This window comes from Spermophilus citellus (assembly GCF_964194105.1).
Source record: "Spermophilus citellus genome assembly, chromosome: 2".
In the NCBI taxonomy this organism is placed as follows: Eukaryota; Metazoa; Chordata; class Mammalia; order Rodentia; family Sciuridae; genus Spermophilus; species Spermophilus citellus.
In genome coordinates, this window is record NC_138183.1 from 1,232,345 (window position 1) to 1,370,458 (window position 138,114).

The 138,114-nt window shown below is 59.8% G+C and overlaps 2 protein-coding genes and 2 long non-coding RNA genes across 13 annotated transcripts; 3 read left to right on the plus strand and 1 right to left on the minus strand.

Annotated features, from left to right (window-relative positions):
• Positions 1–2,961: 2,961 nt before the first annotated feature.
• On the plus strand, positions 2,962–51,963 carry LOC308632627. Of its 2 annotated transcripts, none has more exons than XR_014018617.1 (4): positions 2,962–3,074; positions 41,614–43,115; positions 43,910–45,119; positions 45,466–51,963. It is a non-coding gene; the product is annotated as an uncharacterized lncRNA (long non-coding RNA). The 2 variants fall into 2 exon arrangements; XR_014018618.1 differs by having other exon boundaries at positions 47,970–51,963.
• Positions 51,964–52,940: 977 nt separating this feature from the next.
• Positions 52,941–62,866, plus strand: AGPAT2 (1-acylglycerol-3-phosphate O-acyltransferase 2). Its single transcript, XM_081279628.1, has 6 exons — positions 52,941–53,307; positions 59,167–59,300; positions 59,859–60,034; positions 60,203–60,298; positions 61,368–61,440; positions 62,124–62,866. The coding sequence occupies exons 1-6, from the start codon at positions 53,126–53,128 to the stop codon at positions 62,297–62,299; spliced, it is 837 nt and encodes a 278-aa protein (XP_081135754.1). The 5' UTR covers positions 52,941–53,125; the 3' UTR covers positions 62,300–62,866.
• A 422-nt stretch (positions 62,867–63,288) lies between these two features.
• On the minus strand, positions 63,289–75,407 carry EGFL7 (EGF like domain multiple 7). Of its 9 annotated transcripts, none has more exons than XM_081279620.1 (10): positions 75,054–75,406; positions 70,509–70,598; positions 66,991–67,112; positions 66,703–66,819; positions 65,538–65,752; positions 65,342–65,437; positions 65,106–65,270; positions 64,501–64,565; positions 63,774–63,936; positions 63,289–63,661 (listed from the first exon to the last, which is right to left on the minus strand). In XM_081279620.1, exons 3-10 carry the CDS (start codon positions 67,068–67,070, stop codon positions 63,639–63,641), a joined length of 924 nt encoding a protein of 307 aa, XP_081135746.1. In that variant the 5' UTR covers positions 67,071–67,112; positions 70,509–70,598; positions 75,054–75,406; the 3' UTR covers positions 63,289–63,638. The 9 variants fall into 9 exon arrangements, with proteins under 9 accessions (XP_081135746.1, XP_081135750.1, XP_081135745.1 ...); XM_081279624.1 differs by lacking the exon at positions 75,054–75,406 and adding an exon at positions 72,125–72,315 and having other exon boundaries at positions 65,342–65,454; positions 65,596–65,752; XM_081279619.1 differs by lacking the exon at positions 75,054–75,406 and adding an exon at positions 72,125–72,315.
• An 8,251-nt stretch (positions 75,408–83,658) lies between these two features.
• Positions 83,659–88,067, plus strand: LOC308632501. Its single transcript, XR_014018543.1, has 2 exons — positions 83,659–84,259; positions 87,415–88,067. It is a non-coding gene; the product is annotated as an uncharacterized lncRNA (long non-coding RNA).
• The last annotated feature ends 50,047 nt before the right edge of the window (positions 88,068–138,114 follow it).

The window sequence follows — 138,114 nt, forward strand, 5'->3', positions numbered from 1 at the left end:
TGAAAAGTGGCACCTAAATGACTGCAATGTTAGCAGCTACATAGTCTTTCTTTAGGTCTACAGGACCCAGAACATCTGGTGACATTCAGATAACATCAGAATGTGAACACCCTCCATATTCTCTACTCCTGTGCACCAGTTAACACAAAGTATGTGAATTACTGTGAGGCTTAACTTGCAGAAAAGTAATGTTTCTCTAAAGAATTGTAGGAACTAGGGCTGGGGCTGTAGTTCAGTGGCAGAGGGCTTGTCTAGCACATGTGAGGCACTGGGTTTGATCCTTAGCACTGCATAAAAAAATAAAAGGCATGCTGTTCATCTACAACTACAAAAATATTTTAAAAAATAATTATAGGAAATAGCCAGGTGCTGTGGCCACACCTGTAATCCAAGCTGCAGGAGCCTGAGGCAGGAGGATTGCAAGTTTGAGGCCAGTCTGGGCAATTTAGCAAAGACCATATTTCAAAATAAAAAACAATATAGCTCAGTAGAACACTCCTGTGTTCAATCCCCAGAACCACAAGAAAAAAATTACAAAACCTAGCCCCAGGAGGTCAAGATCAGTTGCTATGTTACAACCAGGAAAAGACAGAGAAAAACCCTAAGGAGCACGTGGTCCTCTTACCCTTACGCCGCACCTCCTTTCCCTCTCTATGGAAGCCCTTTCTCAGTCCTGAGTTCCCTGGGATGGCCTTTTTTGGGGAGGGGCTAGCCCCCCCATTTTTCAGGGCTTGGCCCTTGAATGACCTCATTTCCTTCTTATCAGCTCAGGTGGAGCAGATGGACTTGGTTCTGGCGGGCAGAGAGTCCTCAGAGCGTGGGGCAGGGGCATTTGATGCCAGCTGTCTGCTGTGGGTGAGGCCTGGCTGGCCGTGGGCTGAGGGGTCGGCGGGTCTCCCCACTTCCCCTTGTGGCCGGTGTTGGGGAGGCACTCTGAGCCCCTGGAAATGCCTATAGCTGCCGCCGCCTTTTCGACTCATTGATTGATGAGTCCCACTTGCAATAATTGATTACAGGGAAAGCCATCAAATGCAGATCAGAACAGCCTTTTCTTTTTTTCCCATTGGGGTAAAATAAATATAACATAAAATTTCTGTTTTAGCTCTTCCCAGGTCCACTGTTCAGTGGTGTTGGCCAGCACCTCTGTCCACCCACAGGATTCTCTTCTTTCCTCATAAGCACATTTCCAGCCCCTGCCCAGCTCCCTGCATCCACCACTCCACCTCTGTGAGTCTGGATTTGGTGACCCTGGGGACCTCATGGATGTGGGATCCCACAGCACTGTCCCCTTCACCTTTGCTTCTTCGAGCACAGTGTCCTCAGGGTCATCCAGGTAGCAGAAGGTATCAGAATGTCCTGGGGTTTTTTGCAGTGCTGGGGTTGAATCCAGGGCCTCACATGTTAGGCAAGTGCTGTGCTACTGGCTGCATCCTCAGCCCTTTTTATTCAATTTTATTTTGAGACAGGGTCTCGCTACGTTGCTCAGACAGGAATTGAACTTGCCGTCCTCCTACCTCAGCCTCCCCAGTGGCTGCAGTCCTGCAGCAGCTCGACTAACTAAAATTTTATTTATTTATTTATTTTGTAGCACTGGGGATTGAACCCAGTGGGGCTTATCACTGAGTCACATCCCCATCCCTATTTATTTATTTATTTATTTTTTAAATTGCTTTTATTTTTTAAATACACGACAGCAGAATGCATCACAATTCTTATTACACATATAGAACACAATTTTTCATAGCTCTGTTTGTATATAAAATATGCTCACACCAATTCATGACTTCATACATGTAAAGCTGCTTTTTCCTTTTTTTTTGATAGAATGCTAGAATTCAATCTATATTAAGAAAAATCTGGATTACAGAGGTAACTTTCATCCTCTTAAATCAATAATTTATCATTTTTTTTGTTGGTCGTTCAAAACAGTACATAGTTCTTGATATATCATATTTCACAGTTTGATTCAAGTGGGTTATGAACTCCCATTTTTACCCCATATACAGATTGCTGAATCACATCATTTACACTTCCATTGATCTACACATTGCCATTCTAGTGTCTGTTGTATTCTGCTGCCTTTCCTATCCTCTACTATCCCCCCTCCCCTCCCCTCCCCTCCCCTCCCCTCCCCTCTTCTCTCTCTACCCCCTCTACTGTAAATTATTTCTTCCACTTGTATTATTCTTCCCTTACCCCTCACTTCCTCTTGTATGTAATTTGTATAACCCTGAGGATCACCTTCCATTTCATTTATTTATTTTTAATATTTGTGTTTTACTTGTAGATGGATGCAGCATCCTTATTTATTTATTTTTATGTGTTGCTGAGGATTTAACCCAGGACCTCACACATACAAGGTAAATGCTCTACCACTGAATGCCAGCCCCAGCCCCCCTTTTTATTTTTAACACTGAGACAGAGACTCACTAAGTTACCTAGGGCCTCACTCAATTTCTGAGACTGGCTTCAAACTTGTAATCCTTCTGCCTCGGCCTCCCGAGTTACTGGGATAGCGGTGTGCTCCACACACCTTGCCACCAGAATTCCCTTGCTTTTTAAGGCTGAATATCACTCCACTGTGTTTAAGCCATGTTGCCTCTCCACCCTCCATCCATGACACTTGGGATGCTTCCACCTTCCAGCTGCTGTAAGCCTGGATGAATGTGTATCTGTCTGGGAATTCAGCTCTTTTTATTTTATACTCCAAATTGGAATAGCTAAATTCTAAAGTAATTCTTTATTTGTTTATCTAGGTGATTGAACTTGGGGGTACTTTACTACTGAGCTGCAGCCCCGCCCGCTTTTTACTTTTTGACCTTGAGACGGAGTTGCCCAGCCTGGCCTGGGATTTGCCATCCTCTCTCCACTGGGTGTGTTAATCAGCTTTTTGTCACTGTGACCAAAATGCCTGACAAGAACAACTTGGAGGAAGAAAAGCATATTTGGGGTTTATGATTTCAGGATTCAGGCCTCGGTTGGCTGACTCCATAGCTGTGGGCCTGAGGTGAGGCCAAGCATCATGGCAGAAGGGCCCCGGGGAGGGCAGCTCAGGACGCCAGTGATCACAGAGGGTAGAAGGGAGAGAGGGAGGGAAAGGGAGGGAGGGGAGAGGGAGGGAGGGAGAGGGAGAGGGAGGGAGGAAGGGAGAGGGAGGGAGGGAGGAAGGAGGGAGAGGGAGAGGGAGGGAGGAGAGGGAGGGAGGAGGGAGAGGGAGGGAGGGAGGGAGAGGGAGAGAGGTGGGGAGAGGGAGGGAGGGAGAGAGGAAGGGAGGGAGAGGGAGAGAGAGGGAGGAAGGAGGGAGGGAGGAAGGAGGGAGGGAGGGAGGGAGAGAGGGAGAGGGAGGGAGAGGGAGAGGGAGGGAGGGAGAGGGAGAGAGGGAGGGAGGAGAGAGGGAGGGAGGAAGGAGGGAGAGGGAGGGAGGAGAGAGGGAAAGGGAGGGAGAGGGAGAAAGAGAGGGAGGAGAGGGAGGAGGGAGGGAGAGGAAGACAGGGAGGGAGGGAGACAGGGAGGGAAGGAGGGAAGAGAGGAAGGGAGGGAGGGAGAGATAGAGGAAGAGAGAAAAAGGGATGGAGGGAGAGGAGGAGGGAAACAGAGAGGACAAGATATAATTGCCAAGGACATGCTCCAGTGACCCACCTTTTCCACCCATGCCCCACCAACCTGCAGTCACTTCTCAGTGAGTCCATTCAAAGTATAATCCATCAACGGATGGATCTGCTGAGGAGGTCACCATTCTGTTTGCTCTAAGCCCAACCTCTGACCCTAACTACTCTGTAGACCATGCTTCCAACATCGGAGCTTCCCAGGGAACTTTCCAGATCCAACCTATAATGCTGGGATTTGGCATGCATCTGACCTCTGAGGAGCTCCCACCCGCCTTCACACAAAGGGTTCAGTCTTCTCCCCGAAGGTTACTAGGCCAGGGCTCAGTCCTATCCCCTGGGCTCCCAGGTCTTCACACACAGGGCTCAGTACTCTGCCCCAGGATCCCAGAGGTCTTCACACCAGGGCTCAGTCCTCTCCCCTGGGCTCCCAGGTCTTCACACCAAGGCTCAGTCCTCTCCCCCAGGCTCCCAGAGGTCTTCACACCAGGGCTCAGTCCTATCGCCTCGGCTCCCAGAGGTCTTCACACACAGGGCTCAGTCCTCTCCCCTGGGCTCCCAGATGTCTTCACACCAGGGCTCAGTCCTATCCCCTGGGATCCCAGAGGTCTTCACACCAGGGCTCAGTACTATCCCCTGGGCTCACAGAGGTCTTCACACCAGGGCTCAGTCCTCTCCCCTGGGCTCCCAGAGGTCTTCACACCAGGGCTCAGTCCTCTCCCCTGGGCTCCCAGAGGTCTTCACACCCAGGGCTCAGTCCTCTCCCCTGGGCTCCCAGGTCTTCACACCCAGGGCTCAGTCCTATCCCCTGGGCTCCCAGAGGTCTTCACACCCAGGGCTCAGTCCTCTCCCCTGGACTCCCAGAGGTCTTCACACACAGGGCTCAGTCCTCTCCCCTGGACTCCCAGAGGTCATCACACACAGGGCTCAGTCCTCTCCCCTGGAATCCCAGAGGTCTCCACACACAGGGCTCAGTCCTCTCCCCTGGGCTCCCAGAGGTCTCCACACACAGGGCTCAGTCCTCTCCCCTGGACTCCCAGAGGTCTTCACACACAGGGCTCAGTCCTCTCCCCTGGACTCCCAGAGGTCATCACACACAGGGCTCAGTCCTCTCCCCTGGGATCCCAGAGGTCTCCACACACAGGGCTCAGTCCTCTCCCCTGGACTCCCAGAGGTCTTCACACACAGGGCTCAGTCCTCTCACCTGGACTCCCAGAGGTCATCACACACAGGGCTCAGTCCTCTCCCCTGGGCTCCCAGAGGTCTCCACACACAGGGCTCAGTCCTCTCCCCTGGACTCCCAGAGGTCTTCACACACAGGGCTCAGTCCTCTCCCCTGGACTCCCAGAGGTCTCCACACACAGGGCTCAGTCCTCTCCCCTGGGCTCCCAGAGGTCTTCACACACAGGGCTCAGTCCTCTCCCCTGGACTCCCAGAGGTCTTCACACCAGGGCTCAGTCCTCTCCCCTGGACTCCCAGACGTCTTCACACACAGGGCTCAGTCCTCTCCCCTGGACTTCCAGAGGTCTTCACACACAGGGCTCAGTCCTCTCCCCTGGACTTCCAGAGGTCTTCACACACAGGGCTCAGTCCTCTCCCCTGGGCTCCCAGACGTCTTCACACACAGGGCTGAGTCCTCTCCCCTGGGGTCCCAGAGGTCTTCACACACAGGGCTCAGTCCTCTCCCCTGGGCTCCCAGGTCTTCACACACAGGGCTCAGTCCTCTCCCCTGGGCTCCCAGAGGTCTTCACACACAGGGCTCAGTCCTCTCCCCTGGACTCCCAGAGGTCTCCACACACAGGGCTCAGTCCTCTCCCCTGGGATCCCAGAGGTCTCCACACACAGGGCTGAGTCCTCTCCCATGGACTTCCAGAGGTCTCCACACACAGGGCTGAGTCCTCTCCCATGGACTTCCAGAGGTCTCCACACACAGGGCTGAGTCCTCTCCCATGGACTTCCAGAGGTCTTCACACACAGGGCTCAGTCCTCTCCCCTGGACTCCCAGAGGTCTTCACACACAGGGCTCAGTCCTCTCCCCTGGGATCCCAGAGGTCTCCACACACAGGGCTGAGTCCTCTCCCATGGACTTCCAGAGGTCTCCACACACAGGGCTGAGTCCTCTCCCATGGACTTCCAGAGGTCTTCACACACAGGGCTCAGTCCTCTCCCCTGGACTCCCAGAGGTCTTCACACACAGGGCTCAGTCCTCTCCCCTGGGATCCCAGAGGTCTCCACACACAGGGCTGAGTCCTCTCCCATGGACTTCCAGAGGTCTGCACACAAAGGGCTCAGTCCTCTCCCCAGGGCTCCCAGAGGTCTTCACACACAGGGCTCAGTCCTCTCCCCTGGGATCCCAGAGGTCTCCACACACAGGGCTGAGTCCTCTCCCATGGACTCCCAGACGTCTTCACACACAGGGCTCAGTCCTCTCCCCTGGGCTCCCAGACGTCTTCACACACAGGGCTCAGTCCTCTCCCCTGGGATCCCAGAGGTCTCCACACAGAGGGCTGAGTCCTCTCCCATGGACTTCCAGAGGTCTTCATACACAGGGCTCAGTCCTCTCCCCTGGGCTCCCAGACGTCTTCACACACAGGGCTCAGTCCTCTCCCCTGGGATCCCAGAGGTCTCCACACACAGGGCTGAGTCCTCTCCCATGGACTTCCAGAGGTCTTCACACACAGGGCTCAGTCCTCTCCCCTGGGCTCCCAGACGTCTTCACACACAGGGCTCAGTCCTCTCCCCTGGGATCCCAGAGGTCTCCACACACAGGGCTCAGTCCTCTCCCATGGACTTCCAGAGGTCTGCACACAAAGGGCTCAGTCCTCTCCCCAGGGCTCCCAGAGGTCTTCACACACAGGGCTCAGTCCTCTCCCCTGGGCTCCCAGAGGTCTCCACACACAGGGCTGAGTCCTCTCCCATGGACTCCCAGACGTCTTCACACACAGGGCTCAGTCCTCTCCCCTGGGCTCCCAGACGTCTTCACACACAGGGCTCAGTCCTCTCCCCTGGGATCCCAGAGGTCTCCACACACAGGGCTGAGTCCTCTCCCATGGACTTCCAGAGGTCTTCACACACAGGGCTCAGTCCTCTCCCCTGGGCTCCCAGAGGTCTTCACACACAGGGCTCAGTCCTCTCCCCTGGACTCCCAGAGGTCTTCACACACAGGGCTCAGTCCTCTCCCCTGGACTCCCAGAGGTCTTCACACACAGGGCTCAGTCCTCTCCTCTGGACTCCCAGGTCTTCACACACAGGGCTCAGTCCTCTCCCCTGGGATCCCAGAGGTCTCCACACACAGGGCTCAGTCCTCTCCCCCGGGCTCCCAGAGGTCTTCACACCAGGGCTCATCCCTCTCCCCCAGGTTCCCAGATGTCTTCACACCAAGGCTCAGTCCTGTCGCCAGGCTCCCAGAGGTCTTCACACCAGGGCTCAGTCATATCCCCTGGGATCCCAGAGGTCCTCACACCAGGGCTCAGTAGTCTCCCCTGGGCTCCCAGAGGTCTTCACACCCAGGGCTCAATCCTCTCCCCTGGGCTCCGAGGTCTGCACACACAGAGCTCAGTCTTCTCCCCCATGCTCCATGAGGTCTTCACCCACAGGGCTCAGTCGTCTCCCCTGGACTCCCAGAGTTCTTCACACACAGGACTCAGTCCTCTCCCCTGGACTCCCAGAGGTCTTCACACACAGGGCTCAGTCCTCTCCCCTGGGCTCCCAGGTCTTCACACACAGGGCTCAGTCCTCTCCCCTGGGCTCCCAGAGGTCTTCACACACAGGGCTCAGTCCTCTCCCCTGGACTCCCAGAGGTCTCCACACACAGGGCTCAGTCCTCTCCCCTGGACTCCCAGAGGTCTCCACACACAGGGCTCAGTCCTCTCCCCTGGGATCCCAGAGGTCTCCACACACAGGGCTGAGTCCTCTCCCATGGACTTCCAGAGGTCTCCACACACAGGGCTGAGTCCTCTCCCATGGACTTCCAGAGGTCTCCACACACAGGGCTGAGTCCTCTCCCATGGACTTCCAGAGGTCTTCACACACAGGGCTCAGTCCTCTCCCCTGGACTCCCAGAGGTCTTCACACACAGGGCTCAGTCCTCTCCCCTGGGATCCCAGAGGTCTCCACACACAGGGCTGAGTCCTCTCCCATGGACTTCCAGAGGTCTCCACACACAGGGCTGAGTCCTCTCCCATGGACTTCCAGAGGTCTTCACACACAGGGCTCAGTCCTCTCCCCTGGACTCCCAGAGGTCTTCACACACAGGGCTCAGTCCTCTCCCCTGGGATCCCAGAGGTCTCCACACACAGGGCTGAGTCCTCTCCCATGGACTTCCAGAGGTCTGCACACAAAGGGCTCAGTCCTCTCCCCAGGGCTCCCAGAGGTCTTCACACACAGGGCTCAGTCCTCTCCCCTGGGATCCCAGAGGTCTCCACACACAGGGCTGAGTCCTCTCCCATGGACTCCCAGACGTCTTCACACACAGGGCTCAGTCCTCTCCCCTGGGCTCCCAGACGTCTTCACACACAGGGCTCAGTCCTCTCCCCTGGGATCCCAGAGGTCTCCACACAGAGGGCTGAGTCCTCTCCCATGGACTTCCAGAGGTCTTCATACACAGGGCTCAGTCCTCTCCCCTGGGCTCCCAGACGTCTTCACACACAGGGCTCAGTCCTCTCCCCTGGGATCCCAGAGGTCTCCACACACAGGGCTGAGTCCTCTCCCATGGACTTCCAGAGGTCTTCACACACAGGGCTCAGTCCTCTCCCCTGGGCTCCCAGACGTCTTCACACACAGGGCTCAGTCCTCTCCCCTGGGATCCCAGAGGTCTCCACACACAGGGCTCAGTCCTCTCCCATGGACTTCCAGAGGTCTGCACACAAAGGGCTCAGTCCTCTCCCCAGGGCTCCCAGAGGTCTTCACACACAGGGCTCAGTCCTCTCCCCTGGGCTCCCAGAGGTCTCCACACACAGGGCTGAGTCCTCTCCCATGGACTCCCAGACGTCTTCACACACAGGGCTCAGTCCTCTCCCCTGGGCTCCCAGACGTCTTCACACACAGGGCTCAGTCCTCTCCCCTGGGATCCCAGAGGTCTCCACACACAGGGCTGAGTCCTCTCCCCTGGACTTCCAGAGGTCTTCACACACAGGGCTCAGTCCTCTCCCCTGGGCTCCCAGAGGTCTTCACACACAGGGCTCAGTCCTCTCCCCTGGACTCCCAGAGGTCTTCACACACAGGGCTCAGTCCTCTCCCCTGGACTCCCAGAGGTCTTCACACACAGGGCTCAGTCCTCTCCTCTGGACTCCCAGGTCTTCACACACAGGGCTCAGTCCTCTCCCCTGGGATCCCAGAGGTCTCCACACACAGGGCTCAGTCCTCTCCCCCGGGCTCCCAGAGGTCTTCACACCAGGGCTCATCCCTCTCCCCCAGGTTCCCAGATGTCTTCACACCAAGGCTCAGTCCTGTCGCCAGGCTCCCAGAGGTCTTCACACCAGGGCTCAGTCATATCCCCTGGGATCCCAGAGGTCCTCACACCAGGGCTCAGTAGTCTCCCCTGGGCTCCCAGAGGTCTTCACACCCAGGGCTCAATCCTCTCCCCTGGGCTCCGAGGTCTGCACACACAGAGCTCAGTCTTCTCCCCCATGCTCCATGAGGTCTTCACCCACAGGGCTCAGTCGTCTCCCCTGGACTCCCAGAGTTCTTCACACACAGGACTCAGTCCTCTCCCCTGGACTCCCAGAGGTCTTCACACACAGGGCTCAGTCCTCTCCCCTGGGCTCCCAGAGGTCTTCACACACAGGGCTCAGTCCTCTCCCCTGGGATCCCAGAGGTCTCCACACACAGGGCTCAGTCCTCTCCCCTGGGCTCCCAGAGGTCTTCACACACAGGGCTCAGTCCTCTCCCCTGGGCTCCCAGAGGTCTTCACACACAGGGCTCAGTCCTCTCCTGGGCTCCCAGAGGTCTTCGCACACAGGCTCAGTCCTCTCCTCTGGACTCCCAGGTCTTCACACACAGGGCTTAGTCCTCTCCCCTGGACTCCCAGAGGTCTTCACACACAGGGCTCAGTCCTCTCCCCTGGGCTCCCAGAGGTCTTCACACACAGGGCTCAGTCCTCTCCCCTGGACTCCCAGGTCTTCACACACAGGGCTCAGTCCTCTCACCTGGACTCCCAGAGGTCTCCACAATCAGAGCTCAGTCCTCTCCCCTGGAGTCAAAGAGGTCTTCACACACAGGGCTCAGTCCTCTCCCCTGGACTCCCAGAAGTCTTCACACACAGGCTCAGTCCTCTCCCCTGGGCTCCCAGAGGACTTCACACACAGGGCTCAGTCCTCTCCCCTGTACTCCCGGAGGTCTTCACACACAGGGCTCAGTCCTCTGCCCTGGACTCCCAGAGGTCTCCACAATCAGGGCTCAGTCCTATCTCCTGGGCTCCCAGAGGTCTTCACACACAGGGCTCAGTCCTCTCCCCTGGACTCCCAGAGGTCTCCACAATCAGGGCTCAGTCCTATCCCCTGGGCTCCCAGAGGTCTTCACACACAGGGCTCAGTCCTCTCCCCTGGGGTACCAGAGGTCTTCACACACAGGGCTCAGCCCTCTACCCTGGGCTCCCAGGTCTTCACACCACGGCTTAGTCCTATCCCCTGGGCTCCCAGAGGTCTTCACACCAGGGCTCAGTCCTCTCCCCTGGGCTCCTAGAGGTCTTCAAACACAGGGCTCAATCCTCTCCCCTGGGCTCCCAGACGTCTTCCCACCAGGGCTCAGTCCGATCCCCTGGGATCCCAGAGGTCTTCACACCAGGGCCCAGTACTATTCCCTGGGCTCCCAGAGGTCTTCATACCAGGGCTCAGTCCTCTCCCCTGCGCTCCCAGAGGTCTTCACACCAGGGCTCAGTCCTCTCACCTGGGCTCCCAGAGGTCTTCAAAACCAGGGCTCAGTCCTCTCCCCTGGGCTCCCAGGTCTTCACACCCAGGGCTCAGTCCTCTTCCTTGGACTCCCAGGTCTTCACACACAGGGCTCAGTTTTCTCCCCTGGGCTCCCAGAGGTCTTCACACACAGGGCTCAGTCCTCTCCCCTAAGCTCCCAGAGATCTTCACACACAGGGCTCAGTCCTCTCCCCTGGACTCCCAGAGAACTTCACACACAGGGCTCAGTCCTCTCCCCTGGACTCCCAGAGGTCTTCACACACAGGGCTCAGTCCTCTCCCCTGGACTCCCAGAGGTCTTCACACCAGGGCTCAGTCCTCTCCCCTGGACTCCCAGACGTCTTCACACCAGGGCTCAGTCCTCTACCCTGGGCTCCCAGGTCTTCACACCAGGGCTCAGTCCTATCCCCTGGGCTCCCAGAGGTTTTCACACCAGGGCTCACTCCTCTCCCCTGGCCTCCTAGAGGTCTTCACGCACAGTGCTCAGTCATCTCCCCCTGGCTCCCAGAGGTCTTCACACAAGGGCTCATTCCTCTCCCCCAGGCTCCCAGATGTCTTCACACCAAGGCTCAGTCCTCTCCCCCAGGCTCCCGGAGGTCTTCATACCAGGGCTCAGTCGTATCCCCTGTGCTCCCAGAGGTCTTCACATCAGTGCTCAGTCCTATCCCCTGGGCTCCCAGAGGTCTTCACACACAGGGCTCAGTCCTCTCCCCTGTGCTCCAGGAGGTCTTCACACCAGGGCTTAGTAGTCTCCCCTGGGCTCCCAGAGGTCTTCACTCCCAGGGCTCAGTCCTCTCCCCTGGGCTCCCAGGTCTTCACACACAGGGCTCAGTCTTCTCCCCCAGGCTCCCAGAGGTCTTCACACTCAGGGCTCAGTCCTCTCCCCTGGACTCCCAGAGGTCTTCACACCGAGGGCTCAGTCCTCTCCCCTGGACTCCCAGAGGTCTTCAAACACAGGGCTCAGTCCTCTCCCCTGGGTTCCCAGAGGTCTTCACACACAGGTCTCAGGCCGCTCCCGTGGACTCCCAGAGGTCTTCACACACAGGGCTCAGTCCTCTACCCTGGGCTCCCAGAGGTCTTCACACACAGGGCTCAGTCCTCTCCCCTGGGATTCCAGAGGTCTCCACACACAGGGCTTAGTCCTCTCCCATGGACTTCCAGAGGTCTGCACACACAGGGCTCAGTCCTCTCCCCTGGGTTCCCAGAGGTCTCCACACACAGGGCTTAGTCCTCTCCCATGGACTTCCAGAGGTCTGCACACACAGGGCTCAGTCCTCTCCCCTGGGTTCCCAGAGGTCTTCACACACAGGTCTCAGGCCGCTCCCGTGGACTCCCAGAGGTCTTCACACACAGGGCTCAGTCCTCTCCTCTGGACTCCCAGAGGTCTTCACACACAGGGCTCAGTCCTCTACCCTGGGCTCCCAGAGGTCTTCACACACAGGGCTCAGTCCTCTCCCCTGGGATTCCAGAGGTCTCCACACACAGGGCTGAGTCCTCTCCCATGGACTTCCAGAGGTCTTCACACACAGGGCTCAGTCCTCTCCCCTGGGATCCCAGAGGTCTTCACACACAGGGCTCATTCCTCTCCCTTGGGCTCCCAGAGGTCTTCACACACAGGGCTCAGTCCTCTCCCCTGGACTCCCAGAGGTATTCACACACAAGGCTCAGTCCTCTCCTGGGCTCCCAGAGGTCTTCGCACACAGGGCTCAGTCCTCTCCCCTGGACTCCCAGGTCTTCCCACACAGGGCTTAGTCCTCTCCCCTGGGCTCCCAGAGGTCTTCACACACAAGGCTCAGTCCTCTCCCCTGGACTCCCAGAGTTCTTCACACAAAGGGCTCAGTCCTCTCCCCTGGACTCCCAGAGGTCTTCACACACAGGGCTCAGTCCTCTCCCCTGGACTCCCAGAGGTCTTCACATACAGGGCTCAGTCCTCTCCCCTGGACTCCCAGAGGTCTTCACACACAGGGCTCAGTCCTCTCCCCTGGGCTCCCAGAGGTCTTAACACACAGGGCTCAGTCCTCTCCCCTGGACTCCCAGAGGTCTTCACACACAGGGCTCAGTCCTCTCCCCTGGGCTCCCAGAGGACTTCACACACAGGGCTCAGTCGTCTCCCCTGGACTCCCAGAGGTCTTCACACACAGGGCTCAGTCCTCTCCCCTGGACTCCCAGAGGTATTCACACACAGGGCTCAGTCCTCTCCCCCAGGCTCCCAGAGGTCTTCACACACAGGGCTCAGTCCTCTCCCGTAGACTCCCAGAGGTCTTCACACACAGGGTTCAGTCCTCTCCCCTGGACTCCCAGAGGTCTTCACACACAGGGCTCAGTCCTCTCCCCTGGGATCAAAGAAGTCTCCACACACAGGGCTAGGTCCTCTCCCCTGGACTCCCAGGTCTTCACACACAGGGCTCAGTCCTCTCCCCTGGGATCCCAGAGGTCTCCACACACAGGACTCAGTCCTCTCCCCGGGGCTCCCAGAGGTCTTCACACACAGGGCTCAGTCCTCTCCCCTGGACTCCCAGGTCTTCACACACAGGGCTCAGTCCTCTCCCCTGGACTCCCAGAGGTCTCCACAATCAGGGCTCAGTCCTCTCCCCTGGAGTCCCAGAGGTCTTCACACACAGGGCTCAGTCCTGTCCCCTGGACTCCCAGAGGTCTTCACACACAGGGCTCAGTCCTCTCCCCTGGGCTCCCAGAGGACTTCACACACAGGGCTCAGTCCTCTCCCCTGGACTCCCGGAGGTCTTCACACACAGGGCTCAGTCCTCTGCCCTGGACTCCCAGAGATCTCCACAATCAGGGCTCAGTCCTATCCCCTGGGCTCCCAGAGGTCTTCACACACAGGGCTCAGTCCTCTTCCCTGGACTCCCGGAGGTCTTCACACACAGGGCTCAGTCCTCTGCCCTGGACTCCCAGAGGTCTCCACAATCAGGGCTCAGTCCTATCCCCTGGGCTCCCAGAGGTCTTCACACACAGGGCTCAGTCCTCTCCCCTGGACTCCCAGAGGTCTTCACACACAGGGCTCAGTCCTCTCCCCTGGACTCCCAGAGGTCTTCACACACAGGGCTCAGTCCTCTCCCCTGAACTCCCAGAGGTCTTCACACACAGGGCTCACTGCTCTCCCTTTGACTCCCAGAGGAATTCACACACAGGGCTCAGTCCTCTCCGCGGGACTCCCAAGTCTTCACACCAAGGCTTAGTCCTCTCTCCAGGCTCCCAGAGGTCTTCACAACAGGGCTCAGTCCTATCCCCTGGGCTCCCAGAGGTCTTCACACCAGGGCTCAGTCCTCTCCCCTGGGCTCCCAGAGGTCTTCACACACAGGGCTCATTCCTCTCCCCTGGGCTCCCAGAGGTCTTCACACACAGGGCTCAGTCCTGTCCCCTGGGCTCCCAAAAGTCTTCACACACAGGGCTGAGTCCTCTCTCATGGACTTCCAGAGGTCTGCACACACAGGGCTCAGTCCTCTCCCCTGGACTCCCAGAGGTCTCCACAATCAGCGCTGAGTCCTCTGCCCTGGAGTCCCAGAGGTCTTCACACACAGGGCTCAGTCCTGTTCCCTGGACTCCCAGAGGTATTCACACACAGGGTTCAGTCCTCTCCCCTGGGCTCCCAGAGGTCTTCACACACAGGGTCACTCCTCTCCCCTGGAGTCCCAGAGGTCTTCACACAGGGCTCAGTCCTCTCCCCTGGACTCCCAGAGGTCTTCACACACAGGGCTCAGTCCTCTCCCCTGGGCTCCCAGAGGACTTCACACACAGGGCTCAGTCCTCTCCCCTGGACTCCCGGAGGTCTTCACACACAGGGCTCAGACCTCTGCCCTGGACTCCCAGAGGTCTTCACACACAGGTCTCAGTCCTCTCCCCTGGACTCCCAGAGGTCTCCACACACAGGGCTCAGTCCTCTGCCCTGGGCTCCCAGAGGTCTTCACATACAGGGCTCAGTCCTCTCCCCTGGACTCCCAGAGGTCTTCACACACAGGGCTCAGTCCTCTCCCCTGGACTCCCAGAGGTCTTCACATACAGGGCTCAGTCCTCTCCCCTGGACTCCCAGAGGTCTTCACACACAGGGCTCAGTCCTCTCCCCTGGACTCCCAGGTCTTCACACACAGGGCTCAGTCCTCTCACCTGGACTCCCAGAGGTCTCCACAATCAGAGCTCAGTCCTCTCCCCTGGAGTCAAAGAGGTCTTCACACACAGGGCTCAGTCCTCTCCCCTGGACTCCCAGAAGTCTTCACACACAGGCTCAGTCCTCTCCCCTGGGCTCCCAGAGGACTTCACACACAGGGCTCAGTCCTCTCCCCTGTACTCCCGGAGGTCTTCACACACAGGGCTCAGTCCTCTGCCCTGGACTCCCAGAGGTCTCCACAATCAGGGCTCAGTCCTATCTCCTGGGCTCCCAGAGGTCTTCACACACAGGGCTCAGTCCTCTCCCCTGGACTCCCAGAGGTCTCCACAATCAGGGCTCAGTCCTATCCCCTGGGCTCCCAGAGGTCTTCACACACAGGGCTCAGTCCTCTCCCCTGGGGTCCCAGAGGTCTTCACACACAGGGCTCAGCCCTCTACCCTGGGCTCCCAGGTCTTCACACCACGGCTTAGTCCTATCCCCTGGGCTCCCAGAGGTCTTCACACCAGGGCTCAGTCCTCTCCCCTGGGCTCCTAGAGGTCTTCAAACACAGGGCTCAATCCTCTCCCCTGGGCTCCCAGACGTCTTCCCACCAGGGCTCAGTATGATCCCCTGGGATCCCAGAGGTCTTCACACCAGGGCCCAGTACTATTCCCTGGGCTCCCAGAGGTCTTCATACCAGGGCTCAGTCCTCTCCCCTGCGCTCCCAGAGGTCTTCACACCAGGGCTCAGTCCTCTCACCTGGGCTCCCAGAGGTCTTCACACCCAGGGCTCAGTCCTCTCCCCTGGGCTCCCAGGTCTTCACACACAGGGCTCAGTTTTCTCCCCTGGGCTCCCAGAGGTCTTCACACACAGGGCTCAGTCCTCTCCCCTAAGCTCCCAGAGATCTTCACACACAGGGCTCAGTCCTCTCCCCTGGACTCCCAGAGATCTTCACACACAGGGCTCAGTCCTCTCCCCTGGACTCCCAGAGGTCTTCACACACAGGGCTCAGTCCTCTCCCCTGGACTCCCAGAGGTCTTCACACCAGGGCTCAGTCCTCTCCCCTGGACTCCCAGACGTCTTCACACCAGGGCTCAGTCCTCTACCCTGGGCTCCCAGGTCTTCACACCAGGGCTCAGTCCTATCCCCTGGGCTCCCAGAGGTTTTCACACCAGGGCTCACTCCTCTCCCCTGGCCTCCTAGAGGTCTTCACGCACAGTGCTCAGTCATCTCCCCCAGGCTCCCAGAGGTCTTCACACAAGGGCTCATTCCTCTCCCCCAGGCTCCCAGATGTCTTCACACCAAGGCTCAGTCCTCTCCCCCAGGCTCCCAGAGGTCTTCATACCAGGGCTCAGTCGTATCCCCTGTGCTCCCAGAGGTCTTCACATCAGTGCTCAGTCCTATCCCCTGGGCTCCCAGAGGTCTTCACACACAGGGCTCAGTCCTCTCCCCTGTGCTCCCAGAGGTCTTCACACCAGGGCTTAGTAGTCTCCCCTGGGCTCCCAGAGGTCTTCACTCCCAGGGCTCAGTCCTCTCCCCTGGGCTCCCAGGTCTTCACACACAGGGCTCAGTCTTCTCCCCCAGGCTCCCAGAGGTCTTCACACTCAGGGCTCAGTCCTCTCCCCTGGACTCCCAGAGGTCTTCACACCGAGGGCTCAGTCCTCTCCCCTGGACTCCCAGAGGTCTTCAAACACAGGGCTCAGTCCTCTCCCCTGGGTTCCCAGAGGTCTTCACACACAGGTCTCAGGCCGCTCCCGTGGACTCCCAGAGGTCTTCACACACAGGGCTCAGTCCTCTACCCTGGGTTCCCAGAGGTCTTCACACACAGGTCTCAGGCCGCTCCCGTGGACTCCCAGAGGTCTTCACACACAGGGCTCAGTCCTCTACCCTGGGCTCCCAGAGGTCTTCACACACAGGGCTCAGTCCTCTCCCCTGGACTCCCGGAGGTCTTCACACACAGGGCTCAGTCCTCTGCCCTGGACTCCCAGAGGTCTCCACAATCAGGGCTCAGTCCTATCCCCTGGGATCCCAGAGGTCTTCACACACAGGGCTCAGTCCTCTCCCTTGGGCTCCCAGAGGTCTTCACACACAGGGCTCAGTCCTCTCCCCTGGACTCCCAGAGGTATTCACACACAAGGCTCAGTCCTCTCCTGGGCTCCCAGAGGTCTTCGCACACAGGGCTCAGTCCTCTCCCCTGGACTCCCAGGTCTTCCCACACAGGGCTTAGTCCTCTCCCCTGGGCTCCCAGAGGTCTTCACACACAAGGCTCAGTCCTCTCCCCTGGACTCCCAGAGTTCTTCACACAAAGGGCTCAGTCCTCTCCCCTGGACTCCCAGAGGTCTTCACACACAGGGCTCAGTCCTCTCCCCTGGACTCCCAGAGGTCTTCACACACAGGGCTCAGTCCTCTCCCCTGGGCTCCCAGAGGTCTTAACACACAGGGCTCAGTCCTCTCCCCTGGACTCCCAGAGGTCTTCACACACAGGGCTCAGTCCTCTCCCCTGGGCTCCCAGAGGACTTCACACACAGGGCTCAGTCGTCTCCCCTGGAATCCCAGAGGTCTTCACACACAGGGCTCAGTCCTCTCCCCTGGACTCCCAGAGGTATTCACACACAGGGCTCAGTCCTCTCCCCCAGGCTCCCAGAGGTCTTCACACACAGGGCTCAGTCCTCTCCCCTAGGCTCCCAGAGGTCTTCACACACAGGGCTCAGTCCTCTCCCGTAGACTCCCAGAGGTCTTCACACACAGGGTTCAGTCCTCTCCCCTGGACTCCCAGAGGTCTTCACACACAGGGCTCAGTCCTCTCCCCTGGGATCAAAGAAGTCTCCACACACAGGGCTAGGTCCTCTCCCCTGGACTCCCAGGTCTTCACACACAGGGCTCAGTCCTCTCCCCTGGGATCCCAGAGGTCTCCACACACAGGACTCAGTCCTCTCCCCGGGGCTCCCAGAGGTCTTCACACACAGGGCTCAGTCCTCTCCCCTGGACTCCCAGGTCTTCACACACAGGGCTCAGTCCTCTCCCCTGGACTCCCAGAGGTCTCCACAATCAGGGCTCAGTCCTCTCCCCTGGAGTCCCAGAGGTCTTCACACACAGGGCTCAGTCCTGTCCCCTGGACTCCCAGAGGTCTTCACACACAGGGCTCAGTCCTCTCCCCTGGGCTCCCAGAGGACTTCACACACAGGGCTCAGTCCTCTCCCCTGGACTCCCGGAGGTCTTCACACACAGGGCTCAGTCCTCTGCCCTGGACTCCCAGAGGTCTCCACAATCAGGGCTCAGTCCTATCCCCTGGGCTCCCAGAGGTCTTCACACACAGGGCTCAGTCCTCTTCCCTGGACTCCCGGAGGTCTTCACACACAGGGCTCAGTCCTCTGCCCTGGACTCCCAGAGGTCTCCACAATCAGGGCTCAGTCCTATCCCCTGGGCTCCCAGAGGTCTTCACACACAGGGCTCAGTCCTCTCCCCTGGACTCCCAGAGGTCTTCACACACAGGGCTCAGTCCTCTCCCCTGGACTCCCAGAGGTCTTCACACACAGGGCTCAGTCCTCTCCCCTGAACTCCCAGAGGTCTTCACACACAGGGCTCACTCCTCTCCCTTTGACTCCCAGAGGAATTCACCCACAGGGCTCAGTCCTCTCCGCGGGACTCCCAAGTCTTCACACCAAGGCTTAGTCCTCTCTCCAGGCTCCCAGAGGTCTTCACAACAGGGCTCAGTCCTATCCCCTGGGCTCCCAGAGGTCTTCACACCAGGGCTCAGTCCTCTCCCCTGGGCTCCCAGAGGTCTTCACACACACGGCTCATTCCTCTCCCCTGGGCTCCCAGAGGTCTTCACGCACAGGGCTCAGTCCTGTCCCCTGGGCTCCCAAAAGTCTTCACACACAGGGCTGAGTCCTCTCTCATGGACTTCCAGAGGTCTGCACACACAGGGCTCAGTCCTCTCCCCTGGACTCCCAGAGGTCTCCACAATCAGCGCTGAGTCCTCTGCCCTGGAGTCCCAGAGGTCTTCACACACAGGGCTCAGTCCTGTTCCCTGGACTCCCAGAGGTATTCACACACAGGGTTCAGTCCTCTCCCCTGGGCTCCCAGAGGTCTTCACACACAGGGTCACTCCTCTCCCCTGGAGTCCCAGAGGTCTTAACACAGGGCTCAGTCCTCTCCCCTGGACTCCCAGAGGTCTTCACACACAGGGCTCAGTCCTCTCCCCTGGGCTCCCAGAGGACTTCACACACAGGGCTCAGTCCTCTCCCCTGGACTCCCGGAGGTCTTCACACACAGGGCTCAGACCTCTGCCCTGGACTCCCAGAGGTCTTCACACACAGGTCTCAGTCCTCTCCCCTGGACTCCCAGAGGTCTCCACACACAGGGCTCAGTCCTCTGCCCTGGGCTCCCAGAGGTCTTCACATACAGGGCTCAGTCCTCTCCCCTGGACTCCCAGAGGTCTTCACACACAGGGCTCAGTCCTCTCCCCTGGACTCCCAGAGGTCTTCACATACACGGCTCAGTCCTCTCCCCTGGACTCCCAGAGGTCTTCACACACAGGGCTCAGTCCTCTCCCCTGGGCTCCCAGAGGTCTTAACACACAGGGCTCAGTCCTCTCCCCTGGACTCCCAGAGGTCTTCACACACAGGGCTCAGTCCTCTCCCCTGGGCTCCCAGAGGTCTTCACACACAGGGCTCAGTCGTCTCCCCTGGACTCCCAGAGGTCTTCACACACAGGGCTCAGTCCTCTCCCCTGGACTCCCAGAGGTATTCACACACAGGGCTCAGTCCTCTCCCCAGGGCTACCAGAGGTCTTCACACACAGGGCTCACTCCTCTCCCCTGGACTCCCAGAGGTCTTCACACACAGGGCTCAGTCCTCTCCCCAGGACTCCCAAGTCTTCACACCAAGGCTCAGTCCTCTCGCCAGGCTCCCAGAGGTCTTCACACCAGGGCTCCGTCCTCTCCCCTGGGCTCCCAGAGGTCTTCACACACAGGGCTCATTCCTATCCCCCGGGCTCCCAGAGGTCTTCACACCAGGGCTCATTCCTCTCCCCCAGGTTCCCAGATGTCTTCACACCAAGGCTCAGTCCTCTCGCCAGGCTCCCAGAGGTCTTCAAACCAGGGCTCAGTCATATCCCCTGGGATCCCAGCGGTTTTCACACGAGGGCCCAGTCCTATCCCCTGGGCTCTCTGAGGACTTCACACCAGGGCTCAGTTCTCTCCCCTGGGGTCCCAGAGGTCTTCACACCAGGGCTCAGTCCTCTCCCCTGGGCTCCCAGAGGTCTTCACACACAGGGCTCAGTCCTCTCCCCTGGACTCCCAGAGGTATTCACACACAGGGCTCAGTCCTCTCCCCTGGGCTACCAGAGTTCTTCACACACAGGGCTCAGTCCTCTCCCCTGGACTCCCAGGTCTTCACACACAGGGCTCAGTCCTCTCCCCTGGGATCTCAGAGGTCTTCACACACAGGGCTCAGTCCTCTCCCCTGGGCTCCCAGAGGTCTTCACACACAGGGCTCAGTCCTCTCCCCTGGGATCTCAGAGGTCTTCACACACAGGGCTCAGTCCTCTCCCCTGGGCTCCCAGAGGTCTTCACACACAGGGCTCAGTCCTCTCCCCTGGACGCCCAGGTCTTCACACACAGGGCTCAGTCCTCTCCCCTGGACTCCCAGAGGTCTCCACAATCAGAGCTCAGTCCTCTCCCCTGGAGTCAAAGAGGTCTTCACACACAGGGCTAAGTCCTATCCCCTGGACTCCCAGAGGTCTTCACACACAGGGCTCAGTCCTCTCCCCTGGGCTCCCAGAGGACTTCACACACAGGGCTCAGTCCTCTAACCTGTACTCCCGGAGGTCTTCACACACAGGGCTCAGTCCTCTGCCCTGGACTCCCAGAGGTCTCCACAATCAGGACTCAGTCCTATCTCCTGGGCTCCCAGAGGTCTTCACACACAGGGCTAAGTCCTCTACCCTGGACTCACAGAGGTCTTCACACAGAGGGCTCAGTCCTCTGCCCTGGACACCCAGAGGTCTCCACAATCAGGGCTCAGTCCTCTCCCCTGGGCTCCCAGAGGTCTTCACACACAGGGCTCAGTCCTCTCCCCTGGGGTCCCAGAGGTCTTCACACACAGGGCTCAGTCCTCTCCCCTGGACTCCTAGAGGTCTTCACACATAGGGCTCAGTCCTCTCCCCCGGGCTCCCAGAGGTCCTCACTCATAGGGCTCAGCTCTCTACCCTGGGCTCCCAGGTCTTCACACCAGGGCTCAGTCCTATTTCCTGGGCTCCCAGAGGTCTTCACACCAGGGCTCAGTCCTCTCCCCTGGGCTCCCAGAGGTCTTCACACACAGGGCTCAGTCCTCTCCCCTGGGCTCCCAGAAGTCTTCCCACCAGGGCTCAGTCCTATCCCCTGGGATCCCAGAGGTTTTCACACCAGGGCCCAGTACTATTCCCTGGGCTCCCAGAGGTCTTCATACCAGGGCTCAGTCCTCTCCCCTGCGCTCCCAGAGGTCTTCACACCAGGGCTCAGTCCTCTCCCCTGGGCTCCCAGAGGTCTTCACACCCAGGGGTCAGTCCTCCCCTGGGCTCCCAGGTCTTCACACCCAGGGCTCAGTCCTCTTCCCTGGGCTCCCAGAGGTCTTCACACACAGGGCTCAGTCCTCTCCCCTGGACTCCCAGAGGTCTTCACACACAGGGCTCAGTCCTCTCCCCTGGGCTCCCAGAGATCTTCACACACAGGTCTCAGTCCTCTCCCCTGGACTCCCAGAGATCTTCACACACAGGGCTCAGTCCTCTCCCCTGGGCTCCCAGAGGTCTCCACACACAGTGCTCAGTCCTCTCCCCTGGACTCCCAGAGGTCTTCACACACAGGGCTCAGTCCTCTCCCCTGGACTCCCAGAGGTCTTCACACACAGGGCTCAGTCCTCTCCCCTGGGCTCCCAGAGGTCTTAACACACAGGGCTCAGTCCTCTCCCCTGGACTCCAAAAGGTCTTCACACACAGGGCTCAGTCCTCTCCCCCAGGCTCCCAGAGGTCTTCACACCAGGGCTCAGTCCTCTACCCTGGGCTCCCAGGTCTTCACACCAGGGCTCAGTCCTATCCCATGGGCTCCCAGAGGTCTTCACACCAGGGCTCAGTCATCTCCCCCAGGCTCCCAGAGGTCTTCACACCAGGGCTCATTCCTCTCTCCCAGGCTCCCAGATGTCTTCACACCAAGGCTCAGTCCTCTCCCCCAGGCTCCCAGAGTTCTTCACACCAGGGCTCAGTCGTATCCCTTGTGCTCCCAGAGGTCTTCACATCAGGCCTCATTCCTATCCTCTGGGCTCCCAGAGGTCTTCACACACAGGGCTCAGTCCTCTCCCCTGTGCTCCAAGAGGTCTTCACACCAGGGCTCAGTCCTCTCCCCTGGGCTCCCAGAGGTCTTCACACTCAGGGCTCAGTCCTCTCCCCTGGACTCCCAGAGGTCTTCATACCGAGGGCTCAGTCCTCTCCCCTGGACAACCAGAGGTCTTCACACACAGGGCTCAGTCCTCTCCCCTGGGTTCCCAGAGGTCTTCACACACAGGCCTCAGGCCGCTCCCGTGGACTCCCAGAGGTCTTCACACACAGGGCTCAGTCCTCTTCCCTGGGCTCCCAGAGGTCTTCACACACAGGGCTCAGTCCTCTCCCCTGGAATTCCAGAGGTCTCCACACACAGGGCTGAGTCCTCTCCCATGGACTTCCAGAGGTCTGCACACACAGGGCTCAGTCCTCTCCCCAGGGCTCCCAGAGGTCTTCACACCAGGGCTCAGTCCTCTCCCCTGGACTCCCAGAGATCTTCACACACAGGGCTCAGTCCTCTCCCCTGGACTCCCAGAGGTCTTCACACACAGGGCTCAGTCCTCTCCCCTGGACTCCCAGAGGTCTTCACACCAGGGCTCAGTCCTCTCCCCTGGACTCCCAGACGTCTTCACACCAGGGCTCAGTCCTCTACCCTGGGCTCCCAGGTCTTCACACCAGGGCTCAGTCCTATCCCCTGGGCTCCCAGAGGTTTTCACACCAGGGCTCACTCCTCTCCCCTGGCCTCCTAGAGGTCTTCACGCACAGTGCTCAGTCATCTCCCCCAGGCTCCCAGAGGTCTTCACACAAGGGCTCATTCCTCTCCCCCAGGCTCCCAGATGTCTTCACACCAAGGCTCAGTCCTCTCCCCCAGGCTCCCAGAGGTCTTCATACCAGGGCTCAGTTGTATCCCCTGTGCTCCCAGAGGTCTTCACATCAGTGCTCAGTCCTATCCCCTGGGCTCCCAGAGGTCTTCACACACAGGGCTCAGTCCTCTCCCCTGGACTCCCAGAGGTATTCACACACAGGGCTCAGTCCTCTCCCCCAGGCTCCCAGAGGTCTTCACACACAGGGCTCAGTCCTCTCCCCTAGGCTCCCAGAGGTCTTCACACACAGGGCTCAGTCCTCTCCCGTAGACTCCCAGAGGTCTTCACACACAGGGTTCAGTCCTCTCCCCTGGACTCCCAGAGGTCTTCACACACAGGGCTCAGTCCTCTCCCCTGGGATCAAAGAAGTCTCCACACACAGGGCTAGGTCCTCTCCCCTGGACTCCCAGGTCTTCACACACAGGGCTCAGTCCTCTCCCCTGGGATCCCAGAGGTCTCCACACACAGGACTCAGTCCTCTCCCCGGGGCTCCCAGAGGTCTTCACACACAGGGCTCAGTCCTCTCCCCTGGACTCCCAGGTCTTCACACACAGGGCTCAGTCCTCTCCCCTGGACTCCCAGAGGTCTCCACAATCAGGGCTCAGTCCTCTCCCCTGGAGTCCCAGAGGTCTTCACACACAGGGCTCAGTCCTGTCCCCTGGACTCTCAGAGGTCTTCACACACAGGGCTCAGTCCTCTCCCCTGGGCTCCCAGAGGACTTCACACACAGGGCTCAGTCCTCTCCCCTGGACTCCCGGAGGTCTTCACACACAGGGCTCAGTCCTCTGCCCTGGACTCCCAGAGGTCTCCACAATCAGGGCTCAGTCCTATCCCCTGGGCTCCCAGAGGTCTTCACACACAGGGCTCAGTCCTCTTCCCTGGACTCCCGGAGGTCTTCACACACAGGGCTCAGTCCTCTGCCCTGGACTCCCAGAGGTCTCCACAATCAGGGCTCAGTCCTATCCCCTGGGCTCCCAGAGGTCTTCACACACAGGGCTCAGTCCTCTCCCCTGGACTCCCAGAGGTCTTCACACACAGGGCTCAGTCCTCTCCCCTGGACTCCCAGAGGTCTTCACACACAGGGCTCAGTCCTCTCCCCTGAACTCCCAGAGGTCTTCACACACAGGGCTCACTCCTCTCCCTTTGACTCCCAGAGGAATTCACCCACAGGGCTCAGTCCTCTCCGCGGGACTCCCAAGTCTTCACACCAAGGCTTAGTCCTCTCTCCAGGCTCCCAGAGGTCTTCACAACAGGGCTCAGTCCTATCCCCTGGGCTCCCAGAGGTCTTCACACCAGGGCTCAGTCCTCTCCCCTGGGCTCCCAGAGGTCTTCACACACACGGCTCATTCCTCTCCCCTGGGCTCCCAGAGGTCTTCACACACAGGGCTCAGTCCTGTCCCCTGGGCTCCCAAAAGTCTTCACACACAGGGCTGAGTCCTCTCTCATGGACTTCCAGAGGTCTGCACACACAGGGCTCAGTCCTCTCCCCTGGACTCCCAGAGGTCTCCACAATCAGCGCTGAGTCCTCTGCCCTGGAGTCCCAGAGGTCTTCACACACAGGGCTCAGTCCTGTTCCCTGGACTCCCAGAGGTATTCACACACAGGGTTCAGTCCTCTCCCCTGGGCTCCCAGAGGTCTTCACACACAGGGTCACTCCTCTCCCCTGGAGTCCCAGAGGTCTTAACACAGGGCTCAGTCCTCTCCCCTGGACTCCCAGAGGTCTTCACACACAGGGCTCAGTCCTCTCCCCTGGGCTCCCAGAGGACTTCACACACAGGGCTCAGTCCTCTCCCCTGGACTCCCGGAGGTCTTCACACACAGGGCTCAGACCTCTGCCCTGGACTCCCAGAGGTCTTCACACACAGGTCTCAGTCCTCTCCCCTGGACTCCCAGAGGTCTCCACACACAGGGCTCAGTCCTCTGCCCTGGGCTCCCAGAGGTCTTCACATACAGGGCTCAGTCCTCTCCCCTGGACTCCCAGAGGTCTTCACACACAGGGCTCAGTCCTCTCCCCTGGACTCCCAGAGGTCTTCACATACAGGGCTCAGTCCTCTCCCCTGGACTCCCAGAGGTCTTCACACACAGGGCTCAGTCCTCTCCCCTGGGCTCCCAGAGGTCTTAACACACAGGGCTCAGTCCTCTCCCCTGGACTCCCAGAGGTCTTCACACACAGGGCTCAGTCCTCTCCCCTGGGCTCCCAGAGGTCTTCACACACAGGGCTCAGTCGTCTCCCCTGGACTCCCAGAGGTCTTCACACACAGGGCTCAGTCCTCTCCCCTGGACTCCCAGAGGTATTCACACACAGGGCTCAGTCCTCTCCCCAGGGCTACCAGAGGTCTTCACACACAGGGCTCACTCCTCTCCCCTGGACTCCCAGAGGTCTTCACACACAGGGCTCAGTCCTCTCCCCAGGACTCCCAAGTCTTCACACCAAGCCTCAGTCCTCTCGCCAGGCTCCCAGAGGTCTTCACACCAGGGCTCCGTCCTCTCCCCTGGGCTCCCAGAGGTCTTCACACACAGGGCTCATTCCTCTCCCCCGGGCTCCCAGAGGTCTTCACACCAGGGCTCATTCCTCTCCCCCAGGTTCCCAGATGTCTTCACACCAAGGCTCAGTCCTCTCGCCAGGCTCCCAGAGGTCTTCAAACCAGGGCTCAGTCATATCCCCTGGGATCCCAGCGGTTTTCACACGAGGGCCCAGTCCTATCCCCTGGGCTCTCTGAGGTCTTCACACCAGGGCTCAGTTCTCTCCCCTGGGGTCCCAGAGGTCTTCACACCAGGGCTCAGTCCTCTCCCCTGGGCTCCCAGAGGTCTTCACACACAGGGCTCAGTCCTCTCCCCTGGACTCCCAGAGGTATTCACACACAGGGCTCAGTCCTCTCCCCTGGGCTACCAGAGGTCTTCACACACAGGGCTCAATCCTCTCCCCTGGACTCCCAGGTCTTCACACACAGGGCTCAGTCCTCTCCCCTGGGATCTCAGAGGTCTTCACACACAGGGCTCAGTCCTCTCCCCTGGGCTCCCAGAGGTCTTCACACACAGGGCTCAGTCCTCTCCCCTGGACGCCCAGGTCTTCACACACAGGGCTCAGTCCTCTCCCCTGGACTCCCAGAGGTCTCCACAATCAGAGCTCAGTCCTCTCCCCTGGAGTCAAAGAGGTCTTCACACACAGGGCTAAGTCCTATCCCCTGGACTCCCAGAGGTCTTCACACACAGGGCTCAGTCCTCTCCCCTGGGCTCCCAGAGGACTTCACACACAGGGCTCAGTCCTCTCCCCTGTACTCCCGGAGGTCTTCACACACAGGGCTCAGTCCTCTGCCCTGGACTCCCAGAGGTCTCCACAATCAGGACTCAGTCCTATCTCCTGGGCTCCCAGAGGTCTTCACACACAGGGCTAAGTCCTCTACCCTGGACTCCCAGAGGTCTTCACACAGAGGGCTCAGTCCTCTGCCCTGGACACCCAGAGGTCTCCACAATCAGGGCTCAGTCCTCTCCCCTGGGCTCCCAGAGGTCTTCACACACAGGGCTCAGTCCTCTCCCCTGGGGTCCCAGAGGTCTTCACACACAGGGCTCAGTCCTCTCCCCTGGACTCCTAGAGGTCTTCACACATAGGGCTCAGTCCTCTCCCCCGGGCTCCCAGAGGTCCTCACTCATAGGGCTCAGCTCTCTACCCTGGGCTCCCAGGTCTTCACACCAGGGCTCAGTCCTATTTCCTGGGCTCCCAGAGGTCTTCACACCAGGGCTCAGTCCTCTCCCCTGGGCTCCCAGAGGTCTTCACACACAGGGCTCAGTCCTCTCCCCTGGGCTCCCAGAAGTCTTCCCACCAGGGCTCAGTCCTATCCCCTGGGATCCCAGAGGTTTTCACACCAGGGCCCAGTACTATTCCCTGGGCTCCCAGAGGTCTTCATACCAGGGCTCAGTCCTCTCCCCTGCGCTCCCAGAGGTCTTCAAACCAGGGCTCAGTCCTCTCCCCTGGGCTCCCAGAGGTCTTCACACCCAGGGGTCAGTCCTCCCCTGGGCTCCCAGGTCTTCACACCCAGGGCTCAGTCCTCTTCCCTGGGCTCCCAGAGGTCTTCACACACAGGGCTCAGTCCTCTCCCCTGGACTCCCAGAGGTCTTCACACACAGGGCTCAGTCCTCTCCCCTGGGCTCCCAGAGATCTTCACACACAGGTCTCAGTCCTCTCCCCTGGACTCCCAGAGATCTTCACACACAGGGCTCAGTCCTCTCCCCTGGGCTCCCAGAGGTCTCCACACACAGTGCTCAGTCCTCTCCCCTGGACTCCCAGAGGTCTTCACACACAGGGCTCAGTCCTCTCCCCTGGACTCCCAGAGGTCTTCACACACAGGGCTCAGTCCTCTCCCCTGGGCTCCCAGAGGTCTTTACACACAGGGCTCAGTCCTCTCCCCTGGACTCCAAAAGGTCTTCACACACAGGGCTCAGTCCTCTCCCCCAGGCTCCCAGAGGTCTTCACACCAGGGCTCAGTCCTCTACCCTGGGCTCCCAGGTCTTCACACCAGGGCTCAGTCCTATCACATGGGCTCCCAGAGGTCTTCACACCAGGGCTCAGTCATCTCCCCCAGGCTCCCAGAGGTCTTCACACCAGGGCTCATTCCTCTCTCCCAGGCTCCCAGATGTCTTCACACCAAGGCTCAGTCCTCTCCCCCAGGCTCCCAGAGTTCTTCACACCAGGGCTCAGTCGTATCCCTTGTGCTCCCAGAGGTCTTCACATCAGGCCTCATTCCTATCCCCTGGGCTCCCAGAGGTCTTCACACACAGGGCTCAGTCCTCTCCCCTGTGCTCCAAGAGGTCTTCACACCAGGGCTCAGTCCTCTCCCCTGGGCTCCCAGAGGTCTTCACACTCAGGGCTCAGTCCTCTCCCCTGGACTCCCAGAGGTCTTCATACCGAGGGCTCAGTCCTCTCCCCTGGACAACCAGAGGTCTTCACACACAGGGCTCAGTCCTCTCCCCTGGGTTCCCAGAGGTCTTCACACACAGGCCTCAGGCCGCTCCCGTGGACTCCCAGAGGTCTTCACACACAGGGCTCAGTCCTCTTCCCTGGGCTCCCAGAGGTCTTCACACACAGGGCTCAGTCCTCTCCCCTGGGATTCCAGAGTTCTCCACACACAGGGCTGAGTCCTCTCCCATGGACTTCCAGAGGTCTGCACACACAGGGCTCAGTCCTCTCCCCAGGGCTCCCAGAGGTCTTCACACACAGGGCTCAGTCCTCTCCCCTGGGCTCCCAGATGTCTTCACACACAGGGCTCAGTCCTCTCCCCTGGACTCCCAGAGGTATTCACACACAGGGCTCAGTCCTCTCCCCTGGGCTCCCAGAGGTCTTCACACACAGGGCTGACTCCTCTCCCCTGGACTCCCAGAGGTCTTCACACACAGGGCTCAGTCCTCTCCCCTGGGCTCCCAGAGGTCTTCACACAGGGCTCATTCCTCTCCCCTGGGCTCCCAGAGGTATTCACACACAGGGCTCAGTCCTCTCCCCTGGGCTCCCAGAGGTCTTCACACAGGGCTTAGTCCTCTCCCCTGGACTCCCAGAGGTCTTCGCACACAGGGCTCAGTCCTCTCCCCTGGATTCCCAGGTCTTCCCACACAGGGCTTAGTCCTCTCCCCTGGACTCCCAGAGGTCTTCACACACAAGGCTCAGTCCTCTCCCCTGGACTCCAAGAGTTCTTAACCAAAAGGGCTCAGTCCTCTCCCCTGGACTCCCAGAGCTCTTCACACCAAGGCTCAGTCCTCTCCCATGGACTCCCAGAGGTCTTCACACACAGGGATCAGTCCTCTGCCCTGGACTACCAGAGGTCATCACACACAGGTCTCAGTCCTCTCCCCTGGACTCCCAGAGGTCTTCACACACAGGTCTCAGTCCTCTACCCCGGACTCCCAGAGGTCTTCTAACACAGGGATCAGTCCTCTCCCCCAGGCTCCCAGAGGTCTTCACACACAGGGCTCAGTCCTCTCCCCTGGGCTCCCAGAGGTCTTCACACACAGGGCTCAGTCCTCTCCCGTAGACTCCCAGAGGTCTTCACACACAGGGTTCAGTCCTCTCCCCTGGACTCCCAGAGGTCTTCACACACAGGGCTCAGTCCTCTCCCCTGGGATCAAAGAAGTCTCCACACACAGGGCTAGGTCCTCTCCCCTGGACTCCCAGGTCTTCACACACAGGGCTCAGTCCTGTCCCCTGGGATCCCAGAGGTCTCCACACACAGGGCTCAGTCCTGTCCCCTGGACTCCCAGAGGTCTTCACACACAGGGCTCAGTCCTCTCCGCGGGACTCCCAAGTCTTCACACCAAGGCTCAGTCCTCTCCCCCAGGCTCCCAGAGTTCTTCACACCAGGGCTCAGTCGTATCCCTTGTGCTCCCAGAGGTATTCACATCAGGCCTCATTCCTATCCCCTGGGCTCCCAGAGGTCTTCACACACAGGGCTCAGTCCTCTCCAATGTGCTCCAAGAGGTCTTCCCACCAGGGCTCAGTCCTCTCCCCTGGTCTCCCAGAGGTCTTCACACCCAGGGCTCAGTCCTCTCCCCTGGGCTCCCATGTCTTCACACACAGGGCTCAGTCTTCTCCGCCAGGCTCCCAGAGGTCTTCACACTCAGGGCTCAGTCCTCTCCCCTGGACTCCCAGAGGTCTTCATACCGAGGGCTCAGTCCTCTCCCCTGGACTCCCAGAGGTCTTCACACACAGGGCTCAGTCCTCTCCCCTGGGTTCCCAGAGGTCTTCACACACAGGCCTCAGGCCGCTCCCGTGGACTCCCAGAGGTCTTCACACACAGCTCTCAGTCCTCTTCCCTGGGCTCCCAGAGGTCTTCACACACAGGGCTCAGTCCTCTCCCCTGGGATTCCAGAGGTCTCCACACACAGGGCTGAGTCCTCTTCCATGGACTTCCAGAGGTCTGCACACACAGGGCTCAGTCCTCTCCCCAGGGCTCCCAGAGGTCTTCACACACAGGGCTCAGTCCTCTCCCCTGGGCTCCCAGAGGTCTTCACACACATGGCTCAGTCCTCTCCCCTGGACTCCCAGATGTATTCACACACAGGGCTCAGTCCTCTCCCCTGGGCTCCCAGAGGTCTTCACACACAGGGCTGACTCCTCTCCCCTGGACTCCCAGAGGTCTTCACACAGGACTCAGTCCTCTCCCCTGGGCTCCCAGAGGTCTTCACACACAGGGCTCATTCCTCTCCCCTGGGCTCCCAGAGGTATTCACACACAGGGCTCAGTCCTCTCCCCTGGGCTCCCAGAGGTCTTCACACAGGGCTTAGTCCTCTCCCCTGGACTCCCAGAGGTCTTCACACACAGGGCTCAGTCCTCTCCTGGGATCCCAGAGGTCTTCGCACACAGGGCTCAGTCCTCTCCCCTGGACTCCCAGGTCTTCCCACACAGGGCTTAGTCCTCTACCCTGGACTCCCAGAGGTCTTCACACACAAGGCTCAGTCCTCTCCCCTGGACTCCCAGAGTTCTTCACCCAAAGGGGTCAGTCCTCTCCCCTGGACTCCCAGAGCTCTTCACACCAAGGCTCAGTCCTCTCCCCTGGACTCCCAGAGGTCTTCACACACAGGGATCAGTCCTCTGCCCTGGACTACCAGATGTCATCACACACAGGTCTCAGTCCTCTCCCCCAGGCTCCCAGAGGTCTTCACACACAAGGCTCAGTCCTCTCCCCTGGGCTCCCAGAGGTCTTCACACACAGGGCTCAGTCCTCTCCCGTAGACTCCCAGAGGTCTTCACACACAGGGTTCAGTCCTCTCCCCTGGACTCCCAGAGGTCTTCACACACAGGGCTCAGTCCTCTCCCCTGGGATCAAAGAAGTCTTCACACACAGGGCTAGGTCCTCTCCCCTGGACTCCCAGGTCTTCACACACAGGGCTCAGTCCTTTCCCCTGGGATCCCAGAGGTCTCCACACACAGGGCTCAGTCCTGTCCCCTGGACTCTCAGAGGTCTTCACACACAGGGCTCAGTCCTCTCCCCTGGGCTCCCAGAGGACTTCACACACAGGGCTCAGTCCTCTCCCCTGGACTCCCGGAGGTCTTCTCACACAGGGCTCAGTCCTCTGCCCTGGACTCCCAGAGGTCTCCACAATCAGGGCTCAGTCCTATCCCCTGGGCTCCCAGAGGTCTTCACACACAGGGCTCAGTCCTCTGCCTTGGACTCCCAGAGGTCTCCACAATCAGGGCTTAGTCCTATCTCCTGGGCTCCCAGAGGTCTTCACACACAGGACTCAGTCCTCTCCCCTGGACTCCCGGAGGTCTTCACACACAGGGCTCAGTCCTCTGCCCTGGACTCCCAGAGGTCTCCAAAATCAGGGCTCAGTCCTATCCCCTGGGCTCCCAGAGGTCTTCACACACATGGCTCAGTCCTCTCCCCTGGGGTCCCAGAGGTCTTCACACACAGGGCTCAGTCCTCTCCCCTGGACACCTAGAGGTCTTCACACATAGGGCTCAGTCCTCTCCCCCGGGCTCCCAGAGGTCCTCACTCACAGGGCTCAGCCCTCTACCCTGGGTTCCCAGGTCTTCACACCAGGGCTCAGTCCTATGCCCTGGGCTCACAGAGGTCTTCACACCAGGGCTCAGTCCTCTCCCCTGGGCTCCCAGCGGTCTTCACACACAGGGGTCAGTCCTCTCCCCTGGGCTCCCAGATGTCTTCCCACCAGGGCGCAGTCCTATTTCCTGGGATCCCAGAGGTCTTCACACCAGGGCTCAGTACTATCCCCTGGGCACCCAGATGTCTTCATACCAGGGCTCAGTCATCTCCCCTGCGCTCCCAGAGGTCTTCACACCAGGGCTCAGTCCTCTTCCCTGGGCTCCCAGAGGTTTTCACACCCAGGGCTCAGTCCTCTTCCCTGGGCTCCCAGGTCTTCACACCCAGGGCTCAGTCCTCTTCCCTGGAATCCCGGAGGTCTTCACACGCAGGGCTCAGTCCTCTGCCCTGGACTCCCAGAGGTCTCCAAAATTAGGGCTCAGTCCTATCCCCTGGGCTCCCAGAGGTCTTCACACACAGGGCTCAGTCCTCTCCTGGGCTCCCAGATGTCATCGCACACAGGGCTCAGTCCTCTCCTCTGGACTCCCAGGTCTTCACACACAGGGCTTAGTCCTCTCCCCTGGACTCCCAGAGGTCTTCACACACAGGGCTCAGTCCTCTCCCCTGGACTCCCAGGTCTTCACACACAGGGCTCAGTCCTCTCCCCTGGGATCCCAGAGGTCTCCACACACAGGGCTCAGTCCTCTCCCCTGGGCTCCCAGAGTTCTTCACACACAGGGCTCAGTCCTCTCCCCTGGACTCCCAGGTCTTCACACACAGGGCTCAGTCCTCTGCCCTGGACTCCCAGAGGTCTCCAAAATCAGGGCTCAGTCCTATCCCCTGGGCTCCCAGAGGTCTTCACACACAGGGCTCAGTCCTCTCCCCTGGGCTCCCAGAAGTCTTCACACACAGGGCTCAGGACTCTCCCCTGGACTCCTAGAGGTCTTCACACATAGGGCTCAGTCCTCTCCCCCGGGCTCCCAGAGGTCCTCACTCACAGGGCTCAGCCCTCTACCCTGGGCTCCCAGGTCTTCACACCAGGGCTCAGTCCTATGCCCTGGGCTCCCAGAGGTCTTCACACCAGGGCTCAGTTTTCTCCCCTGGGCTCCCAGAGGTCTTCACACACAGGGCTCAGTCCTGTCCCCTGGGCTCCCAGACATCTTCCCACCAGGGCTCAGTCCTATCCCCTGGGATCCCAGAGGTCTTCACACCAGGGCTCAGTACTATCCCCTGGGCTCACAGAGGTCTTCATACCAGGGCTCAGTCCTCTCCCCTGTGCTCCCAGAGGTCTTCACACCAGGGCTCAGTCCTCTCTCCTGGGCTCCCAGAGGTGTTCACACCCAGGGCTCAGTCCTCTCCCCTGGGCTCCCAGGTCTTCACACCGAGGGCTCAGTCCTCTTCCCTGGGCTCCCAGAGGTGTTCACACACAGGGTTCAGTCCTCTCCCGTAAACTCCCAGAGGTCTTCACACACAGGGCTCAGTCCTCTCCCCTCGGCTCCCAGAGGTCTTCACACACAGGGCTCAGTCCTCTCCCCCAGGCTTTCAGAGGTCTTCACATACAGGGCTCAGTCCTCTCCCCCAGGTTCCCCGATGTCTTCACACCAAGGCTCAGTCCTCTCGCCAGGCTCTCAGAGGTCTTCACACCAGGGCTCAGTCATATCCCCTGTGCTCCCAGAGGTCTTCACATCAGGGCTCAGTCCTCTCCCCTGGGCTCCCAGAGGTCTTCACACACAGGGCTCAGTCCTCTCCTAGGCTCCCAGAGGTCTTCGCACACAGGGCTCAGTCCTCTCCCCCGGACTCCCAGGTCTTCACACACAGGGCTTAGTCCTCTCCCCTGGACTCCCAGAGGTCTTCACACACAGGGCTCAGTCCTTTCCCCTGGACTCCCTGAGGTCTTCACAAAAAGGGCTCAGTCCTCTCCCCTGGACTCCCAGAGGTCATCACACCAGGGATCAGTCCTCTCCCCTGGACTCCCAGAGGTCTTCACACACAGGGATCAGTCCTCTGCCCTGGACTCCCAGAGGTCTTCACACACAGGTCTCAGTCCTCTACCCCGGACTCCCAGAGGTCTTCACACACAGGGCTCAGTCCTCTCCCCCAGGCTCCCAGAGGTCTTCACACACAGGGCTCAGTCCTCTCCCCTGGGCTCCCAGAGGTCTTCACACACAGGGCTCAGTCCTCTCCCCTAGACTCCCAGAGGTCTTCACACACAGGGTTCAGTCCTCTCCCCTGGACTCCCAGAGGTCTTCACACACAGGGCTCAGTCCTCTCCCCTGGACTCCCAGAGGTCTTCACACCAGGGCTCAGTCCTCTTACCTGAGATCAAAGAAGTCTCCACACACAGGGCTCAGTCCTCTCCCCTGGACTCCCAGATCTTCACACACAGGGCTCAGTCCTCTCCCCTTGGATCCGAGAGGTCTCCACACACAGGGCTCAGTCCTCTCCCCTGGGCTCCCAGAGGTCTTCACACACAGGGCTCAGTCCTCTCCCCTGGACTCCCAGGTCTTCACACACAGGGCTCAGTCCTCTCCCCTGGACTCCCAGAGGTCTCCACAATCAGGGCTCAGTCCTATCCCCTGGACTCCCAGAGGACATCACACACAGGGCTCAGTCCTCTCCCCTGGACTCCCAGAGGTCTTCACACACAGAGCTCAGTCCTCTGCCCTGGACTCCCAGAGGTCTCCACAATCAGGGCTCAGTCCTAGCCCCTGGGCTCCCAGAGGTCTTCACACACAGGGCTCAGTTTTCTCCCCTGGGGTCCCAGAGGTCTTCACACATAGGGCTCAGTCCTTTCCCCTGGACTCCCAGAGGTATTCACACACAGGGCTCAGTCCTCTCCCCTGGTCTCCCAGAGGTCTTCACACACAGGGCTCACTCCTCTCCCTTGGACTCCCAGAGGTCTTCACACACAGGGCTCAGTCCTCTCCCCTGGACTCCCAGAGGTCTTCACACACAGGGCTCAGTCCTCTCCCCCAGGCTCCCAGAGGTCTTCACACACAGGGCTCACTCCTCTCCCTTGGACTCCCAGAGGTCTTCACACCAGGGCTCATTCCTCTCCCCTAGACTCCCAGAGGTCTTCACACACAGGGTTCAGTCCTCTCCCCTGGACTCCCAGAGGTCTTCACACACAGGGCTCAGTCCTCTCCCCTGGACTCCCAGAGGTCTTCACACCAGGGCTCAGTCCTCTCCCCTGGGATCAAAGAAGTGTCCACACACAGGGCTCAGTCCTCTCCCCTGGACTCCCAGGTCTTCACACACAGGGCTCAGTCCTCTCCCCAGGGATCCCAGAGGTCTCCACACACAGGGCTCAGTCCTCTCCCCTGGGCTCCCAGAGGACTTCACACACAGGGCTCATTCCTCTCCCCTGGACTCCCAGAGGTCTCCACAATCAGGGCTCAGTCCTATCCCCTGGGTTCCCAGCGGTCTTCACACACAGGGCTCAGTCCTCTCCCCTGGACTCCCAGAGGTCTCCACAATCAGGGCTCAGTCCTATCCCCTGGGTTCCCAGCGGTCTTCACACACAGGGCTCAGTCCTGTCCCCTGGACTCCCAGAGGTCTTCACACAGAGGGCTCAGTCCTCTCCCCTGGGCTCCCAGAGGACTTCACACACAGGGCTCAGTCCTCTCCCCTGCACTCCCAGAGGTCTTCACACACAGGGCTCAGTCCTCTGCCCTGGACTCCCAGAGGTCTCCACAATCAGGGCTCAGTCCTATCCCCTGGGCTCCCAGAGGTCTTCACACCAGGGCTCAGTCCTCTCCCCTGGACTCCCGGAGGTCTTCACACACAGGGCTCAGTCCTCTGCCCTGGACTCCCAGAAGTCTCCACAATCAGGGCTCAGTCATATCCCCTGGGCCCCCAGAGGTCTTCACACACAGGGCTCAGTTTTCTCCCCTGGGGTCCCAGAGGTCTTCACACACAGGGCTCAGTCCTTTCTTCTGGACTCCCAGAGGTCTTCACACACAGGGCTCAGTCCTCTGCCCTGGGCTCCCAGAGGTCTTCACACACAGGGCTCACTCCTCTCCCTTGGACTCCCAGATGTCTTCACACACAGGGCTCAGTCCTCTCCCCGGGACTCCCAAGTCTTCACATCAAGGCTTTGTCCTCTCGCCAGGCTCCCAGAGGTCTTCACACCAGGGCTCAGTCCTATCCCCTGGGCTCCCAGAGGTCTTCACACCAGGGCTCAGTCCTCTCCCCTGGGCTCCCAGAGGTCTTCACACACAGGGCTCTGTCCTCTCCCCCAGGCTCCCAGAGGTCTTCACACCAGGGCTCATTCCTCTCCCCCAGGTTCCCAGATGTCTTCACACCAAGGCACAGTCCTGTCGCCAGGCTCCCAGAGGTCTTCACACCAGGGCTCACTCATATCCCCTGGGATCCCAGAGGTCTTCACACCAGGGCTCAGTCCTATCCCCTGGGCTCCCTGAGGTCTTCACACCAGTGCTCAGTCCTCTCCCGTGGGGTCCCAGAGGTCTTCACACCAGGGCTCAGTCCTCTCCCGTGGGGTCCCAGAGGACTTCACACCAGGACTCAATCCTCTCCCCTGGGCTCCCAGTTCTTCACACACAGAGCTCAGTCTTCTCCCCCAAGCTCCATGAGGTCTTCACACACAGGGCTCAGTCCTCTCCCCTGGACTCCCAGAGGTCTTCACACACAGGGCTCAGTCCTCTCCCCTGGGCTCCCAGAGGTCTCCACACACAGGGCTCAGTCCTCTCTTCTGGGCTCCCAGAGGTCTTAACACACAGGGCTCAGTCCTCTCCCCTGGACTCCCAGAGGTCTTCACACACAGGGCTCAGTCCTCTCCCCGAGGCTCCCAGAGGTCTTCACACCAGGGCTCCGTCTTCTACCCTGGGCTCCCAGGTATTCACACCAGGGCTCAGTCCTATCCCCTGGACTCCCAGAGGTCTTCACACCAGGGCTCAGTCCTCTCCCCTGGGCTCCTAGAGGTCTTCATGCACAGTGCTCAGTCATCTCCCCCAGGTTCCCAGAGGTATTCACACCAGGGCTCATTCCTCTCCCCCAGGCTCCCAGATGTCTTCACACCAAGGCTTAGTCCTCTCCACCAGGCTTCCAGAGGTCTTCACACCAGGGCTCAGTCCTCTCCCCTGGGCTCCCAGAGGTCTTTACACACAGGGCTCAGTCCTCTCCCCGGGGCTCCCAAGTCTTCACACCAAGGCTCAGTCGTCTTGCCAGGCTCCCAGAGGTCTTCACACACAGGGCTCAGTCCTCTCCCCTGGACTCCCAGAGGTCTTCACACACAGAGCTCAGTCATATCCCCTGTGCTCCCAGAGGTCTTCACATCAGGGCTCAGTCCTATCCCCTGGGCTCCCAGCGGTCTTCACACACAGGGCTCAGTCCTCTCCCCTGAGCTCCCAGAGGTCTTCACACCAGGGCTCAGTCCTCTCCCCTGGGCTCCCAGAGGTCTTCACACCCAGGGCTCAGTCCTCTCCCCTGGGCTCCCAGGTCTTCACATACAGGGCTCAGTCTTCTCTCCCAGGCTCCCAGAGGTCTTCACACACAGGGCTCAGTCCTCTCCCCTGGGATCCCAGAGGTCTTCACACAAAGGGCTCAGTCCTCTCCCCTGGACTCCCAGAGGTCTTCACACACAGGGCTCAGTCCTCTCCCCTGGGCTCCCAGAGGTCTTCACTCACAGGCCTCTGGCCGCTCCCGTGGACTCCCAGAGGTCTTTACACACAGGGTTTAGTCCTCTCCCCTGGACTCCCAGAGGTATTCACACACAGTCCTCAGTCCTCTCCCCTGGGCTCCCAGAGGTCTTCACACACAGGGCTGACTCCTCTCCCCTGGACTCCCAGAGGTCTTCACACACAGGGCTCAGTCCTCTCCCCTGGGCTCCCAGAGGTCTTCACACCCAGGGCTCAGTCCTTTCCCCCAGGCTCCCAGAGGTCTTCACACCAGGGCTCATTCCTCTCCCCCAGGCTCCCAGATGCCTTCACACCAGGGCTCAGTCCTATCCCCTGGACTCCCAGAGGTCTTCACACCAGGGCTCAGTCCTCTCCCCTGGGCTCCTAGAGGTCTTCATGCACAGTGCTCAGTCATCTCCCCCAGGCTCCCAGAGGTATTCACACCAGGGCTCATTCCTCTCCCCCAGGCTCCCAGATGTCTTCACACCAAGGCTTAGTCCTCTCCACCAGGCTTCCAGAGGTCTTCACACCAGGGCTCAGTCCTCTCCCCTGGGCTCCCAGAGGTCTTTACACACAGGGCTCAGTCCTCTCCCCGGGTCTCCCAAGTCTTCACACCAAGGCTCAGTCCTCTTGCCAGGCTCCCAGAGGTCTTCACACACAGGGCTCAGTCCTCTCCCCTGGACTCCCAGAGGTCTTCACACACAGAGCTCAGTCATATCCCCTGTGCTCCCAGAGGTCTTCACATCAGGGCTCAGTCCTATCCCCTGGGCTCCCAGAGGTCTTCACACACAGGGCTCAGTCCTCTCCCCTGAGCTCCCAGAGGTCTTCACACCAGGGCTCAGTCCTCTCCCCTGGGCTCCCAGAGGTCTTCACACCCAGGGCTCAGTCCTCTCCCCTGGGCTCCCAGGTCTTCACATACAGGGCTCAGTCTTCTCCCCCAGGCTCCCAGAGGTCTTCACACACAGGGCTCAATCCTCTCCCCTGGGATCCCAGAGGTCTTCACACAAAGGGCTCAGTCCTCTCCCCTGGACTCCCAGAGGTCTTCACACACAGGGCTCAGTCCTCTCCCCTGGGCTCCCAGAGGTCTTCACACCCAGGGCTCAGTCCTTTCCCCCAGGCTCCCAGAGGTCTTCACACCAGGGCTCATTCCTCTCCCCCAGGCTCCCAGATGTCTTCACACCAGGGCTCAGTCCTATCCCCTGGACTCCCAGAGGTCTTCACACCAGGGCTCAGTCCTCTCCCCTGGGCTCCTAGAGGTCTTCATGCACAGTGCTCAGTCATCTCCCCCAGGCTCCCAGAGGTATTCACACCAGGGCTCATTCCTCTCCCCCAGGCTCCCAGATGTCTTCACACCAAGGCTTAGTCCTCTCCACCAGGCTTCCAGAGGTCTTCACACCAGGGCTCAGTCCTCTCCCCTGGGCTCCCAGAGGTCTTTACACACAGGGCTCAGTCCTCTCCCCGGGGCTCCCAAGTCTTCACACCAAGGCTCAGTCCTCTCGCCAGGCTCCCAGAGGTCTTCACACACAGGGCTCAGTCATATCCCCTGTGCTCCCAGAGGTCTTCACATCAGGGCTCAGTCCTATCCCCTGGGCTCCCAGAGGTCTTCACACACAGGGCTCAGTCCTCTCCCCTGAGTTCCCAGAGGTCTTCACACCAAGGCTCAGTCCTCTCCCCTGGGCTCCCCGAGGTCTTCACACCCAGGGCTCAGTCCTCTCCCCTGAACTCCCAGGTCTTCACACACAGGGCTCAGTCTTCTCCCCCAGGCTCCCAGAGGTCTTCACACACAGGGCTCAGTCCTCTCCCCTGGGATCCCAGAGGTCTTCACACACAGGGCTCAGTCCTCTCCCCTGGACTCCCAGAGGTCTTCACACACAGGGCTCAGTCCTCTGCCCTGGACTCCCAGAGGTCTTCACACCAGGGCTCAGTCCTCTACCCTGGGCTCCCAGGTCTTCACACCAGGGCTCAGTCCTATCCCCTGGGCTCCCAGAGGTCTTCACACCAGGGCTCACTCCTCTCCCTGGCCTCCTAGAGGTCTCCACACACAGGGCTCAGTCCTCTCCCCTGGACTCCCAGAGGTATTCACACACAGGGCTCAGTCCTCTCCCCTGGGCTCCCAGAGGTCTTCACACACAGGGCTGACTCCTCTCCCCTGGACTCCCGGAGGTCTTCACACAGGGCTCAGTCCTCTCCCCTGGGTACCAGAGGTCTTCACTCACAGGCCTCAGGCCGCTCCCGTGGACTCCCAGAGGTCTTTACACACAGGGTTTAGTCCTCTCCCCTGGACTCCCAGAGGTATTCACACACAGTCCTCAGTCCTCTCCCCTGGGCTCCCAGAGGTCTTCACACACAGGGGTGACTCCTCTCCCCTGGACTCCCAGAGGTCTTCACACACAGGGCTCAGTCCTCTCCCCTGGGCTCCCAGAGGTCTTCACACACAGGGCTCAGTCCTCTCCCCCAGGCTCCCAGAGGTCTTCACACACAGGGCTCAGTCCTCTCCCCCAGGCTCCCAGAGGTCTGCACACACAGGGCTCAGTCCTCTCCCCCAGGCTCCCAGAGGTCTTCACACACAGGGCTCAGTCCTCTCCCCCAGGCTCCCAGAGGTCTGCACACACAGGGCTCAGTCCTCTCCTGGGCTCCCAGAGGTCTTCGCACACAGGGCTCAGTCCTCTCCCCTGGACTCCCAGGTCTTCACACACAGGGCTCAGTCCTTTCCCCTGGACTCCCAGAGGTCTTCACACAATGGGTTCAGTCCTCTCCCCTGGACTCCCAGAGGTCTTCACACCAGTGCTCAGTCTTCTCCCCTGGACTCCCAGAGGTCTTCACACACAGGGCTCAGTCCTCTCCTGGGCTCCCAGAGGTCTTCGCACACAGGGCTCAGTCCACTCCCCTGGACTCCCAGGTCTTCACACACAGGGCTCATTCCTCTCACCTGGTATCCCAGAGGTCTCCACACACAGGGCTCAGTCCTCTCCCCTGGGCTCCCAGAGGTCTTCACACACAGGGCTCAGTCCTCTCCCCTGGACTCCCAGGACTTCACACACAGGGCTCAGTCCTGTCCCCTGTACTCCCAGAGGTCTTCACACACAGGGCTCAGTCCTGTCCCCTGGACTCCCAGAGGTCTTCACACACAGGGCTCAGTCCTCTCCCCTAGACTCCCAGAGGTCTCCACACACAGGGCTCAGTCCTCTCCCCTGGACTCCCAGGACTTCACACACAGGGCTCAGTCCTGTCCCCTGTACTCCCAGAGGTCTTCACACACAGGGCTCAGTCCTGTCCCCTGGACTCCCAGAGGTCTTCACACACAGGGCTCAGTCCTCTCCCCTGGGCTCCCAGAGGACTTCACACACAGGGCTCAGTCCTCTGCCCTGGACTCCCAGAGGTCTTCACACACAGGGCTCAGTCCTCTCCCCTGGACTCCCGGAGGTCTTCACCCACAGGGCTCAGTCCTCTGCCCTGGACTCCCAGAGGTCTCCACAATCAGGGCTCAGTCCTCTCCCCTGGAGTCCCAGAGGTCTTCACACACAGGGCTCAGTCCTGTCCCCTGGACTCCCAGGTCTTCACACACAGGGCTCAGTCCTGTCCCCTGGACTCCCAGAGGTCTTCACACACAGGACTCAGTCCTCTCCCCTGGGCTCCCAGAGGACTTCACACACAGGGCTCAGTCCTCTCCCCTGGACTCCCGGAGGTCTTCACACACAGGGCTCAGTCCTATCCCCTGGGCTCCCAGAGGTCTTCACACACAGGGCTCAGTCCTCCCCCCTGGGTTCCCAGAGGTCTTCACACACAGGGCTCAGTCCTCTCCCCTGGACTCCCAGAGGTCTTCACACACAGGGTTCAGTCCTTTTTCCTGGAGTCCCAGACGTCTTTACACACAGGGCTCAGTCCTCTCCCCTGGACTCCCAGAAATCTGCACACACAGGGCTCAGTCCTCTCCCCTGGAATCCCAGAGGTCTCCACACACAGGGCTCAGTCCTCTCCCCTGGACTCCCAGGTCTTCACACACAGGGCTCAGTCCTCTCCCCTGGACTCCCAGAGGTCTTCACACACAGGGCTCATTCCTCTCCCCTCGACTCCCAGAGGTCTTCACACACAGGGCTCAGTCCTCTCCCCTGGACTCCCAGGTCTTCACACACAGGGCTCAGTCCTCTCCCCTGGACTTCCAGGTGTTCACACACAGGGCTCAGTCCTCTCCCCCGGACTCCCAGGTCTTCACATACAGGGCTCAGTCCTCTCCCCTGGACTCCCAGGTGTTCCCACACAGGGCTCAGTCCTCTTTCCCAGGATCCCAGAGGTCTTCACACACAGGGCTCCGTCCTCTCCCCTGGACTTCCAGAGATCTCCACACCAGTGCTCAGTCCTCTCCTCTGGACTCCCTGGTCAGAGCTCAGTCCTCTCCCTGCAGGCTTTCAGAGGTCTTCACACCCAGGGCTCTGTCCTCTCCCCCAGGTTCCCAGAAGACCTAAGCCAATTCCAGAGAAAAAGGTTTGGTTCCCTACCATTTTTCTTGGAGGTTTTCTTTGAGAAATTGTTGAGTTTTCGGGCTGGAGGTGTGACGTGTGCGTAGATATATACCACGTGAGCATATCATGTGTACTATTGTGCTGTTTCCCTCTGAGTTAGGAGAAGTGTGGGAGTGGCCTTGAGTGCTTTTTGAGGGATGAGTCTCAGTCTTCTTCCCTAAGATTGGCCAGCACTTCCTCCCTGAGGGCCACTGGATGAAGGGACGTAGATGTCTGCCTCTTCCAGAGGAAGCCGCCTCAGGCAGCTGCCTGCTTGTTGAAGCCCTGGACTTCAGCTGTGGAGTGACTGGCGGCCGCCATGGCCTCTGGAGGACCCCGGCATGGTGCTGGTTCCTGCAGGTGAGCTTGTCTCCTGGGACTCAGCTGAGTTGACCCACTGCGGAGTTGTAGCGGCTGCGGTGACTGTGTGTCAACTAAGTGTCATGCACATTGATACCAGTTCCACGTGAATGAGAATGGGTTCAATACACTAAAATAATACTGTCCGGGAGCAGCCAATGACCGGGAGAAACAGGGACATCCGGGAAGTCTCACGGCCTCTGCTCTCAGGCGGCAGTGTCCCCGAGTCCCCTTGGGAGGAACTGAGGGTGACACCTGGTGCTCTGGCCTAGTGTGGCAGTCCTGGCAGCACCAGCACTGGGCAGGGCCTTCCCATGGGCCCAGCTGGCATGAGCGGTTATGCCCCGCTAAATGGTCAGATCATTGTCACCAGTGGCTTTTGGTCAGCCAGCCTGACCCCCCCAAATGACACGTCTGTGTCCTCATCCCCAGGAGCTGAGAATGTGGTCTTGTTTGGCAAAAGGGCCTTTGCAAAAGTCCAGAGGCAGAAACCCAGGCGTGGGGAGGGCCGTGCTCCGGGGGCCTTCCTGCTGCCTCAGCGACCCTTGGCTTGGGGCCACGTCTCCCAGCCTCCGCCAGCATCGGCACTGCCCTCTGTCTTCCTCATCCCTCTCAGGACACTGTCATTGGATCTGGAGCCCAGCCCAGTATCCAGGACCATCTCAGCTCCAGGACTTGACCTTTGATCATGTGCATGAAGACCACGTTTCCAAGTCAGGTCCCACTTAGATTCCAGGTGACGCCTCCTTTAGGGGCTCAGCCACCACAGCAGCAGAACCAAGCTGTAACGCAGTGCAGGGTGGGGCCATTTCTGTGAGTTAAGGTGTGTGTGGGTGGACACACATAGGCCTGCCTGCTGGTTACAGGGGCTGGGTGACTCCACTGGCCGGGGCCCTGGGCTGGGAGGGGCTCAGGCTCAGCTTTCCCGATACACGTATGCAACCTGCGGGTTCAAGTGACCAGACACTGGCTTTATTATTGAAAAGGAGGCCTGGGAGGGAAGGAAGCTGCCAGCCCCTCCGGTACCCCCACATGTCCAGGAAGGTTCTGTGGGACCGAGGGTGCAGGTCCTGGGCTGGCGCCCAGCATTGTGCCAGGACAAGGGCTGCTTCTAGCCTCCCAGGCCCTGACCCTGACTGAGACCCAGCCTGACGCTGGGCTGCTGGGAGAAAGGCACAGACGGAGAAGTTGGTCTGAAAAGCTGCATCCTGGTGACTCTGGTGTCTCGTGGGACCCTTGGCACACTCGTGCGTCTTTCCCAGGACGCAGGGTCCACTCACTGTGCTCACTGGGCACGTGCTGACTGTGCTGCTCTTGCTATAAAGGTAAGTCCTTTGCTAGGGACTGAATCTTGTCCCCCAGATTTACATATCGTAGCCCTAACTCCCCACAGGATGGCATCTGGAGGTGACGTTTTAGAGGAGGTCATGAGGAGGGTCCTTCAGGAAGAGCTCAGTGCCCTCATGAGAGACACAGGCCAGGCACCATGGTGTACCCCTATTGTCCCAGCCACTTTGGTGGCTGAGGCAGGAGGTTTGCAAGTTCAAGGCCAGCCTGGGAAACTTGGGGAGACCTTATCTCAAAATAAAAAAGTGGAGCTGGGCACCATGGCTCGCGCCTGTAATCCCAGCAGCTCAGGAGGCTGAGGCAGGGGGATTGGTGACTTCAAAGGCAGCCTCAGCGATGGTGAGGCGCTAAGCAATCCAGTGAGACAGGATCTAAATAAAAATACAAATAGGGCTGGGGATGTGGCTCCGTGATCGAGCGCCCCTGAGTTTAATCCCTGGTACCCCGCCCCAAAAAAGTGGGAAGAAGCTGGGATATAGCTCAGTGGTAAAGCCCCCCCAGGTTCAATCTCCAGTACCTAATAGTAATAGTTGTTGTTCCCCATTAAGTAAAATGTAAGAAGACCATTGTTTTAGACCAGACTCCTGCACGGGGTGGAGAGTGGGGCAACAGACCTGACTAAAGTGACCCAGGCCAAAGCTCCACCACCCAGCGGGAAACTAAGCCATTTATCTGCCCTCCGAGGAAATGGAGATTAGAGACAATACCAACTTTCCCTGGCACGGCACGCTATTTCCACTAATGTATTCTTTTTCTGCTCTGCTTCCTTTAGTCTTTTCCACCTGTACCTCAACCTCTTCCCTCCGCTCACGGAACACTGACTTAGGATCACTAAGACGGCAGGGAAGATCCCCCAGCTCTGCTGGAGCCCTGTCTGTTTTCAGGTGCTGGGGACAGAACCCAGGACCTTGCACATGCTAGGGCAGCGTCTGCCACTGAGCTGCCTCCTCAACCCCGCATCCAGGGAGAAGATGGGTCTCCAGAAGAGGGTCCCAGGAATTCCTGGAGACGGGAAAGTGGACTTAGGACCAGTGGGGTCCTGGGCTTGAGAATTCCAGCTCTGCCACTCAGAGACTGTCAGGCTTTATATAGGCTCTCGGCGGAGAAGGTGGGCTTTGGGGGCTCCCAGCTCCTCTTGTAAAGGAGAGTTGGTGAGGGTGAGCATGGGAAAGTGTGTGGGGTGACGTCAGTCTCGGGAGCCTTGGCTGACCTGGCCTTACTATCTGGTCAATAGAAAACGCTGGGAAGTCCCCTACCTTATAGGTTTCTTAAAATATCACATCGCTCTGCTTAATCTCCTCATTGGGGGGCTAGTGAACAGTACACAGCAACTATTGTTTTTGATTTATTTTTGTAGTTGTAAATGCTCAGAATGCCTCTGTTTCTTTTTATGTGGTGCTGGGGATCAACCCCAGTGCCTCACACGTGCTAGGCAAGTGCTCTGCCGCTGAGCCCCAGCCCCAGCCCCACAGCAACCATCTTCATTGAGCGAACTTACAGGTAACTGAGATTCACAGATAACCCAGAAATTTGGGAGTGACAGCCTAGAAAGGTAGGCGGAACTTCTGGACCAAGGCTGTTTCCTGGGCCTGCCCCTCACCCCCTGTCCACCCTTCCTTCTACTTCTGCCCTCTCTCACTCCTGCAGATCCTGGTGGTGAGGGAAGGGGGGGTGGAGGGGCTGCAGGGAGAGGGGAGGGGCCTCGAGCAGCCCTGCTGTCCTCCCCTCTCTCCAGCAGACACGGGAGGCACATTGTAGAGTCAGCCTGTGTCCATCTGCTGACGAGTGCTGGACAGAGTGCTATGGTCTCTCCATCTAGGCGAATGCTCCTTGGCCCTGGAGAGAAGGGCAGCACCATCATTCTCCATGGAACAAGCCCGTCCCAGACCATGTGCCGGGCCCTTCCGGGCATACGAAGTGTTCAGAAGGGCCGATGCGTGGTTTCCTGGTTCCCCGTGCTGTGGAGGGGACCTTCAGCGGGGGTAGGCTGATATGCCTGGCGGCATGGCACCCTCCCTGGCTTGCAGGCACACCCACTGCCCCCAGTGTCCAGGGTAGTGTCTGAGGGGGGGCCATGGATGTGGCAGCGCCTTGCCCACTGTGGTGAGGAGTCACCTTTATCAAACTCAGTGGCCAGGCATGGGCTCCTGTGAGCCGGGAGGCTTGGCTGGGGTACCTGGGGAAGGTTCATACCGGGTGTAGGGGGCTGCACAACCTGTCAGACCATGTGGGCGGCTGGTCTAGCACTGAACGGGGTGTGGCATCCGGTGGTCACACTGCTGGATAGCTCTAGTCTTCTAGGGTATAAGCGACTGTGTCTTTGTGCAGGGGCGTGTCTCTCCACATCCCCAGGGATCCAGTTACCTCATCTGTCCTTGTAACCCTGCCCACCTTGACCTTCATTGGACAGGATTTCCTAAGAATTTAGATTCCCCTGATAAAAGCTCACTCCAAAGCATGCTTGCTCCCTCTCACCGGCCTCGTGTGTAGTTCCTCGCTCTCCCGTTTGGAGAGCTTGAGGCGGAGGGCAGAGGAGCTGTCCCGGAGCTTGGTTTAAAGGTGAATTGTGTGTCTGCCTTGATAATTTTCCTGAGTGACCTTAAGTTAGCCTTCTGTGCTGGATGCAGACGGCAGAACCACACCTGTGCCTAGCAAGGTTGGAGCTGGCTTGACCCAGGTCCCTTAATGAAGGTTGGCTGTGCCTGGCCCACAGGTCTGCGAGGCCCACCATCTCTGTAGAGGGCTCTCAGAAATGTTTTCATTTCCCCTCTCTGCAGTGCTGGGGATGGAACCCAGGATCTTGTTCATACCTGTCAGGCAAATGCTCTGCCACTGAGCTGTGCCCCCAGCACCACCAAATCTGAAAAGAAGCCTGGCATAGTGGCTCACGCCTGTAATCCCAGAGGCTCAGGAGGCTGAGGCAGGGGGATTGCGAGTTCAAAGCCAGCCTCAGCAAAAAAGTGAGGTGCTAGATAAAGTACAAAATAGGGCTGCAATGGGGCTCCATAGTTGAGTGCCCCTGAGTTCAAACTCTGATACACCCTCCCCCCAGAAAGACGATAGATGATAGATAGTATAAAAAAATCTGAAAAGACACAAACTTAGGGTTGGAAATTGTATTCATCTTTCTGGGTGAGATAGTGAACACCCCAAATCCAAGCTTCAGACAGGAGGGTTGCAAGTTTGAGGCCAGCCTCAGCAATTTAGCGAGGCCCTAAGCAACTTAGCAAGACCCCATCATAAAATGAAAGCTAGAAAGGGCTGGAGAAGTGGCTCAGTGTTAGAGTGCTTGCTAGCCTTCGTGAGCCCTGGGTTCATCCTCAGCACCTCAAGAAATAACGATGTGTGACGTTCAGTATGTTATTATGGCACAAGGAGCCAGTGAAGGCCAAGTGTGGCACTGTACCTCTATGTGGTGCCACAGAGCTGCCCAAAAGCTGGTGTTGGGGTGGGCACTGGGAAAGCTGGATAAAGAAATGCTAATGCAGGCCCAGGGCGGAGGGAGGACGGCTAGGGACTGGGATGGAGGTCCTTCAGAGCAGTCTCTCTGGTGGCTGAGGGCATCCGTGGCTCTGGGCAGCTTCTGGGCTGGTCCTCAGAGGCAGCTTCCTCTGCCCTGCTGAGTGTGGACTCAGGGACCAGCACAGCCAGTGGCCAACCCCTGAGCAGCATGGCAGCTGCAGGGTGGGCACCTGAGCCCGGCTGTCCAGCAGCCTGCGGTGCACCCTGATGGCAGAAGGCAGAGGAGCTGCTCCTGTAGCACTCCCACCCCAACCCAGCACACCCAGACCCTTGGAGGCACCCAGGCAGCTTCCTTCCCTAGGCAGAGCCGCAGAGTGCTGCGGCTTCACCTTAGGCTGGCTTCAGGCTGGCCACCAGGGTGGGCACCAGTGAGAGCCAGGCCCCACCTGAAGTCCTTGGGGGCCACTGAGCTGGGGACAGGCTGCTGCTTGGCATGCCCCAGGTTCCCAGGGCTGGCCAGAGGATCCTGGAGACTGCAGGAAGGCTGACCCTCACTGCGCATGCAGCCCTGGGCCTGCCCACTAGGGGGCAGTGCTGCCCAGCCCTTCCCAGAGGCGGTGGCAGATCCAGGGGAGGGGTCAGGGAAGAGGAGGACAAAACACTGGACACCTGATGAGATTTGAATTTCAAGTAAATAATAACTTAAAATAGGACGATAGGCCCCCAAATTTCCCGGGACATGTTTATCTGAAACTCCGCCCCGAACCCTGCTTTCATCTCTGAAGCCTGGAGGCCCCACCTGGGACCACAGAGGTCACTTGGGGTGGGGGGAGGCTGCTCCCCAGGGACCAGTGGGCTGTAACTACAGTGCTTAGCTCTAGGTGGGTCACCAGGAGGCCACACCTTCCCTACATGTGACTCAGTGACTCTGGCACATATTTGGGTGGGGTGGGGCAGGCAGGGTGATGGCACAGCTCCTGGACCTTGCCTGTCACGCCTCAGCAGAGGTAGCAGGGCTGGGCCCATTGCCCTCAGGACTCCTAGGTGGAGGCCTTGGTGTTATGAGGGGTGTGGTGAGGATCAAAGGCCAGAGAAGTGAGCCTGCTCGCTCCGAAGGAAAGGACGCTACACTCAGAGTTAGTGTTGACTCCTCTGGACTTGTGCAGTGCATGACCTGCACAGCTGACCTGGGTGGTCCTGTTCAGCTTCTCTGCTTCCCTCTTCACCTCCTCTGCCTGCCAGGCTTCCACAGCTGCATGGCTGTGTGCTCCTGCTGGGGACTCCTCGGTTACACTTAAGTCACGAATCCACCTGGAATTTAACTGGGTTTATGATGTGACGTGAGCTGAGTCACTTTTCCACTCTTCCAGGACCTCCATGTAAAACCCACTTTACATTTGTGTGCTGGTGAACACAGTGGGTGGAGCAAGGGCCCAGACAGCCCCGGACCCTGGGACAGGTCTCTGTGGGACAGAAGGGAGACACTGAAACCACGCTTGTCACTGCGCCCTCTTCAGGACCATTGTGTTATTGCACCAGGATTTCCATCAGGCCAAGCCAGCCCTCCACTCTGTCCAGGGGCAGGCTGGCAGCTGTCCACGAAGCCTGTGTCCCTTGGCCACCAGTGTGGGCACCAGGCTCAGTGCAGCAGTCCCATGCTCCCTTCCCCAAGATCCCAGCCACTGCCCCTTCTGGAGCATGCTGCCTGCCTCTGATTCAGGGCCACCACTGGGCCCTACCCCAAGGACACAGCTTGCCCTTGACCCACACAGGCAGCAAAGCCCAGAGCCTAGGCCTGGCTGGCTGGCAGGAGGATGGGGAAGTGAGGGCTACCCAGTCTCTGCTGGACTCCTTGGAAGGCCTGTTGGGGGGGGCCTGGGTTCTCCTGGGACTGAGTGGTCAGGGGCCTGGTGGGTCCGTAGCGACTCTCTGAGGAAGAGACTGAAGCAGCACTGGGCTCCTCTGACCCAGGACATGGCAGCCTCCATTGGGAGACTTGACAGAGGAGGGGACAGTGGCCTGCAGAGCAGAAGAGCCTGCCCAAGGTTGCTGGGCAGCAGTGGCAGGTGGGGCCCAGGCTGCCTGCTGAGAGCCTGTGGCCAGTCCTCTATCTCATCTCGCCATAGTGGCCTTGTGAAGGGGAAACAGCTCCTGAAGATGGGGTGAGCCCCAGGCTGGGCCTGCCAGGCTGTGAGTTCAGGCCAGCACCACCCAAGGCTCTTGCTGGCCACAGTGTGGAGAGGGCCCTGGAGTGCGGACAGTAGCCAATGAAGGACCTGTCAGGTGGTATGGGTGTGCAGAACTGCTGCAGACAGGGGCCCTCCCCCTCCCTGTCACAGCCTGCAGAAGGGACCTTGGGTGGTGGGAACTGAGGCCTCCAGAGCCAGGCAGGGTGGGTGCGGGCCATGGTGCGGGGCTCTCCCGCCAGGCAACAAGAGGCTGGCCCGGGTGAGCACTGAGCTTGGCCCCCCTGAGCCGAAGCAGGCAGTCCCTCCCCTGTGAGGAAGCCAGGGGTGAGGTGGCATGTTCTAAGGCCCCCATCCTCCTGCTCAGTTGGCCCGGAGAGCAGCCAGTGCAGCTGACTGCCCGGGGATGCCAGCTGGGCCAGGGATCAGGTGGCCCAAGGCCTGGAAAGGCTCTGCCCGGGCCTGGAGACTGTCTCCACCACCCAGCTCACACAGTGGGGCCACACAAGCTGCATGCCATGTGATCATCACAGTGCCCCAAGGCCATATCACTGTCCCCCGTGCACAGATGGAGTCAGAGGTCCAGAGGAACCAGCCCGAGGTTCCCTGGGGGCACATGGCAGCTCTGGGATGACCCTGGGCTCTTCACCTCTGCACTGAGCATGAGCAGGTCACACAGGCTGGGAGCCCTGGGGTGTCCCCTCACCCTTCCTGGGGAGGGGGTTGCTGGGTGAACCTCCCTTCAAGGGCAGTAGGTGGCAGGAACACAAAACCGTCTGCTCTGACACTTCTGCCAGCGAGCTCCCCCTTGCTACCCAAGGATGGCATAGGTGGGTGTGGCCAAAGGGATGCTGCTCTTCTGTAGAAAAGACCCTTGTCCTACAGCCCCACCGCCCAGGGCTCTGGCTCTTGGTCTTCTCTGGGTCCTCCCCCTCCTGTCTAATGGGGGCTGTCCACCCCTCCACCGTTCTCGGCCCACCGTGGGCTTGTACGCTGGCAGGCATGGCTGGCCCCTAGCAGCATGGCCTCCAGGCCTCCACGGGAGCTTGCTACTGGCACTGCTGCTGCTGTGGCCCAGGAAACTGGCCTGTGTGCCTCGCCTCATCTATTTTTAAGCACAGGTGCATGAAAGATTCACAGGCTGCTTTATTTACAGGTGGCAGGCAGAGTGTCCGTCCCCTGAGGTTCGTCCACCGAGAGGCCTGAGGGGCGCAGGCCCCAGAGCCCACCTGAGTCTGGGCACTGCCTCCCTCCCTCCCGCTCCAGGCTGGCTTTGCTCTCCTCCACAGGAGCCCGGCCTCCTGGAGCTGCCCACCCTCTGGCCCTGGGAGGGGCTGAGGTGCCCTCCCCTCCCAGGAGTGCATCCCGAGAACACCTCTTGGGCAGGTCTGGAGGAGGGGCAGGGTCACAAGGTCCTGCCTCAGAGAGCCCAGGGCAGCTGCTTCCTCTGAAGCGCATGGGTGAGGCGAGTGTCCCCGTTTCACAGACACGATCAGGCGTCACTCAGGCGTGGGGTAGCCCAGAGCCTAAAGCCAGGTGGACCAGACTTCAAAGCCCACACCCACACCTTTCCCTCCTGGCTATGGCTGCAGCTGGGTCAACAGCCACCTTACCTCTGCTTCTCAGGAGGGGAGAGCTGCACACCCTTCCAGACCCCCGCCCAACTCAGGAGAAGACAGAGGCCCAGCACCACCTGGTCCTGGTGGAGCAGGCCACAGCAGGGCCCAGGGGCAGGGGTGGGTGCCAGCACACCCTATGCCTGGCTTTTCTCCCCTCTTGACCTCCCCTACTGGGTGTGGGTCCTGTGGGCCTCAGGATGTCCCAGCTCAGCCTTGCTGGGTCACCTGTGTCACCTGCTGTCTGGCCAGGTCTCAGCAAGTGCTTAGGAGGGCTCTTGGCTGCCCTTGCACTTGGGAGAGCCACCTGGCACAGGTCCACAGGAGCCCACCCACCTAGCTGGCCCTAGGCAGTGAAGGCTTAGGACACCACAGTCCCAGCCAGCACCAGCACTGTCCTTCCCCACCACACTTGGATGAACAGGGTGGAGACAACAGCCCCCTCTGCAGTTGAAATGCATTAATTTTAGAGAGATTTTCTTTTCTTGGTTTGCACTGGCCCCAGGGCGTCTCTGGGGCTTCACTTCTGCGGTGCAGCACCACTCATTAAATACTGCCTCCTTGGCCAGACCAGCCTTTCCCAGCCCAGGCCCCCTCCTGAGCCCTGTCCGCTTCCAACTTCCACGGGAGGAAAAGTTTTCTTTCAACCTTGCCTAAGGGGAGGAAGGAGCAGGGGAGGAGGTAAAGTTGGTGACAGCCTCTTCAGGAGGTGACAGGCAAAACTCAGAGTTTCTGGGAACCCCACTGGGTGGTCCAGAGCCCTCACCTTCATGCTGCCCCTACCACTTCTGGGAGCAAGAGGGTAGGGTAGCTCCCGAGCAGTGGGAGCCCCTCTGGGATGCAGTGGCAGGGGGTACAGTGACTGACAGCCTCCTCATCACTCCCTGCTGGCAACTCACCTCTGGGAGCCTCAAGTCCGCATCTATAAAATGGAGATGCACTTGGTATTCTGGGGAGCACTTAATTGATCTCCTAGGTTTGGGGCATTGTTGCATGTACCGAGGTGGAGGGAAGGCAAAACAGATGTGCTCCGTTATGGGAAGCGCTGGGAAGAACGAGGGCCACTTTAGAGAGTGGTGGTGACTCAGGAGGCTAAGGAGTCAGACCAGCCTGGGCAGCATAGAAAAGGGTGGCGGCTTGGGAGCTCAGGGGCAAACAGGAAAAAGCCCTGGAGGGTGCTGCCGGGGCTGGGGACTGGGCTGCGCAGTAGAGGTGAAGGGCATTAGGGCCCCCAGCCCTCTGTCCACCACCAACAGCATTCTCTCCTGGGTTCCTGCTGATTTCCCAGGAAGCTGAACCTGCCACAGTTGGTCAGCAGCCATGCTCAGCCCCCAGGCACACAAGCACCTGGGGCTGGGCTCTCAGGCCTGGGGTGGCGGCAGACCCTTTCCAAGACTGGACAGAGAGAAAAGCCAGTTTGCTCAAGCGGACACAAAATGACCACTAAGGGTTCTGCCACAAGAGAGCTAGAGAATGTGCTGGTAGGTGTCTTCATAAAATGCCTACAGGGCTGGGGATGTGGCTCAAGCGGTAGCGGGCTCGCCTGGCATGCGTGCAGCCCGGGTTCGATCCTCAGCACCACATACCAACAAAGATGTTGTGTCCGCCGATAACTAAAATAAATAAGTAAATAAAATGCCTACAGATGTGATACAAAAGGCTAGACGTTCTTCTTTACAGAAAAACAGAAAACAGCGTTGATGGGCAGGGAAGCCCCCCCACTCATGTGAAGGGCACTTGGCTGAGGGCTGAGCACAGTTCTGAGGGGGAGGCTGCAACCCTGAGACCTCCAGCTGGTATGACAGAGGGCAGCAGCTTCGGGAACTGCAGAAAACCCAGGGGTCCTGCCTCTGCCTGTCTAGAAAGTTGCTGTTTTGCTGTCTCCGGCTGCTCCCTGGGCAAGTGACTGCTGGGGTGCTTGGAAGGTGGAACCAGGAATACCTATAGCAGTATCCCTTCCTCCCAGGGTGACAAATGCTCTTGCCCAATTGAGTACCAACTGCATTGCCCAGCAGCCAGGCTGGTCATCTGCTGAGCGGAGCCCACGTGAATGCAATCGCCTGATAGCCACCGCTGGCTCTGCACCAGGAGCAGTGACACACTGGGGCTGGCACCCACTACGGGAACCCCTCCAGCCCCGCCCAGAATCATGCCCCAGTTTGTCACCTCCCCCAAGCCCCAACAAGCAGGGTGGCCTTCCACAGCGCCCGGCTCGGTCTCCCTGCCCAAGGGGACCCAAAAGGGTCAGGCATCCTGCCAGGTGGCCAGCCAGGTGACCATTGGTCACTCAGTAGCAGTTCAAGGGCTCCTTTGTGTAGTGACGGACTGGCACGATGGTCACGTCCTTGGGTCGCCTGTAAGCCCTAGGGGAGCTGTGTTTCTGGGCCCAAGGGCGATCCAGGGGTGGGGCACGCGGGCGGGCAGAGGCAGAGCCCCGGGAGCCGGGTACCCGACTGGGGTCCCAGGTGGGGTGGAGCCTGGCCCGAGCCCTTGTGACCCGAGGCGATTAGGGGTGGGCGCCCCGGGCGGGGCGGCGGGCGGGCCAGTGCCGGGGCGTGGGGCGGGGCAGGCGGCCGCACCTAGCCGGCCGCGCCGCGCGCCTCCCTCCACCGGCCGCCCCGCCCTCCGCCCTCGCAATAAGGGGCGCGGGCGCGGGGAGCGCGGGGAGCGCGGGGAGCGCGGGCGGCCGTCGGGGCTGGGCGCGGGCCGTGTGCGTGGCGGGCCATGGACCTGTGGCCGTGGCTGACGGCGGCGCTGCTGCTGCTGCTGCTGCTCGTGCAGCTGAGCCGCGCGGCCAGGTTCTACGCCAAGATCAGCCTCTACTGCGTGCTCTGCCTGTCCGTCTCCGCCGTGGCCTCGGCCGTCTGCCTGCTGCGCCACGGCGGCCGCACCGTGGAGAACATGAGGCAAGCGCCGGGCGCGGGCGGGTGGGGGAGCCCGCCGCCGCCGCTTCCGCTTCGCTAACTTTCCGCTCCCCTCTTCCTGCCCCGCCCGCCCGGCCGGGAGCGGGGCCCGGGCCGGCGCCCGGGACCCGGGAGCCGGCGTCACAATGTCCCCGCGCCCTTGCGCCGGCATTTCCTCAGCTCTGGCGTCCCTGCGCCCGCCGTAGCGCGCCGGCTGGCGGTGCGGACGCCTTTTTGGGAGGAAGGGGTTGGGCCGCGTGGGGAGAGGCCCCTCCCGCTTCACTGGCGGTGAAACTTTCCCCAGAGCCACTGGACGGGGCGCGCACGCGGCAGAGTGACCCTTGACCTCTCCCTGGGTCCTCTGCTGACGCGCAGGTGATGGACATGTTTCTGCTTCCTCCTCTTGGGCAGGTGGGGAGACCTGAGAGGCGCCACTTCCGTGTGGAGGGAGGGAGGTGTTGGCCCCTGGGGGCCCCCCGCAAGCACTTGCAGGGACGGGAAGGAATGTGGCAGTTGCAGAGAGTTTCCTCTGGACACCCCCCAGAGCAGGGAAGCTTGGCCCTGGGGTTGAGCAAGGGAAGAGAACAGTCTGGTTGACAAGAGCGGTTGGGGGCTGCCTGGGAGGAGCCTCTCCTGCCCCTCCGCCTGTTCCCCATCCCCAGGGACTGTTGCTACATTTCTCTCTGCCCTGTTTGGACTGTCCAGCTGGTGGCTTTTGCCATGGCCTCTTGGCTTTGGCCTAGGATGGGGGACATTGTGGTCCCTGAAGCCCCACCTCCTCCTGTGTTAACAGGCACAGTGGGTGAGAGGGTGTCCTGACTTTCCATCATCTCTGCCCTTTGTGGGTCTTGGCAATGGAGGTGACACTGCTCAGTCTGGTCCATATTTCATGTATCTCAGGCTCTTCTTCAGGGACTTGTGCTTTGCCTGAGAAGCCCAGATACAAAGGGTGATAGAGAGTGCACTTGAGGAGCAGAGCAGGGGTCTGGTGGATGTTTTGTGACGACCCATCTCCCCTCTGACCAGTGTCCAGGGGAGCAGACCCCAGGGGCAGCCCAGGCATTTCCCTTCTAATAGGTAGTTCTTAGGTCCCGTGCCCTCAGGACAGATACCCTAGGCCAGGCACGAATCACTGAAGGCCTGATGTGCAAGGCCCAGCTCCCCTGCAGGCTGGAAACTGCCTGGGGAGAAAAAAGAGGTTCCCTTGGGGGAGCCTCCCTAAGTCCCTGGGCACTTCAGAGCAAAGTGGAGGGTGTGGACTTCAGGAAGGGCCCACTGGGTCTGGAAAGTACCCGGCAGATATGCTCCTTGGGGGGTGATATCCTTCCTAGGCCAGGCCAGCAGAGGGTTCTGAGGCCGCAGGTGTCCTGGGCCCAGGGCTGGGCTCTATGTTTTCAGCAAATATGAAGTGGGAGTCCCTGGGACTTTTGTAGCTCCTTGGTGTCCTCTCCACCAGCATGTCCTAGTCTGGAGAGGCCTGGCGGGCTCTTCCAGGTCTGTTGCTGCCCAGGGGCCAAATCCAGTCACCAGCTACCCTCTTTGAGGGTGGATGAACCCAGCAGGCTGGCCAAACCAGCACTGTCCCACCTTCTACCCTGCCTGCGCAGCCAGGGGCCAGAGAGTCTGGCCAGCTAGAACCCTCAGGTCCCTAGAGGCTCTCCTGGTTGGCACCCAGGTAAAGGGCCCACTGCCTCTGGGACACTGCTGGGTAACACAGGTGTTTGTTTCTGCCCACACATGGGTTCCCTAGGGAAGGGAGGACTGGAGGATGGGGCAGGGCTGGAGGCCCAGGAGCCCACAGCCCTGCCTTCTGCAGCAGACTCCCAGAATCCCTGTGACGACTCCCAGCAGTGAGGAAGAGTGGGTGCTGTGCACGGGAAGGCCTCCAGGGGCAGGCACAGGGCGGGTTGAAAAGCAGGGAATGAGGGGTGCAGTCCCTGGGTGGCTGGTCAGGGAAGGGAGCCAGGAGCATGGGAGGTGGAGACTCAGGGGAAAGGGCCCTCCTGTGTGCTGCATGCCTTGCAGCTTTGAAGTAGGGCCTGTCATGATGAAGAGACTGAGGTTCAGAGGCTTGGCAGTGAGATGGGAGGAGGAAAGGTGAGTGTCCAGGGCCTCAAAGCCAGGGTGAGACATCGCTGGGGCTTGAACCCACAGGCAGTGGCTCCAAAGTGCTCTTGGCTTTCCCTCTGTGTCCACCCCAGCGCTAGGAGCTGGAGGCTGATGCCTGGGGAGTCCTGAACTGGAGAGGGAGAGCAGGGCTGCCCCTCTACTCCCTTTCCACTTCTCCTGGGCAGTGGCCCAAGCATGGGCCCTTCCTCCGGGTTCCAGGCAGGTGCCCACAGAGTCCTTCCCTGTGTGCTCCTAGGGTGCTAGGGCAGGGTGGCTGGGAGATGCCTCAGTTACACCCACACACGCAGGAAGTGAAGCCCAAAGAAGCTCTGTGTTGGCTGAACCTGTCCTCAGGAGGCCCTGAGGATGGGGGACATTGTGGTCCCTGAAGCCCCACCTCAGGAGGCCCTGGGGACAGGTTCAGCCAACAGGGAAGATTACTTTCTTGGCCCCAAATTCCTTTGGGGGCCCCACCCTTGGCCCCACCATCCTTAGGGTCCCAGATGCCACCGTGGTGGTGGGAGAGGAAGGCACCAGCAGAACTTCTTCTTGCACCAAGTGGCCAGGACATGGCTGCACAACAACTTGTCCCCTGCACCTATGCACCTAGGGAGTGGAGAAGGGCGTTGCTGGGCCCTGGGTCCTGGGACAGATGCATGGACAGGACACAGTGTCTCGCTGGGCCCTGGTCCCAAAGGAGGAGGGTTTCAGGGAAGCCTGGCTCCCTGGTCCCACCTCCCCCAGCCCTTTCTCCTCAGGCCCCACTCGCCCCCATTGCTCAGACTGGAAGCCCTTCCCCCTGGTGCTCCCTTTCTAGGACACTGGTTGGAAAGCTCCCTGGTCTGTCGAGGGCCTTGCTCAGGCCTCCTGTACCCTGGCCATTAGTGGTCCTGCCTGCTCTTTGCCAGCAGGGCTGCTCTGAGTGAGCCCTCCCAGGTCCTCTTAGCCTTCTGGCCAGTCTTGCCCAAAGAGTGTGCCTGGGTCTCCAGGGAGCAGTGCAACCCAAGCCCAGCAGCTGAGGGCAAGGGTCAGTTGGTGGCCGTCCACGAGGACAGCCAGGCTGGTGGCCTGGTCTCTGGCCTTGAACTGCCTCCCGCTGCTGGGCAGGTCGTGGCACCCTTTGCTCTGAGTTACTGTGGGTTCTTTCTTGCTGAGTCCTGTCACAGCCGCCATTGGTCCTCAGTCCAGGTCACCAGCCACCCAGCCTCCTGGAGTGGCACTCCTCTGCATCCTTCCCCTTTCCCAGGTGGTAGCAGAAACCCAGGAGGTCAAGGGCATTGCCCCAGGCCCCAAGTCCCATCTGGCAGCTGGAAGCAGTAATTCTGGAGCACTGGGCTGGGCACTGGGCACAACCCTGGGACTTCAGGTGACCCCAGCCCAGGATGGTACAGTTTACCTTCTGTTTTACTGCAGTTAAGAAAGTGGGGGCTGGGGTAGAGCTCAGAAGTAGGGCGGGTGCCTAGCATGCATGAGAGCCTGGGTTCCATCCCCATACTGGAAAGAGAGAGCAAGAGAAAAGAAGAGGGGCATGGAAATCGGGGAATACCCCACTGCCGGAGGACCACAGCCCCTTTCCCGATGTGGCCCGAGACTCCCCCATGCGGCCACAAGTGGAAGTGCCGATATTTGTAGTAAGGTTGAAGATTCTTTACTTGGGACTAGAAGTTTTTCAGGTTTCGGATGGCTTTGAACTTGGGAAAGTTTACACACACATAATGACATATCATGGGTGCCCAAGTCTAGACACAGGTCATTTGTGTTCCGTGGGCATCTTATACACCTGGACGTAATTCTGTGGGTATTGCCAGTGTTGCCAGTGCACCTCTCTTTTGACTGCTGAGATCAGGTGTGGCATTTTGTACTTGTGTGGTCATGTCCAAAATCTTCAGGGGTTTGGAGCATTTGGAATTTAGGGTCAGGAATGCTCAATCCGTGTGAACCCTATGAGTTCTGGGCTGGGATGTGGCTCAGTGCAGAGCCCTTGCCTAGCACCAAGTCCCTGGGTTCCACTCCCAGCGCCAAGAACAAAAGTCATATGAATGCCCTCTGCAGTAAAGGGATCTCAGTGGCCGTTTCCTCTGCTTTGGTAGCTGAGAGATAGGCCTAGAGCCCTTCTGCCTGGCCTTCCAGGTGCCCTGTGGGCATTTTTGTTTACCCAGTTCAGCATTCAGCCCTCTGCTGCCATGGGGAGAACTCCTGGCAGAGCCACTCAGGGCCAAGGAGACCAGGAGCTCAGGGCTTCTGGTGCTGCCCTCCCCACAGATGCTCCGGTCAGCGCCTCTTTCCCCAGCTCTGGCCACACCTCCTGCTTTCAGTTTCAGTCCCGCCCTGGCTGTGACAATGTGAAGAGTGAAGACAGGTGCCTGTTTCAGTTTGAGTTTCTTTGATAACTAGTGAGTGAGCTGCTTTCCATAGGTATTGGACATTGGCCTTTTTAGTTTTCTTGGGAGTGTGTCTTCAATCCTCACTTACTCCCAGGAGCTGTGTTTTACAGGTGGGAAAATGGCATGGACCCCAAAGAGCCAGCCAGTTCTCCCTACCAGGATCCAGGACCAGCCCATACCCCCCATGGCTGGGGATGGCGGGCAGGTCTGTCCTAGAGAGGAGATGGCCCAGCAGATCTGAGGAACAGGCACAGGCTTCTTGGACCTGGGGACAGTGGCTGGCTTAGTTACCCCAATTAAACCCTGAGCCTCTGTGAGTGGCAGCTTCCTCGCCAGGAGAGCTGCTCCTCCCTGGAGTCAGCCTTGTGGCAAGACAGCTGGTCAAGAGCCTGGACTTTGGTCACAGAGTCCACTTCTGCCAGGTCTCAGATTCAGCTGTGGAGACAGGGCAAAGGCAGTTTCCAGGGCTTGGGCCGCGGGGCAGTCTGTGCAGGCAGGTGGGTGTTCTGTGGATGGACATGGCGAGGGCAGCAGAGCAGGGTGAGCCTGCCTGATGTGCAGAGGTGGGCCCTGAGGAGGGTCAGGGCCCTGTATGTGACCGTGTCTTTTGCCATGGTTGGAGTGGGGCCCTGGCCGATGCCTCTGCTCTGCTTGAGCCTGCGCTCGGAGCCTGGAGAGCTACTTCACTGACCTGTGGATGGGGTCCCTCTTCCCCTTGGGACTGGGGGATCACATGACAGGGCTGCACTCATCTGCGTGGACAGCGGAGGGTGGGGGGCCATAGCCCCCAGGTCATTGGGTGGCATATCCCCTGACACCTGCTCTCCACAGGGCTGGGAAGGATCAGGCTCTCTGCTGGGGGCTGTGGGGTGAGCCTGTGCCTTTGGGCTCTGTCTCCTCATGGGCTAACCTCCTGACTGGCAATGTCCTGTCCTGTCCTGTCCCAGATGTGTGCAAAGCCAGGCCAAGGCCACCCAGCACTGTAGACACAGTCTCTGGATGACAGGACTGGATACAGGAGACTTGAGATGTCCCCTGGGAGGCCAGGCCTCTGCAGGATGCTGGGACCCCTCTCGCCCCATCTTGTCCATCATTAGCCTCACCCACTCCTGGGTGGTCCCCACCTGCCTGCCAGGCATGCTCCCTTGGGAGGGCTGAGCAAGCATGGTGCAGGGGAGGCCAGCAGGCCCCGCCAGCCCCAGGATCCAGTGCCTGACTCCTGAACCCTTTGTCTTGCCGTCTGCTGCTGTGGCAGAGGCAGGCTGGGCCCTGGACAGCATCTTCTCCCTACCTGGCCCCCACTCCTTCCCTAGGCCTTAGGCCACGCCCCTGGCCACTGACCTCTGCTCATTGCTGCCTCTGTCCACAGAATCATCAGCTGGTTTGTACGGTCCTTTAAGTATGCCTACGGCCTTCGTTTTGACATCAAGGGCCGGGAGAACCTGGAGGTGGACCGGCCCTGTGTCATCATCTCCAACCACCAGAGCATCCTGGACATGATGGGTAGGCCACCAAAGGCATGCGTGCTCTGCTCCTGGGGGGGGGGTGGGCAGGTGAGTCAGGTGCTGGGCAGACACGGGAAGGGGTCCTGGATGTCCCTCCAGCCACTGGCTTCCCTTAGGCTGGACAGTAAAAGCAACCGGCTGCCTGTGTCTGACACTGGGCACAGGGCTATACCGCAACCCAGGCTGGGAGCTTGTTCGGGTACCTCCCCAAAAGATGGTCAGGCCAAAGACCAGATGGAGTGCCAGGTGGGCAGTGGGGAGCAGGGGGTCACCTCTCTCTTCCCTGGCGAGGGGTCCAATTGGGATGATACTGTCCTGCGTCTGTCTCTCCCCCGTGTCTCTGCCTCTGTCACTCTGTGTCTCTGTCTCTGTGTCTCTGTCTCTCCCCCGTGTCTCTGCCTCTGTCACTCTGTGTCTCTGTCTCTCCCTGTCTCTCCACCTCCTGTCTCTCTGCCTCTGTCTCTCTTCTCCCCGTCTCTTCCGCCTGTCTCTGCCCCTCTCTCTCATGGTTCTGGCCTCCCTCTGCCCCTCCTTGGTTGCTCCCTGCTGCCGGCAGGCCTCATGGAGATCCTCCCCAAGCGCTGTGTGCAGATCGCCAAGCGGGAGCTCCTGTTCCTGGGGCCAGTGGGCCTGGTCATGTACCTCGGGGGCGTCTTCTTCATCAACCGGCAGCGCTCCAGCACTGCCCTGACCGTGATGGCGGACCTGGGCGAGCGCCTGGTTGAGGAGAATGTGAGTGTGGGCCGCGGTATGGCTGTTGGCAGAGAGTCTGCGGGTTGCACGGGGCGCTCAGGACCCACTCCATGCTGCGTGGTCCTGGGAGGGGCAGCATGGCCTCCCTGGGGTGGCCCAGGTGGCAGTGGACAGCCCGGGACACAGTCGGCTCCTCTCTCCCCACAGCTCAAAGTGTGGATCTACCCCGAGGGCACACGCAATGACAACGGGGACCTGCTGCCCTTCAAGAAAGGTGCCTTTCACTTGGCAGTGCAGGCCCAGGTAGGTGGGAGCCCAGGTCAGGGTGGCTCAAGGCTGAAGGTGACCGCTGGGGCTCAGGGATCCCTTGCAGTGGGCAGGGACAGGGCCTCATCACCACATGCTGAGGTGGGCGCCCTTGGGCCCTCCACCACTGGGCAGTTAAGGTCAGTACTCCCTCCAGCCCAGGCAACTGGCTGCCCCCGGCAGCACCTGAGAGCCAGTGGCCTGCCTCAGTAGGGGGCTTTGAGAAGCAGGAACCAAGGCGAGGAGCCAGGCCTGCTTGCTGAGCCCTGTCTGTGCTGGCTTGTGCTGAGCACTCCTCCAGGGAGTGGGCTGGCCGGGACGGCAGACTACAGAGCACACGGGCATGGGTTGTGGCCTCATGGTCCTCAGCCTTCAGGGGCAGTAATATGGCCCAGAGGTGTTGTGGGAGCCCAGGGGGTATCCACCATGGAAAGGGGTCTCCTGGAGGGTGAAGGGGGCCCACTAGCTCCTGCTCTATGCTGGGGAGACTCATGTTGGGGGGAAGCCACTGTCCAGGGTCAGGGAAAGGGTCTTCCGAACACTGGACTGGTCACAGCTCAGTAGATGTATTCTCTTCTCTGCCCCTATGGTGGGTGGCCTCCAGTGCCCTGGTGCCTAGTCCTGAGGCTCCTCCCAGCACCCTGAGCTGACACAGAAGTTGCACCCAGGACCCACATGCCTGCAGCCACCCTGCTCTCTGGCCCGAGCCTCTAGCCAAGGGGTAGAAGACACTCCTGCCTGGGCCTGGGGCTGGAGTCATTTCTACCTTGCCAGTGGCCGTGGGGTCAGGGCTAGACTGGCAAGGCCTGGGAGAAGAGAGATTTCCCAGTCACCTGTCTCCCCAGGGCCTGCTCCTCTGCAGTCTGCCTGCCCATGTCCCGAGGTCCCATGACAGTCTGGGTTAATGATCATCCCCAGGTGCCACCTGTCACTGGTGGCTCTGACCCTGGGGCCTTCGAGGGATATCAGGAGGCACCAGCCCCTCCCCTGGGTAGTGCTGCACTGGCCTCCTGAGTTGGGGGACAGGCGGGACATGCCTGCTCAGCCTGGCGTGTCCCTGTGGCAGGTGCCCATTGTTCCTGTGGTGTACTCCTCCTTCTCTTCCTTCTACAACCTCAAGACCAAGCTCTTCACCTCAGGTGAGCCCCTGCCAGCCTCATACCTAGGGCCCCGTTCCTGGTGGCTGCTCAGTGGAGTGACCCCACCCTGGGCCTGTGGCCCTGCGAGGGGGCTGTAGAGGGTCTGCTTTCAGATGAGGAAACTAAGGCTCCAGAAGGGTGGAAGGGCCCAAGCGTGCTTGCAGGTGGGACCTGTGGAGGTGGACACTGACTGTCCAGTCCTGGCGCTACATGGGCAGCCCAGGGAACCACCACTGGCCACAGAGCTGGCCTGTCCAGCAGTGCTGGCTTCAGGCGGGGGCCCTGATGCCACTCTTGCTTATCTGGGGGGCTCAGAGATTGAAGGCAGTAGGGGAGGAGCCAAACTCCATCTCCCCACAGCCCAAACTGCTGAGGACAGATGTTGGGGTGCAGTGGGGGCTGGCCAGGAGGGGCAGAGGGGGCTTTCTGGGGCGGGAGTGTCCTGTGTGGCCATTGGTGGTCACCGGGTGGGGGAGACCATGGCAAGCACCGGGTGCATACTTGGGAGCAGCTTTATTGGTCAGCATCGCCTCAGGACAAGCCCACAATGGCCAGGAGCTGGGTGGGCCCAGCCCTCCAGGTCCAGGTCTCAAGGCTCAGGCTCAGGACAGGGTGGCCGGTGGGGGCAAGGCTGGGGCAGCAGCAGGGTGGCCCCCAGCTGCTGATACCACTGTCCACCCCAGGAACAATCAAGGTCCAGGTGCTGGATGCCGTCCCCACCAGTGGCCTCACCGTGGCCGACGTTCCCAAGCTCATGGACACTTGCTACCATGCCATGAGGAGCACCTTCTTCCACTTGTCCAGGACTCCCCAGGAGAACGGGGCCATTGAGGGACCTGCTGTCCAGCCAGCCCAGTAGCCCTGGCCATGGGGTGGGGGACCTGGGGCAGGGAAGGCGGGAGGCAGAGGACTAGGAATGGACAGAGGGACACCCCCTCCCAGGCTGCCAAATATCACCGTGTCTGGCTCCCGGCTCCTGGCTCTCACTTGGACCCCGGAAGCAGGAAGCCCTTTGTCACTGGCCTCAGATGAAGGCCCCTGATGTCTCTTCCAGGAGTGAGCTGGAAGGAGCCTCATGCCTGTGCCCCCAGGATTTGGTATGTGGCCTCAGGCAGGCTTAGCCCCAAGCCTTCCTGGGAAACTGAGAGCCCCTGGGATGTCCAGACTGAGGCCACTCCTGCCCTGGCCCAGGTCCTGGTATATCTGCAGGGCCCACAGGGTGCAGAGTCAGGCTCAGGGGTCCAGGCCATGGCCTGCATCAGGCCTTCAGGGAGAGAAGAGGCTTGGGGGCTGGGACTGCCTGGTTTCACCCAGCCTGGGCCACAGGGAGCTGGAGGGCAGGGTCTGCAGCTCCCACCGGCTTCAAGGATGTCTGTGGGTCAGTGTTATACTCAGTTCTTTTTTATAAATGAACTCTTGGAAGTAATTGTTGAGCTGTGGTCATTTAGAGGATGTGCAGGGGCAATCTTCCAGGCTGCCTGTGTTGCCCCCTGCCCAAACTGCTGGGCTAGCTGCCCTCCCAGGGTCCAGTGAGAAGGCCTCCAGCCCCAGCAGGGTGGGCTACCGTCACCCACAGTGCCTTCCTCTCATGGTTGTGTGGGGTCGAGGGGGCAGGGTGACTGACTGCCTGGAGACGGGGGACAGAGGCCAGCTGTGCAGTGGGGAAGCACCAGCTGAGCTTACGTGGCGATCACGACCTCAGGAAGTTCACGGCCACCTGCCTCAGCCCTGACAGCACTGGGAGCCTGGTGTGGTGGGCCTGGAGTGCCTTCCCTGAACCCCATCATGGCAGAGGGTCTGCACGGGGCAGCACCTTCCTCCTACCCCAAACCATCCATGGACAGCAGCTCAAGTCTTGATTTTATTCTGGCAGACATGAGACAGGCCTCTGCCCTGGTCCAGGCAGACTGCCCAGTGAGCCCCAGTGGTCCCCAGCTCTGGGCATGCAGCCCCCGTACCTTCCCTGGCCTCCGACCCACCAGGCCCTTGAAAATCCAGCCGTGGTGGGAGGGCGTTCATGCAGAGGACCTCACCCCACACCTAAGTCCTCCCTGGGAGCCTTCTAAGGCAGTGGGACAAAGAAAGGGCCCTTCCCAGCCTGCCCACAGCCATCACCAGGAATGGCATCGGGCCCAGCTAGGGGACTAGAGGTAGGGGAGCTGGGGTGGGTCAGTGCAGCCTGCAGTGCGGAAGGCTCCTCACAGCTCCTTCTTGCACGAGCCTAGAGACAGAAGAGGGGGCTATGTCACCAGTCAGACCTGCCTGTCCCCATGGTGGCCACACTGGCCCAAGATGGTTCCCAAGCTTCCAGGGCAGGTGGCTGTGGCACTCACAAGACCCCAGCTGCTCCTCCAGGAAGGATATCTGCTCGCTCAGTGAGTCAATGCGGTCCAGCTGCTGCAGTGAGTGGGCCAGGAGGCGGCCAGGGTCCTGGAGTCCCTGTTCCACGGCCCTCGAGGCCAGGCTGTGCAGTGGGGCGAGCACCAGCTGCAGCTTCTGTGGAGATGCAGGAGGCTGACGACCCAGGGCCAGCCCCTCTTGCGCTTGCATAAGACTTAAGGAGAACCAGTGAGGGCTGGGCAGTGCGGGCCCCCAGCTCTGGCAACAGGGCTCTTCTCGCCACTAGAGGGAGCTGCTGCCTGAAGGGCCGAGAAGCTGGGTGGGCCTGAAGGACATCAGACAGGCCAAGGCCTGGGCACCTGGTCCTAAGGTTTTAAGTTTCGGTAGAGGGACGAGAAGGGTCTCTGAGCCCATGGCTTTGTGGGAAGGCCAGCAAAAGCTTGACCTGCTGTGGCAAGTGGAGGTGGGCTCTGGGTCTGGGCTCCCACTCCAAGCATGGCCTGGGGAGGGGTGTCCAAGCTCAGCTCCTCCTGGCCAGGAGTCCCAGCCAATGTCCCACTGCCCCTGCCCAAAGAGCCCCTGGACTTCTGGAAGAAGGAAATGGGGGCCTTTGGGCTACCCCATGGAGCCTCACAACCATCCCTCAGGGAGAGCCATGTCCTGGGAGGCCAGGGGGGTCTGTGGCCCTCCATAGGACCAGGGAGACCCCCCAGTCCTCACCTGCTCCAGCATGTCCACCCGGGACTGTAGCTGACGCACCTCTTCTCTCACCATGCTGTCTACTCCTGCAGGCAGATCCAGGTGTGGTCAAGAGGATGGTCCCCACCCCACCCCACCCAATCCTGAGGCTGGCCTCTGATCCTGAGGACCGCCTGGCACGTCCAGCCCCCACCCTGCCCCTTGGTGCAGGGCCAGGCTTGCTGTGCTGACCCGGGGTCCGAGGTGCTCCTGGTGCGGGGCTGCAGACGGCGCATTATTACTCACGGTACGAGTTTGAAGTGTCACAGCGCGTACCAAAAGTAATAATGCCCCGTCACCAGCGGAGGCACGGTGATTCTCCAGGTTGCTGGTGCTTGCATCTCTTGGCTGAGGCGAGGCCTCAGGGAAACCTCCCCTCAGTGCCTTCTGGGAACCCTGGGGGCAGGGCCTCCTGCTCCTTCCACCCACAGAACTGCCCAGCAGCCCAGCCACCTGGGCTCAGTCCTCTCTGTGTGATGCTGACCCAGGCCAGGGCTGACTGCCCTCAGTGCACCTAGGGTGATGCCCACCCACCTGCCCACTGCCCCAGGCTAGGCCCAGCAGTAAGGGTGGAGGGGTGAGCTCACCTGTTGTGGGACCTGGGGCCACCCTGGGGGGCCCTCCCTTGGGCAGGCAGAGTGTGCCATCTGCAGACGGGCCGTGCCCCTCCCAGCACTGGCACCAGTAGCTGCCTGCAGTGTTGACACAGCGCTGGGGACAGCCGGCTCCTCCAGTGCTGCACTCGTCCACATCTAGGAAACGGGGGTCAGCGGTGCCCACAGAGGACCTCCCCAGCCCCTCATGGAGGCACAGCCAACCTTACCTGTCTGGCAGGTGTCACCCTGCCACCCTGCAGGGCAGTGGCAGTGGCCTGGATGGACACAGCTCCCTCCGTTCCCACACGGTGGCTGGCATATTGCTGTGGGTAGGGGAGGCCTGTCACCAGTGTAGGGTGACAGGGCCCTGCATCAGCAGCCAGGGAAGGGGGCGCTCTGCAGCAAGGGTGCCCTGCTGGTCACCTGGTAGCGGGAATCCTGATGCCAGGTACCCCCTCCAGGGCCCCCGGGGTGGCAGTACCTGGGGACGGCAGTGTCCTGGGACCTGCTGCCCTCCCTCACCTGCTCCGCAGGCCCCAGGGAGCCCACTGGTCCTCTTCCAGCCAGGGCAGCAGGCGAATTGCGGCCGGGCAGGGGCCGGCCCAGGGCTGCGGCGATAGGCGGTCCTATAGATAGTGCTGTAGGGGTGGGGACTGCTCAGAGGGGCTGACAACTGGGTGGCCCAGGCCTGGCTTTACCCTGCCCACTTGGTCTGCCAGCTTCTGAGCACCAGAGGGTCACTCCCAGGTGTCCTCAGAGGTCCTCTCCCCAGGGATGTCAATTCAGAGTCACTGCATAGGGTTTCCCTAGGTGGCTGCTCCAGTGTTGAAGAAGCCCCAGCTGTGCCTGGCACAGAGCAGGGACAGTGCCAGGCCCGTGAGTGCCTCTTCATCTCGAGCCTGTGACGAGGGCATCTAGCCAGAGGGACAGGCCTACCTGGTCCTGCAGCTGGTCACTGGCAGAACCAGCTTAACCTTGGCCTTCTTCATTTCCCTGGGGTCTGGCACCTGGGGTTGTCATCTTCTACCTCTGGGGATCAGGAGCCCCTGGTTCTGGAGTCCTGGCCTCCTACCCCTAGTGGGGAGCTCACAAACTATCCTGTTCCTTCCCACCCTTTCCCAAGATTTCTGGATGGGGCAGGCTAAGCTCCCTAAACTCAGGAACAAGGACCCTGCCTGCAGCTGAGTCCTGAGCCGCAGGACCCCAAGGCTGGTGTGTTAATCTGACGGATGTATAGGGGCCTGGGGGCCTCCATCCACGCCCTCAGGGACTGTCGTGGGGAGAATGACCACTGGAGCCCTGGGTACAGCCAGAGGGACTGAGACAGTTGCCACCCCAAGTCACAGAATGCTTTAGCCAATGGTGTCAAGGGTGGGCAGGCGGGCTGAGCACCCTGGAAGCTAAGGGTACAGATGGGTGGACAGCCCCTGGAGAAACGGGGGGTTCCCTGGGAAGTGATGTCCTCGGACTCAGACAACTGAGACCTACTGCCTTGGCTTTGGCTTGCCATCTCGGGTCAGGTCCCTCTTGAGCCAGGTGGTGGATAGGTACCTTGGAGGGTTGGTCCTGGGGTCCTGAGGACACTTACCGGTAGGTGCTGCAGGCTCGGTGCCCATCGCAAGTGGTGAGGAGCGGTTGGTACACACGCTGCACAAAGGACTCGGAGATGGGGCCCCTGGCAACTCCCACTGCACATACCCTGCGGCTGTGCAGGGCAGGCAGAGGGTCAGAAGAAGGGCCCACAGCCAGGAGCCACCCAGCCCCGGGCCCATGAGAGCCCACAGGGAATCCCCTTGAGATTTGGAGGCTGCCTTGGGGAGGATCTGAGGGCTCTTGGCTCCCACCCCAGCACCCTGAGGCCCAAGCCCTGGCTCACCTGGGCCGGTAGACATGCTCCGTGCCACCCACAGCCAGCACCAGAAACCACACTAGAAGCAGCTCCTGGGAGCCCCACATGGCCTGTGTGTCCAGGAGGGATGGCCTTGTCCTCTGGGTGGCCTGGGCACAAAGCAGAACCCCATTAGCCCTCCTGCAGACTCTTCTCTATCCCAAGTCTCTGGTGGAGTCCACACCTTCGGCTTTGTGAGGCCTGCCTAGCTCAGCCACTTGCTGGGGCCTCCCACCAGGGGGACAGCCCCCAGGGTCAATGCCAGCTCCCCCTGCTCCAGGTGGCCAGCCAGAGCCAGGCCGCTGTCCAGGGTTCTTGGGGAAGGAGGTATCTGGGCCTTTTGGGCTAGGGAGCTGAACCTGAGGGCACCCAAAGCTCCAGCTGGACCAGTCATCCTTCCCTCCCCTGGCTGGTTTTAGGGCCCTTGTGGTCACAGGAAGCAGGGGCCAGCTTGACCTCCGCTCCCAGTCTGCTAACAGGGCATTAGTGGGCAGAGCTGGAATTCAGCCTAGCCTGGGACTGGCCACCCCATCACAGCTCTTCTGGACTTTGGGTCCTTGTCTGCCAATAGAAAGCCAGTAGGGGGCACTGTGGGGTCTGTATCAGGTGCAGGTGTCCGGCCTCCACCAGCAGGTGCGCCATAGCCAGGAAGCATCATAGGGTGCACATCCTGAGGCCAGGGGAGGAAGGCCACAGCTACGAGGAGCATCCCTGCCAGTCTGAAGCACATGTGCAGTCTCTGGTGTTCCCAGAGCAGTGTTCCCCGGGACCCACAATTAGGGGAGTAAGGGGCACCCACAATGCAGATGCCAGCGGAGCCCATCTCCAGCCCTCTCCTGGCTCTGGGTGGGGGCCAGGGAGGCAGGGGGAGGCAACCTGGGAATGTAAGAAGCTCCAGCCAGAATTAATAGTCAGTGATGCTGGGGGTAGAGGGTCTGCATGGGGAAGGGCATCTGCCTCCTGTCCTATGGTAGCCCAGCGGGGTGGTGAGTTACATCCAAGGCTGGACATGGTGCTTTCTCAAGGGCTCGGCTCCTCCCATGGGCTGCCCTAGCCCTGCAGGGCCCCCTCCCCACTCCACTGGGCAGGAAAGGGCCAGCAGACAGGCAGGGTGGAGCCTGGGGTAATGTCAGGACTCAGCTTCCTCAGACACCATGAGGGTCCCTGAGGCCCTTCTTGCTCTGACAGCCCTAGGTGGTTACTGAGCCCTGGCCGCCGGCCAACCCCCACCCAGAGGGGAAAGGAAGCCTGTGCTGGCTTCCTGGGTCACTCAGCTGGGGTCAACTCCAAGCTGGGTCCCTGTATCATGGGGTTCTGGGTGGGAAGGCAGCTGGCAGGGGAGCTTCCCACATCCTGCTTCTGCTGAAGTAGAGAGAAGGGAGGGCAGGGTCTGTGAGTGGGCAGGGACAGTTTCTTGGACAGGGGTGTATCCTGCCAATCAGACCTGGCTAGGGAAGATTAACCCTAGAGGTGGTCCCTGGGAGAGGAAACGGTTGGAGGTGGGCCTATTGGTCCAGGCAAGAATCAGGTGGTCCTTGGGAGTTGGGACAGGAAGGAAAAGGTGGGCCAGCAGCCTCATTAGCCTGTGCTGAGCAGGGGGATGTGGAGCTTGGCCTGGGGGCAGCTCCTTTCTGCCCCAAACATTCATCCACAGCACGCAGGTACTTCAGGCTGTCTAGAAAGGGAACCGTGCTTAAAGAAACTCGATTTTTGAAAGTCATGCTTTGCCCAAGGCCAGAGAAAGCCGGTGCAGGCGAAGGCTGGCAGAGTCTCATTTCCCTTCGCCGTTCAGCCACTGGGGCCCGGGGCGCAGCGGGCGGGTGGTGGCGTCGCCTCCAGGTTGATAAGCAATCATGTCCCCTCCGACTGTAACCAAGGGCCCTGCCCACCACCTCCCCTCCCCGCCTGGCGGCCCGCAGCCCACACAGGGTTGGGGGAGGCTGCGTGCTTAGTGGGAGAGCCCTGGCCAACGTAGGGTAAGGGCCCCATCCCCTCGCGCCTAAGCGGTGTCTGGATGTTATCGCCCAGGGAGAAGGTGGAGGGGCGCGGGAGGCAGGAGGACCCGACGCGCTTAGCGGGGGCGCGCTCTCCACTGCCCGCCTCCTGCCGCCGCCTCCTCGGCTCTGTGCGGTGGGAGCGGGGATGGAGCGTGACATCCCCTGGACGGCCCACCCGGGCTGGGTTGCGGTGTGGGGGCCTCGAGGCCTCAAGTCAGCTTGGGGGGCGCAGGCCGGGGTCAGGGTGAGGGGCCGCGGCGCCAGGTCGCCAGCAGGGGGCGCCATTTCTCAAGGCCGCTGGGCCCACTCCCCGGGCGGCCGCAGGACCGGGGCTGGGCGTGGGGTCCGCGAGCCCCGCGCGGCCCAGCCGCGGCCCCCACGCGCTCACCTCTTGGGTCCCTGCCATCGCTCGGCGTCGCCCGGGTGACCGCCCCCAGCTCCGCTCCCGGTGGCCCCGGCCTCCCCGGTCCCGCCTGAGCGGCCCGCAGACCCCCCGCCCGCGGCGCCCTAAGTCCCGGGACCCGGCTCCCTCCGCACTCACCGCGCGATCCGGGGCGCGCACGCGCCACCGCCGCCGCCGCCGCCACAGCCGCGCCGAGGGGGCCCCGAGCCCCGCCCCGCCCCGCCCCCGGCCCCGCCCCACCTGGCGGCCGCGGCGGAGCCCGGCCCCCGCCTGGTGGGCTCACGGTGCCGACCCGATCCCATTGCGCGGGTCGGGGAAACTGAGGCCCCCTGTCCGAGAGCTCCCGGAGACGCTCAATGGGCCAGCGAGAACCCGGGGTCTTGGCTCAAGTTGGCCTCTGAGCGCTGCTCCGCACCCCTGAGTCCCCATCGCAAGTCCTGGTCCTTCCGGAGCCCCTAGCCTGGCAGCCGGTAGAACGCTTGGCGACTGGGGTCACCAAACTCCGCTAGCGCTGGAAACCAGATGCGACAAGGGGCACCCATACTGAGTCTATGCTAACTCCAGCCCAAGGGTTGGCCCCAGGATGGTAATCGGAGCCTCGGAGCCACCAGCCTGCTAGAAAGGAGAAGCCAATTTGACCTCCACCTGCAGCCACTATGGGATAGGCATCAGGACCCTCTTCCCAGAGACCCAGTACCCGCCCAGAGTCAGAACAGTGCCCAGATGGGTCCTGGGTGTGACCTCAAGCTGCCCTCCTAACCATAGTATGTCTTATTTGGGGCAGTTAAGACCGCTGAGGGCTCCTCCCTATGGTTGAAGACCCCTCGTCCCCATGGTCACCTCCAGAGGCTCCTAGGCTGATATCTCTCTTCTCCCCACTTCAGTTTCCACATTTGTGTTCAGGGCTAAAGTGTCACAGTGCCTCTGGTGTAATCACACTTCCATGCCTGATTATCTCAAGAGTGTGAGGCCCTGGCCCACCCACCTTGGCAGTTCCTGACCCTGAGCCTGGCCCTGATCGGGTAACGGTTGCACACACAGGTGAAGTGTGCTCCTGGCAAGGCCAGGCCCTGTGGCTGCCACCTGGAGGCCTGCTGAGAACTCACCGGGTGTGGGGGAGCTCGTCATCCCCTGCACACTGGAGACTGCTGCTCTTCTACGTGAGGGGGGCCACCCCAACTCGCTGGTGCCAGGGGCTGCAGGTCACAGATGGCATGTGGATTAGTGCCTTGGCAGATCCTTGGTCTCCCTGAGGCCCAGGGGCTAGGAAGGGGCCCTGAGTCCAGGCTCTGATGTGGTCATGGCACTGCAGCCTGCAACCTGCACTAGACCTATAGACTCCATCCTGCACCCACCTCCACCCTAGGTCCCCAGACAAACTGGCCTCTTGGAGCTGCCCAGGGAGCAGCCACAGTGGTGGGTTTAGGCTCCCATCTGTAAAATGGGGTTGTTGCTCAAAGTCTGGCTCTAAGGACCAGGTGCAAAGGAAAAAGCTTGGGTGTGGTGTGAGGGGCCTGCAGATGGATGGGGAAGGCCCACAGCTCTGAGCTGCACGTGTGCTGAAGGAGAGCCCCTGAGCGAGGCCTCGCCCTTCTCCATTCAGCAGCCCTGGACCCACGGATCCTGGGGACCTCTGAAGGTGGGTCTAAGGGGATGTCTATTGTTGGGAATGGGGGCTCCTAGATTTCCTGACCCCCTAAGTCCAAGAGGGAAGCTCCTGCTCAGTCCTGAGGAGGGAGCAGGGCTTGGAGGCCCTGGGAAGGAGAGGCCCCTGCCCCATCCTCTGAAGCTATGGCGGCCGCTCAACCCTTGGCCAGCCGTCCACCCCTCCTGCCCATCAGGCAGAGAAGATGCAGCAAAAAAGGAAGCTCAGAGGTGCTTGCACTGGTCCTCCTGCCCTAACCTGGGCTGAGACCTCAGCTGTTCCTCACCTGAACAGTGGGCCTTCTTTGACAGGCCTTTTGACACCAAAGACAGGGGTGGGGGCCAGAAGACCTGATGCTGCTTTGGGGGATTTGAGACCTTTACTACCTAACTTAGGGGCTGGGGAGGAGAACAGGAGGCTTCCTTGGTGGACAGGGTGGGCCAAAAGGGTCACCCTGTGTCCACATTGCACCCCTCCAAGTTGTCCCTGAGATTGAGCCCCCAAAGCCAGTCCAGCAGGAGAGGGGTGCTGCTCCCTGCCCCACATGCGGTGCCCCCAGGACACACAGCTCATTTGTGCTACAGATGGGCTTCGGGGTCCCTCCCTTGGGGCTGATCTCCAGACCAACATATTTCCCTGATTTCCCTGGGGATGTTGTCCACTAGGGGCAATCTGAGAAGACCCCAGCCCTCAGCACACTGGGTTGCAGCAGAGGAATAGTGAGGGGAACCAAGCCCCGCTGAGATTTGCTGCCAAGCCCAGGGGTTCCTCTGGGGAAGCGGTGGGGGGTGGCAGAGGTGAGGCTGTGAGCCAGGCCGTCTTCAGTCTCCCTGTAGAGGCACACAGCCACTGCGCAGCCAGGGATGAGGGGTGGGACACCCACTAGTGGGGGCTTGGCCCAGAGCCTCAGCAGGGACAGCACCAGCCAGAAAGGCAAGTGGGATTGCAGCTGGGACAGCATCCAGAGGTGGCCGGCTCAAGCCCAGCCAACGGGGGCTGCAGCCACCTCATCCCACACGGGGGTACTCAGGGCCCTCTCTGCCTGCTCCCTGCCCCTTCAGAGTCACCCTGCCATACCTGATGCCGCCCAGGCTTGGCCACAGCCACGACTGCTGCCTACTCGGGCCAGGCATGGTCCCTGCCCCCTGTGGGGGTGTTGGGCCCAGACACCCCAAGGCACCTCCTGAGGCCGGTCGTCTGTCCTGTCCGCTGCAGCCTCCATCTGGGCCTGTGGAGTGGCCGACAGGGGCATGGAGGCTCCTCCCGGCAAGGAAGGGCGGCTTTTTATGCTGGGTCCCGTGTAAATCGGGATTGGGATGGGCCCTTCCCGACCGGACTTCCTGTGTGTGTTCTCCTCTGATAACGGGGATCTGTCAGTGAACAAACAGGAGGCTGGGGGCAGTGGGGGCTGCTGAGAGGGGCCAGCGGGCTGCCAGGGAGGGGGAGCTGTCTCCTGGGACTTCTTGGTTTCTCCCTGAAGCAGCCAGAGAGTGGGCTCTGGCTCAGCTGCAGCCTGGCTGGTGGCCCTCAGGACTGTGGGACAGATGATGTGGAGCCAAGGCCTTCCCACAGGCCCATCCATGTGGCAGAGGGACCTTCTGCATCTTTGAGCCACCCCCAGATGACACAGTGTGGGAACTTGGAGGGGTCCAGCCCAAGGGAGCGGCCAGCCATGCTGGAGACTTGGCCAGTGGGTCAGGTGGTGCATGGCAGGACCCCTCTGGAAGGATCTGGGGGTGGCAGGACAGGCTGGACGGTCTGAGAACAGCCTGTCCTGTGGGTCCTGAGGCCCACCCAGGGTTGGCTGTGGGAGGGGTGATGGGAGGGACAGGCGTGAACGGGGAGACTCCAGCTTTCTCCAGGATTCTGAGCTCTTTCTCTTCAGAAAGAGCTGCCCACAGGTAGTAAGCCCTGCCCTAGAGATGGGCATGGAGGCCCAAAACCCTGACCCACTTCGCCGGGGTGCTCAGGGAAGAGGGTGCTCAGGACCTGGAGGGCCAAATATGCCCTCAGTCCCTTGTCCTCCCTTCCTTGGCCTTCGGCAGGCTAGGGAAGGATGCAGGAGCTTTGGGGTGGCCAAAGTGGGAGCCCCTCAGATTCCCTGAGGTCTTACCCCCAGGTCTCGAGCTCAGCAGTGGGAGTCCAGGCTGGGCACACAGACCTTAACAGTGGATGAGGTGGGACGCACACTGTGCAGAGGGCCAATAGTTCCCAAGGTCACACCCCAGACTGCAGTGGGCCGAGTGTGCCCAGGAGCAGGGCCTCGCAACCTTGGCTGTCCTTGGGGCAGGAGCCCTGCTTTGGGGTCAGCCCCTGCCTGCCTAAGGCCTGGGACGCCCTTGTTCCTCAGGCCCTGGGCGTCTCTCTTGTTCCCAGCTTTCTCTGCATTGCCCAGATGAATACTTCAGGCTGAGAGGGAGGTGGGAGAAACTTGGCAAATCCCCTGCGGGGCCACTGGGCATCAGCAGGGTCAGCCCCCAGACCCCATGGCCAGGGGAATGGGCTGCTGTAGGCACCATGCTGTCAGGGAGCAGGGGCTTCTGTCTGGTGGCCCAGGCGAGCCCACCCTGCCACAGATGGTGTCCGTCCCCCAGACTCATTTCCTCATCTGTTCCATGGGAGTAAGAGGGGTACTTGCCACCAGGTCTTGATGGTGGAAGGGGGCTCCTGGCATGTGGGTGGTGTTGGTCTAAGTGAGAGGGGTTTGGGGGCCTCTTTCAGGAGTGGACAGGCAGAGTCCCCCATCCCCATGCCCCTCCACGCTTGCCTCCCTGCAGTCTGGTCTTCATTCCCATTGTAACACTTTAGCTCCCAGCCCCCGCCCAAGAGTTCATCTTGCACACCAGAGCCAGGGTGTCCTGCCGGTGTACAGGGCCCGTGAGACCCAGGCCCCAGCCTGGAGGGGCCCCTCTGCCCTTGGCTCTAGGGCCTGCCTGTCTCTGCCTCAGCCCCACACCCAGGGATTTGCTCTGGCCCCAGGGGCAGAACTAGCCTTTGTCCAGTCTGGCTAGATCCGGGCCTTTTGTATACAGAAGGGGAAACTGAGGCCCAGAGAGGGTGGAGATCTGGCCCAGGTGAGCTGTGAGGGACAGCAGGACTAGCTCTGGGCTCTGCTCAGGAGTAGCTGTTCCTCCCTTTCTCAGGAACCCCAGTTCCTCCTGGCCCCCAACCTGGACAGTCCAGGCATCAGACCTTGCCCAGGATGGCAGGGGCTGGAAGTACTTGGCAGCACTGGAGGGCTGGTAGGCCACCCCTCGCCCTGGCCCTCAGCACAAGGGAACCCTGTTGGTGGCTGAACGGTGGGCTTGCAGGCAGGAGGGTTTGATCCTGGGTCCCTGTGTGTCTGGATGCCTCGTGCTGGGCTCCTGGGCGCCAGCAAGGCCTTGCCCAATCTGTACCCTCCTGTCTCTGGTCCTCTCCTGACAAGTTCTGCCTCCTTCGAGCCCCTCCCAGTCAAGACTAGGTCCCACCCAAGGGAAGGGGCCTTGGCACAGGCTTGCCTGTGCCCTAACTGAACCCCTGGGGGTGCTCCTTGAGCCTCCCCCATCCCTCAGGGGACCTCAAGGGGGGGTCCAGGCTCTCCGCTCTGACATGAGGTGTGTCGAGGAGAGGTCTCAGGATCCACTGGCTTGTCCCACTACTCCTTCCCTGCAGGTGCCCACTTCCGCCAGACCCCTCTCCTCTGCCCTCTGATGGCACCTGTTTGGGATCACTGAATGCTTCAAAGGAGTCGGTGCGGGCCCCTACCCAGGCCTGTGCTGCCCCCACTGCAGGCAGAGAGCTCCACCCCAGCCCAACCTCCCCTCGCAGCCCTGCAGGTGGGGCCCTGGTGGGCCTGCTCCCATCCAGGCCCGAGAGTCCTGAGCTGGGGCCTCACCCCCCCAGGGTGGTGTCCATGCAGGGGCAGGCTGTGGTGGGGACGCTGGCACTTTGGTTCCCACACTGGGCCTCAGATCCCCATCTGTGGCTGCATTGGACTGGATTGTCACAGCTGCCTCCAGCCTACCTGTTAGTGTGCTGAGGTTGCTGGTGGAGGGGACGCAGCCTTGTTCCCACAGTGTGCAGGCCAGAGGGGAGGAGTGGCAAGGCCAGCCAGAGCCCCTGAGCCTCATGGACCCCTCCTTGGGTCCCTCACCGCTGAGCTCCTGGCCTCCGCAGCCCCAGGAGAGGGCGGATCAAGCCCCTGGCAGAAGCCAGCGTGGGCATCTCAGGTGGTGTGAGACCCGGGGCGGTGGGTGCAGACTGTGAGCCGGGCTGCAGGAAGAGGGACCAGAGCCCAGGGCCGTGGAGAGGTGGGCTTCCTGTTTATCCTGTGGAGCGGCAGCTGGCCTCAGGGACAGGATGGCTCTGTCAGCCGCAGGTCCAGCCTCATGCCAGACGTGGCTGCGCCTTCCCATCAGAGGCTGTGTCTGGCCCAGGGACTGGTCCCCAGTGAGGGCTGGAAGGGAGGTGGCTGGGCAGGGGTCACTGAGGGCCTGATGAGCTGACCACTCCTAGGCTGGGCCAGTCCGAGAGGGAGTGAAGTTGTGGCCTGTTGTTCTGGCAGTGTCCTGAGGTGGGGCCCACAGCTCTCCCTCCGCCGTGTCTGAGAAGCCTGTGTGTGCAGTGCCTCCTGTGACACCCCTTTGGTTGACAAGGCCTAGAGGCCCAGGGCAGAGCTGCTGGCCCAAGGCGGCAGAGGGATGGAGCTTGGACATGGGCAGACTCTGGGGGACAGTTGGCCCCTTCCCCTTGCTGCTCCCGTCTCCCTCCTGGCGCCTCTCCCTGCACGCCCTGCTTTCTGCAGTCCTCCCACTCGGAGCTCAGCCAGAGGCCCAGGTGGTGTTGCCTCCTCTTGGGCTCTCAGCATGTCCCTGTGGACTCAGCCTCCAAGTGTCAGAAAGGGTCCCCCTGCCACCATCCCCACCCGGGGAGCCACCACATTTCCTGTTTGGATGGCACTTCTACCCGCCTTGGCCTTGGCCCCTGCCTGCCACGCTCAGTTCTGCTAGAGCTCCAGACGGGGCCTGAGGTGGAGCCCTTCTCCATGGGCATCGATCTCGGACCCACGGGGGGGAGCAGGGCCCACCCTGCACCTGGGACTGAGCAGTGGGGACCAGGGCACGGGGAAGCACCGCCCCCACCTGGCTGGCTGTGTCGCTTGGAGGGGGCTGGGCCAACCCCATGGCAGCAAGATGGTAGCATAGGAGCCTGCCCATCGCAGAGCCCTCGTGCTGTGTCCAGGGACGGCTCTCCTGAGGAGACCATGCCCTGTAGGGGCCTCGAGATGCTCCTGGGCTGCTTTTGTCATGTGGCTACTGCTTGTCACTTGGCCTGCTGGGGGAACAGGCTGCTGGTGCCTGGGGGCTCCTTCCAAGTGCACATAGAACGTCCTCTTGGGGCATGCACATGGGCTGTTCCTGGGGAGCCGCTGGCCCCAGAGGCGGCAGAAGCCAGCAACCAGTGCCTGACATTCTCCGGGCGGTGGCCTCCACAGTGCAGGCCCACCACGCCCCACAGCTCGGGGCACTTGCTGCTGTCCATCTTTCTTTCAGCTGTGCTGTGCATCAGTTGTGGCCTGGTTGTTCGCAATGTCCTGAGGTGACCACAGAACCCTCCCCTGTGAAAAGGCTCGTCTCACAGCGAGACATCTGGGGGTGAGAGCTCAGGGGCCGGAGTCCCCTGCTCACCAGCAGGCGAGTGTCTGCCGAGACATGTGCACACCAAAGCGCAAGAGAGTCGGATGGGAGGAGCAGGACGGTGCCATACACCAGCCATAAGCCTGGGTCCCCAGGTAGGCACTAGATCCCACCTGAAAACACACACAGTGGGCCCCAGGGGCCCCATGCGAGCCTTGCTGAGTGGGTGAGCTTGGCCAGAGCCGAGCCCCCACCTGGTGCTGCTGCTAGGGACTGGGGTCACCCCTGGGGGTCCTCAGCCCTGCCTCAGCTCGTCCCAGCGCCGGGCTCTGCAACCATGAGGCCAGCGCCACCTCACAGAGCTTGCTGTGGCAGCAGGAAGGGAGTTGCTGGGCCCAGCGCACCCTCCAGGACTGGGACCCGACGGGAGCTGCGCCTAGCAGGGCTGCCACTCCACAAGCCGGTGGGCGGGGCAGCTGTTGCGGTTGAGGGGAAAAAACACTTTATCTCCAGGGCGGAAAGGGAAGTTCCTGAGATCTCGCTGGGCAGGTTGGTGGAGGTGGGTGCTAGGGCAGTACCCCAGCCCCCACTTGGAGCTATCCTGTCCCCCCCACGCTGCCTGGCAGGGAAACTGGGAGCTGAGCACCCTGAAGCCTTTCAGGAAGTAACCAGAGGAGCAGCTCCCGCTGCCAAGTGCTGTGCTCTGCTCCCACGGGCTGTTACGGACCCCTCTACAGAGGACGTAGACTCAGGGCACTGACTGCTCGAGGCCACAGACCCAGAGCTGCCTCGTCCCCAGCCTCGGCAGGCACAGGGGCAGGGCTCCCTTCTCCCTGGTGATGACTGTCCACTGGACCCAGTGGTCAGTGGAGGAAGAGGGCTCTGGGAAAGGAGGAGTCACAAGTCACCTCAGCCCATCAGTCCCTCTTGTGGGGCTATCATGACCCCCAGGGGCATTAGGGGCCCTGGAGGCTTCTCTGCCTCAGTTTCCCCATATGTCAGATGGGGTGAGGAGGGTCTCTGTAGCCCAGGGGGTGCTCTCCAAGCTTCCAGGCCCGGTGTGGACAGTCTGGCCCAGGCCTTCACAGGGCACAGAAGGAGAACGCAGATCTTGCCTCCATTCCTGCTGGGGCCTGAGGCCCGAGCCCAGAGCTCAGGCAGGTGGCCCTGCAGCGCCTGCAGCTCCGGTGGCCCCTGCTTTTCAGCCTCACAGTTGCCCATTATTCTTATTTTTAATATCCTTAAAAAATGTAACGAGAGGAAGGGAAAACAGGCCTGGTGGGGCCAGAAATCTCTGTTTCCTCTCAGCCAGGAAACAGGAAGTGCGTGTGCAGGGGAGATGGGGAACCGGCCCCAGAGAACAATGGGAGCCCCTCCAGAGGGGAAGGGCAACTGCGTCAAGCCCGGGGCTGCAGGAAGCCGACCCCCGCACCCTGGCGGAGATGCGGATCTAGCCTGGCTTGTGTTGCTGTGAAACTCAGGAGCTCCTCTAGTGGGAGCAGGGGGAGGTGGCCCCAGTCCGGGAAGTCAGGCTCCTGGGGTCTTAGCGACCATCTGTCTGTCCTGTTTCACCTGTGTAAACTAGAGTCCAGACAGCAAGAAGGTGGCCTGGGCACCTGGGAGTAGGAGACAGCACCTCATGGCCATCCTGTCGGGGTTGAGATTGGAGGCTGCAGGTTGCCGGCCTTCAGCCCCCCCCCCCACCTGCCCCTGGATCTTCTGGTTGCAGGAGAGGGATGGGGAGGCAGGTGCTGAGCCTGCTGGACAGCATGAGCCCAGGGCTCCCAGTAACACGGCCAGGACTCTGCACTGGTCGGGCTCCTGTGGGGTCCTGTCTTGTGGGCGCGTCAGCCTCCAGGTCTGCCTGAGCTCCACTGAGAAGCTGTCCAGCCTGCCCACTGAAATATGTAACTCCATGTGGGAACAGTCAAGAGCAGCTGTGGGTCAGCGAGCTGTGGCCCTCGGGCCCAGGCGCCCGCTCACCTACTACCTGTCTCTAATTTGTCCTCTGGACATTTCCATGTGCATGGAGGGGCAGTGTGAGGTGTTTGGTCACTGGCTTCTTTCACTGATTGTCTCCAGATCCTTCCAAGTTGGAGCATAGGTGAGAGCTTTGTTCCCTCCTGTGTCAAGAGTGTCCAGTGTGACTGTCCAGTGTGACAGCGCTTGTCCTGGTCCATGGTGGGCCTTTGCCCTGTCTCTACCCTTGGCTGAACTCACTGCTGTGAACAAGCATCTGCATGGTTTGGCGGGGACTTTGGCTCCTTTCTCTCACGCAGGCACCAGGGCCAGGGGTTTATAGCATCACGTGGTCAGTGGCTGCCCTGCTATGCCTTCCTAGCCTGTGGTTTCTGACACACAAACTTTGGAAAGCCCCAGGGACACTAGAGGGGCTAGTGGGGACAGGGCAGAGGTGTCCCCAGATCCTGACAGGAGGTGCACAAGAGGGTGGTGTGGGGAACGTGCAGGAGCTGCCCTCTCTGTCCTCCCCTGCCCAGGCACAGAGCTGACCCTAACCCTAACCCCCATAAGGCTCAGAGGCCTGCCCTACAGTGTGCCCATCTGCAGTTGAGGACTGGGGCTTGCCTGAGGCTTCAGCCTGGGAGAAGCAGAGTGACCTGGGCAGCGGCTGCCTGGCCTCAGAACCAGGTCTGTCCTCCTGGGTGGGAGGTGGCTGAAGGAGCAAGGAAGCAGCACTCCCAGCCAGCCTGGTGGGAATGAGTCCTGCAAGACGGAGCCCAAGTGGGCAGGAGGCCCAGCTGTCCTCTCCTGCACCTGAGAGGGCTCAGTGGCTTCTCCTCTCCTGCAGGAGTCCTTGGGCCAGGACAGGGTACAGGCTCCCACGGGCTGTGGGGCCAGTGGCTAACCTCCCTCCAAATGTCCAAGGGGCCGGACAAGATGAGACTTCCTTTCTGCAGATTCCCGTGGGGTCAGATCCCAGTGGGGGTCTGCCCTGGGCCTGCTGACCTGGTCAGACCCCCCCAGGAGGTGACCCCTGGTGTGCTCTCAGGCTGCCCACTGGAATGTGTAGCTGTTCCGCCTCAGTGCCCGGAAAGCATCTGCAGCCCGGACCCAGCCTGCTCTCCCTGCCCTGGCTCCTGATCCCGGACAAAGGAGCCAGGGCCAGGAAGGCCAGGCGCCACCCACCAGTGGGGCAGGGGCTGTGCTGGGAACTTGCCAGCTCTGGGCCTGGGGCTCTCAGGTTCTTCTCTGGGCCCCCGCTTCTGCCCTAGATCATAAGGGGTCTATCAAGACCCCTTCCAAATGCATCCACCATCATGCCAGGAGAGAACTAGGGCCCAGAGAGGTTGCCCAAGTTCCACAGCAGCAAGAGACAAAGCCAGAGCAGAATTCAGGTCACTCTGTGGCCAAGTCTGTGTCCCCTGCCCTCTCCCACCTGTGGCTCCCAGTTCAAGGATTCCCATGGCTGGGCAGCCAGGTGCTCCAGGCCTGGGTCCCTGTCTCCTCTCCTCCCAGAGTGCTGGTCCCACCCTGTTCTTTCCCACTTGTCCCCCTGGGGTGACTGTGTGAAGGTGGCCCTGGGCTTTTCCCAGGCAGAGGGGGCAGGGCACTCCCAGGCCCTGGCAGCCGCTCTGCCCCAGGAGGGAGTACACCATGTGGGGGTTTCGGCACCACTGCTACAGGCTGCCATGTGGACCCTCGGGACACCCACTGGACTCAGCTAGGATGCCCAGCTCCCCCGCCCCCACGCTCAGGCCTGCTGGGGACCACTGCTTCTCCAGCCAAGCCCTGCTCTGGACAATGGCCGGAAACCCTGGCTCAGACTGCAGGCCGGCACGTGGGCCCCGGGGGGGAAGTGGGGGCTGCTGAGTGAGCCAGGCTCTCCCCCAGCAGCCCTCACAGAAACCTGCTGTCGCTGCCTCCAGGCCACATGTGGACACTGCCCCTTGGAGGCCTGGGCAGGCAGAAGGTTCAGGAAGTTGGCCACAGATGGGCCTCAGGCCCTGGGCTCAGAGAGGGACTTCCACTTTGTCCCCACCACCAGACCCCATGGGTTGAGGGGCAGAGCGGGAGGGCTCAGGAACTGTGGTCGATGAAGATGATGGCGATTGTCACCACTGGTGGGAGGGCTGCAGGGCACCAGACCCCCACCCTGTCTGGCCCCCTGTCTGGAAGGACGCTGCTCCCAGGGCCCCCTGAGAACAGGTCCCAGCACAGCACACTGGCAGGGAGGGCTGATTCCATTGCACAGCAAGGCTGCAGGCTGGGCACTCCCAAGGAGAGCCGTCATCACCAGGAGCCAGCACCCGTTGAGGGACCTCGGGGCGGCAGCAGGAAGACCACTCCAGGCCTGTGGATAATTTATTTGTTGATATTCATTTTATGATTCCAAAATAAGAATTGATTTCCTGCTTGCTGTCCAGCTCTCGAGAGGAGCCGGTTGGATCTGAGGCACAAAAGCAGGACAGAGAAGCCCCCACGACCCAGCTTTTGGGAGCTTCTGTGAGCCAGGCCCTGTTCTTACTGAGACTGATCCTCACATGCTTGCAACCATCCTAGGGGAGTCCTTGTGCCCCCCCTTGACAGAAAGAAGCCATCTAGCTGAGTCCCAGCTCCATAGCGCCAGGGGCAGGCCTCCATGTTGGTGACAGGGACAGATGTCCCTTAGATCAACCGAGGTGAAATTCAGACAGATATACACGGGGTTTTTTTGGTACTGGGGATTGAACTCAGGGGCACTTGACCACTGAGCCCCATCCCAGCCCTATTTTGTATTTTATTTAGAGACAGGGTCTCACAGAGTTGCTTAGGGCCTTGCTTTTGCTGAGGCTGGCTTTGAACTTGCGATCCTCCTCCCTCAGCCTCCCAAGCTGCTGAGATTACAGAAGTATGCCACTGTGCCTGGCTGACATATGTATTCTTAAGAGCCTGTTTTTAGAGCAGTTTTAGGTTCACAGCCAAACGGGAAGGTGCATAGATTTCCCAGGCACCTGGGCCCCGCACATGCAGCCTCCTGGGTCAGTGTCCCCCAGAATGAGGCCACTTGGACACACCATCATTACCTAGGGTCCACAGTGCCCTGAGGGTTTGCACAGGTGTAGCTAAGCCACCCTCACCTTGAGGACCAAGGTGGAGTTTCCCCACAGCGAGCCCTACGTACTTACGGCATCAGCAAAGCTGCGGAGGAATCCCGAGAAAGACTGGTAGCCATTCCACGCCCCTGGAAGCACCCCATGCCCCACCCAGCCCAGCAGCGTTCAGTGCCTGCCGCTCCCTGGACCTCCAAGTCTCTGGAGCTGCCCAGCCAGGACCTGCTCAGGATCCCACCGCGGAGAGCTGCTCACTCCTTTGCACTGCCCCAGCCTGGCTCCAGCTCAGGGCCCAAGCTCAGACGGGTGGAGAGAGCGCGGCACACAGGAGAACAGGAGGGGAAGAGTGAGGTGCTATTCAAACAAGGGGTTCATGGCGACTCGGGGGACCTGGAGGACATTACACGAAGTGGTCTGGGCAGGGAGAGGCCAGGTGCAGCCCTTGCCCTGGAGAGCTCCAGAGTCCAGCTCACAGAGCAGGGAGAGGGAGCTGTGCAGTGGGAGGGAGTGAGGTTGCAGACTTTGGTCAAAGCACACAAACTTTCAGCTAGACCGGAGGAGTACTCCCATGAAATATGGAGCGAGGCGGGGACTCCAGCAGCGACGTGGCACTGTGATCTTGAACCCCAGGGGTGGCATCTTCTTTAATTCTTGCTGTGCTGAGGTTCAAACCCAGGTTCTTGGGGACCTACCACCGAGCTGCCCCTCAGCCCTAAGGGAATGGATTTTTTTTTTAAAGAGAGAGTGTGTGTGTGAGAGAGAGAGAGAGAGGGAGAGAGAGAGAATTTTTTAATATTTATTTTTTAGTTTTCGGCAGACACAACATCTTTGTTTGTATGTGGTGCTGAGGATCGAACCCGGGCCGCACGCATGCCAGGCGAGCGCGCTACCGCTTGAGCCACATCCCCAGCCCCGGGAATGGATTTTTAAGTGCTGTCACCAGAGAAAAATGACAGTGAGGTAATGCTTGTGTTGGTTAGCCGGATTAGGCCCTCCACGGTGTACACAAACTTAAGACTCATGGATGACACATGTCTGTACGATTTTTATTCTTGACTGAAAACAAAAAATTCAAGGTGCTGGGGAAAGAAGAAATCCTGAAGACGGCCGAGGGGATGGTGGAGGTGAGGCGCTGGGCGCTGGCCTCTGAGCCCCTCCTTAACAGGGCCCCAGCTCCTCTCGGATGCAGCGTTGGGGCCCACGGAATGGCACCTCGGGGAATTTGCTGTTTTCCTAACTTTCAGAGCAGTGAGGGACCCTGGGGACTGGGGACGATCCTTCGTGGATGCGTTCTTTGCTCAGGAGCCCGTGGTGTCCGATTCTCCTGTGTGAGAACCCCTTCTAAACTGAGGGGCGCTCAGTGGTCCCAGGGGCCGTGGGACAAGGAGGGACAAGGAGGCCACAGTAGGATGACACCTTCGACCACTGAGAAGGGAGACCAGGGAATGGGAATGGTGGGGCTGCCTGGCCTTCAAAGGGCTTCCTGACCTCAGCCAAGGGCCACTCCTGGGGCTCAGCAGGTGGGAGAGGATTCCCCTGATGGAACCCTTCCTCGGCCCAGCACAGTGGTCTTCTGTGAGGTCACTGCATGGGCACTGTGGGCTAGGGGGGCAGAGATAACAGTCCTCTCAGGGATGCTGGGCTGAGAGGGCCATCTTAAGACAGATGACAGACACAGAAGCCCTGGGAGGGACACACAGGCTGAGCCAGGCCCAAGCCTTTCTGGGACCTCAAGATGGACAGAGAGGGCTGGGGATGTGGCTCAAGCGGTAGCGCGCTCGCCTGGCATGCCTGCGGCCCAGGTTCGATCCTCAGCACCACATACCAACAAAGATGTTGTGTCCGCCAAAAACTAAAGAATACATTAAAAAAAAAAGATGGACAGAGAGTAGCGTCCAACACCTGAGGGAGAGTCCCAAGTGTGCTGGCAGCTGGAGGGAAGATGGGGCCCCTCCCTGGGCTGGAGGGTGCGGGGCGGAGCCTCTGCTCAGGGGCTCTGGTGTTTTGTGTCGGTCTCAGCAGCCTCCGTGGAGTGCACTCTCCAGGTTCTGGCTTCAGGCTGGGAGCCCTTGTGTCCAGGTATGTGCCAGGCCCAGCAGTCACTGCACAGGGGCCTCAAACTCCCCCAGGCCCGGACCCCAGGGACTTCAGAGCCAGGGGCAGAGAGAGGCAGAGGGGAGGAGGGTGCAGGCCACCATCTTCCCGCCTTGGCCAGCTCCTGCAGGAAAGGCTGGCCGGAGCCGGGACAAAAGGCGGACGTGCAGCTGGCCATGTGCGCCTTATCAGGGCCTGCACCCGCTGCACCCCAGCTGCCTCGGAAGTGCTCCTCTAGCCTGCCTTCCTGCCACTCCCCCGCCCCAACGGTGAGCTGAGAGACAAGGAGGCCACAGCAGGATAACACCTTCGACCACTGAGAAGGGAGACCAGGGAGTGGCGGGGCTGCCTGGCCTTCAGAAGCCATCTGAGACCGCATTGATCCTGCCAGTACTCTCCCACTCTTCAGATGAGGAAACTGAGGTCCAGAGCAGCCTCAGCCCCTCAAGGTCAGCCCCATCCAGGGGAGGACAGGGCATTCCCTGCCACCCACTGACAATCATAGGTTCCCCTGCAGTTCCTTAGAGATGCTGTGGGGACTGAGGCCCCAGCTGCCCTCCGGTGGACCAGGGGCCTCATGGGACAGGGTGAGGCTGTTTGGCACCATCCCCACTCCCAGGGCCAACCTGAAGGACAGTGAGTGGCAGAGGGGAGGACACAGGACTCACTCCCCAGCCCAGGGCTTTCTCTCCATGGGGCAGCAAGGAGATCTGCCTGGACCGAGCTGTGGGAGGTGTGTCCAGTGCTCCCTCAGTTCACCCCCCAGGCACAAAGGACTTCCCCCTCCCTGTAGAGGGTGACAGCCAGCCCTCCAGGCTGGTCAGCGTTGGGGTGACGACCCCCCAACACACTAAACCCGGGGGTAGGGGGGAGTAAAGTCCCCTCAGCCCTCATGACACTTGCCTCGAGAAGGGGCCGGACTCTCACAGGCCCCCACTTCTGCCCAAGAGAGGAGGGGCCCCAGAAGAAGCCCTCTGACTTGGTGACCTTCTGTTCTGTGGCATCATCCTCAGAGGTGGCTGGGCCAAGGGGACAGGGGCTGCCAAGTGCTCTGTTCACACCCCAGGGAACACCAGAAGCCAGTCCCTGGTTTGGATCCTGGTGGGGTTTTAGGATGTGGCTTCCCTGTCCTTCCTTAGAGTGGCGGAGCTCTGCCATCCTGTGGGCAAAGTGTTGGATGTGCCATCTGCCTGTGAGGGCTCCACACTGGCCTGGCCAGGGCTTGTCACACACAGGCCAGGGTGTGTCCTGCTGCCCGTGGGGGCTGGCCAGGCCATCCTCTGTGGGCCTGCAGGTGGACCAGGCCCATCGTCAATGCTGGGCCCAGCCCTGCCTCAGTTTCCCATCACCTGGAGCCTGGCCCTGTGGCATAGCCTAGAGGGCGGGACCTAGCCAGAGAGAGGCCATGTTCACATCCAGAGCACGTCCACACTCAGCCCTGGCCTGGCCTGGCCTGAAGCCCTGCTGCTGCTCATTTGACAGGACAGAGGAAGTCCTAAGGGCCTGCCTCCATTGGCTGATCTCACCCCTCTGGGGCTGCCCAGGAAGCACTGGGGTGTTCTGGGGACCCCTGACCCTGAAGCAGAGCCATGGCCCTGGGCCCAGTTGCTCTAGCCTCTGACTGCTGTGGCCTGGTCCAGCTCCACACTCTGAGGCCTGCAAGTCACTGAAAAGTGGCTGGGGCTTTCCTGACACCCAGCTCCCTCTCCATGCTGGGCACTGGGGCCGGGGACTTGGCCCACAGTCTCCAGACACAGGGCCTAGTACTCAGGGGGCTGGCCTGTCCAGGGGTAGGCATGTGGGCACAAGGCCAGGGGGAGTAGGGCCAGGGAGGGTCCTGGTCCCAGAACCCTGAGACCCCTGGGACTGAGCTGGGTCCTCTGCCTCCAAAGCAGGTGGGCAGGGGGGCTGCCGATGCAGTTCACCCATTTCCCATGGGTGGCGGTGTTTCCCCCTGGACGGGTCGGGTGGACCCAACTCTGCAGACCCTGAGTGTGGGAGGCGTGGCCTGTCGCTGACAGCCCAGCAGCCCCATGCATACTGCTGGCATGTCCTTCCAGAGGCGCTTGCGTGAGCATCCCCAGGACCTTGCTGAGTCATGAAGAGTGACCCTGTGCTCCATGGCAGCCGCCACGCAAGGCCAGGGCCCTCCCTAGGCAGCTGGCCTGGAGGCTGCACCCCAGGACTCCTGCCAGGCCCTGCAGAGGGTGCCTACCTGAGGTCCCATGTCCGAAAGTGGCCATTGGGCTTGTGTGAAATTGCAACACGCCAGGAGCTTGCTGGCCTGGGGGCTGCCCTAGAGCAAACCTTGGAGGCACTGGGTGCCCTGCTGGCTCCTTGTGTCTGTCCACTCACTTAGTGACATGACTCCGTGTGTGCTTCACATTGCACTTGGATCATGCCCTGGCCCTGCCTGGATGTGGGGCACATGGCAGGGAGAAGGGCAGGAGGGGCACTTTGGTGCTGTGTTTTTCTGGGCCCCTGGAGGCCACCAGGAGGCTTCCGGCTGAGCCTCTGGTTCCCTGGTTTTGCCTGGGCAGGGGTGGGGGTGGATACCTCGAAGCAGTGGATAATCTCCAGGCTCTTCTGGGGAGGAGCTGGTGCTGACACTCTGGGATTCCAAGGTGGAAACCAGAGGCATGTATGTCCCCATGATGATGGAGGACAGAGTCACAGTGGAGGGATCAGCCCAAAGAGCCACCAGTCCAGAGGAAATGGGGGACAAAGGGCTTCAGGAGGCAGGAATTCTGTTCTTGGCCCCATTGAAGGGGGTCGGGCAACTGGGTGAAGAGTTTGGGTTTTCAGTGGCTCAGGGTGAACAATTTTTATGGGGCAATGTTTTATTACAGGGCTCAAACGGAACTGGGGCCCGGGGGGCAGGAGGGAGAGACGTGTACACAGATGTCCAGGGGATACACGTGCAATGGAAAAGTGAAGCCCCCAAGCTGGGGTAGGAGGTCAGCAGGAAGTTCCAAGGACAAGCGTGATAAGCTTGTTATTTAGAAATCCAGAGGAAATCCCGGGGAGAGTAGCTAAAATGATTCAAAGGATTCAACAGTCACTTTCCAAGATGGAGCAAGGGATGGTTGTTTCCCCTTCATCTTGGGGAAGTTTTAAAATCACATGCGTGGACAGTCCTGTTTTATTTTTTTTCAGGATGGAGCCCAGGGCCTCAGACACCAACCTGTACCACTGAGCTATATCCCCCACCCTTTTATTTTGAGACAGGTCACTAAGTTGCAGAGGCTGGCCTGGGACTTGCCATCCTCCTGCCTCAGCCCCTGGGGTCCCTGGGATTGTAGGTGTGGCCACTGCACCCAGCTGTGCATGCATTCCTTTTAAAATATTTTTTGTAAAAATTTGTTTATTGTAACAAAACAAAACAAACAAACAAAAAAAACACACAAAACCTTCCATGGCTCTCAAAGCCCACGATTGAGTGTCCAGGTCCTTCAGCCTGGAGGACTCCAGCAGCTGTCCCCGTCTGACCTGGTCTTGCACTCAGTGCCACTTCTGGCTCCCACCTCCTGTCTCCTCCTGTCCCCAGGCTGTGCTCCTACCCCGCACCCCTGTCAAGGCCTCTTTCTTCCCCACCTTTCTGCAGGCTTGGACCACGGCAAGCTCTGCGTGAGTGGGTAAATGTTAACAGTCACGCCGTCCCAGAGGCCCAGCCCAGAAGCTTCCGTGGCGCCTCCAGTCCTGTGGGCCCTGGCTGTGGCAATAGAGCCCTGGCTGCAGACGTGTCTGGGTCACTGCTTGTCAGCATGCTGGCCTTGGGCTGCTTCCTTGAGTCCTGCTTCGCTCCCCGTCAGCAGGGCTGTGGTGGCCATGGGGGCCTGGCACTCAGCGCCTGTCCCTCCTCCCACTGGAGCCCTCTGAGCACCAGGAATCGTGAGCTCAGTGCTCCCTCTCTTGGCTGCACTGCAGCCGGCATGTCCAGGTAGGAGTGGCCATGGCTGTGACTGTGGCAGGAAGGTCGCAGGGGCACTGGGTTTCCACACAGCACGGGCCAGCCAGTGCCACTGGCAGAGACGTGCTGGTCCCTGGACTGTGGCTGTGGCGCCCTCTGCTCCTGCCCCCACCTCAGCCTGAGCCGAGAAGTGTTTGTGCTGTGACTGTGGAAAGATGCAGGACAGAACTTAACTACTCTAAGTGCACAGCTCAGTGGGGCTGGGGATGTGGCTCAAGCGATAACGTGCTCGCCTGGCATGCGTGGGGTGCTGGGTTCGATCCTCAGCACCACATAAAAAAAAATTTTTTAAAATAAAGATGTTGTGTCCTAAGTGCACAGCTCATTGGCACTGAGCACAGTCACCCTGCTGTGCCACCGCTGCGCCATCCACCCATCCATCCACCCATCCACCCATCCATCCATCCATCCATCCATCCATGCTCAGAGGTTTTCTCATCTTGCAGAACTGAAACTCTGCCCACCCACCACATACACTACACCCCCATCCCCTGCCCTTGGTGTCCTCCTTCCACTTTGTCTCTGAGCATGACCCTGGGGACCTCACGGATTGCCAAGGCTCTACAGAGAAATAGAACCCGGAGGACACACACATAGAACTCCCTCAAGGAACTGGCTCCTGTGACTATGGAGGTGACAAGTCCCAGGATCTTCAGGATAAGGGGGCAGCTGGAGACCCCCACCCCCAAGAGCCCATGGGACAGTGGGTATCCCAGCTCCCCAGCAGCCAGCAGACTGCTGCTCCTCCTGCCCACCTCCTCCTCTCCTCTTCCTCCCCCTCCTCTCCTCCTCCTCTCCTCTTCCTCCTCCTCTCTTCCTCCTCCTCTCCATCCCCTACCCACCTCCTCTTCTCCTCTCCTCATCTCCATCCTCTCTCCTCCTCCCCTCCTCTTCCTCCTCCTCTCTTCACCCTCCTCCTCCCCTCCTCCTCCTCCTCTCCATCCCTTCCCCTCCTCTTCCTCCTCCTCTCTTCCTCCTCTCCATCCCCTCCTCTCCTCCTCTCCTCTTCCTCCTCCCTTTATCCCCTCCTCCTCCTCTCCATCCCCTCCCCTCCTCCTCTCTTCCTCCTCTCCATCCCCTCCTCCTCCTCTCCATCCCCTCCTCTCCTCCTCTCCTCTTCCTCCTCTCTTCTTCCTCTCCATCCCCTCCTTCTCCTATTCTCCTCTTCCTCTGTTCTCTTCCTCCTCCTCTCCTCCTCCTTCTCTTTTTGTGGTGCTGAGGATCCAACTTCAGGCCTCACATGTACCAGGCAACCTGAGCTCCCCCAGCTCTGCTCCCTCTTCCTGGGCCTTTCTGCTCTGTCCTGGCTTTCCACTGATTGGACAAGGCCCCCTACCTGAAGGAAGGCCATCAGCTTTACTGTCCACCAACTCAAATGTCAATCTTATCCATGAACACCTACAGAAAGCCCAGAATGAGGACCAGGGCCACTCCCTGGCACAGAGGAGTAGCCCTTGTTCTCATAAAGGTATTTGTCCTGGGCCTGCTCCTTCCCTGAGCGGGTTGCAGCAGGTGCCAGAACTCTCCTCCATTTCCATCTGACAAGGCTGGACCACATCTGCTCCTCCTCATCTCGGTCGTCGCCTCTTTGGCTACCGAGGACATGCGTGTGCCTGTCTCTGAGGGCCTGCTTTGGTCCTTTCCAGTGTGTACCCAGAAGTGGAATCGCGGGTTACGTGGGCGAGATGCGTTTTGCTGCAGCTGCACACCACCCTCCAAAACCAAACGCAGATGTTTCCCTGACTCTAAGAAGACTTCTTCCAGCTGAGGTGGAGGGTCAGGGACTCACCCTCTGCCCGGGATAACCAGAGAATGAAACTGAAGCCAGATTTAAAATTAGGTAGTCAGTGTAGTTAGGTAAATCGGGTCTAATATCGAGTGAAATCTAAAATGGAGGCCATGCTGGGAATGACTCAGGGAAAACACTGGACAACTCATGGAATATTGACGAAGTCCCGAAAAGGCCCTAGGCCAAAGTCCACCTCAAAGAAGTGTTAATGAACAGCCCCCAGCAAACTTAAAGATAGCCCATCCCAAAGAAGTGTCCCACCCCTCGGGCCTTCCAACCTACAATCCATCCCCAAAACTATAATAAGGGGAGACAACCGCACTTCCACGGATTCCACCTCTTGGGTCCCCTTCTTCCTCCGGGAGAAGTCTTTTCTGCTGTCCTTTAATAAACTTCTAATTTCTACTCTGACCTGGCCTCGGCGTGCTTCTCTGGTGTTATTCTTCAACATCGGGGAAGCAAGGACTCGTCACGGGTCAACAGCGGTATCATATTGGAGGTCCCACCGAGATTCTACACCGAGGTAAGCGCCTCTCTACGCACCCCATGTCTGTTTGAGGTGCATCTTTCTCTCTCTTTCTTTCTGGAGGTAAGGTGGGCACCCGACAGCTACTTAAACGCAATTAGTGCAGCCGCCACTCTACAAGACTCGGGTGAGAGGTTTCCTGGCCTAGGCAGCTCTCAATCACCTGTTCAATACAGAGCAGGCATGTTGGGTTCTGCCAAAGCCGCTTCCAACTTTTCTGTCTGGGCCTGGAGAGCAATTGGTGTGAGTACACAGTGTCCCTAATCCCGGTCTGCCTCGGATGCGTGGAGGTGGAGGAAGGAGTTTGGAACAACTGCGGAATTCCGGTCTGGGATACTCTCAGACGATTCTTAAGGTTCCTTTCTCTTGAGCCCCCTTCCGACAGCCCCCAGGGGTATCTAGGGTGATCGGTAGATGAATGGCACTGAGGGAAAGCCCCAATCACATTTGCCTCCGTATGGGATACGCGCAACACTCCCAACCCTGCATCCATTCCCTCCTGGATGCTCCCCTTCCTTCGCAGGTCAGAAGTGTTAGCAATTCAGGTTGCAGGACTGAGAAAGGCATGGGATAATTAGCAAAATCTGCCCAGGTTCCCTAAGGTGCATAGGTAACTTTCAATAGTCTGTTTTACCGCCCAATGTTTAAAATGAGCTGCGTTCTTTAAGCTACTAGAGAGGCATTTTTAGAATCAACTCCTTAATCTTATCAACTCTAAGGTAATCTGCTACCTTACAACCAGTAGATATCCCTTAACACTTAGGCGGCTCCTTTAGTCTACAGAGCAAAGACAACAACAAAAGAGCACAGGATTCTCTTTTGCAACGGGTTTTTAGTGGTCGGGAGGAAAGCAGTAAGGCCCTTAAGTCTGAATCCTCCCAGGGTCTCTGGCACAGGGCAAACTGAGACCCTAGCACTTTGCTAAAGGGGACCAGAAACCCCTTGGCAAAAGCAAGGTGAGAGACGGGTTTTCTGGACCGTTTAGGAAGCTCAAACTTAGGGAGACGTCCCTAATGAGAACAGTTTTCTCTGGCGCAGCGTGGGCGCCTGAGTCCTGTTTTCTTCTCACTCAGACGGGAGCTTCTCTCTCTCCAATACACCAGGTGGACCACTAGCCTGCGTATTGAAAAATTGGGATAGATTTGAACCTCAGATGCTCAAGAAAAAGAGCCTCATTTTCTTGGCCTGGCCTCAATACAAACTCTCTGGAGAAAACTGGCCACCAGAGGAAAATATCAATTTTAATACAATTTTACAGTTTGATAAAATTTACATAAAAGGAAATGGTGTGAGGTGCCGTATGTTCAGATTTTCTTTGCTCTCAGGGAAAATCCTAAATTATGCCAACAGTGTAAAGTAGACTTAGCTATGATATCTGCCATGAAGAGAAAAAATCTTGGGGCTGGGGATGTGGCTCAAGCGGTAGCGCGCTCGCCTCGCATGCGTGCGGCCCAGGTTCGATCCTCAGCACCACATACCAACAAAGATGTTGTGTCCGCCGAGAACTAAAATAAATAAATATTAAAAATTCTCTCTCTCTCTCTCTCTCCCTCCTCTCTCACTCTCTCTTTAAAATAAATAAATAAATAATTTAAAAAAAAAAGAAAAAAAAAAGAGAAAAAATCTTGGACTCACTGAGGAAAAAGAATCAAGAGAAAAATTTGGGCCGATCAAAGTACATACCCCCTTCCCCCTTCAAGACCTAAGGCAGATAAAAACTGACTCTACTGGAAAGTCAGGAGATATGCCAGATTGCCTGGGATTGGATCTATCCAAAGGAGCTAATCTTGCAAGTGAAAGGGAAACTGAGGAATTCCCAGCAGCTGCCAGAGCCATTTTCGCTTTGGGGAAATTTCCTCATAATTTCCCTGCACTTAAGGATTACTCCACCTAAATGCAGTAAAGTCAGTCACACTGAGACCCTTGATTTTACACCTATAGTTGCCCTTATGTGAGAACATCTGGTCCACTCATGGGGAAATCTAAGGTGCCACTGATAAGAGTCATAATTAAATGGACGTTCAAAACCTGGAGAGATATTTTCTTATCTGGTCTGTTTTAAAGGTTACTATAGATTGTTCCTTGGGGATAATCTAGGCTAAATGTGTGTCTAAAAGATGTTTCATTGTAACATCTGGTATCTAAATGAGTTTGAAGCATTACATAATCTTGCAGTTAAAAGTTGGGGTTAGTTAATTGTTTAGTTTGTGATTTCAGATAATTCATGCCAGAGAACTTAAATACTTAGGATAGAAAATTAAAAGAACTCTACTTCCAAGTTGGCAAGTAACTCCCAATCATTCATTTTATTTTTTCATCAATTTTTGAACTGGGTAGCCTAAGGAGATTTCACTAGGTATACAGTACATTGATTTGGGCAAGGATAGTAAATTATGATTTGGTATCTGTTTCTCTCAGTGTGTAAGATTTAGGAAAAAAGTATTGAATTAAAACGTTGGTCTGGCTTATTGAAATGACATTAATTAGCAACAGTCTTGGGAATTTTCAAAGCTTAATTTTAGATATACATGGTAGTGTGTGGATTTTTTCCAGGTGATTTAATGTAACTTAATACTACTTTAGGAACTTCAGAACAAAGAAAGTAGCTTAATGATTCTGAAGGAACTTCTTCTGATGGTGGCTTTTATATTATCAAGAAAGATCCTATTTTCAGTTTTGTGTGAGCAAGTTTTTCTAGTGTAGGAAAATATAAAGATGAAATTTTGTGAATTGTATCTTAAACTTGTATCATAATTTTCAACTTCCAAATCTAAAAATTGTGACTTATGGTTAAAATGCCTTAGGCATGAAGTTTCTGCTCAAAATTCCAGTTTTCCCAGTTCCTTCCACACCTCAGCCAGGACTTAAGTTGATATGCAAATAGAAGAAGCCTGGAGCACTCAGTAGGAGACAGATCTGAGGCCCAAGAAAAAAAAAGTAAAGGTGTCTTTTACCTGAACTCAAACTAGATTAAACCAAAGAGTAAATTGTATGGCATTTACTAATTACTGGCCGGTCAATTTTTTCTAGGACTTTTGCCTTTTCTTAGATTCTATTTTTTTTGAGCTCATGATTTTTTTTTTTAATATTTATTTTTTAGTTCTCGGCGGACACAACATCTTTGTTGGTATGTGGTGCTGAGGATCGAACCCAGGCCGCACACATGCCAGGCGAGCGCGCTACCGCTTGAGCCACATCCCCAGCCCATGGGCTCATGATTTTTATCCTACAGACAAGTTAATGTTTTTCTGATAAGTTCTATTTTTGATCAACTGGAGTTTTTTTAAACATTGCAATGAGATTTCACCTGAGAAAGCTGCAAGGCCTTTTGTGTTATGTGTTATTCTTGTGTTACGTGTTGTATGTCGGTATGTCTGTGTGTATGTCCATATATCATGCAGTGATATGACAATTGACAGATGAGGAGCGCTCATGAAAAATTAAAAATGGATCCAAATATCTTTGATTCACGTGATTCAAATGGCTCAATTTAAATTGGGTAAACAGATGAAAGTAAAGATGTCTTTAAAATTAAGCTTATAAAAAGGCCTTAATAAAATGTTAAATCTGCTTAAATTCAAAAGTTTACAAGTATTATTTCAAAATGTGAACAGAAGGAGGTTAACAGATAAAAAAGGAGAAACTAAAAGGTTCTAGATTTCTGGATAAGAGTCTATATGATTAAGAAATAAAGAGGGTTTAAGTAAATGATATAAAGAAGGTCTGTGTAAGTTTTTGAGCAAGTAATCTTAAAGAAATTAAACAGCTGGTTAAACAAGTGCTGTTGTTTTAGAGAATTGTGCTATGTTATTTCTTTAAAAGCTAAACTTGGTTAATATAAAAACATCAATGTAATTGGTGCCATTAATGTGTTCATATCTTCCAGGTATACAAGTCTGTAAGGTAGAAGCTTTAGAAAGAGCATTATATCAAGCTGGTGTTCTAAAGTTATATGGTAATTTTAGGCTTAAAAGAAAAACATGTTGGAAATTTATTTATATCATTTGTGTTCTATAACTGTACTTATTATCAACAAGTTATGTAAAGTTCCATGTTACTTTTTACACTGAGATACAATTTAAATGTATTTTTAAGTTAATGAGAACCTAATCTATGTAAAGGTTTTATTGCAAAACACAAAAGTACTTTGCTACTTTTCTACAAAAGGTTAAAAGCTTTCAGCCTTTCTTTAATTCATGTTTTAGATGTGATATTATGTTGTGTTAGCTAATATTCATGTGAACTTGAGCAACAATTTATGTAGGCTTTGTAAAATGATGTCTAAAAAGCAAAGATCAGCTTCAGAACTATAGTATTTAAGACTTATGAAGAGCCCCACCTTACTTGAGATAAGGCTCTATGTCCCATCTCACTGCATGTGAAAGTGACTATGAAAGAAGTAGGCTAGATTTCAGTACACTTAAAGTTGTGTCCAAAAGTTGGTTTTTGTCACGATTGCCAGGATCTCAAACAGGGGATATACTCCACCAAAATTCAAGGTAGCTATTATATGAACTAAATGTTTTTACTCTTGATAATTTTATCTTGTAGTTTTCTTAGAAATGATTTAAGATTGCCTGTTAATGTTTTGAGAGGTACTGATTTAAGAACACACAACCTGGGTTAATTTAAGACAAGAAATTATCACCCACAGGATAGAGAGATAGACATTAAAGTCCAGTACTCTTAGTATAAGGCTGTTAACTTATTTGCTAGATGTTTAAGATTAAGTTTTAAAATTAAAAATTTGGCTCTTGCCCTCTGAGTCAGTCTGAATCAGGGAATAGGGGACTTCTCCAAAGAGCTTTGCAACTCTAGGCCACATAACCTCCTGATCAGGGAGATTAATGAGACCAGTGGAGGACAGAAAGCCAATCAGTGCATTTGCTGTGAAGAGGAGGGTCATCAGAAAAGGGAGACATCCCTGATGCTTTCAAGGAAGCCACATGGTCAAGCAAGGCCTGGACCCATCCTAGCGCAAATGGCACTAGCAGAACTGAGAAGCTGCTGTGAAGTTCCTGAGGACTCCCAGACTAACTCAGCTGACTGTTAACAATAGATTGAAACAAAAGTCAGTTTGACTTGCTTCATCTTAAACACTTAGCAAAGACAGTCAAAGCCAAACACAGCTATTCCTGGACATTTTAATAATAATAATAGTTAAATGTAACTTCCATAAATAAGTAAACTGGAGGCTACAAAAGAGATTCTCAGGCAGGGATGCCTGATAATTATCAAAAGGAACTGCCAGAGTAGTTTTTAGTTTAAGGCCTTTATTTCTAACCAACACAGGTAGGCTTAATGTTTGCTAGTATGGTTATCCAGCCCTAAGTAACAGAATTAAAGATTTCTCTATTAGACACAGGTCACACTAGTAAAAGGATTTTGCAAGATCAGATGATATTAAATTATTAAACTATATCTTAAGGGAAGGACAACTGTAACCTTAAAAGTTAAATGTTGTGTTTACATCCCTGACCTTTCTGGTAATGTGACAAATATCCTTAAAGATTTACATGCTCAGATAGAAGCCATGTCCTCAGCAACTTTGTCATGGAGACAATATCTTAGCTCCTGGTTCTTGGTACTTCCTGGTGGAAAACATTGTTAGTCTTTGTCTTTGCCATCATACTCATTGGCATATTCCTGTGCTATGGGATTTATTGCTACATCAATATGGTTCCAGTACTAATGAATTCTTGTTTCTCTTATAGACCACCCATCACTCAGATGGCCTTCCAGTCTATTACTTCTTAATCAGACTTCTATCGTGGACCACTCGATAGACCCGATTTTTAAAGGAGGACTCCAAACTGCTTGCCCCACACACCGTCCCTTTTGTCAGCCTGAAGAAGCCAGAAAGATCTTCTTCGCCCCCTTTCCTTACAGCAGTAAGGAGTTCCCAAATTAGAGGGGGGAATGAAGCCAGATTTAAAGTTAGGTAGTCAGTGTAGTTAGGTAAATCGGGTCTAATATCAAGTGAAATCTAAAATGGAGGCCATGCTGGGAATGACTCAGGGAAAACACAGGACAACTCATGGAATGTTAATGAAGTCCCGAAAAGGCCCTAGGCCAAAGTCCACCTCAAAGAAGTGTTAATGAACAGCCCCCAGCAAACTTAAAGATAGCCCATCACAAAGAAGTGTCCCACCCCTCAGGCCTTCCAACCTACATTCCATCCCCAAAACTATAAGAAGGAGAAACAACCGCACTTCCACGGATTCCACCTCTTGGGTCCCCTTCTTCCTCCGGGAGAAGTCTTTTCTGCTGTCCTTTAATAAACTTCTAATTTCTACTCTGACCTGGCCTCGGCGTGCTTCTCTGGTGTTATTCTTCAACATCGGGGAAGCAAGGACTCATCACTGGTCAACAGCGGTATCAAAACCACCAGATGAGCTGCAGAGACGCGGCTTCCAACTCCCGCACACCAGGCATCTCAGGACAGGGGCCTGGGGAGGGGGAGCTCCATGCTTGTCCCAGCTCTCTGCCCTGAGGGCATCCCCAGGTGGTCCTAGTGGACCCCAGAGCCTGGGAGACCAAGGCAGCTCAAGTTTCTAGAATATCAGAGAGGAAAGGGCTGCTCTGAGAGCCTTGGAGATCTCCACAATCCCTGAGGATTCAGAGGACTGTCCACACCTGTGTCCAAGGACACTCCCAGTGTGGGTGAAGGCTTTTGGGAAGGGTGAGCAGCAGCAGCACAGAGCAGCTTTTCACCCCACACCTAGAGATCTCCAGCCGGGTGCTGGGGAAGGGCCTGGGGGGTGGGGGGTACAGGTAATGAGCCCGGCCAGGCCTGCTCTGGACACGCCTATCAAACTGGCAAAGCAAGATTCCAAAGGACTGAACAGTTTCCAAGTCAATGCATCCCCAGAACAAAGCTCTCCAGCCGCAGGAATTCAGAAACACCCAGCACCAGCCAGGTCAAACAGCACGCCCACACGAGACAAAACCAACTACCACCCGCGAAGCCACCAGGGCTGTCAGGGCAGCAGAGGACGGAGGACCGTTGTGGCCACACTCTATGGTTCAAAGTCGAGTAGAACCACAGTGAGACAGCACCCCACACCCTCAGGACGGTTGCCTATGGACAGGAAGGAGGTAGATGGAAGGGAGGAAGCCCACAGGGGACGAGGAGGAACCCAGCCTCCCCCCAGCCTCCCGGGCTGCTGTGCAATCACGGCCACACCTGTCCTTCCCAGCGACTCGGGAGGCTGAGGCAGGAGGGTGCAAGTTCAAGGCCAGCCTGGGCAACTCAGTGAGACCCTGCCTCCAAATAAAGACCTAGAGAGTGCTGGGGATGTGGTGTTACCGCTGTTGACCGGTGACGAGTCCTTGCTTCCCCGATGTTGAAGAATAACACCAGAGAAGCGCGCCGAGGCAAGGTCAGAGGAGAAATTAGAAGTTTACTAAAGGACAGCAGAAAAGACTTCTCCCGGAGGAAGAAGGGGACCCAAGAGGTGGAATCCGTGGAAGTGTGGTTGCCTCCCGTTTTTGTAGTTTTGGGGATGGAATGTAGGTGGGAAGGCCCGAGGGGTGGGACACAGGTGGGCCAAAGAAGTAATCTGGGCAGGAAGGACTTCATTATCACTTCTTGGCATGGGCTATCTCCAAATCTGTTGGGGGCTGTTTCCTGGGGTCCATTAACATTTCTTTGGGGTGGACTTTGGCCTAGGGCCTTTCCGGGACTTCATTAACATTCCATGAGTCGTCCTGCCTTCCGGAATCATTCTCAGCATGGCCTCCATTTTAGATTTCACTCAATATGATATTAGACCCGATTTACCTAACTACACTGTCAACCTAACTTTAAATCTGGCTTCACTGGGGATGTGGGCTACTGTCTCCAACACAACTAAAGAAGTAAAGAACAACAGCTCTGGAGACCCGGAGGGCCCTGCCCTGGGAATCCCCAGTGCCCCCTGCAGACCCGCAGCCTCCCGCCCTACCAGCGACTGCTCTCATTTCCATCTGAGGAAGGTGCGGGGACTCAGCGCCAGGGTCCTGACTGGTTTCTTCTGGTCTCTCGGAGGCTTCTTCCGACACCCCTGTGCTGACTGTGTGGGGCAGGTCCTAGGGACAGCCCTGGGGACCGTGACCCCTCCACCTTGAGTGTGGGCAGAACGAGCATCAAGAACGAGACTTTGCTGGGATGTCGAGAAATGTGACACTGCAAAAGGGAGATGATCAGGGCAGAAGCATTTCCAGGGAGTGAGCCCCAGAAGCTGGGGAAGTCAGGACCCTGGGGCCTTGGAGACGGGGCTGCAGCTGGTGCCAAGCAGCCGGGTAGCCTTTAGCAGCTGAGAGTCGCTCCTGCAGACAGCAAGTGGGGAAAGGGGGACTGCTGCTCTGCACCTGACCAACAGCCCGAGTGCGCTGGCCTGGGGCGGAACGACCCTCGACACCAGCACGGTGAGACCTGGTGCCAGGACTGGGAGGTGTCAGCTGCTGTCGCTCTGCCTGTGGTGGCCGTGGCTACAGCAGCAAGCTTTCATCCTGGTCGGTCCCAGTCTCAGGTGGGCCTGGGCCGGGCATGTGCCGCTCTCACTGAGCTTCTGTCGCACGCTCCAGTGGCCACATGGTGGGCAGCTTCCCACTGCTCACTCCTGCTTCTCCCTGTGTGCAACGTCGATTCCAGGCTTTTGCTCACTTTTAAAACTAGGTTTTCTGTGTTTTTACTCTGCATCTCCCGCGTGCGAATCCTCCGTCATAGCTAGGTGTGGAGGGAAGCCTCCCGGGGTCTGGGTGGCTGCTCATGACCTTGACTGTCTTCAAGGAGCAAAACCCGGGGCTGGGGATGTGGCTCAGCGGTATCGCGCTCGCCTGGCATGCGTGCAGCCCGGGTTCGATCCTCAGCACCACATACCAACAAAGATGTTGTGTCCGCCGAGAACTAAAAATAAATAAATATTTAAAAAAATAATAATAATAAAAAAAAAAAAAAGGAGCAAAACCCTTGGATTTTGATGAAAACTGTCTGTTTGCTTTCTCACACAGCTCTGGACCTTCGTGACCAGGAAGAAGTCTTTGCTCGCCCTTTGGGAGGCTTCTCTCTCCTCTTCCAGGGCAGTCAGGGCTCAGGTTTGGGTCTGTGATCCTGCTCAAGTCCATTTTCTGTGCAGAATGAAATAGAACCGGAGGCTCGCCCTGTTCCTGCACACAGGTCCCGTTGCTCTAGCGCCCGTTCCTGACTGCGTCCCCGTGGCTGAGTCTCCTCTGGACCCTGGCCTGCTCTGCCTCGGCCTGTTCCACGTGGTCTCGGCGTCTCCAGTGAAGGTCCTTCACTCTGCCTGCTTTTTCAAAGTTGTTTGGCTATTCTGAACCTTTCAAGGTTATCATCTCTTGAAAGGTTTTTAGAAGATTGATGAAGTTCTGACTGGACTCCAACAGAGCTGCACACTGTTTCGCAGGGAATGAGACCTCGGGAACTTTCGGAGTTTTCATCTCTCCATGATGCAAGCCTTTCCCAGTTTCTCTCAAAGTTGTCCAGTTTTCAGCTGCACGAATCTTTTCATTAGTGCAGTCCCCACATACTGACGTCTGTGATGCTATTGTGAGGGCTTTACCCTCCACTTCTGTGGGGCCCAGTGGTAATCCCAGAGCCCTGGAGGCTGAGGCAGGATGATCTCAAGTTCAACACCAACTTAGCAAGTCCCTGGCTCAAAATTTAAAAAAATAAAAATAAAAAAGGCTGGGGATGTAGCTCAGTGGTTAAGTGCCCCGGGTTCAATCCCTGGTACCAAAAAATCAATCAATCTTCTATTCCAATGCTTTATCAATGATATGTGGAAGTCCACGGCCTTTATCCTTGCTCAATTCACTTAGTGCTAGTGACTGGCTTGGTAATCTAGTAGGACTTCTAGAGGACGTCACCTTCCTTTGGAGTCTGCAGGTCCTCTATTTCCTCCCCAGGCTGGGCCTCCTGCACTTGGGGAGTGGGAGTGGTGGAGTCTGGCAAGCTCACCTGGCTCCCCCCTTCAGAGCCCTGGTTGGTCACCAGGCAGGTGGCTGTGGGTGTGGGTTCTGGCACAATCTTACCCACTTTGGCATGTTTCCTGCCATTTCTATGTGTTTGTTTACTTCTCTGTTTGCTGATTTTGTGGTGCTGGGGATTAAATAGGGCTCCTCATGATGGGCAGGTGCCCCTCCCCGAGCAGCCCAGCCCTTTTGATTCCGTGTTGTAGACAGGGCCCTGCTGGTTGCTGAGGCTGGCCTTGACCACCACACCTGGATGACCTGAGCTGTTGAGTAGCAGCAGGGCCACTTTGGTTTTGACGATTTGTGTTTTTCAAGGAACTTGTACATTTGGTCTGAGTGGCAAGCTTTTGTTAATAATGCTGAGACATGGGGCTGGGTTGTAGCTCAGTGGTAGAGTGCTTCCTAGCATGTGTGAGGCCCTGCCTAGCATGTTTGATTCTCAGCACCACATACAAATAAATTAAATAACGGCCCGTTGACAACTAAAAAAAATTTAAAACAAAATAATGCTGAAACATTGTTTTCTTAATACTTGCAGTATGAGGCTCTGCCTCCACTGGCATTCCTGATGTTAGTAAGGTGCACCTCTCGCACACACTCTCTCTCCTTGCTCAGTCTGATTGAAAATCTATCAGTTTTATTGATCTTTTCAAAGAAGCAGCTTCTGGCTATCTGATTTTTCTCGTTGTCGTCCACTTCTGTTTCCTCTGTATCTACTCTAACCTGTGCTGATTCTCTACTTCACTGGTGTTTGATTTCCTCTTCTACCGCCTTTGCGGGGACAGGTCTGCCCTACCTTCCCTCTGGGCCTGGGTTCCCAGGAGGAACAGGCCTCAGCCGGCCACCTCCCTGACTCTAGAGAGGGGTCCAGCGTCTGCTTCCTCCTGCCCTGGCCTGGGATTTGGGGGCTTGCAGGCTGGGAACCAAGGCTCCAAGTCCAAACCCGAGGAGCCTGGGTCAGAGCAAGGGGCTGGACAGCTTCCGTCCTCACCCAGGCCTCGTGCCCCGGAGGGCGTTGCGAGACCCGTGTCCCCTGCCCACCCTGGGCGTCCCTGTCCAGCGCTCCCGGGACCCGAGGGACGCGGAGCCGCCCATGGCCACACGGGGGCAGTGTGGGCCTGGCTGCCGCGGGAGCGCGCGACGGGCTTCTTTCCGCCCGAGCCGCGTCCTCGCGCCAGCAGGGGGCGCCGGGCGCCTGGGGACCTGCGCGGCCAGGCTGGGGGAGGGGACGCTCCCCACCGGGCGGCCTGGAGAGTGGGCCCTGGCTTCTACCCGCCCCCTGGGAACAGCACCTTTTCATTTCCTGATCAGTGCAGAGCCAGCAGAGCCGGTGACACCTCCACGGCACTGCACGGCTGGGGGCCTGGACGCCGCACTGCAGGCAGAGGATGGTGGGACAGTGGGAGCAGGCTGCAATGGGATATCGGACGTGTCCCTCCTCCTGCCTCTGGGCCGGGCATCTGCTGGCACCCCAGACCCAATCCCCTCTCTCTGCTGCCACCTGGGGACTGAGCTGTGACCCGCCTTGGGGCTGAGGAGGTGGGGGCTCCCCCCAACCGTGTATCAGGAGCAGGGTGGGCGGGGCAGGTTTGTTTCTGTCCAGCCAAGGTGGGTGGGGTGGGGTGTGCCAGGAGCCCCCAGGCCCCCAGCCCAAACAAATCAGAGCAGCAGCATATGGTTGGCAGGGCCTTTGTTTGCCCAGAAGAAAGATCTGGGAAGCTGCCAAGGTCCCATCCTGGCCTGTCCCTGCCCAGCTTCAGAGCCTGGGGCAGCGGTCAGGTAGAAGGGCCTGGGCTGGAGACACCCTCAGTCAGTCTGGAGGAAGGGTCCCCATGCTGCCCGGAAGCCAAGGTGCAGAGCAGATGTTGGTGGCACAGTGCCAGTGAGGACTTCTGTGTCCAGGATCCCCAGCAGGAGGCCAGCAGCCCAGGGACAGACAGCCTGGACCCAGGCACAGCCCTGCACACTGCCTGGTTCTGTCAAGCCACAGCACGGCTGTCCCCCTGTCCACACGGTGCTAGGGGAGCAGCAGAGGGCTCCTGGCTCCTCTCCACAGGGGCAAAGCCAGGCACAGCTGCTTTGGCCAGGGAGTGTGGGTGCCCCAGTTTTCCCTTCTGAGAAGTAGGGTACAGTTCATGGGGCCTGGCTTCCCCATAGGGGTTCCAGCTGAGGGGCTCTGCTGGGGTGGGCAGGATGGAGCTATGGAGAGCAGATGTCACTGGTTGGCAGCAGTCTCTTGGCTGTGGGGTCTTCTAGGGGCCCACAGGAACAGGGGGACTCTCACCAGCAGGTGGGGCCTGAGTGCTTGCTGGGGCCTGGTAGTGTGTGGTCCCTGGGCAGGTAGCCCCCAGGAGAGGCAGGAATGGAGGGCAGATCCTTGTAGCTGGGAAGCCACAGTGTGTGGTCTGGCCCCCGCCCCTCCCAGGATGCTGGGGGAAGATCCTCAACTCAAATGACACCCTGCTGTCCCTCAGGCCCACCATTCCTTCCTTGGGCTTCGTGGTACAGGTGAGGAAACCCAGGCTGTGGGGCTGGGCACTGAGCATGGCATGTGCCTTTCCTGTCACGGGGCAGCACAGTGTTCTGGCTGGGCCAGCCTCCCCATCTGCAGAGCGGCCCGTGTGGGCCTTCCTGTGTTCAGCCAGCCTCAGGTCACCTCCGTACCTGCGGAGCCCTGTTCTGGACTCTGGGCTGTGGCCTCGGCACCCCGCCCCGCACACAGCCCTGGTCCAGCTGTCTGCCCTCCTCTGAGCTGCAGCTTGCCTCCTGCCCTGGGAGGCCTCTGGGCCACGCGGCTTCCCCTGCGCAGCCCACCTCCTCCCCTTTTGCCCACCTACCCATCTCTTGACCCTCTGTTCTCTCTCCCGGGATATGGGGTCCCATCTGAGTTCCCCAAACCCGGTGAGGCTACCTCCCCAACTAGGCACAAGGACCAGGACCCAGGGGACCCGTCAGGGACTCACAGGCAATTTTGATTTCTTTTTAAATTGGGAAAAGGCTGGGTGTGGGGGCACTCACCCGTAATCCCAAAGACTCAGGAAGCTGAGGCAGGAGGCTCGCAAGTTTGACACCAGTCTGGGCAACATAGCAAGACCCTGTCTTAAAAAATAAAAAGGGTTGGGGATGTGGCTCAGTGGTTAAGCACCCCTGGGTTCAATCCTCAGTACAGTCCCTGATCTTTCAGGGACAATTAAGTGCTTTCATATGTAACATTAATATACTTGTCTTTGTACCAACACAGCTGTAAAACGGGATCGTCAAGACAAGACGCCCAGCCAGGCACAGCGGAGCTCTTCCCACCCACGCCCACCGTGTGATGTCACCCCCAGGGTGGGGGCCTTGCTGGACCGCCAGCCCTGGGGCTTTGAGGGTCTGGTCGCCCTGCTGAGGCATGGGAGGATGAGGGACCGCTCTCCAGGTCCTGTGGCACTGAAGCCCCCAGGTGGCCCCCTGCTCTGCTTCCTCCTCAGGGGCTGTCCAGCTCTCTCCCAGAGGCGAGGGCTCACCAATCTGCTGGGACCCGGAGAGCGTTGGAGTGATCCAAAGGCCCAGTAAACTGGCTAATGTGGATGATTAAATCCCAATAAATCCAGAAAGGAAAAGGGCCTTCTTCAGAGGCGGGCGGCTGGGCGCCAGGGCTCACCCGCCCTGGCCCTCCCTTGCCCGTCCTCTGAGGTGGACGTGGCCCCGCCTGGCTCCACGGAGCCTGGAGGCTGTGGGGCTGGGCCCTGAGTTCTGTCATGGGGCAGCACAAGTGTTCCTGCCGAGAAGCTGAGCCTCCAGGAGCCACACAGTCCCCAAGGCCACAGAACCTTCTGGATCCTCAGCCAGCAGGCCACACTGCCTCTTGGGGCACAACCTGGGGCAGAACCTGGGGCTTCCTCAAGGGGCTCTGATGTGGGAGAGTCCCAGACTCCTGGGGCTTCTCTGCCAGCCCTCAGGACCTGGCAGCAGCCAGCACCTGCAGCCTGGCCCATCCCGGGACCCCCACAATGCTCCTGGGCTGCCCTGCCTGGTCCCAGGGTTTTCCCACCGTCCAGGTGTGGGCTGGGACAGTCTGGGGTCAGCCAGGCTGAGCGAGGGGGCGTTCCTCAGGGCTTTCCTATGAGAAAGGCCCCCCACTGCACCCTGGTTGGCCACTATCAGAAGCCAAACAGGAGCCGGGAATGTCAACAGCTCAGACCTGCCACCTGTCCTCTGGTGTCTAAGGGCTGGGCACAGCCGAGGCTGTAGATGCCCCCAGCCAAATAGCTATTTATAACACGTATCTATAACATGACCGGGAAGAGCTGGGCAAGTACAAGGGTCCCTCCTACTCCCTTGACCTGGCCTAGTGTGTGAACTCTCTCTGGGCAAACAGACAGTCGATAAGAAACAGAGATTAGGGGATGGTTCACCTCCAGACAAACAGCTGCTTCCCCCTAAGCATCTGACCCGGGGAGGTCTGGGGCCCAGTGCTGCCAGATGCATGGGGCTGAGGCCAGACCCCAGCCTGAGCCAGGCCCTCACATCCCAACCCTCTGCCTATCTCCTGCTTCTCCTGCCCCCTGCAGCCAGAGAGCAGCCCCTCCCCAGGCAGCCCCCCACCCACCTGCTGTCAAGGAGTGCCCCTCCACAGGGCAGCACCCACTCCCATAAGCCAGCATCTGCTGGGTCAGCCCAGCGTTAGGGTTAGGGTCTTCTGCTCCCACACAAGCCAACCCTGGCTCCTCAGCTTTCCCCCAGGTCTGCAGCTGGTGCCCTCTCTAGGTACTGGAGCTGTGTCCAGGGCCCAGCAGCCTGGGCTCTTAACCTCTTGCATCTTGCTGCTCAGCTTCTGCTGATGCAGCCCACCATGGTCTCGGTCTGGGGGCTGGGAGTGCACAGGGCCAGATGTGGACAGGGCTAGAGATCTGCACGGAGGAAGCGAAGGTTGTTTGGAATCAGGGACAGTCTGTGCCTGCAATCAGGACTCTGGTTGAGGTTGTGGTCAGTCCATGGCTGGGACAGGGGCTCATTTTGTCAGTGTGTGTCTGGGATCAGAGCTCAGTCAGCAGCTGGAATCAGGGATCAGTCTATGGTTTTGATCAGGGCCCAGCTTGGGCTGGGATCAGGGCTCAGTGTGTAGCTGCAGTCAGTCAACTTCTATCTGGAATCAAGGATCAAGATGTTCATGACTGGGGTAGAGAGACTCGTCTGTGCCTGGGTCACGTCTCAGATCAGTGTCTGGGATCTGGATGGTTACTGGGACTAGGGATCCATCTGTGCCTGGGCTGTGGGTTCCGGCTCTGCATGGTCCTGAGCTGCCCTCGGTGCCACCTGGCATGAGACATTCTCAGCCCTGAGGAGGTGTGCAGCGTGGCTGAGGCGCTGTCCCACATCTGCCCAGCGCTCACTTGCTCCCCAGTGGTCTTGGGTCAGGTTTCGGCAGCTGGACTTTGCTTCCTCTTTGGATCAGAGCGTTCTTGGCCAGCACCCAGCAGCTGATTCCCCAGGGAGAGGCCCGTTCCCGCCAGCCACATTCCCACGCCTGTCTGGGAGGGTGCCAGAGGGTGGTGGGTGTCGAGGGGCTCCCTCCCCGGGGAGCTGCTTCTCACCCTCCCAGCTTTGCCAACAGCAGGAGGCTGTTGCAGGACAGGCTCTGGCCTGCAGGCCCTTTCCCCAGAGCCCGCGATGGGCTCCTCTGGCCTCAGTGAGATGGGCCCAGGAGGCAGAGCCCTTAGATGGCCTGAACACCAATTCAGGAAGAGCTGAGACATCCCCAAGAGACCCCCAAGGCTCATGAAGCCAGCCATGGGCCCGTGCCTCAGTTTCCCAGAGTTAGGGAGGTGTCCGGGTTCCCCCAGCCTGTTCCATATCCCGTTGATGCCCCCAGGGACCCACCGGGGGCATCTCGGTTGCTCCTGGGGGCTGTTGTCAGTCTGGTTGATCCCAGAGAGGAGTGTGTTTGCCCTTAAAGTCACCAGCTCGGTCCAGGGCCTGGTGGCACAGAGGGGCAGCCTGACGGGCAGTCAGGGCAGCTGCTCTGCCAGGAGCCCCACCAGTGTGACTTGATAACGCCACAGCCCAGGGCCAGGTCAGGCCCAAGGCCAGGGGCCACAGGCCTCTGTTCCCAGCCTGACAGACTTGGGGACCCTTGAGATTCTTGGCTTTGGGTTGCGAAGACAGCCGCAGTGCCAGCAAGAACAAGCCCCACTGTGGTTTTTCTCCTTGGGCTCCGAGGTGGCTGTTCCGCTCAGCCCACGCTCCAGGGAGGAGCACTGGCCCCTGTGCCCTTGCCCATCCAGGCCCGAGGAGGTGTGCGGCGCGGCCGAGGCGCTGTCCCCCATGCCTGTCCTGCCAGCCTGTATGGCTTTGTTCAAGGGAGGAAACAGGATCAGAGGGGGACGGGGTCCTGGCCCAGGTTTCTGGGTCTGACGCCAGGGAGCATGGGAGCCTCTGTGTCCCCTGGGTGCCCGCCGGCTGGGACGCACATTCAGGGCCTCCTGCAGCTGCCCAGTGGTGTTGCAACCTCCCCCCAACTTGAGCCTTGTCTCAACTTGTTGTGGCCCTGCCCTAGGCCTGGAGGGAAGCTTCACCTGCCTCCCCAGGACCAGGAGGACAAGTCCCGGCGGGGCCCAGACCCTGTGCCAGCTCTGAGCGTGAGAAAACGCTGAGCTGAGGAGGGAGGAGTGGCAGGTGGCCAGGTGTGAGTGCCCACAGGTGCCCCTCCTGGAGCCCAGAGGAGACTACCCAGCCCCCACTGCTGCCCCCACCCCACGAGCTCTGCCCTTCCATAGCATGTTGTCGTGCACAGCTGGTGCTCCATGGCTGCCTCTGTTGGGAGGCAGTGCTGGGCAGTTTGACCAAGCACTTGGTCAGGCCACTGAGGTTTGAAGCTCAGGGCCTGGGGGTCCAGAAGCCCCTGTGCTGGGTGGGGGTTGGCAGCTGGGCCTGACACCTTCTGGGCCTCCTCATCTGCCTCCAGGGACCAGGGCTGAGAACTGCCTCAGTCCCTGGGACCATCCAGCCCTGAGCACACCAAAGCCTGTTCTCTGGGTCCCCTGGGCCCTTCATGGGGCACTGGACAGGAGATAGGATGGGTCCAGAGCCAGGCTGCCCAGAAAGCTCCCTCACCCCCACCCCACAGGGCATGAGCCAGCAGCAGGGGACAGGAGAGCTGCCCTCAGTGCCTCCTGGCATGAGCCATTCTCAGCACTGTGAGCGGTCGGTGGGAGTGTAGTGAGAGCCGTCCTGCCACTACCCAGGCCAGGGCTTTCTGGCTTCATCAGCATCCAGAGATGGGGAGACCGAGAGGCCTGATAGGAGGCCACCCAGCCTCTGCTGCGAGGGTGGTTCACAGGGCTCTCAGGCCCACGGGGCCGGTGGTGGGGGACAGGCTGGCTTTGCCCAGGATCTCTGAAGCCAGGCACAACTTGAGGGGACATGTGCTGAGGGACAGGGGGCTGGCCTGTTGGGTGAACCCCTGTGCCGAGGGGAAGATTAGGGCCATAAGGGTCCAGACTTGGCTTCCCACGTCTCCACAGCAAGGCAGGAGAGTTGGGGTGCGGACCGGGCACTTCAGGACCCTCCCAGGTCAGTCATACACCTGTCCACACTGCCTGGGGCTGTGCCCAGGCCCTGACCAGAGGCTCCCTGAGCCCCTGCTCCCGTCCCTGGGCTCACTCCCCCAGGACCCTCTCCCCATCAACATGGCTTCCACAAACCTCAGTGTGCTGGGCCCCAGTCAGATGCAGGGGAGTCCTAAGTGGCCTGATTCCGGTCCCTCCCAGCCCTAGCAGAACCCTACGAAGGACATGTCCCAGAGATCAGGCAGGGACAGTATGGTGACCTGGCATGGGCTGACTCACCTGTGATGCTCACAGAGAGACCTGGCTGGGCTGAGGGGTGGGGGCAGGGGGCAGAGGAATAATCTGGCAAGATGAGGCTGGGGGTCAGGGGGCTGCAGAGGACTCAGGCTCCTTCTCTCTGCAGTGGGGAGCCATATTGAGGTTAAGCTCTTAACGTGAAGAGCTCCAATTTGCGCCTTAGAAAGATACGTGTAGGCTGCACAGTCCCGGACCGCACAACCCCACAGGGCAGCCCACACGTGTCTAGCAGGGAGAGTGGCCAAAGGGACCTGGTCCTGGGAGAGAGGGAAGGTTGTCCACCTCTAAGAACTGTTGGGCTGCCTGGCCACGGAGCCCACCTGAGAGCTCCACTCCAGTAGGTCTCCCCAGGAGGAAGCCCACCTTATCCTCCCATCTGCCACAGGGGAAGGAGAGCTCTGTCACCTACCCCCACCAGGAGCAGCGGGAGGGCAGGAGAAGCTGACCTCTGTTGGACAGGGTCTGGTGGGTGTCCAGCTGGAGTTTCCAGTCCCCAGCAGGTGTGGCCCCGAGACCTGCCCCTTCTCCCTGACTCTGGTCACAGCCCAGAGAATCTTCTGGACAGGCCCGGGCAGAACCTGCTTCTCTCCTAGCACCCAGGTCCCTAGGGTGGGGAACAGGACCCCCACCTGAGGGTCCTTCTCATAGGTCCCACTCACAGCCCACCTCCCCAGCAGGCCATGTGTGGGGCCTGAGCCCACGAGGGCCAGTGTTGCAGGGGCCACCTGGGGGTCCTGGGAAAGGGTCGTATCCCAGTGTGCCCTTTCCCAGGGCTGGCCTGGGTCATCAGATCACTGGATGGCCAGGTGTGGGACCCCAGGTATCTGGTGAGGTGTTGGGCAAATGACCCATTTGGGGGTGGGGAGAGAGGTGCAGGACCTGGGCAGTTGTGGGGCCTCTCTGCCAGGGTTGGGCACAGATGGTGTTGCCCAGACAAGCAAGCTCGGTGGTGCCCACCTCCACCTTCCCAAGGACCGGGTCTCCCCACCAGCCACCCTCCCCGTGGGAGCTGTGCAGTGAGCTCAGGGGGCACGTTGGGGCCTGAGCCTCCGGGTTTCTGTGCAGCCTTCACGTGTGTCGCAAGAGGAGCCGGAAAGGCTGGCGAGGGTGCCGGGCGGGCCTGGGGGGCAGGAGGCCTTCATGTGGGAAGAGGGGCTTTCTGGAATCTCAGAGGTTCTGTTCTCCAGGACCCCCCACGTGGGGAGGTGGGTCCACCTCTGCTCCCAGGAACCCAGGCCAGGCCCCCAGCCCCAGGTGGATGGAGCAGGTGTCTGGCCAGCTCCCCACAGCCAGTGGCCCTGGGGTGCAGCCCGGCATGGTCCATTCAACTCTCCTGTGACCCCAGGCAGCCACTCCACCCCTGGGCTGGTTCTTAAGCGGCTGCCAGAAGCAGTGGGGTGGGGGCAGACCCCCAGAGTGCCCCCTCTCCAACCCTGAAGCCAGTGCCCAGAATCTACTCCAGCTGAGGGCAGTTGTCTCGGGCGGATGCAGCAGCTGCAGAGAGTGGACCTGGAGAGCTGGAAGAGGCTCTGCAGGGGCCCTGATGACTGGCTAGGGAGAGTGGAGCTCAGGGCTCTGGGTCCAGTGCTCTGTCAGGCCTGGCCTTGGGGAGGGTCTGCAGCCCCCTCCCAGCTTCCCTCTACATCCAGGCTGTCCTCAGGAGACAATCAGTCCTGGGGGGGCATCTTGGCTCCTGCCTGTTGTGCTGAGGATCGGGTATGGTCCTGCCAGGCAAGAGCAGGGTCGGCTCTGAGAGGCGTCACGTGGTCACTCGACTGTCGCCCCTGCATGGGCACAGCCCAGGCTGGCTGAGCAGGTGACCCCTCGACCTGCCCATCCCCTGGCTGGAGCGGAGCTGTCCTGGTCCCTGGCTGCCTCGCACTTCTGGCTCCTCCTCCCCCCAGCTCAAGCCCCAGACCTCTGGTTCTGGTGCCATGGGGGACCCTTTGTGGCCCCAGGCCACCGAGGGGACAGGAAAAGGCTCTGCTTCAGTGCACACTCGGAGGAACTGGGGTCAGGGCCTGAACAGGGCAGCTGTGAGACCAGTGCTCAGCTCTGACCTGGCCAGTCGCCCACTCCGTCCTGGGGGTAGAGGGGCATAAGGAGCAGGGGACCAGAGCTGGGCTGGTGGGGGAGGGTGGCCTTCACCCCGCGATCCCCGAGGCTGGGTGGGGATGGGCTGAGGGGCCTGGGATCCCACTCGTGGGCTCAGGCCCCAGGGCCAAGGCCCAGCTCTATGGTGTGACCCTGTTGGAGGCTTGCCCAGGCCACCCTGGCCATTGGGCCGCCTCCTGGTGACCCCTCCTGCCCCTTGCGTGCAGTCTCAGGAAGCCCGCTTCCCGGGTCGCATGCTCTTGCACAAGCTCGTGGGTCACGGACACGATGACGATTGCACCAGAGGCTGCACCCCAGCTTCCTCTTTGCTCCAGTGAGGCCTCCACAGGCAGCTGTGCTGTCGGCCAGGTAGGCCAGGAGCCCCCGGCTGCCTGTCTGCACGAGTTCTGGGCAAGTCACTGGGGAAGCTGGGAGCTCCAGGAGTCGGGGGTCTCTGACAGCGCACAACAGCCTTGTGTCTACCAGCGCTCAGCCCCCAGCTCCCCAGAGGACACTAAGGACATGATGTCTTGGACCCCCTCAAAGTCGGTGGCACTGATGGGCACGGTGGCCACACCTGTGATCCCAGTGACTTGGGAGGCTGAGGCAAGAGGATCACAAGTTTGAGGACAGCCTCGGCATCTTAGTGAGACCCTGCCTCAAAACAAAAGAAAAGAGCAGGGGATGTAGCTCAGTGGTAGAGCACCCTGGGTTCAATCCCCAGTACAGAGGGGAAAGAAGGAGGGAAGGAGGGCAGGAAGGAGGGAGGGAAGGAGGGAAGGAGGGAGGGGGGAAGGAAGGAGGGAGGGAGGGAGGGAAGGAGGGAGGGGGAAGGAAGGAGGGAGGGAAGGAGGGAAGGAGGGAGGGGGAAGGAAGGAGGGAGGGAGGGAGGGAAGGAGAGAGGGGGAAGGAAGGAGGGGGAGGGAAGGAGGGAGGGAAGGAGGGAGGGAGGGAGGGGGGAAGGAAGGAGGGAGGGAGGGAGGGAAGGAGGGAGGGGGGAAGGAAGGAGGGAGGGAAGGAGGGAAGGAGGGAGGGGGGAAGGAAGGAGGGAGGGAGGGAGGGAAGGAGAGAGGGGGAAGGAAGGAGGGGGAGGGAAGGAGGGAGGGAAGGAGGGAGGGAGGGAAGGAGGGAGGGAGGGAGGGAAGGAGAGAGGGGGAAGGAAGGAGAGGGAAGGAAGGAGGGAGGGAGGGAGGGAAGGAGGGAGGGAAGGAGAGAGGGGGAAGGAAGGAGGGGGAGGGAAGGAGGGAGGGAAGGAGGGGAGGGAGGGAAGGAGGGAGGGAGGGAGGGAAGGAGAGAGGGGGAAGGAAGGAGAGGGAAGGAAGGAGGGAGGGAGGGAGGGAAGGAGGGAGGGAAGGAGAGAGGGGGAAGGAAGGAGAGGGAAGGAAGGAGGGAGGGGGGAAGGAAGGAGAGGGAAGGAAGGAGGGAGGGGGAAGGAAGGAGGGAGGGAGGGAGGGAAGGAAGGAGGGAGGGAGGGAGGGAAGGAGGGAGGGAGGGAGGGAAGGAAGGAGGGAGGGAGGGAGGGAGGGAGGGAGGGAGGGAAGGGAGGAGAGGGAAGGAGAGGGAAGGAAGGAGGGAGGGGGAAGGAAGGAGGGAGGGAGGGAGGGAAGGAAGGAGGAGGGAGGGAGGGAGGGAAGGAGGGAGGGAGGGAGGGGGAAGGGGAGGAGGGAGGGAGGGGAAGGAGGGAGGGAGGGAGGGAGGGAGGGAGGGAGGGAGGGAGGGAGGGAGGGAGGGGAAGGAGGGAGGAGGGAGGGAGGGAGGGAAGGGAGGGGAGGGAGGGAGAGGAGGAGGGAGGGAAGGAGGGAGGGAGGGAGGGAGGGAGGGAAGGAGGGAGGGAGGGAGGGAGGAGGGGAAGGAAGGAAGGAGGGAGGGGGGAGGGAGGGAGGGAGGGAGGGAGGGAAGGGAGGAGGGGGGAGAGGAGGGAGGGAGGGGAGGGAGGGAGGGAGGGAGGGAGGGAGGAGTGACTCCAGTGCCTCCCTTATTAAGTTCCTCTGTCCTTACTGAGACCCTGTGTGGCAGGTGGGACCAGCTCTTCTCCCCACCTCAGAGGGAAGCTGAGGTCCAGAAAGGCACTTACCTCCAAGGACTCTCGAAAATTCACCTCCCCTTCCAGGAGTCCCCTTGGATTGCCCACCCAGGAGGGGTCTCGGCCTGTGGGTGGTGACACTTGCCCGTGGGAGGACAGGGGTGTGCCCAGTTCTCTGACTCTCTCCATCAGACTCAGCATACATTAGGTGCTCCATAAGTGTTTACTAACATGCCCTTCCCGGCCAGATGTCCTCTCCTCCCACCCGGACGCTGGCTGTCTCTGGGGCTCCCACCTTCTGACCTCCCCACCTGCTCACCCAGGTGGGAATTGTGCACTTCAAGAAGGAAGGCAGGGGAGGGCTGGGGCAGGCAGTGTACCCTAGGGCCCCAGGGTCCCCCTGTCCTCCCTGGGCCTGGAGCTTGTGGTCCAGCTGTGCCCAGAAGCAGCCTGGTCCTGGCCTCCATCTTGTCACTGCTCCCCTGATGGGACGAGGGTGAAGGACAGGACACAGGCTGGTCCAGGCCCAGGACACACACATATGTTGCGGTGGGTGCCCACTGAGATGGCTGTAGCCTCCTGAGGTGGCCAGCCGGCAAGCTGCCCCCCACCCCTCCCCATCCACACCTTCTGGTGGCATTGGGACATGACCAGCTCGCCCCCATAGCCCCCCACAGGCCTGGCCTCACACTGCTTGGCCCCCATGGTGGGGGCACAGGACCACCACACTGATGGGCTGACCCCTCCTATCCATTAGATTTGTTTTCCTGGGAACCAGCCCCAGACCCAGAGGTCAGCCAGATTCTCGCACTTGGAGCCCACAGGGCCGTGGCCCTTTCTGTCCTGCATGCCAGCTCCCTGTGTCTCCAGGAGCCCATCCCTGGCCGCTCAGGTGGTACTCCCCGGTTCCCTCCTAAAGCCCAGAGATGGTGTCCAATCCCAGACGCAGCGGGGTTGGCAGGTCCCTGGGCAAGATGGAGTCCAGGCCGCTCTGTGGAGGGATCAGGGGTGGTGGCCCAAAGTCCCGGGGCCCCAGCCCGGACCCCACACCACCATTGCCTAGAAAGGCCACCAGGGGAGAAGGTCGGGGGCAGCTCCCCCAGGTGGCCCTGTAGGCTGTGTGGACAGCTGGAAGTGTGAGCCACCAGAGGCCTGTCCTGGTGGATTTTAATATGGAGGGGGCTGGGCAGAGGAAGTCACCTCCAGGGGGTGGGGGGTGACCTGGTGGGGGGAACCTGGACCCCAGTGGGGAGGGGAGGACAGCAAGGGGTTGAGGAAGCTCTGGAATGTGCTGGATGACCGCATGTCTGTGACCTGAGAGAGCAAAGGCCCCTGCATCCTGCCGTCTTGTCCCTCTGTGAGACAGCCAGGGGCGGACATGGGAACAGATGTGGGGGTCCGGGCCCAGCGCTCCCAGGCAGGGGCTTCAGAGAACAGCTGCCTCTGCACCCACCAACCCTGAGTCGGCCTGCATCCTGAGAGGTGTCCGGGCTGTGCTCCTGACCAGAGCGGCAGACCTCGCTGGTGCCCCGGGGAGTCACCCTGCACACCCTCTGAGCAGCTGTCAGGGGCAGGGAGTCCCTGTGGAGCCCGAGTGGGAGGGTGCCCCAGGCTGCCCTGTTGGAGCTGGACCCCTTCCCAGAAGTGGGGCCCATCAGGCGTCACCGTGGGGCCCAGCAGGGACAGCCCTCAGAGGAGGTTGGCAGGAGATCTGAGCAGGCACAGGAGAGAGGGCCCAGGACTCTGGGAACAGCCACCCAGCCAGAGGGGTGGGTACAGGGGACAGGTAGGCCAAAGGCAGAGGTGCCCTGAGACCTTGCCTCTGCCATTGTCCCTAGTGACCAATGAGAGCTTCGCTCTAGGATCCTCAGGGCCCCAGGAGGGTGTTTCCTGAGCACCTACTGTATGCTGGCGTGTTGGTGGATGACTGTCCTTTGCACTCAGATGGGAGCTGGCTCGGCCTAAGTCCTGCTTCTCCCCAAAGCACCTGTGCCAGGCATCAGCCGTCCCACAGATGAGGACATTGTGGCTCAGAGAGGTTAGGAAACTTCTCCAAGAACCACAACCAGCAGTGACCCACCTCAAGGTCCTCATTCTCAGACCCCATTCCTCGCCCCATCTGCCCAGGGCAGCAGGTGGAAGGAGGACTCCCACCCATTGCGGGCCCATTCCACTTCCTCCCACTGGGGCCCAGTGGTCTTCTTTCAACACCCCCACCTGCTGGCCATCCTGCTCCCGGGAAGGGTCCAGCACACTGACGGGAGAGGACCTGGAGCTGATGGAGAAGGAGGGGCTTCACCAGGCTGGCCCCAGTTACTGCATGGCTTTGGGTCACTGGGTCCCCTCTGGTCACCTTGGCACTCACCTCCTGAGTTGACAGAGGCCAGCTGGTTTTGTTGGGGGACTGGAAATTGCTTCTCTCATCCTCCCAGCCTTCTCTGGGACACACCCTTGGCCTGGGAGCCCCTGGGAAGACCCCGCTGGTCCTGAAGCCCAGCCTTGCCCATCCTGCTGGGCTGCAGCCTTGACGGCCTCTGCCTCTAGGCCCCCGGTCACCTGCCACACACCATCTCCAGGTGGGCTCCCTGCAGGTGCCCTTTCCTCCCTGAGCACCCAACCTTCCCACACCTGGGCAGGACCCCCATCAACAAAAGATGGATGTCTTCTGGGCCGGGGCCGCTGACCAGAGCTGCCTGAGGACGGTTCTGAGGTCGGCATGTTCACGAAGCCCAGCAGCCAGTTGGCTGGACAGGAGGTGGCCACTTCCCTGGCTGCTAGTGACTCATGGCCCCACTTCTGGGAAATCATCCCCCAGACCTGATGGCCCAGGGGTTGGCCTGTGGGACCAGCTGTGGGAGGCATGACTGTGACTCGGGCTGTGTCAGGGAGGGAAGGGCAGCGGCCCAGCAGAGGGGTGAGTGTCCTCTACGGACCATCCTGGCTCCTGGGCCACTGGACCAGCATGTCCACCCTATGATCGTTCTGGACAGGCTGCCCCTCTGAAGCCTGGTCTTTTGCCCCAAGCCCAGCGGCTGCATCCCATGTGTCCTTTCCCCAGCTCAGGACCAGTCACCCAGCTCAGGAGCCCCTCAGTGAGTGAAAAGGAGGTGGCCACTGCTGCTGGTGGAGAGGGCTCTCCAGAGAAAGCCCGACGGCGGGCAGAGGAGCCGGTCCAGGACAGGCCCGGGGCGAGGCAGTGGAGTGGGGCCCTCACATCAGCACAGCTGACCAGGGCCCGTGCAGAACCCGAGGGGCACAGCTGGCGGCGGGGGTGGCCAGGCTCAGCTGGGTCTCCACTGGCCCCACACTGCCCTCTAGTCTGGTCCTGTCGCGGGAGCCTTGGGGTTCCCACGTGGGGGGCACCTGTCCACTGTGAGGCCTCAGCCTGCAGCCAGGGCCTCCTTAGGCCCAGCACATGGGCCTTTGGTCTCCTGGCTGCGGTGCACCCGCCCACAGCCACCCAAGGGGAGCCACGGCCGGTAGTCTTTTATGTTCCCTCCAGAAGGACCTGCATGGGGCCGGGGGGAGGCTGGCCACACACACCATTTGCTGAGTCTGGTGGCCAGCTGTTGATGGGCCTTACCCCTAGAGAAGAGGCCCGAGCCCATTTGGCATTCGCCCTCATCCAAGGAGACCCTGCGGCGTCTGTTTCCCCAGGAAGGGGGCCTCTGGCTGGGAGGCAGACACAGAGAGACCGGAAGACAAGGGGAGGCTGAGGCAGGGAGCGACCCACAGAAAACCCAGAGACAGACAGGACCTGGGTGCCGAGGGAGCCGCCAGCACCCCAGGAAGATAGACACACAGCGTCTCCGAAGCTGACCAAGGAAACGCAGAACCTCTGTGTGATGCCGAGAGGTGCCTCCAGCCCCAGCTGCCGATCTGCCTCCCAGCCCTGGGGCAGAGGGACAGGTGACTCAGAAGCCCAGGCCAGGCCCACGCACCAGCCAGGCCCACACAGCAGCAGGCCCGGCCAGGACAAAGACCCCTTTGAAATCAGGATCAAATGCTGTTTTATTTGGGCGCCTCTCTGTGATGGGGGCAGGCAAGCAGGAGGGGCCGCCCTGTGAGCTGCTTCAAAGGCCTGGGTTCCTGGGCTCTTCTCTCCCTCCCCTGCCAATGCTGACCAGGTGCCTCCTCCAGGCAGCCTCCTGGTGGGTCCAGGACTCAGACTGACCAGCCCCACCTGGAGGCCATCTGGCTAGCTTGGAGCATGCCCTGCAGGCAGCTCCAGGAGGTGCAGAGCTGGCAGGAAGGTGCTGGGCACAGCGCCTTAGAAGGCAGGTATAGGAGATGGTATAGGGCAGGGCAGGGCTCCTGAGCCAGTGGGGTGGACTAGGACTGGGGCACAGAGAGGTCTGGCCTTGGAGGTCAGGGCAGAGAGGCAATCACCTCCTTCATTCAGGACACTCAACTTCTCTTACTGCCACCTGGCAGGCCCTCAGCCAATTCCTTCCCATGTAACCAACTCCTTTTGGCGTCTCAGTCCAGTGTCCTCTGGCCTCAGCTCCTTTTGGAGTCCACTCCCTCCTGGCGCCATGGGAATCACCCAGCTGTGTAACTTGTGAGGAAATGACCAGCTGCCCAGGGATGAGTCGGGCAGGGGGCTCCACCCTGCAGCTGTTGGGGAGGCCTGTGGGGCCTCCTGGGGCCCATGTTGGTGCCCTACTGCTTGGCTACTGACCCCGCCCCTTGATCCCTGGTCGGAATCTGGGCTCTCTCTCCCAACTGCCCCCATCCCCTGACACCCTGCCTGAGCCTGTGACCAGGCCTGCCCTGCCCTGCAGCTCTCTGCCAGTCTGCACCTGGCTCTGACCTCAGACATGCCTGTCCTGTCTGTGGCCAGGCACCCACTGAGGACAGGCCCAGAGCAAGCTTCCTGTCTGCAGCCAGGCCCGGCTGATCCTCAGGATGGACCTGAGCCTAAGGGGCCCTCCAGCAGGTGGGGGCCAACATGTCAGGGGGGCAGACTCCAGAGCCGGGAGCCAAGGTACTCTGGGCAGAGCACCCAGGCCCATGGAGGAGGGCCGGCCACGGTGGGGCCCAGACTCTAGGCTCCCTGCACCCCCAGACTGGGGCAGATGCTCCTGCAGGAGGAGGAGGGCTCCCCGACACCCAGAAACTTTCCCTGGCTGCCTGGGGCCAGTGGCCTTTGAAGTGGGAAGGTTCGGGGCGGAGGAGCCATCCAGGGGTGTAATTAGAGGAGCAGGTTTCACTCTCACCCCAGGTGAAACCGGCGCTGACTCCCAGAGTCGGCCTGCGCAGGCTTCCAGGCCCCGTGGCCGCCGGCCCTGTGCAGGGGGCTGGACCTGCTCCCCCGGGCTGCCTCCAGTATGTGCTGTGCCCCAGGAGGCCAGGCCCTTCTCCCTCTGCTTGGGCTGCTCAGGGCCCTTGGGGACCCACAGGCTTGGTGGGTGCTGTCTGTCTCCCAGCACCTTGACTCCCAATGTCCGCCTGTGTGTGGAACGAAGGTGGTGAGAAAACCTTTCTCCTGGCGGCAGCTGCAGGACCCTGGGCTGCTCCCCGCATCAGGGTGGACTGGGCACTGCCTGGAGGCACTCCTGAGCCAACAAGGACACACTGGGGAAGGCCAGGCTGCAGGCCACCCCCACCCCAGCTTTGGTGGGGATCAAGGCCCCCCTGACACCCTGCGGGGGTGACCCTTTCACACCCCCACCTTGTGCATCCTGTAACAGTGAGTCCTGGTGACTGCCACTGCTGCAGGATACCACCAGGCCTGGGGCCCTTCCCCCCCCCTCCCTCCCCCTCCCCCTCCCTCCATTCACAGCCCACCCCTCCCTCTCTCCAGGAGGCCCTCCATCCTCTCATCTCCAGGTCATGGAGTGTCCACTCTTGGCCAGACTCTCCTCTGGGTGAGCAGTTGCACACAGCACCGAGCGAAGGACACTGTCCTCCTGGAGGGGCCTCTGAGAGGCCCTCCGGGGTGTGCTGGGGCTGGGACTGGGGAAGGACCAGGTAAGGGCTGTCCTGTCCTGATGGTGGTCCCAGGATCAACCTGGCACGGGGAGTGAGGTCCCCCTCAACACCCTCTGGGGAAGGACTGGCTGTGGGGTGGGAGGGTCATGCCCCTCACTCCATCTCCCCAAATGTTTTGCAGCCCCTCCCCCACCACACTGGGGAACTGGCATCCAGAGCTCTTGTAAAGGCTCCTCTCCTGCCCTTGGTGACAGGGCCCTGCTGACCAATGGAGGGGGCAGGGTGAAGGCCAGGGGTGGTTTCCTGTCCCCTACAGACAGCACCTCTCCTGGTGGCACCTCCTGTACCAGAAACAGTGGGCACTGCTCATGGCCAGCGTGGGGCAGGCTGCTATCCAGAGCCCAGGTGTCCCGAGCCCTTGGGAGCCCCCAGCCTCTGACTGCAGGTACCCAGGGCAGGACTGGGAGCAGGACATACAGGGGCCACCTGGGCAGCAGCCAGGTTCTGCTGTCCTGGCACCAGGCCATTATCCTAGGGGACAGACCCCTGCCCCTGGCCCTCTTTGCTTCCCAGCTGGCCACATATGATCTGCTTGTTCTGTTAGGGAGGTCAGACCACAGTGCTGGCCTGTAAGCTGTGTGGACAAGGAGGGGACACCAAGTGCAGAGCAGGGGGTCCCAAACTGCCTCCTGCCCCTCAGCTGGGGCCTGAGGAGGGTCAGAAATCACCAGGTGAAGAGGCCTGGGGGAGGGGGCAGGTGGGGGCACCCCAGGGAGGACGGCAGGGGCAAAGCCCAGTTGGTCGGCTTGTGGACCAGGCAGAAGCCTCTGCAGGCAGCTAGCAGAACTCCAGCTCGGGCTGCCTGGCCCTCCTGTCCTCAGAGTGCAGCTGTGGGCCAAGGCTGGAGCAGGGCCCCTAAAAACACCTCCTGAGCCCCTCGGCAGCCCCGCCCCTCCTGGTGCAAGGCTTTGCCTGGTCACTCCTGCCTGGCGCCACCAAGAGGAGCCCTGCAGCTGAGGGGTGTAGAGCACCCTTGGACTTTGCACCCCCTGACCCTGCATGCCCTAGATCCCCTGGCACCTGCCACACGGGTCTCTGGGCAGACCCTGAAGACCTGGAAGAACATCCTCAGTCCCTTCTGCCTGGCCCCAGTCCACTGGTAGTGAGGCTGCCTCCCCCGACCCCCAGCCAGCGCTGCCTACCCCAGCTCTGGCCCTGACGCTGCCGAGCCCAGAGTCTCCTGGTGGTTTGGTGGGGTCTGTCTCTGGTTGCCTGGGAGATCAGAGCCTGCACCCAGGGAGAGCAAATGGGTAAGTTCACTAGAAACAGATCCTCGAGGCCTCCAGACAGGCAAGAAATCCGGGATTAGGACAACCGCAGCTTCGCTGGCCCCGAGTCCATCCCGTCTCCACCTCTCAGGTGTCGCCCAGCAAGTCCAGTAAAGCTTGGAACCCACTTCAGGATGATCAGAGGACTGTGGTCCCCCAGTCACACCTGGGTCAGAGCATGTTGAGGCCCTTAGGATCTGTGGCTGTGGGGACCCTTGTCTGACAAGGTCCCAGCCACCTGTCCTGTGAGCCTTAAAGACAGGAGGCCGAGACCATCTGCAGAAACTCAGGCAGAGCTCAGCTCTCAGGACCCCTCGGGCAGAAGAGCCCGAGCTCCCATCATAGCCGGGACCCAGTGACCAGCCCTCTGGGTGCCATGGCCGGCCCTCACACACGCCTCTCCCGGGAGCAGCACATGGGAATCCCTGGGACTCGCGCCCACCTGGCCAGCCCTGCGGAACTGCCAGCCACCCACTCACTCTCAGTTTCTCAACTCTCTCTGGGGGCGGGCGGGACCTGAAGAGGCAGGTCCCTGGGCCTGGGAAGGCCCAAGGCGGTCAGCGGTGGCCCAGGGAAGGAGCTGGTAGGCCAGTAAGTATGGCCCAGGGTCAGGGTGTAGCCCCTGACACCAGAAGAAGCCCAGAGATGGAGCCTGGGCACAGCGGCTGCCACAGGGCAGGAGTTTCTGCGTGGGGACGTGCCAGAAGTGCCGGATGCGCTCAGTTCCCCTCTGCGCCTGCCTGGGGCAGCCTCCAGACCCCCTCAGTGCGGCTCTGTGGGGGACTTTCTGAAGGAGGCTGTCTCTGACCCAGCCTCTGAGGTCCCAACAGGGACCTAGGAGAAGGTGGTCCCAGGGGTGTCGGGGTTCTGGTGTGTTGGGACGCAGTGGAGGGACACGGGGGCCTATGGGGTGGGTTTGGGGATGAGTCTAGACTCTGAGGCGCGTCTGCTGCAGGGACTGGCCCCAGGCAGAGGTTGGGAGCGTGGATGGAGGGCAGTTGGAAGGCTCCTGGTGGACGGCCCAGCCCTGCGGACGGTGGCACTGCCACTCCCGCCCTTCCAGAACACACCCGGCAGCTGATTTGGGGGTGGGGGCAGAGAGCACTCTGGTGGGGCCAGGGACTTCCTGTCTGGGAGCCACCGTGTCGTGGAGATGGAGGACGCTGCCCTCCCTGTCCCGCCAGCCGCCAGCTCTAACAGTCCCTCAGGAAGTCCCAGCCCTGGGCCATCTGGGAGCTCAGTGAGGCAGGGAGCCCAGAGGGACACTCCTGCAGGATCCATCAAATGGCCCAGCTCCTGTGGCCCTCTGCCCCATCTTACCTCTAACCCTGATTTCCGCAGCACTTTGGGGACTCTGGGCTCCTCAGAATCTGACACATGGCATGGACCTTTTCTCCCCACAAAAATGCACAGAATTTCACACATAGTTTTTGGAGTTTCAGGGGTGATAGGGTCCAGGAGCTCACCCAGGGACTGTCCTAGCAGGGGTCCATGGCCTCAGGCTGAGCCCTCATCAGAAGGGTGGGAAACTGAGGCCTAGGGATGAGTCTGCAGGGCACCATGAGGTGATAGGAGCAGACTGGCAGCTGGACTAGCCCAGAGATGCCCTGGCCCAGGGGCACCTCCAGCTGCTGGCCTTCCCCTAGGGGCCCAACTCCAAGTACTGGAGGGAGCCCTAGGTCCAGAGCACTTACTGGGAACAGTAAATGTCATGGTGCAGACATCGGAGCCATCCCGGGCACAAACCCTGCTGTCCGGCCAACTGGATGCCCCCAAGCCTCTGTTTCCCCTGCTGTAGCACGCAGGCCTCTTGAGTTTCCTGAGGACAGAGCAGCTGTGTGGACACAGTAGCCAGCAAGGGCCTGGCCTGCAGTCAGGGCTTGTTCAGGGGGCTGCTGGTCCTCCCCAAATCCTGTGCCCCACAGTGCTCCCCAGGGCCTGTGACTCTCCGTCAGAGGGGCCAGGACTTATTGGGTGTGGGGGCCACGAGTGGGGAGGGTTTTTGCCTATAAGTGGTTCTGGGCAGTTGGCCAGTGCCAGGCACTTAGGGGAGGTCAGAGGAGGTATCTCAGGCTATTGACAGTGGACCACTCTAGCTAAAGTGTGAGTGGCCACTCACCCTGTTCGCTAGGAAGCTTTGGGGCAGCAAGGCGAACAACCCTGGTGAGGCGATGGTGGGGACTCGGGGAGGGCCCAGGGTCAGGTGCCTCCCCAGGCCCCGCCAGGTCTCTGAAGAGGCTAGGACTGAACCAGGCTCAGGCTGGAGGCAGAATGGACACTGGGCTCTGGAGGAGGGTCTCAGAGTCCACCTGCAGGCCGGAGGGACCAGCCATCCCAGGTGCTCTGTGCTGCCCCACCCCCTGCTGCCACAGGGCCTCCTGGGATCAGAGGCGTGTGCAGCCCATGGCTCTGTTCCCACGCTCCCAGGCCTGGCAGCTGCCTCTTCCACCTGTACCCTCCCCTCCCTGTCCCGCCCCCTCTCCAAAAATCACTGCCTGGAGTCACAGGAGACACTGCCACAGGCTATGCCACCTGCCAGCAGGGCGAGTAAGCCAGGAGGCCCTTCAGCACACCCCGTGCCACCCAGCCCCCGCCAACCAGCCCCCACATCCGTCCCAGGGACCTGGGAAGTCCGCCTGCCCCCCCCCCCATGGCATTCCACCTTGGCCCCAGGCCCTGCGGCCCCTCCTCACTCCAGCCTGCCAGCTCCCTCAGTGCCCCACCCAGGGTTGTCCCCAGGCAGAAGAGGTGACATGAAGTGACGGCCTGGGCAGGAGCCGGCCTCTCCCTGCCATCTCCCCTGGTCCTTGGCTGGGCTGCTCCTAGGCTCCCCTCCCCCAAGCTCCAGCAGAGCTCAGGTTCCAGACCTTCAGGAGCACCTCAAGGCGGGCAGAGGGAACCTGCCCGGGCAGCACACCCAGCACTCAGCCACTGGCAGGACGCAGGAGTGTGTGAGGTGCCCAGTGGGGGCTGCACTGGACAGAGGACACTGATTAGGCCACACACACGTGCACATCACACGTACCCACAAAGCGTGTTTCAGCTGCACTTGGTGCACACACCCCAACCACGCTGGGGCCTGAGCCCTAGCACTGCCCCTCCCGCCACAGCACCAACACAGGACCCAGCCTGAGACAAAAGCAGGGGACACCTTCCTCCCCTGGCAGAAACACACACACATGCACACACACAAGTGCAGTCACACATACATGCAGCCACACACACGTGCACACATACATGCACATGCACACACATACAATACAGTCACACACGCACATGCACACACACACAATGCAGTCACACACATGCAGTCACACACACAATGCAGTCACACATGTGTAGTCACACACATGCACACACACGCACATGCAGTCAGACACACATCCAGTCACACACGCGTGTGCAGTCACACACACATGCAGTCACACACATGCACACAGACACACATGCAGTCACACACACACGCAGTCGCACACACACGCAGTCACACACATGCACACAGACACACATGCAGTCACACACACACACAGTCGCACACACACGCAGTCACACATGCACGCATGCATACACATCCGCACACACAGAACACACCCCGTGCACTGGGACCAGAGTGTGGAATTGGGCTTCGGTGGCAGGATGAGGCCGCCCTGGGATGCGCGGGGCCCACAGCGGGCTGTGCTCTGTGGTTCTCCTGGTTCGCCCTGCACTGCTGGAGTGGCCTCAAGCGGTCCCTGGGACCTGGGCAGGCTGGGGTCCCATTTCCTCAGGTCTCCACTGCTCCACTTTGTGGCCCCCAGCTCCTGCAGTGGGTTGTGGACTGTGGCTCTGGCAGCTCTGAGTCCAGGCCGAGGACCATCCTCCGAGGGCTCTACTGGGCTGTCTTGGGAGCCCGAAGTGGGTCAAGACCTACCTCAGAACCTGGGCTGGCTAGACATGGAGGGAGGGCAAGTCCAGCCTCTGGGCTGCCAGAAGGGCACACCCCGTGTCACCAGCCCTGAGGGACAGCTCTAGACATGGACGGCAAGGCCGTGGGGCCCAACAGCCAGGGACAAAAGGTCCTTTGTGCTGTCACCACCCGCCCCTCTGCCAGGGCCAAGGCAGCTGAATGAGCCCTCAGAGGAGGCCCCAGCCCTCGCATGCCAAGGCCCGGGAGGACAATGGTCATTAGCATAGGCCTCCCCCTAGCAGGAGATCCATCGCCAGGGAGTGAAGGATGCTGGGCCTCAGCCCCTGAGCCCCCGTCCCCGACACCAGCTCCCCCAGCCCAAGCCACAACCCACCAGGGATCCAGCCCACCTCTTCCTCTGGGCACCAGGACGTAGTGTCCGCTGAAGCTGCCGAGCCCCTGGGTCCCAGGAGGTCAAGTGTGGGAAGAGATGAAGGCCTGGGAGGAGTCACATCAGGTCAGGGCTTTGACCCTCGGGCCAGCTCCTCTTGTCCGTCCCTGCCTGGGCCTCCACAGAGCCCCTGCCACAGGAGGGAGTTGGGGGCCCCCGGCCTTGGCAATGATCCTCAGAGCCCTCCCTCAGGGACAGGCTCTCTCACAGCCAGCAGGTCCCAAGGCTTCCCAGTGGGTCTCTGGACCAGGGATGCTCAGAGAGGGTAGGCCAGTGGGATTCCCATTCTGTGGGGACCAAGTCAGAAGCCCAGGGGCCAGGCCACCCCATGGTCTTCATCAGGCCTCTGGAGCCCACGAGGACAGCACCAGGGAATGAGGAGGATGGAGCAGGAGGAAGCAGGTGGCACTGATTCCCAGCATCAGCATGAGCAGGCAGCTGGGAGGACAGGGTCATGAGAAGCCCTGTGCTGGCAAGGACAGGTGTGGGAGTGGGGCAGGGGGACAGGCTTGAGGGCCACTGCTCCCAGCTGGTGGCTGCACACAGCAGGGACCCCAATGGGAGCAGGCCTGCAAACCAACTGGCCCTTTGAGTCCCAGCTGCAAGATGGCACTGCGGGGCCAATCTGAGAACTGGGTCCTGCACACTCCGGATGGCAGCAGGGGTCTTGGGCCAAGCACTGGGGGCCTCTGCTAGGATGGCCAAGGGTGGTGGACTGCAGTATGTCAGCTGATATGAGCACCCAGCGGCACCTGGACACAATCCCCTCAGGCTCTGCCCCTAGCTGGACAGCAGCCCCGGAGGGGTTGGGCTCCAGGTGGGGAGGGGAGGCTGCTGGGCTCAAGGAGGTCTCCCAGGTTGTCTTACTTTGCCCCTCCTGATGGCACTGTCCAGAGCCCATGGCTGCCCAGGTGGCCCCCACACTGCCCCTTGCCCATAGACTCTCCGTCCCTTCACCTGCCAGCTCCTGGGGTATGAGTGCCAGGTTGGGCACTATGGGCCCTGTCCTGGACTCCAAGGATTGGGACCTGGACAGGCTGTGCCCAGCCAGGCCACAGGCTGACCCAGAGGCCTCCTCACTTGATGGTTGGGAGGCAGGTGGCAGGCAAGGCCCTCTCCTACATTGCTAGCTACTGGGTTCTGACTGAGGTCGGCAGTGGGGTCTGACTTGGCTCTGGCCTGCCCTGGGCCTCAGTATTCCCACCTGTCAGTGGGCCCATAGCTGGCGGCAGTACCAGAGGCTCCCCCAGCTCCAGTGGGATTCTGCTTTGGAGGTTTCTGGCCTGGAGGTGAGGATGGTGGGTTAGAGAAGGGGAGGAGGTAGCTAGTGGCCCAGGAAAGTCCAAGTGGGCAGGCAGACACTCAGACCCTGGGGCATCCCAGGCCAGGAGGTGGGCTCACATTCTCCCCTAGCCACACCCCTGCCCCTAACTACCCCCCACTCAGAGCCCCCATTTCCTCACACCTGGGCCCTGGCCCTTCCCTCCCAAGGTCATACGCAGCCCTCCAGGGGAGTGTGGGGAAGAAGTAGAGTCCTTGGAGCCCACTTCCAGTTCTGGGTGCCCTCCTCTGCTCCTTAGAACTACAGACTCAGGTGTCCTCAGTTTCCCCAAAGCAGTAGATGCTGGACAGAGGGCACAGGCCTCCCGCTCCCCAGCTCTCCTGCCAGGTTGCAGCCCACATTGGGTAGAGGGCCAGGCTCATCAGGACATGTCCAGGCTCTTAGACACAGACGCTGTCCCAGGGGTTGGAGGGCTTCCTTGGGGGCTCTGAGGTATGCAGGCTCTGGGAGGGTCTGACTCTAGGCCTTCCCAGCACCATCTTGGAACTAGGGAAGGCTGAAGGCAGGGGCTTGGGTGAGGTGGGGCAGGGCAAGGTGAGCAGCCCAGGCGCAGGCTGGTCTCATGTTGCCCCCTTCCCGCCACCCCCTGCCGCCCCCCCCCTCCCCCTGGTGCCTGCCTAGAGGGCCGAGTCTCATCCTCTAACATCACCCCCTCCAGGCAGGGCCAGTGGACGTGCACAGCTGTCTGCTGTTTTCTCCTCCGTCACTGGGCTGGGGCTGGCTGTATGGAGCCCCTGGGGCCCCTGCACTGAGCCCTCCTCCGGTCACTCTTCCTCTGCCTGGACTGCACCTACAGCTCCCTGGAAGCGCTACCGCCTCCCCCAAGATGTCCATCAGGACTTGGGGCAGGAGAGAGGACTGGGGCAGGGCACAGAGAGGGGTCCCCTTCAGCCACATGGAAGCAGCAGCCTGGGCTCGGACGCCTGCTTAATCTTTTGCTGAAAAGATAATTTCTTTCTGTGCCATTGTTGGGCATTGGGGGGAACAAAGAGGCTTTTGTGCAGGCCCCTCTGTCCAACCAGCGAAGCAGGGCATTTCCCTCCAAATGTGAAACCCCGCAATGGGAAGTTTTTCTCATAACCCTCTCCTTTTCTCTAGCACAGAATCACTTTTGTTGTGGAGGCCAGTGCATGGTGGGCCAGGACCTTCCTTCTCCTTTCTCATCCCTTGCAAAAGGCCTGTGCTGAGGAGGGCCCTGGAGGAGGGCTGAGGGCTGCTGTCTTTGGGTTAGAAACTTCCCCATTGCCATCCAGTCTGCAGAGGGGCAACTCTGCACTCCAGACCCAACCAGGGCTGCTGACCTTTATCAGCAGGGACCTTTCCTATGACCTCAAGACTCCCTTGCATGCACTGCAACATGTTGAAAATGCAAAAGAAACCACTCACGCCCACGTAGAGATAAAAAGCCACCAGTGACCCAGGCAGGGTCTGCTGCTCCAAGGCCCGTCCTCCCAGTGTTCCTGAGAAAGCACGGCTCATACCCTGCTTCACAGCCTGGGGCCCCTCTGCAGGCATCTACACACCCCACCAGCAGCCACCCAGGGCACTGTGGAATGAGCTGAGCTGGGCCTGCTTCTGCTTCAGGTGCGCCGGCCAGGATCCTCCTTCAGAACTTCCATCCTAACCAAGTCAGCCCTACAGGAGAAGTCCCTCCTGCCAGTCTCTAGGGGTGCCCCGGAGCCCTCGTGCTTGCCCAGGGGGAGGCCTGGGGCTTGGTCGTCTTTGCCTTTTTGCGGCAGCAAGGATCCTGCAGAGGGTCAGGTGGTCTTTGGGGAGGCGAGCCACTGGTCCCCAGCTCAGAGCGCTGCACCCACCCTGCAGGGCACACCCTCCTCCCCAAAGGCCTCCTGAATGCCCTTGGGTTCCTTTGTTTAAACCGTGGTAAAGTGCACCCCTACCCATTTCCACCACATGCCTGGCACAGACGTTACCACCGTCCACTCCAGAACCTTCTCACCTTCCCAGACTGACGCTCTGCCTCAAAACTCTAGCTCCCGCCCCCTCCCCAACACCAGCACCCACCTTCTGCTGGCTGTCTCCTGGGAGACCCTTCCCACACTGGGGCCTGGAGCATCATCCAAGGCACCTGGATGGAGCTGAGCAGCAGGTGAGATCCACAGACCCACACAGGGCATCCCTCCCACCAGCCCACCCAGCAATTCCTCCCAAGACCTCCCCACAGCTGAGGCAGGCGCATGGGGGCTGGCTTTGGTCAGCCGTGGGCAAACACCCAAGCACACTGAAGTCTGAACTCCTGCCAAGTGGCCTGTGGCTGCCCTGGTCACCTCTCACCCTGACTCCTCCCTGCAGTGGCCCTCTCCAGCTCTGCAGGGGTCAGGACTGAGCTCTCTCCAAGGCTCCAGGGAAGGGTCCCTCCTGCCTCTTGCAAGTTCTGGTGGCTCCAGCATGGCTCCAGCCTCTGATGCCACCTTCACGTGGTCTCTCACTATCTCTGTGTCCTCTTCTCCTATAAGGAGACCAGTCAATAGTTCAAGGCCCACCTCAACCCAGGATGGTCTCATCTTGGGGTCCTTAACTAATTACTTGAAAAGACCCTAATTCCAAGTAAGACCCTCTGAGGCTCTGGGTGGAAGTGAATTTTGAGGCCTTCTTACCCCACCGCAGGTGCTTAGTCCCTGCCAGGCGCAGCCTACCAGAAGCCTGTCCAGTGAGGGACTATCTGCTAGTGGACAAAGTTCTCAGGGTTCCTCTGCAGCCCCCAGGTGGACTTGCCAGGCACCTCTAGTACTGTGGGGTCTCCGGGTCATAAGGTGCATGCACACAGATGGTCTCTGTTGCTCCTACACCCTGACAGGAACAGAACCCACAAACCAGTCTTGCCATGGGAGCCACTCACCCCATGCAGAGCCATGTGGACCTCCCTGGCAAAGATGCCATCTGTGGGTGGCTGCGGCTGGGGTCACCACCATGATACGTTTACAGAAGTCCCTTTGACTTTTTAGGGGCTGAGCTGCTGAGCTACTGGGATCCAGCCTCTTCGTGTCCTGCAGTCCTCTGGGGCCTGAAGCACATGGCCTCAGGGAAGTCAGGTGGCTTTGGATCCGCACCCTGTTGTGTGCTCCCCTGGGTGGGGTTCAGTGCCTCGGCTCTCTTTCTGCAGGAAAAGGAGGGTTTGCCAGCCACTGGGTCTGGCCCTCCAGCCACGCACTCACGGGGACCCACTGGGGGATGGAGCTGGCTGGGTCCCCAGCTGTCACCAGCCTCTGTCTTTTCCTACCTTATCTGGGGCCATGTGCAAGGTCACTGTGCTGTTTGATACAAGTGTCAGTCAGATTGGGCATCTAGCAGCTGGGAAGCACCTTCTCCAGGGCCCAGGTCCTCTGCTGGTCCCTCTGGGGAGGTGGTGGGCATCACTGCTGGTGTGTGCATGGTGGCCTGGCAGGACCCTCCCAGGATCATCAATGGGCACAGGTCCATGCCCTGAAAGAGGGACTCTAATGCTCACTGACAGGGCCTGAGTCTCTGGCTTGGAGAGGACAGGGGAATGGGTTCGATGACCACCTGCTAGCAGTCTGTCCATCTTTCCCCAGGGGTTGGGTGCCCTGGTTGCCACACTGCCTCTGCTACCTGCAATGGTCTGAGTGTGTCCCCAAGGTTTAAGTGTGGACCTCAGTGCAAGGGTCGAAGGCAGGGCCTTTGGCTTTGCCCTCACAGGTGGGACAGTGCCTCCTGCTGACCCCTCACTCTCCCCCTCCCCTGGAGATGAGGCCCATCCCAGGTGCCAGCACCTTGACCTTGGACCTCCAGTAGTTCTGTCCACCTCGCCTCTGGCCTCTGATACTCCTGCTCAGAGGAACTTGGGGATGCTGGGAACCTGGTTTCTTGGCAGTGTCCGCCACAGCCAGCACATGGGCACCTCAGTCACACCGTGCCTCCTTGTGGGCACTGTCCCAGCTGCTTCAACTCGGGATGTCCTCTGGGTCCTGTGGGAGGGAGAGGTGAATGGGGGGTCTCTGCCTGTGGCTCTGGGGCCTGTTGGAACCTGCTCCAGGGCTAGCCCCCATGCCAGCACTCTCCCTACACCCTCCAGTCCCGGCATGACCCCGTGACTTTGAGACCCCCAGCTGTGTTCCCTGAGTGTGGAGCATCCCAGCAGGCCCCCAGCTCTGCTGGGCATGGCTTGGCCAGTCTTCAGGGGACCTGTGCCCATGTGCACCTGTGCACAAGTCTAGGCAAGTAGCTGCTATCCCCAGCCAGGTGGACCAGGCCACCTCTGAAATTGTCTCCCCTCACTGCCACCCAGGCAGCCCCTGCCAGGTCTCAGGCTGCAACTCCTGGGCCAGAGCCCGGGGCCCAGCAAGGGGACTGCTCAGGCTGCAGCTAGAGCCCCCTCTGCAGCTCCGACCAGCTCTAAGGAGGTCCCAGGGAACAAGACGGCAGGTTCAAAGCTCTCCCCCTGGAGGACAGGCCAGCTGAAAACCAGCCCCCACCACCATGACTGCCTCCCCACAGGGCCTCCATGGCTCTGGAGGCTGGGACACACACGGGCCCTGGGCTCCTTTCCCTGCTCCTTCCCATCACCTTGCTGGGGCCAGAAGGGTACTGCACACAGGGGCTGCCATTCACAGGCCACTGTGGCCCCTTGACTTCATCTGGTTCTCTTGAAGCAGACTGAAAGGCCAGGGGACACAAAAAGCCACTAATTTGGGCAGGGATGGTAACAGGGTCAGGAGGTGAACCAGGATGGTGAAGTGGGCAGCCAGGAAGGTGCATGGGGACCCCAGGTGGAGCTGGGGTTCCTCTGGGCTGGGAGGGGTCTCTGGGGGAGGGTGGGATGGGTGTTCCTGTGTCTGCACCAACAGCCACTGGTTAAGGGTTGTCCCCAGGTGTTGACTCCTGGGCATTGCCGGCCTGGGTAAGGCCAGGCGGGGAGATGCAGGCACCAGCCAAGGGTGGGCCTGGCCTTCTGCACAGCTCTGGGAGGGAAGGGAGCATCTGGTGCAGCCAGCCCCAGCCCAGGAGATCCAGGAAGGCTTCCTGGAGGAGGCCACTGTGTCTCTTCCTCAGACAGGCTTCTCACCCTTGTCCTTGTGCCCACTAAATGAGCCCCCTCCTGTCTCAGGGAAAGTCACAGCAATCCCAGGGGCCCAATCCTGGGAGGCCAAGGCAGTGCTATCATGGTGCCCACTCCACAGAGGAGGAAGCCAGCCCAGGAGGCCAGGAGGTCCGCTCGCCCCAGGGGGTGCAGAGCCCAGGAGCCACTCAGCCTCTTCCTTGCCTCCAGCCTCCAGTGCAGCCTCTCATCTCAGGGACCCACCCGGGCTCCATGCTCAGGCCCTGCCCTCATCAGGCCCAGGGCTCTCAGGACCACCCTGGCCTCCACTCTCAGATCTGTGTCAGCCCCTCCTCCCAGTTCCCACCAGGGAGAAAACAGCCTCCAGGCAGGTCCAGCACTGAGCCCTTCCCCACTAACAGGCCCTTGCCCACCCAGCGCAAGTTCAGGCCAGAACCCTGGTCCTGCTGACCCTCTCCGCCCTCCATACCCAAACTGCCAGCCAGATTTCTGAAATGGAGATGTCCAGCCCTTGTGTGAAACGCTGCTGGGCCTCCCCAGTAACCAGATCAGGAAGCGACAAGACCAGGGGCCCAGGAGGTCCCTGTGATGGGCCCTACTGCCCATGGACTCGTGACTTGTGCTGGAGGCACCAGGGACCTTCCCACCACAGGGCCCTGGCGCAGGCTGTTGCCTCTGCTGGGAACACTCTCCCCCTCTCTTGTCCCTCAGGCCTCCAGAGTGCTTCCACTGCTGCAGCGTTGGGTGCACTAGCGTCCGGCTTCCCGGGCTGGTCTTCACTGCAGCCTTAGCGCAGGGGCAATGGAGCTGAAGTCAGGGCTGGTCTGCAGGACAAGCTCCTGGGAGCAGGCTGCGGGCCTTGGCTCTGCAGGGCAGGGGCTGGTCCCTGTGAACAGATGGGGGGGGGAGAGCCTGTGCACACCCCCACACACTGAGTGGCTCTGCCTGGCCCCTGTGGCCCAGAGAGCCCTGAGAGGGAGGCTGGGCTGCAGTTCTGAGGGAGAGTCCAGGGAATCCAGGCTGGCAGCCCCAGGGAGCCCCCTGCTCACCCAGGTCTCCTTCCTGCCCTGCCCCTCGGGACTCCAGGGCTTGGGGGGGCGTCCAACCAGCCCCAGAGGAAATCCTTGAATTTTCTGAGGGTGAATGGAAGCAAACCGCTTCTTGTTTATTTCCTGGTGAGTTGTGGAGGGGTGGGAAAGTGGCTGGGGGCTGGGGTTAACTCTTTCTTCTCTGGATTTAATTGTCCCCTTTCCGGCCAGGCTCCTTGAAGCTCCTGGCGCCTGGGACACTTTCCTGAAGGGGCTGGGGTGGGGGTGGGAGCCAAAAAAGCACAACAAAAGCAAAACTCAGCAGTAGATAAGTCTCTGGCCGTGGAGTCTGAGAACCAGGAAATGGCCTCCGTGGCCCCCGCAGCAGGCAGGGGGACATGTAGCTGGGCACCTGGGAAGGGTGGGAACACACCTGACCCACAGCCGGCCTGGCCAGGCTGGGGGAGGCGGGGACCCCTCTGTTCCCGCCTCCCCACAGCTGGGAGGAGCCAATGAACCCACAGGCGGCTTTGGGGACCCTCAGCTTGGGGGTATGTGTCTGCCGCAAGTTTTTCCCATTACCTCACCGGAAGGGCTGAGCCGGGGAGGCTCACAGCAGGGCTGAGGATCTGGCCTGAGGCACCCCTGGAACTGTCCCCCAAGCCTGAGGCCCCAGTGTGCCATCCAGCCAGGACCGGGCTGCGGCGGGGCAGGTTAGACCCAGGAGCCCCAGGAGGCAGACCCACGCTGGAGTCTCGGCTCCTGCATGTGCCCAGGCCTACAAGGGGACCTGAGCAGCTTCTCCCTGCAGAACCCACGCGAACAGGCCTGGGCTACAGGGGAAGCCAGCCCCCAAATCCCAGCACCACCTCTGCCTCCCCCACTGCTCCCTATGTCCCAGGGACCTCCAGGACCCCCCTGCACAGAAGAGGAAACTGAGTCTGGGATGGACCCCCAGCTGCCCCGGCAACCAGGGGTGGGCTGTAGGCCTGGGGTTTGGAGTCCTCCCCCCCACCCCCGGCCCCTCCGGGTGCTATGTGGAGGTTGGGGTGGGGGCTTGGCAGCAGTCTGTGGACCCCTCCTCCTGCACAGCTTAGTCTGGGAGAGCCTAGTCTACCAGTCCTACCCCGCCCAGTAGCTGGGGGTGCTGCACCAGGAAATGTGACCGTCACTGTTAGGACAGCCCGCCTCCAAAAACGCTGGTTCTCACAGCCCCAGTGGCAGCAGCCACAACTCCCACACAGCTCTCTTCCCGCAGATGCTCCCCCTGTCTCCTGCTGGGGCCACCCCCACCCCCAGCTGCTGGAAACACCAACCAGATGTTGGGACCATGGCCCATGGGGGGGAGTGGCAGGAAGTGGCTTCTCCGGACCCAGCCTGGAGCAGGCGGGATCTAGCAGGGTGCAGATCTGCGCTGGGGTGGAGAACAGGCGGACTCCTCTGGAGCTGAGGACGCAGGGGTCCTCCCTGCTGCTCTAGTGGACAGACTCTGGGCCGACTGGCCTGGAGGTAGGAACATAGGTCCTCTACGGGTCCCAGCCTGGCCTCTGCCCATCTCTGCCCAGTTTCAACCTCAGGCCTGGTCACAGAAACCCCAATGATGGTTGGAGGGTGCAGGAGGCTTTGCGGGCCCAGTTGACCCATGGGTCACCACAGAGGGCTCATGGAGCCCCCGATTCTAGGGGCACTGCCATCCCCCTGAAATTCCATGTCCTCCAGGAGGCTCTGCTGGGCCACAGACCCCACGACGACTCTGCCCCTGTCCTGACCAGGTTTGCGCACCTCCATTGGTGTGTGTGCACAGACATGAGTCATCTATGTGGCACATTTACACCCATCCACACATGCACACGCCGTGCCTGTGCACAAGTACACACAAGTACTGTAAGATCACGCACACACATTCCCCGGCATGTTGGTGATGCACAAACACACCTGTGCAGGACACCGTGCAGGTGAATGAGGACAGGCACATGCACACCTGTTACCGTCAGCGGTGCCCATCCCTGCCTGCTCATGTGCACACCTGGAAGGTGGTCTCCTCCCCGGGAGTGCCATTCCAGCCCTGCTCCTGGGAGGGTACGATTCCCAGCCTCCTGTCTACACTGCCACCCACCAGACCTCTCCCCGGCACATGGTGACAGTCTGTGCCTGGCTGAGGAGTCAGTGAGCCACAGACCCGTCCGTGAGACACAGCCATCCAAAGTGAAGGGAGCTGTGATGGGGCAGCCACTGCACCCCTGGGCCCTGTGCAGGGGGAGGCGGTCTTGTCCTCAGGAGGCAGGAACTGCCTGGGCTCAAGGCCAAAGGTATAGGCCAGGGGCACCCAGCCTGCACCCTGTGCAGAGGAGACAGGACCTGCCGCCCTGGGGTCCTTGGGGACAGAGGGAGCCTCCTGCCACATGATGGAATGAGTGAATGAAGTGGTCTTCAGGTTTGCTCCAGGAGGCAGGGGCCTTTGTGCTGAGAACAGGGCCCTAGGCTGCAGCTGACCCCTGGTACTGTAGACCATCACTTGCTGAATGCTTCCTGCCTGCCCAGCCCCTCAGCACCCCACAACCGTCACCATGAGTGTCAGCGTCAGGGAGAGGGCAGTGAGCCCCTGTGGGCAGGTGTGGGGTCCACAGGCTGGCAGCACCTCCCTGACTGGCTTGGGGAGTGGGTGGGTGGGGTGAAGGTGGGCCTGGCCCTCTCTCTGTGGCCTCTGAGCCACCTGGCTCTACAGGGGTGATGTGGCAGGACCCCCCAGGTGCCTCAGCTCCTGTGCAGCCAAAGTGTCTCTGAGAAGCCCAGCTCTGCCCCCACCTTGGAGAGCTGAGAGGCTGACCAGCTCCCTCAGTCCTGACACCTGGGCTCTGGCCACCTGGACTGGTTGCCTTCCCCAAGTCACCTGGTCTGGCCTAAAGAATGTTGCATGTGTCTGTCACCTGGGACCCCACCACTGTCCCTAGTGGGTTCATGCAACCCCTGCCACTCCCCCACTTCAGCAGGGGACAGCTCAAACCTCAGGTGTCTCTGTGTTCTGCTGCCACCCACAGGGGTAGGTGCCTTGTCTGTGGGAGGCTTGGATCACCACTGTGCCCAATGCAGGGCCAGACTGTGAGGGCCTCGGAGAGCGTGGAATGAGGGAAGAACGGAAGGCATCCACGCCTGGCTGGGAAGAGTAGGAGGAATGGGGGAAAGGGACCCAGGGACAGGTGACATGGCACCAGGACTGCCTTCCTCCCCAGGGCTCATCTAGGAACACCTGTCTCTGCCCCTGCCCCAGGACACAGGACACATCCTGATGGCCATCTCCACTCTCTGGTCTCCCCTCCCCTCCCCTGGGAAGACCAGGCCCAGCAAACTGCAGGTGTCCCTGCAGCTGTAGGGGTCTGCCCACCTCTAACTGCTGGGCTGAGAGCAGAGGCTGTTGCCCCAGTTGCTGACCCTAAAGGATGGAGAGGGGCCAAGTGGCAGAGATGGAGGGGCAGGGAGAAGAGCCAGGCAGAGTTCAGCCCTACCCTCAGTGTGGTGTGACGTTAAGCAGGTGGCTTGCCCTCTCTGAGCCTGCCTCAGCTTCCCCTCCTGTATACTTGGGTCTGTGTCCCTGGCTGGTCCTGCTGCCCTCGCCTGGAACCGGGGACCCCAGGCATATAGGCTGGGTGGTGAGCGGCTCAGCCGTGGGAAGTGGTGAGGTGGAAGGAAGACTGGCTCCAGCCAGCCCAGGATGGGAGCTGCCCATTGTGACAGGACCGCAGGACAGGAGAGAGGAAGTGGGGGTGGCTCTCAGACCCCAAGCAGGGGAGGGGACTGAGCACAGCACCCTGGAGACCAGCACCTCCCAGCTGCTGCTGCTGGTGGTGAGTGGCTATTGGGCTATGGTGATGGCTGTGCCCCCTCCTGCGGGGCACGTGTCCACCCAGCGCAGGAGGATCCCATGGGCCTGACCAGCCTGGGCTGGGCTCCTGGAGACTCGGGGCCCCGGGATGCTCTCAGCCGTGTTGTGGGTGGTAGCCCCTGAGGACGTCGGCCCACATCCCCAGCTGTGTCTGTCACACCAGCTTGAGCCCTGGATGGCATGCTGAGTGTTCTGGGGCCGCTGTGATGACGTGACACAGCCTCGCGGGTGGCATTAAGACAGCCCAAATCGCTCACTGCCAGCTGAAATGCAGGGGTGGCCAGGGCCACACTGCCACTGAAGGCTCTGGGGAGACCCTGGCCACTCCTCTAGCTCTGGTGGTGCCCACAGACCTTGCCTGGTTCCTGGGTGGCAGACGCACCCTCCAGTTTGCCTCTGCCTGCACCCAGATTCCCTTTCGTGTCTGTCTGTCTTCCTGTCTCATAGGAGGACTTCCCACTGGATGACCCCATCTCAAGGTCCCCACCAACCAGCGACACCCAAAGACCCTTAGAACACAGTCAGCTCTGAGTCTCCTGGTGGACCTATGTTTTGGGGGCACAATTCAACCCATGATGAGTACCTCGGGCCCTGGGCTGGCCCAGACACCTGTGTGAGGGCCACCCCTCCAGGTGCTGCCTGCAGGTGTCCACACCTCAGGTCAGTTTGCTGCTGCCGAGAGTCGGCTGGGCAAACCCAGGGGCAGGAGGATGTGGAGGCTCCAGCCACTGTGCCTGCTCCCTGGTGGCTGTGGCTGTGCCCTGGTCCTGGCAGCATGTCCACCAGCTCCCCACAGAGGGCCTGCACTACTTGCCACAGACAAGGGAGGCTCAGGGCCCTTAGGTCAGGAGCCGAGCAGTGGACAGCAGGGGCTGGGCAGAGCTGGGCCAGGGCCCAGAGAGGAGACAGCCCTGTGGGCCCAGAGCCTGGGAAGCCTGCAGCTGGTGTGTCCCCAGCCCCCAGGCTCCAGCCAGGCCAGGCTAGAGTTTCCCGAGATGGTGCCGGTGCTGGGCCAGGCCTCCCCCTGTGGGCCAGCCGGTGGCCAGCTCCCATGGTGCTGCAGAAATGCCCTTTGTTGGCTGAACAAAGCAGCTTTGAGCTGAGCCCTTATCTCAGGCCACGGTGAGATGGGACACCACAGATCCAGGCGGGAGCCGGCTGGCCAGCCTGGAAGGGTGCCCCCAGCCAGGGGAGGCAGAGAAGCCTGCCAGAGGAGCTGGGGGAGGGCATGCTCAGTGCCACCTCCCTCTGCGGGGTCTGTGTGGGCTTGGGAGAGGCAGCAGCCCCTTCAGAAAAGTCCCCCGGGGGCAGAGCAGGCCCAGGTGAGTTCAGACTCACACAGGTGGTGTTGCAGACACAGGTAGCGCAGGAAGACACAGGTGGGCACAGGAAGTCACAGGTGGGCACAGGAAGACACAGGTAGCACAGGAAGATACAGGTGGGTGCAGGAAGACACAAGTAGCACAGGAAGATACAGGTGGGCGCAGGAATACACAGGTAGTGCAGGAAGACACAGGTAGGCGCAGGAAGACACAGGTGGGCACAGGAAGACACAGGTAGGCACAGGAAGACACAGGTAGTGCAGGAAGACACAGGTGGCCACAGGCAGATGCAGATGGGCACAGGAAGACACAGGTAGCACAGGAAGACACAGGTGGGTGCAGGAATACACAGGTAGTGCAGGAAGACACAGGTGGGCACAGGCAGACGCAGGTGGGCACAGGCAGACGCAGGTGGGCACAGGCAGATGCAGATGGGCGCAGGAAGATGCAGGTAGTGCAGAAAGATGCAGGTGGGTGCAGGAAGACACAGGTAGCGCAGGAAGACACAGGTAGACACAGGAAGATGCAGGTAGTGCAGGAAGATGCAGGTGGGTGCAGGAAGATGCAGGTAGCGCAGGAAGACACAGGTAGCGCAGGAAGACACAGGTAGACACAGGAAGATGCAGGTAGTGCAGGAAGACACAGGTAGCGCAGGAAGACACAGGTAGACACAGGAAGATGCAGGTAGTGCAGGAAGATGCAGATGGGTGCAGGAAGATGCAGGTAGCACAGGAAGACACAGTAGGTACAAGCAGACACTGTAGTGCAGGAAGATGTAGCGGGGCACAGGCCCGCTTGTCTGGGTTGGGCCAGGACAGTGGTGGGGTGCCCCTCCTCCAGCCACGGAGCCCCATGGGTCAAGAGCTACTCATCCTTGGCTGGAGCCTGTCACTGTAGACGACGCCATGACTGTGGGCACCTCGAGGGCAGGGCCAGGAAGGTGTGGTCTGCAGGCCCCCCCCCTGTGTTCCAGAGAGCTCCGACTTACATCTGTCCTGCCTGAATCCCCTCAGACTTCCACAGTGTGCAGCACTAACCAGGACGGACCATGTGCATGGCATGGCAGGGGCTGGTCATACCTGGCACTGTGCCCTCCCTGGGAGCAAGTCAGCTGGCCTTGTGCCTACCCAGCCTTCAGGGCCCCGAATTCAGAGGTCAGTGGCTCCTACCGCCTGCCACTCTCTCTCCCCCTATCTGCACCTGGTACCTTGGGCTCAGGAGTCAGCTCCCGGGAGGGAGAGAGAGAGGGCTGGGGAGGGAGGGATGGACGAGATGCTGGAGGGCCCAGCAGCCTTCCCAGCCGGCAGCCTCTCTCCTGGGCCGGGCTGATGCCCCAGCAGCTCTGGGAGGGCTCGGCCCCACACCTAGGGCAGGGAGGGGTGAGGGTACGCCCCTTCTGGATGGCTAGGCTGGCGTCTGGAGCCCAGCTGGACGGCTACACCTGTGTCTGGAGATCACAGGGTGCCTGGACTCTGCTGGTGGCTCTGCCTGGCTAGATGTGCGCAGCCTTTTCTCTGAGACCAGCTGAAGGCCACCAGTGCCCCATGAGGGGCAGGGCCCTGCTCAGCCCTGCTCCCTGGCTCTAACTGACCCCAGTTGGCTGAAGGTAGACCTGAGGTTCCCTGGGACTCCGTGTCTCCTGCCAAGGCTGAGGTCTGGCCCCAGGGGGAACTCCAGCCTGCACCCAGGTCACCCTGTCTCCTGGGACCACAGAGGGGCCCCGAGGTGGAGCCGCCTCCCTCACCCCTGCCCCAGCCCTCAGCCAGGCAGAAAAGGCCAAGCCCAGGTCCTCCTAGGCCCCGGGGGTCCTGGAGCACACTTCCCTCCCTGCCTGTGATCCGTGTCCTCCTTCATCCTGTCTTCCCGCCTCCCCC

Bases quoted from the DNA above. Each gene is read 5' to 3' on its own strand.
- EGFL7 (XM_081279622.1), bottom strand. From the start codon at position 67,070: ATGTGGGGCTCCCAGGAGCTGCTTCTAGTGTGGTTTCTGGTGCTGGCT. The intron at 65,438-65,537 runs GTGACCAGCAGG...CCCTACCCACAG, and splicing joins ATCAGGATTCCCGCTACCAG to CAATATGCCAGCCACCGTGT. The intron at 65,271-65,341 runs GTAAGGTTGGCT...CCCGTTTCCTAG, and splicing joins GGGTGACACCTGCCAGACAG to ATGTGGACGAGTGCAGCACT.
- AGPAT2 (XM_081279628.1), top strand. From the start codon at position 53,126: ATGGACCTGTGGCCGTGGCTGACGGCGGCGCTGCTGCTGCTGCTGCTG. The intron at 53,308-59,166 runs GCAAGCGCCGGG...CTCTGTCCACAG, and splicing joins CGCACCGTGGAGAACATGAG to AATCATCAGCTGGTTTGTAC. The intron at 60,035-60,202 runs GTGAGTGTGGGC...CTCTCCCCACAG, and splicing joins AGCGCCTGGTTGAGGAGAAT to CTCAAAGTGTGGATCTACCC.